This window comes from Arvicanthis niloticus, chromosome 8 (genome assembly GCF_011762505.2).
Source record: "Arvicanthis niloticus isolate mArvNil1 chromosome 8, mArvNil1.pat.X, whole genome shotgun sequence".
Lineage (NCBI taxonomy): Eukaryota > Metazoa > Chordata > Mammalia > Rodentia > Muridae > Arvicanthis > Arvicanthis niloticus.
In genome coordinates, this window is record NC_047665.1 from 62,904,613 (window position 1) to 63,048,791 (window position 144,179).

General features: G+C 43.2%; 1 protein-coding gene and 1 pseudogene across 4 annotated transcripts; one reads left to right on the plus strand and one right to left on the minus strand.

The window, feature by feature from the left end:
- Positions 1 to 41,299: 41,299 nt before the first annotated feature.
- Fam107b (family with sequence similarity 107 member B) lies at positions 41,300 to 115,863 on the minus strand. 4 transcript variants are annotated; one of them, XM_076939475.1, is made up of 4 exons: positions 115,719 to 115,863; positions 50,199 to 50,382; positions 44,692 to 44,842; positions 41,300 to 43,892 (listed from the first exon to the last, which is right to left on the minus strand). In XM_076939475.1, the coding sequence occupies exons 2-4, from the start codon at positions 50,324 to 50,326 to the stop codon at positions 43,776 to 43,778; spliced, it is 396 nt and encodes a 131-aa protein (XP_076795590.1). In that variant the 5' UTR covers positions 50,327 to 50,382; positions 115,719 to 115,863; the 3' UTR covers positions 41,300 to 43,775. The 4 variants fall into 4 exon arrangements, with proteins under 4 accessions (XP_076795590.1, XP_034366788.1, XP_034366787.2 ...); XM_034510897.2 differs by lacking the exon at positions 115,719 to 115,863 and adding an exon at positions 107,111 to 107,282; XM_034510896.2 differs by lacking the exon at positions 115,719 to 115,863 and adding an exon at positions 73,011 to 73,155.
- Positions 115,864 to 134,655: 18,792 nt separating this feature from the next.
- LOC117714209 (large ribosomal subunit protein eL8 pseudogene) lies at positions 134,656 to 135,465 on the plus strand (annotated as a pseudogene).
- Positions 135,466 to 144,179: the final 8,714 nt, after the last annotated feature.

The following is a 144,179-nucleotide window of genomic DNA, read 5'->3' on the forward strand; positions in this document are numbered from 1 at the left end:
AAGTAGGAACGCCATTGCATTAAAATAGTCATGCAGGGTGCAAAGATCACAAGTTACACACATGGATGCACATACATATTCATACATGCACACACATATTCATACATGCACACACAAATTCATACATGCACACACAGCAGAAGGTTCTACAGAGACAAATTTAGTTTTCCCAACTTGCCACAGATTACCAGTCACATTTGAATTAGGGGCAGTTGCCCTGAAACACACACACACACACACGTATACATATGTATGTATGTATGTATGTATGTATATATGTATGTATGTATCAATGGACAATGATAAGGCCCAGCCAAAGACAACAAGACATTAAATGTGACCAGGACATTGCATGCTCACAGCAAGACAGTACTGCAAGCAACAGACTTACACACAAGGACACGTGAGGCATCTCCAGAGGCAGAGAACTCTGCACTGAACTGGAGGTCACTTCAGGGGAGGGACCAGGGGGACTGGGAAGCATTAGTAAAAGACAATAAGGTTTGAGCTATAATTCATATTGTGACCCCATTAGACACAGGGGCCAGTGAAGCTCAGGGAGATGCAGGCTACAAGAGTCTATCTGAGGCTATAATTATCAGCCCATTTGTTTTCCACTGGTGACAGGAATAGAAGCAACAGTAATTGGAAGAGAACTGTGCAAAGACTCAGACAAATCACAGCCCAGTATATTCCATATTTTACAGGGAACGAACACGGCCAGATGAACTCTGGAACACACTATGGCTCGTTACTTTTGACAGCTCATGCCAGAAAGCACGTATCGTCAAGTTATTCATCACCATCTATACACAGATCATAAATCTTTATTCTGCAAAAGGTGTGCTTTGGATTTGAGGCAGATTGCAGTGTTTACTTTTCTTGGTTGATGTGCTGAAGAATGGCCTCTTGATGACATTCCTTGGGGACTCTATCGTTCCTGAGGAGCCATTTTACCCACTGGCTCGAGACCTGCTTTCCATTCTATTGAAAGGATCCAGTTGCAGTTGATCGTGAAAAAAGATTTCCACAAGCCCATTTCAGACACTTCTGAGGCAACCGTGTTGGCTGAACCCGCTGCTAAGTTAGTTCACCAGTTCACTTATTATATGGAGTTATAAACTGTGCCTAAAACTAAAACATTCTGAAATTACTAGGAGGGAGTAAAATGACTATTTTTTAAACACTGCTGGGATTTAAGAAATTAGTTTAAGACTTCAAGCAAAAACATAGAGAGCTGTAGAGACAGCTCAGCAGTTAAAAGCACTTTCTGCACTTACAGAAGAATTGAGTTCAATTCCCAGCATCCATACGACCACCTGTAACTCCAGTTCCAGAGAACCTAACACCCTCTTTTGGCCTCCATGGGCATCAGGTACTCAGGGATGTACAGATATACATGCTAAAACATCCATATATGTGTTTTTTTTAAATCCAATGTAGGCTGAAAAGGTGGCTCTGCTGTTAAAAGCACTCACTGCTCTTACAGAGGACCAGAATTTAGTTTCCAGTGCTCCTGTCTGGCAGCTTACAACTGCCTGTAACTCCAATTCCAGAAGCTTCAATACCTTCTTCATGTTTCCATGAGCACTGACAAATGTGTGCACACACATGCACACATGTGGGCATGTACACACGCACATACACACACAGAGGAAAATATTTTCTTTTAACAAAGAGAAAGAACTTTGGTTTCTCATGTACCAGGTACAAAACCCTTCAAGAAAAATATATCACGTCTAATTGAATCCACTCCCAAACCCTGCCAATATGGGCATAGCTACAGCGCCAAGGCTCGTTCCTCTGTACCTAGAAACCTCTGGGGTCCTAAGGTAACTTACAAATTGAGGTTTCTCAGGCCCTAAGACTTCTCAGGTGATTGTGCTGATGAGATGCCAAAATGGACATCATGGAGATCAGACCATGAATCTCCATATCCACATGGAGATTCTAACCAAGACTTCTCAGTAAAGAAGCAAGCCCCTTCTTACTTCACAATGTCCTGCCACTTGCCCCACTACTGGAGCCGAAGTTGTCCCTTTCCACAGCTGCTGGCCTGAGCCAGGCAGAATTAGGATCCATCTCAGGATTCTGCTAAAGTATCCCAACAAAGCCCCAAGCTCTCAGGCTCCTCCCTCAAACCAACCCTCATCCCCAAAGCAAGTAGAGAAAATAACACTGTTTCCTGTTCCTTCTACAACATGTCCCAGGGTCCCTGTCCTCAGTTCCTATGGCTCTCTGGGCTCTGAGCGCTGCTCTCTCTCTCTCCCCACCCTCTGGATTCACTGAGGCCTTCAAGTTTGTCACCAGTTTACTCCAGAATTTCAAATGCTTTCACCTGTGTAGCCATAGCCTCCACTCCCAGCTCAGCCCACCAAGTTCTTGTCAGGTGTGTGATGTGTACTTAGAACTCCACATAGCTTCCAAGACCTCCTTGTGGAACTCTCACAGAATCGCTTCCTCAGATCTTCACTAATTTCCTTGAATTTTTTTATTACATGCATCACATTGAGTCCAGGACTTTGGCCCTTCCAAAAGTGGAAGACCATCCTCACATCCAGCCTGTAACGGATTGTCTAGAAATAGTGCCAAACTGACTGAAGAAATACAGTAGCTGAGCAGGAAAGGGTGTACATAAGCAAAACTCGATACGAATGGCAAGAATATCCCAGTGAAGGCAGCAAAGGACAAAGTCAGTAGAGAAGGTGACAGTGAAGCCTGCCAGAAGCCACGCAATAATCCTAGCAAGCGGAGCAAACACTGGATTCTATGAAATCCATTTACAGCAAAGCCAGCCCAAGGCAAGTTCACAAGCCTTATCTCTCTCTCTCTCTCTCTCTCTCTCTCTCTCTCTCTCTCTCTCTCTCTCTCTCTATCTGTGTGTGTGTGTGTGTGTTTAAAAAGACAGTGAACTATACACTATACAGAAAGTAACACTCATATTGTTTTTGCCCTATGCAGAGTACCATTGAGACAAGTTCTCTCTAGTTATCATTGGCTGGCCTGGAATGAGCTGAGATGTCAATTTAGGAGCCCTCTGAGGATGGCTGGGCATTATCACCACACCCACACCACACGTGTCTCCTCCCAGCTTTGTGAGCCAGGTCCATGTTCTCTCCTGCAAGTTAAATGCTGACCCTATCGATCCTATGCCCACCCCTGTGCCAGTGATCTATACCTGCTTCTATACACACACACACACACACACACACACACACACACACACTTCTTATATTTCATCTGTGTTGAATGAAAGTGGTTCTATGTAGCCCACAGAGGAAAGGGTGATTGGCAATGACTTCCAAGGCTGAGTTGCTGCTTCTTCTAAGTTTATAGAAACCCTGAAAGAAACAACACTATATACCACACATGGAGAAAATGTGGAGATGCTAAGACGTGAGAGCAAAGGGAGGGAAGAGAGGAAGAGAGAGAGAGAGAGAGAGAGAGAGAGAGAGAGAGAGAGAGACAGACCTGGGAGGCCACAGCTCCCCACTCCTCTCCTCCTCATGACTGAGGTCCCACATATTGTACCTGACCTCAGTTTGTATTACAGATACATGGCTGTCAGGGCTATGTCCACCCAAAATTCATTTGCTAAACCGCAATCCCCATGGCCTGGAATGGCATTATATTTGGGGATGGAGTCTTGTAATTTAGCTAAACTGAGGTCAGTAGAGTGAGTCCTAATCCAAAATGGCTGCCATTTCCATGAGAAGAGTTTAAGACTCAGACACACATGCAGCGTGATTACTAACCACAGAGGGAGAGGGGCTGCAGAGAATCCAATCCTGCCTGCACTTTAGCCTCAGCCTCCTATCCCTAGGAAGGTGAGAAGATATATTCTATAACTTAAGTGCCCCACCCCCATCTGTGGTGCTTTGTGATGGCAGCCATCACAACTTGATCTCTGAAGCTAAATGAACATTAGCATCTTAAGCTACCAAAAGCTGTGGGTAATTTGTTACATAACAGTTTGTAGACAGAGGACTATGATCTTCCAACTATAAAGAAGTGGCAGGAATGTAAAACTTCCCTTCTTCCTGGTCTGCTGGTATTTTATCAGAATCATGGAGTGGGGACTGTAGGGGGCTTTGTGACTCCCTGCATAAACTCAGATGCAGAGGAAGCCATGATGAACAGCCACACCTTCAACACCCCAGCCTTCCAGGCTGCTATAAATATGAAGAAGTTAATTGCCAAGCTATAAAAATGCAATGACTACTAGGTCCCCCCCCCCCGGCCCCATGTACTATCATCTCTTGGTGTTGTGACAACTGCAGAATTGGGAAAACTAATGTGCTTTGCCGGTGCCCAGCTTGCACACTGCTAAAGGTTAATTGGATTCCATTTTAGAGTCTGTTCATCTCATAGGAGGTTGAATGTGTTCTAGACAAAACAAGGTGTGAGACCACCGGAAAACCCCATTTCCCCTGGGGCCTGAAGTTGCAACTGCTGGTCCCTGAATTAACGAGAATGCCGCTGTCAGGTCATGTATCTTGCCTCCCAAAGTTTCAAGCCACCATCGATGAGCAAGTGTTCCTGCTCATTCATTTGAAACTGCAGAGGCCTCTGAGATGTTTCTCCTTGTAGAGGAAGTTAAGGAAGTATGGAATCAGAGGGATTTCCTGGGCTATTTCAAGACTATGCGTGGGCCCAGAGATGCCAAATCACATGTGAAGTTCATTGTGGCTGTGCCACAGACAGCTGATTTTTTTTTTTTTTTTTTTTTTTTTTGGCCAAACCTGGAGCAGAATTCTGGGGTGACAATGTATCCACATCTGTAAACTGTTGCACCACTGCTAGAACTCAGGTAACAGAAACTTATGTAGGACTTTCCCAAAGTGAGGACCAGTGTTTTCCAACTTCTCTGTGGTTTGGGGTCTGTACTCTCCCAGCAAGAGGAAGGTAGCCATGACCACTGTTTCATCATATAGGTGTAAAACCCATTTAAGGGCTGGAGAGATAACTCAATCAGTAAAGGGCTAGGCACACAAGTACAAGAGCTAAGAGCCTGAACTGAATCCCCAGAACAGATGTTTAGCAAACAAAACAAACAAACAAGCAAAAAATTGTAGTAGTGCATGTTTATAACCCCAGCAGTGGAAAAGAAGAGATGGGAGGATACCTTGGGTTCACTGGGTAACCAAGTCTAGCCTCCTTGGTGAGCTCCAAACCCGAGAGACAGACCCTAGCACGTAAAACAAGATGGAGATCCAAGATTGTTCTCTGACCCCCTCATATTACAAGTACCCTAACACAACACACACCCGACTCAAAGATTTCCAGCACAGGTGCCCAGCTACACATAGCCTTCCTTCTTTATAGAACCCACTCTGGAATGAGTCAGATAAATGGTGACTGTCAGATTGCACTAATAATTTGCATAATTTTCTGCCTCTCCTACACTGGGTCCAACCTCTCCACAGGCAGATGGCTCTTGCTGAAGAATTGTTTTCAAGCTCAGATTTCCTTTGCTAAATGCAATGAATGCCAAATTCAAAGCCACTGGATTTGCTAGAAATCATTGGTAGAAATAAGGACATATCCACTGCATGCATATGAGAACAACCATTTTGGTTAGGATACTTTCAGGAGATTCCTCCGTTTGGAAAAGCTGGAATCCAAGGAACACTGGACATAGTAACAGACAACAAAGGAACTGGGGACAGAGACGTAGGAAACACCGATCTTGCACATAGGCCATGAGCCCTGAACTGGTCTTTCTCGGGCTGAACTTAGCACATGGAGAAAGGAGCTTCCAAAGCCAAGGACTTATCCCCTAGTCCCCAGAGTTCATGATCCCATTTCTTGGCCCTAAAATTGTTTGGATTAAATATTCTGGACCTCCTTCCAGAGTCACCATGAGCCTTGGGTGAGTGTTTGCATGCACAAACACAACACAACAACACACACACACACCAACCACTTCTGGCCACTACAGAGTGTCCAGTGCTGCTTCCTGCTCCACCACCAGGCCACAAAGGATGCTGAGGGATGTGTGTCTGCAGAAGAGAACAGAAGCCCCTGGGAGACAGACACAGAGAAAGTATCAGGCTCTGTCTAAAGTCCCAAATGAGGCTAAAATTTCATACAACATTAAACCATGAGCTGAGCATCATGGAGACTTCCAAAGAGCCTGTCACCCTCTGTGTCCCCTCCTTCACTGGTGTATCACCACCAAGAAGAAGTGAGCTTCACTTTCCTATGTGATCTTTCCATATCCTTCCTAGTATAGATAGACATTGTCTTCCTGATTTTAAAAGCAAGTTCTGCCCTTTTCACATGTCTGTGTCCTCAGTTCTTTGCCTGCCAGACACTAACCTTTGCTGGAAAAACAACAGACCGAATCTAAGCCCTTGTTTCTCTGACTTGCTAGCTGAGTGTGAATAATGTCAGCATCTTCCTGTCTGCCATGAACCCTGTTTATTTCAGCATCGATGGTGACCCTCTGAGGGACAGTAAGGACTCTGTCACTCTCTTCTGTTCCACGGGAGTAAAACTTCAGGACCAACCCAGATTGCCTTCCAGATGGGGGTTTGAATGCAGTCACATGGCTAAGTTAAGAAGCAGATAGAAATAGAACAAAATGAAGCTGGGGCTGGGAGTTGGGGAGAAAAATAATCTTTGTGGGCGAGCCAGGGCTCAGTGATGCAGGCCTGTGCTGCCTGAGATCTAATTTGCAATGCCACAAAGAATTCTCTGGTTCAGATTTCCTTTGCTCCTTCCTCACTTTCTGTTTCCAGTCAGAAGCCACTGAAGCTGGCGGAGATCCCAGACAGGGCCGCCTTAGATCTCAAGAAGAGAGGGACCTCTAGTGTTGAGCTACTTGTCTGCTGCCCACTGCTGCTCTTCATGCCTGGATTTGTCTCCTGCCCTGGGAATATTAGGACACTGTTTCTTTGAAGGATAATATTTATTTAAACGTTAAAAGTATTAAGTGGGCTTTTCCTGGATAACTAAGGAAATTGAGAATGGAGAGATAGATAGATAGATAGATAGATAGATAGATAGATAGATAGATAGATGCGAACATAGTAGTTTAAAGAAGACTTGGGCACAGTGTCATGTGATTAAAAAGTATTGTTAGACACCTATAAGATGCTCCGTAGTTAAGAGCACCTGCTGCTCTTCCAGGGGACCTGAGTTCAGTTCTCAGCACCCACATCAGGAGGCTCACATCCATTTGTGACTCTATCTTCAGGGGAGCCAATACTCTCTTCTGGACTCAGGCATCACCAGGAGTACATGTGGTACACACACACACATGCAGGCAAATACTCAAACGTATAGAATAAGAATAATAGATTTGTTAAAGCATCCATTAAACCTTTGACCTTAGCATAGAGACTAAAAGCCATCTCCATAAGTCTGGAAAATGAAAACATAATCAAAATACCAGTTTTTTCAATAGGTTCCTGGAAAGCTCTGATCCTGCTCTCTGGCTGAATGTGGGTTGGCTGTCAGACACACCTAGAAAAAGTAAACAAAGACAGGTGCGGCAGTTTCTCCTTCCTGGCAGCGATTCTGGGTTGTTGATTCATCCAAATACTTTGCAAAGTATCTTCTGTTACCAGGTCTGATCAGATGCATCTGATCCGAAGATTCCTATAGAGGGATGTTATCGTTCTGGCTCAGAGGTTAGCTTTCTGTCACTAGCACAAATATCTGTGATGATCTACTTATAAAGAAGAAAGAAGAGCTCTATTTGCGAAGATATATTTAGGTCTGGGGTTTGGATTTGCTCTCGGGTCTGTTGCAAGTCGGCTCATGGCAGGGAGCCTGTGGTAGAGCCAGCTATCCACTTATGGTACAGAGGCAGAAGAAAGGGGAAGGGGCTGAGGTCCCATCCACTGACTCCTTTGAAGAGGCCTGAGCACTGCCACTGGAAGTAGGCTTCTATGCACCCCTGTAAACCCAGCACTTAAAAAGAACAGAGACCTACTGTGTGTTCAAGGCCAGCCTGGGCTACCTATCAAGTATTAAGTGACCTGAGCTACACACCAAGACCTCACCTTAAAAACAGCAAAATAGCTCCCATTAGGCCCTTCCCCAGAAAGTTCTGGTACCTCCCCATAATGCCACACAGGGAGCCACACCTTCACCATATGGACTTGTTATATTCCAGTATAACTGTAAAGTATACTAGCTACCAAGAGTAGCAAGACATGGCTCGAATCCATGAGACCCCCTCTGTTTGAAAAGTGAAATAATTAATTTTCATTGTCAATTGGATTAGATTTAGAATTACCTAGGAGACACACCTCTGGACATGTCTGTGAAGATGTTTCCAGAAAGGTTTAACTGGTGAAGAAGACTCAGGTTGGATATGGGCATCATTATCAAATGGGTATGCATCCTAGAGAAGAAGAAGAAGGAGAAGGAGGAGGAGGAGGAGGAGGAGGAGGAGGAGGAGGAGGAGGAGGAGGAGGAGGAGAAGGAGAAGAAGAAAGAAAGAAAAAGAAGAAGAAGAAGAAGAAGAAGAAGAAGAAGAAGAAGAAGAAGAAGAAGAAGAAGAAGAAGAAGAAGAAGAAAGAAGAAGAAGAAAGAAGAAGGGGAGGGGAGGGGGAGGGGAGGGGGAGGGGGAGGGGAGGGGGAGGGGGAGGGGAGGGGGAGGGGGAGGAAGAAAAGAATAAGAAAAGAGTAAGCAGAACACCAGATTCATCTCTCTCTGCTTCCTGGCCCTGGACACAATGTAACCAGCTGTCTCATGCCCTTGCCACTACAGCTAAAGTCATTTTCACCTTCGTGCCTCTCCACCATGAAGGACTGTATCCTTTCTCAAACCCTTCCTTACATTGCTTTTGTCAGAGGAACTCAAAATAACTGATGCATGGAAGTAAACCTGAGCCCATTATAAATTAAGTTGGGGCAGCCAGAGAATTAGGCTCAGGCTTTGACCACAATGGCTGATCAGATGTATCTGGTCCAAGGATTCTCAGAGGGGGTTGTGCTTGGGTTTAATCTTCAAAGATGAGTAATAGTTCCTGGGCTTGAGGAGTGGGGTGGGAGAGGAAGATAAAGACTCGGGGCTAAGTGGGAGGCAGAGTCAGGCCTCAAGTAAGCATCCAACCAGACTCCACTGGAAGAGGCTGGTATCTCTTCTGATGAGTCCCAGAGGTGGAACTGGGGTAGATGAAAACACAATGTTCTTGGAGCATGCGTGGAGAGGTCTGCAGGCCTCATGTCAAGACTCTGGAGAAGGGAACCGAAAGAACCATGGCAAATGCATTCTCTGACCTACTGACAGACGGCCATCGGAAGCACTGCTGATACACAGCGCAATCCACTTCGCAATGATTGAAGTCACACCTTGTGTAGGAGTTCTTGTCCTGGATTTTGGAGAATTCCCCCAACTGGAAAAAGATCTGGTGTGAATTTTGTTGGTATTACAAATTCTCCTCATTATTCACTAGAACCAATGATAATAGTAACACCCAGAAAATAGTAGCTAACTACTGTGCACTGGCATTTAGACATTTCATAAGCACACCTATGAGACAGACTTCTGGGTTTTTAATCTTAGTTTTTTCTAATTTTTGTATTCTTTGCATATATATATATATAAAATATTTATATTTATATAATATATTTACATATAATAAACTACTAAATAAATATACATATAATAAAATAAATTTACATATAATAAACTACTAAACATAATAAACTAAAGTTTATTATGTTAGTATATATACTACATATAGTATACAAATATATAATATTGTTTATTATAATATATTACTATATATAAATATTAGATAGATAGATAGATAGATAGCATTAGTTTCACACCTACCATTCCTCACTTTTTTTTTTTTTTTTTTTTATAAAACCAGGCATGCATTTCCTCCTATGGAATAGACTTCAAATCCTATCAGAAAACAATTGGTTACTCCCATAAACATTTATGCTCTTTTTGCACTAAAGACCACATTTTGCCTGGCAGGTTTTCTTGTAGCTTCCAGAATTAACATTGAGTACAATGTTGGCGGGTTTTCTTTCCCAGCAGCACAGAGAGCTCCTTCTGGCTCCCTGAAAGCCAGGCATTAGGAGAAAACTTCTAACTCCAGCTTCATTTTTCAGTCTCCTGTGACCCAAGTACATGATTTTTTTCACCAACATGGCCTTCCTTTCAAATTCTGGTGAGCAGTGTCAATAGCCTGGGTTTGTTTGTGCTTCTCAAGGCTTCTCGACTAGTAATACACAGGGGGATATTCCACACATAGCACTGGCACTGAGATTTTTATTTAATAGCTCATGGCTTCTGGCAGCATCCTCCTCCTCCTATGGAGGATACCCCTATTCAAACTATTTCTTTTAAATTGTATTTTTCACAAGCTTGTAACATAGTAGGTTTCCATGGCTTTTACATATTCCCTGTTACCATTCCTGTCCTCGATCCTCATCTTCCCTACCCTCCCTCTGCTCCTGCTTAGCTGTGTGTGTGTGTGTGTGTGTGTGTGTGTGTGTGTGTGTTTACCACAGAACCCTCTACTTTCACATCTAATGTGTTCTGTAATCCTGCCTCCCTTAAAACCCTGACTCCTCAGTGGTCCCCTTCTGTCTTTACTTGTACTCACACACTGCTCTAAAATTTCAAAGCTAGGATTCCCACAAGAGGGAGAACATGTAATAACTGTTTCTGGGCGTGGGTTACCTCACTTGGTATAGTATTTTCCAGTTTCATTCTTTTACAAAAAAAAAAAAAAAAAAACAAAAAACAAAAAAAAACAACAACAACAAAAAAAAAAACCAACCCATAACCTGATTTTGTTTGCAGCTGAATAACATTTGATTCTATATGTGTGTTGGGGGGTTCATTATCCACTGACCCACTGATGGACCTCTAGACCGTTTCCGAACTGTTGTAAACAGACAGACTACTATGAACCCAAATCTAAGGAATTAGCCAATGTTCATGTAGGAGAGCATCTTGGCTTTTCCCAGACACATAAGCCACAGTTTTCAGTCTATGTAATCTCCTGTTCCTCTAACCCAAGTCTTTTGCTAAAATGATGCTGGTGTTAGACAGGCAGCCAGAGAAAGCTCCACTTTTATCTTTTGACGACACATTTAGTGAAGCTTAGAGAGCATTCAGTCCTAGTAGGAGGATGTGGTCTGCCTAAAACATCAGGCCCAAACCAGAACAAGAGGGCTAAGCTGAAAGTAAGACTGAGGTGTAAAATTCCTGCCACTTTCCTTCATATGGATCACCAGTTATCAACACATGGGGTTCTGGAGCCAATGATTTGTACTAAAGCAAGATGGCAATGTAGTTCCCAGGGGAGAAGGGATTATCTTTTTATATCATTCCCACCATATCCCTTTGAGAAAACCTTAATCTCTACCCATGTTGTGCTCCAGCATGGCAGCTGGCATTAGAGAAGCCTTAAAATATTCTGATAGGCATTCTGGAAGCCAGGAACGACCCTGGATCCTTGCCAATGACAAGGCTTTCTATTCTCATGGAAAAAAAGAAGAAACATGGGAGACACAACCAGGATATTTGCTACGTCTTCATCTTGCCACCGTCTTCTTTTTATAGTTGGGAGTCTCTAGAAGGCCAATCTATTCACCTGATTGCTAGTCCTCAGAGCAATTTCACCAACACTACAAGACATTGCAGCTGGTCTCTACTGGCCGCCATCAATGGCTCCCAAAGTCAATGTGAAATATGAGCAGATTCTTGCTCTGCTTCCTTACCCTGCTGCAGAAAGAAAACTTGAGGTTAGGGAACAAAATTGTACTACTGTGTTATTCGATATATTATTCCAAAAAAAAAAAAAACCACCTTCCTTTTTCTTCTATGCCTGGTCTGTGCCGTCCCTTCCTGATTTTGCTTTTCTATAGCTAACTCCCATCTCTTAGAAGACTTTCTGGACACCTGACACTGGTCACCCAAAAGGCTAGTGCAATAACTCATTCTTGCTGTCACCCAAACTGTGCTTCAGAAAGGTCAGCCTTCAGGTTCTCCTTGACACCTTCTTTCCCACTCAAATATTTCTCTGTGGCTAAACTCTACAAGCAGAAACTGCTCTCCATGTTGGGCAGCTCCGTTTCTACTGGAACCAGCAGCAGGAAGCAGTCAACACATAACTTAAATGATCGTTTACTATTGTAACGCTCCCTTCTCCCCTGTGCTTGCTATTAATCACACTGGGAAATAATAGAACGGCTAAGAAAGATTGTTGCTATTAATAAAACATGTCGGCCGAGGGCTGAACCAACCAAACACAGCCACCGGGAACTGCCACGTTGTCTTATTATCTCTGAATGATTGTCCAGCTGGTAGACTGGAGCACTGTACTCACAAACAAAAGGTTATCCACAGAGCTATGCCCCAGACACCACGAAAGCTGATGGTGCGGCTCATACTGCTGGCTCAGTGACATCTTCTGGTTTTGGAATTCAATGTCATAAAAGATTAATGTATTGCTATGCAATAAAATGCAAGATATTTTTATTTAGGAATAAAAAAAACCTACTAAAGTATATTCATATAAGGAAGTTATTTTGTGAACTTAGTACTCTGTGAAATGAAAGGGCACTGGTTAAAATTACCCACTTGGCTGGCCCTGATTCTCCACGACTGGAGGCAAGAAATAAAAAGTAAATCAGAATTGCTTATTTGGCAAATGTTCATAAAGTGCTGTGTGTGCCAGTTCCCTGCTCTAGTTGATGAGAGGAGAGGAATTAATGATTAAAATCCCTGCCCTCTTGGAGTTTATTCCATCAAAGGGGGGAGGAGCTATTGGATGCACAGGTCAATGCCAAAACTGATGAGTGCTAGAAAGACATCCTACTCTGGAGGGTCCCTCTGAAGAGGGGATGTCTGAACAGATACATGAGGACGTACACTGGACTCATTAAATTTTCTTAGTTCTTTTTTGGTCTGCCTTTTGAAATCCTATATCCAACTTCTAGTCTATGAAAACTTAGAAACTTTAACTTTAATTAAACAGTAATTGTTTTCAACAACAGTTGCCTAATATAACCTCCCTCCTCTAAATCAAATATCAGTGCCCGTTTAGTGGTCCCTTGCTTTGGAGATTTGTTAAAACCATATGGTATAGTGCCAAAATTATAATCATTACTGTGGAGGATTATTTGTATGTCATAGGGGATTTTGTCCCCTTAAATAGGCTCTATGTTTTAGATAATTATAGCTTCATGATAAGAATAAATAAAATGAAGTTCACCTTATGCCTCCAGACCCTATATCCACACAGACTCCCCCAACATAACATCTCTACACTTATAGTCAATCAATCTATATTAGCTTATCTGTTATTATCTCCAAAGTCTAGACTCTCTTATCCTTTTTGATTTTGGGAGACAAGCCATGATATGTATCCATATTACACCACCTTACTCATTGCAATGCCAAAACAATAAAAAAAAACTTTTGAGAGCAGATTGAGGACGGAGGAGCTTATTTTGGCTCGCCATTTGAGGCTTCCATCATGGCAGAGACGACGAGGCAGTGGAGGGAAGGTGGCTGCCCACACTGCATCCTCAGTCAGGAAGCAGAGAAGAATTCTAGAGCTCCATTTGCTTTCTGCAGTCTGTGGTGCCAATCCCTAGGACGGTGCTACCCACCTTCAGGAAGAGTCTTGCCTCTTTGGTTAAACCTCTCTGGAAATGCCTTAACAGATACAAAGATGTGTCTTCTAGGTGGTTCCAAACCCAGACGAGTTGGCAAAGGAAAGCCTTTTTCTTTTTCTTTTCTTTTCTTTCTTTTTTTTTTTTCTTTTTTTTTTTTTTTTTTTTTTTTTTTTTTTTTTTTTTGTTTTGTTTTGTTTTTAAGACAGGGTTTCTCTGTGTAGCCCTGGCTGTCCTGGAGCTCACTCTGTATACCAGGCTAGCCTCGAACTCAGAAATCTGCCTGCCTCTGCCTCCCAAGTGCTGGGATTAAAGGTGTGCACCACCACTGCCTGGCCGCCTTTTTCTTAAAATGGGCTATCCTCCACGCTGTCCTCAAACTTCTGACCTTTTGCCATCCCCTCTCCAATGCTGGGATCTAGACATGCATCTTCATACATGGCTCCTGTGCACTCAAGCGTCGGACATTCTACAGGTCTAGGCAAGTGCACACATCCATCATTATACAGTATACAGAATAGTTTCACTGCCTATAAACCCTCTGAGCCCTTCTTCTTCATGCCTCCTTCTGCCCCACCCTTACCAACACTCTACCTTCCCACTGTCTTCACCGTTTGGCCTTTTCCAGGTGTCATATTGGCTCCTTTCATCCGATGACACACATTCAAGGCTCCTCTATGCCTTCTAACATCTGTAACTCATGTAAGTGGTGAATCAAATCCCATTGTCTGGATGCACAAAAATTCATTCATCCACTCACCTACGTCTAGGTCAGTTTTGGCATTTATGATTAAAGTTGTATAGACATCCATGTTCAAGCTTTGTGCACATGGATACCAAAGAACACAAGTGCTAAATCCTATGACAAATATACCACTCCTTAGAAGCTGTCTTCTTCCAACGTGCCCACACCATTTTCGCTCCCGTTGCTCCACGACCTCACTAGCAGCTGATGCTATCAATCACTGCTGGAGTCTGCATACTGATACCCTGTCACTATTTTAATTCATAACTCTCTAATCACCTATATGATTATGTGCTTAAGAAGCATCCAAAATGTAGTAATCCCCCAAAATAGCACAGTACTGACCAAGTGCCTAGCATTCCCAATGCATGGAGATCCATGGCAAGAAACCAACAAAACCTCAAGGCCTCTGTCTTCCTGGGACTTAAAAACCACATGAATAGTTCGAACTTGTGTTTGACTGCAGTGTGTCCTTAAGTAATTTTTTTAAAGTTTTCTTTCCAGAATACTTCATGAAAAGAAGGCTTTCCTGTTCCTTGGGCTCCTCCAAGTCATTCTCCTTTATTGTCTCCAACACACACACAACTCCTACTCTACTACACCCCCACTTACAAGGAAATCCTGGGTATTTATAAGCACAAGCAGGGGAACACAGGTGACAACAGTTTACCATGTACACCATGTAGCTGGGGTCACTAAACAGCAAAACAAGCTAGGTGGGATAAACAATATATTTATCAGAGTGTGCTTCAGCTGTTGTAGGCTTTTGAAAACAAGTCTCTCATCAGGGTATATGGTTCCAGATGGCTGTAAAGTTGATAGCTGCTTTCTGCTTAAAGTCAGTTCCCAACACCCTTCTACTGCCCAATCACTGGCTCTAGCCTTTATTTTACAAATTTAATTGGACAGAAGGTTCACAAGATTCACTCCTCCTCTGCAGCCCCTCCCAGGAGTGGAAATACCATGAAAACAAAAGGCTAGGGCTTTCCACAACACTTCCCTCCTTTTGTCCAATTTCTCTCAGATATAAATTGAACACAAACTATATTACCATGTTGTAATTGTTAAAGTACAAGATAGGCCTAATACCCAGTCCATCATTTTTGTTAACTAAATAGAACCTCTGCCATCTCTCTCAACTAAAAGACTTAGTTCTGAACCTGGCTTATGTCCTGTCTTCAGAATGAATGTCAGCTGAAAACCATCCACTCAGATCTTTTCTCTCAAAGTAAATAGCCAAGATTGGCTATGAGACTATAGGTTTTCAACTCCATCGGAAATCCAGAATGACTGGGTTAACTGAAATTATGGGAAGCACTAAGCATAGCTTCTAAAACTTAGCCAATTTATAGAGACCGATGAGCACCTGGACAGTCCCTATACTACAGAATGTTGGAGCATCAAATCTTCACCCTTCTGGCCCAGAATCATCTGACAGACCTTAGTGATGCAGGATTACTAAGGGCTGATTACTCTGTCTTGGCAGATATAATCAGTCAACTATTCCGCAAGTGTGTCTTTTTTCTGCACAGTATTTCGTCTGTAGATGAAAAGAGGCAATTTTTGCCTAGTGGCTGGCTCACCACAACTGGAGTAACTTCAAAGATGCTCAATTTCTTCTTAGAATCCAAGACAGGGAAGCTGTCAGGAGCAGACAGGTCTCCAATAAAATGAATGTTTATACAGGAATGCTTGTAACATCAATTCTGTGGACTTCTGGTGTTTTTGAAAACCAACTATCTATGTAAAGCAATCTGAACTGTTGTCTGTTAATTCCTTTCCACTATTTCTAATTAAAATCTAGAAAACACCCTAACGGTAAGCTCTGAGCCATGCAATTGCTATAGGCCCCTGACTCACAAGCCAGCCATCTCAAATCAGTTTTTAAAAAAACAATGTTTAAAAAGGACTGGGTCTAAGCCTTGTATTTCTAAATGAGTTATACAGGCACAATGCCTATATGAGATTAAAAATATTAATCCCACTTTTATATCAATAAGAAATTCACACCAGTGAAAACCCTAAATTTGTATAAAATAAATTCTATACCAATATAAGAGATTATAACTTCAACCTTGTAACAATCATAAAGATTTCTACCAATGTAAGATATACCTATGTAATGTTTCACTTAAGAGTAAATTTGCTAACCTAACCCTATTTGTCTATTTCTGATATTACTATGTCTCCCCCTTTCTTTCCTCCCTCTCTTTTACCTAAGAAGAAAGGATAGAGAAGAGGACAGGAAAGGTAGAAATCCCTGAGATTAAGCTCTCTAGTTCCCTCCCTGTCTGAAGCTACATTTGTAAAGTATTCTTTAAATGACAACATATGTATAATTTCCAAAGTAACCAGAACCATCCACCCAACATAAGGAGCTGGGACAATGATCTCCCTTTGTCTGCTTCCAGTTGAATTGGGGCGAAGAATTCCCATCTGGGAGCCCAAAGGGAAATAGGAAAATTGGCTTAGTCAAAGGAGAGCTAGCTGGCATCATTTGCCTTGAAGTCACTATGTGCTGAGAAAGTTCATTGTTTAGCTGACACCATGACTGTGACAATCAGAAAGGCTGGACAGGCAACTTGGTTGTTCTGGAAAAGTTCTGGAAGCAAGTCCTTAAAAGAAACAGCTTCGATGTAGTTGCAGTAGAACCAAGCATGAAGCTGGAATAGAAGGTCCTGGAGTCTCAGCATCCCCGAGTATGAATCTTGCTAGGGCTGAGTTTCTCTTCTTTCATCCTGTAACATATAAAACTTAAAAGCAGCAGGTAGTTTTATAAAGACATTCACGTGGAGCATGTAGGGCACACAGCTTGGTCAATGAAGATCAATAAAGAAAGGCAACTGCCCTTCTTCAGGTTAGTTTCATCACTTATCAAACTATAATATAACTTTGTATACACGCCCTCATAAAGGATGGCATGTATTAAGTCATGAGAAATTAGTACCCAATTAAATGTTCTTGGCTTTGAATAGACATTTTATCCCCAGCCAGTTCCAGAGCTGTCATAAACTCTGGAACAACAAAGAGACATAAACAACACCATATATGCATCACTTATTTGGTTGGTTGTGTTAGTCTCCCTTTTCTTCTGTGTTGACGAGGTCTTCAGGGGTCTCCCTTTGTCATGTCTGATTTTTATCAACTTGGAAGGAACCCACAGCTTTTCTTTTCCTGTGGAAACATAGGCATAACCTCTCCCCCAGCGTAACACATTTCCCACTTTCCATTCTGACATCAGAATATCCCTAATATAAACAGGTTGATTTAGTTCAGTATTTTTTTCCACCATCCAATGTCTCTCAGCGGCTGTGGTGTTTTGTTCATTAGCATTCAAAAAATTTAAGGTTAATAAAGCACTATGTAATCTATCTTTGGGGGTTCTTATTGATCCCTTTTGCCTATTAAGCATCTCCTTTAGAGTTCGATTAGATCTCTCCACAACTGCTTGTCCCGTAGGATTGTGTGATATGCCTGTAACATGTTTTATATTATAATATGTAAAAAACTTCTCCATCTTATTAGAGATATATGCTGGACCATTGTCTGTTTTAATTTGTATGGGTATTCCCATAATGGCCATGACTTCTAACAAATGTGTAATTACAGAATCAGCCTTTTCTGATGCCAAGGCAGTTGCCCATTGAAATCCTGAAATCGTGTCTATAGTCTGGTGCATATATTTACCAAACTCTGTAAAATGAAAGACATCCATTTGCCAAATGTCATTTCTTTGGGTACCCTTAGGGTTAGTTCCTGTAGGCAAGGGAGTTTGGTTATATAATGAGCAAGTAGGGCACTGCCTCACAATTTCCTTGGCTTGTTGCCAAGTAATAGAGAACCCTTTCTTTAAACCTTTGCTATTAACATGATGTTTTTTATGAAATTCTGAAGCCTCTAGCACGCTTCCTATCAATAGCTGGTCGATATCATTATTACCTTGTGCTAGAGGGCCTGGCAGACTTGTATGGAATCTTATGTGTGTTATATATAGTGGGTTACAAGGGGACAAGATATATGTGATATACTCTTTCAGGGGAATCAGAACAAATTTCAGATACTGTTCATTCAGATGCTGTTGCATCTCAGATCTTTAGGATCTGAACACCACAACTCAAATCTGGGATTGTTAAGTGCTTGAAAATTTTTCCCCTTTCAAAATTCTCTGTAGAGTATCTGAATCCATAGTTCCTGCTTAAAGTATGGCTGAGACATAGGAGTTCTCAAAGCCTGGACACTGGCCCTAACATCCATCACATTTAACATGACCTGGTGAGCCACTGCTGGGGACCACTGCTGGGCATCATGCCAGAAACTGGGGTTACAAAATGCACAAGGCACAAAACATGTCGTGGGAAAAACTTAAACAATAAAATATGTTTCAGAATTAATTTAAGTTTACTTAATATTTTCTTCCTCATGTGGTGCTATTTTCAAATAAATTCATTCTCTTGACTAAAGAAATGGTAAAAAAAAAAAAAAAAAAAAAAAAACATTATGGAGGGGGATGATGGAATTAAAATGTTACTGCACAAGTTTTTCCTCCTTCAATGTCTCATGACCCCTCCATCTTACACACACACACACACACACACACACACACACACACACACACACACTTTTATTGGGAGCATCTCAAAGTCCATCCTTAAAAAACAAAGGAGATTTTATCTATCCCTGGTTACACATCCCTGGGCTTTCTGGATCCTCAAAGGCAGAAAGATCTTGGAAGCATGTAAATTGGACGTAAACAGAGAGCTTGAGGCCAATGAATGAATGAATAAACAAACAAACAAATGTTTTAAAAATTGCAGTAAATAGAGCAGAGTGAAGCGGGATGTGTTGTTAAGCCATGGCAAAGAAAAAAGGCTTGGTTGCTATTCTCTCTTTCGTCTATTTTTGTGTATTTAATGGAAACCTGTTTCTTTCTTTTTAAAAATTAATTAATTTATATTCCAGAGTTTCCCTCCCTTCCAGCCCCCCCCCCACAGTTCTTCATCCCATTCCCTCTTTCTTTTGGCTCTGAGAGGGTGCTCCCCACCCCCCCAGTGTATCCCCCTTCTTCGGGGTCTCAAGTCTTTACAGGATTAGATACTTCCTCTCTAAATGAGGCCAAACAAGGCAGTCCTCTGCTACATGTGTTCAAGGGAGTAAGGGGAGTCAGACCAGCCTGTGATGTGAAACCTTCCTCTCAGCTGCATCCTTAGGAACCAGAGGGAAAAGATGAAGATGGCCGGCAGCGTTAAGTTTATGATGCTAAATGGCAATTGCCAGTGTTGCTAGTTACAGTGACGTAAAAATAAGCAAGTTGTAAAGTGAATGTAATCTAAAACCAGCTGCTGCAAGATGCAAGCATCCTGTCTCTCCTTTATCCTCTGGATCGTATAACAAACATTTCTTTCATGACATAGGGATGACAGTTGGGTCCCACTGGAAACGTTGGCTGATGGGCATGACCCTCCATCAGAGCAATGGGAAAGGAGCTCCTGCAGCAAATGAGAAGAGCCTTCTTTCCAGACTGTTCCATTGAGAATACACCTGGCTAACTTCCTTCTTGTGTCCGTGCATTAGTGTCTGCTTCCTGGATGACTGAGATTTATAATTCAGATCATGAATCACAGGGTTTCAGTGAGAACTCATCACTTGAAATTTATAATATGAAGTATTTTCTTTTACAGAAGAGCTCACGGGTCTCTTTCTAGACCATAAATAATAAGCAAAAGCTTAGGAAACCATGACCTAAGCTGAGAAATAGAGCATTGCAGTCACTTAGAAAGTTCCTTATCCCTTCCCATGGTGAATACACCATCCTAACCCTGAGGACCTGACCAAGATGGCTGCCTCCTAGTTCACATTATCCTTTGCCAAGCTTAAGAGATGATTCTTTTATAGATGAGTATATATCCTCCTAAATTATTTTGTATATAAAATGAAATAGGTTCTTCTATGTTTCTCATTTGGATAACTGTTTAAATGTTTTTAAAATGTCAGTTTTTCTTTGTTGACTTGCAATATTACCTAAGTGATATATTCAAGCACAATATCTAAGAGATATGTCTTTAACAGTTTTATATGCATTACTGTTTGGCTCACAGAGATGAGAAGGACCTGGAACTATAGACAGTTGTGTGCTGGCATGTGGGTGATGGGAATAGAACCTGGGTCCTGTAGAGGAGCAGCCATGATCGTAACCACTGAGCTTCCTCTCCATCCCCTATAAATATGATTTTAGCCTCCGTTTTGTTTCATTGTTCTATGTTTAAAATTTCTGCATTGATATTGCACAAATCTCAATTATAGTTTATACCGAATACTAATGGCATCCGGTAGGACTCATCTTCCCGGGAGCTGTCCTTGACCCTACCTATCGACCTGTGCAAACTCACCAGCCATACTGAGCTTTCTTTGAATACAATGCCAATTTGGAGAAACTAGCCTCTGGTCCACAGTATAGGATATTTCTTCATCTATTTGGGACTTTTTCATATTTTCAGTAAAATTTTAAAAGCATAAAAATCTCTAGAAGGCCAATGACATTCCTTTTCATTTTTAAGTAATTTTTTTATAATAAAGTATCTTATAAACATGGAAAAGTGGCAACACAATCAATACAGAAATCTTCAAGCACTTAGGAAACCTTTTCTTCTTCATAAGGCAAACATATATTTATCACCACATATTTAATACTATTTGAATTTATTTACATTGGAAATATTTAATGTATGTAGCATGATGTTTTGACATACAAATGCATAGTGACATAATCACTGCCATTCAATAAATGAACATATGTTACCTTCTGTAGTGACATTTTGTGTACATAACAAGAATATCTGAAAATACCCTACACATTTCTGTATGTAAAGAAGTCTTATTAATTACTGTCTCCACTATGCACATAGATTTTGCTAATTCTACCCAGCTTATTTGTGTACATTGACCTATTCATCCCAACTTCCCCTCCCCAACACATCTGGAAACAGCCATTTTACACCCAACACGTCTGGAAACCACCATTTTATTCTCTCCAATTATTCAATATTTTAATGATTTATTTTTCCTTTATCATTTCTCACATACATGAGAGTATGGTGTACATGTGTGTACATGCACATCTGTATATGTGTGGATTTGTGTGCAGATGGGTGCATGTGGGGGCCTAAGGTTGATGTTGGGAGTCAACGCCAGTCGAAGCCAAAGCTCCCCACTATGGCTAGTCTCAGCAGTCACCTTGCTCTGGTAATCCCTCTTCTTTCCAAAGCTGGAGCGGCAGTCAAGACACCACACCCACCTGGCACCTGATTTCAGGGATTTAAGCTCCAGCATCAAGTACTTTAACCTCTGAGACATCTCATCACCCAAAATATCTGAATGCCTTTTACAGTGTTTTATATTTTTGGTTGTAAGCCTGGCCATCTCTAGAGAAAAAAAAAAAAAAAAAAAAAAAAAAAAAAAAAACAACAACAGCAAAAAAAAAGTGTTTTGTAATTCTACTTTTAAATGGTTTTTTTAAAACATATTTTACAAAGACAATATACTTTGTCTATTGACAGTAATGCTGATAAACTTATCAAGTCAAATAAATTGTGTGTAGATTCTTTTGATTTTTTTTTTATGGATACAATCAAAGCACCCGTAAATAATGGCAGTTCTGTGTCGTCTTTAAGAATTTCCAACAAATAAAAATGATTCCCCATGCTTCCAGCACTTTGGTACCTGAAGAGGCAGAATCCTAAATCTCAGCCTGTATCCTGATTCATAAGACAACAACAGCAACAACAACAACAGAATGTGTGTGCATACATATTTGTATATGTGTGGGCATACATATGTGTGGGAATACATACATGTGGATCTGTATACAAATATGCTCAGTGAGAATTTTGGTTTCTTTGAAAAACACAGAATACTATAAAAATATGTTTTTGTTTTAATCCTAGGTGTGGGCTATGGGGCTGCTTCAGATTGTCCACAGCAGCTGACTATGATTTGCCTCGTCTTGTGGTAGTGGAGGGTAGGGTGGGGTGGGGGGTTGTAATAGGACTTTGCCAGTTGCAGATAGTTTCTGTGATCATGTGATGTTTACAATTCTGGGGACTCTTCAGAGCATATGTAAATGCTAGTTGTGCGCAAAGATGAAACAAGAAGAAGTTAGATCTCCTGGCGGTGCAGATCAAACTTCCCCCAAGGAACTCGTGGTCCCTGATCAGCAGAAAGTAGTCTCATATTAACCCCCTCTCCCCTTTCTCCCTTTTTCTCTCCTATCTCATGTTAGGGGATTGAAAACCTTGAAAAGGGGTGGAGAAGGGAGAAGAAAGAACTCACAAAGTAGCCAAAGTCTGACTACAGATAAACACAGAGCCCCGAGGTTGAGGTTGAAGTTGAGAACCAACCTCAATCAAACCCTTTTGATTTTGTGATTTTGTAATACTACATCCAACCCTGATCACTGGCTACAAATTATCTTCTATAAAACAAAACTTTCAGCAACTAAGGAACACAGCCACAAAGAGGCCCTCAATTTTCAGGGCCTTAACATCAAAATCTATGTCATGTGAGAAGGTCAGAGGAATGACGAGATATTTCCAGAAAAGACAGTAGGTGACAACCAGAGAGATGAAGAAGGCTGCTTTAGATGAAGAGAAAAGCTGTTCCTGCTGTCATAGATTGCAAAAGTCCCCATTACTATTAGCTCGACCAAACCCATGGTTCAATGGCTGGGCAGATGGCTCAGTCACTAAAATATGTCCTATGCAAGGATGGGGGACCTGAGATTGGTTCCTAGAACCCAGCTTACAGTAACCAAATATGGCGGCCCTGGTTTGCTATGGTAGTGTTGAGCCAGTGCCAACCAATGTTGAGCAAGTAGAGTTGAGAGGACCCAGGAGCTCTCTAGTCTACCATTCTACCCCATTTGTAAATCCAGGCCTCTGAGAGACTTAGTCTCAAAGACATGTGAATGACACACAGGGTGTATGCACACACACACACACACACACACACACACACACCACTTCAAGCTTCATTTATCTAACTTACCTTCTGAAGAGGCAGAACCAGCCACACCCAGGCTAGGCAGCCATCTTTCCAAAATTAGCTCTAGGTGACACTGCTTCTTTGTGCTTCTCTGCGTCCATTAGAATTTAAACGGCATGAGCAATGTACATTAATTTTTCGGCACTGGTGCCTGTAATGTCCCAGTGTTTGGAACATATTGACATGGAAAGTGATTCCAAAATCAATCAAGCTACTCCAAACATTAAGCTCCGAAGACTGGAGTTCACTGATCCAAGTCTAAAAGCCAAGGGCTTGGAAGGGACCTCAGGAATCATTCTGTGGGACCTCTATTCTACCGAGAAAGTCAGGGATGCGCACCCAGAGAGTGGCAGAGTCGCGTGCAGAATTGAGGGGCTGGCTTCCAGGCCAGGTTGTCTTCATCTCTAGTCACTTAACTGGTTTTTAAAAGCCCACTCAGAGAGGGCGACAAACTTGCCTTTATTTGAAGACTTTATACAAATTGTTTTAAACCTTTCAGTAATATAAAGGACAGGGGACAACCACCCTGGTTAAAGGGCTGGAGAGTCTTAGTTGCTAGAAAAAGTGACCTAAAATCAGTGAAAAAAACTGTGCATAATTAGTACATGACTTCCTAGACCCATTTCTCGGCAGAAAGGTCATTGAATGCATCTGACTTCTGCCTCTCTTGATACCTTACCAAATACTTTTTCCTGAGCCCTTTCATTTATTCAGCAAGTCCTAACAGTTGAAACAGCTGTGTGTGTTTCCAAGACTCTCCCCATGTGTCGTGGAGGTACACCTGTCCATGAAAGATCTCTAATATGCATGGCGAGGCATGGGAGTGAGTCCGGCTCCCAGGGAAGAGGGCGAAGCATTGTGTGCATTTTAGGAGCAGCGGTGTTAATGGGGTATTTGATCAGTGTCATAGGCCTAGGAAAAAGTGGAAAGGCCAGAACACCAGCTGCACAGAGAGAGCTGCAGATGCAGAAAGCAACATGGCAGTTGTGGTGGAGAGGCTGGGGGTATGTCTTCTGCAGCTGGGTGGACCTGGGTTTGAACTCTTTGACTAAGAGTATTGTGGTCTTCAAACAAACGGTTCTCCCATGAGCTCACACATTCAGGACTTCATCCTCAGCTGGCAGGGCTCCTTCTGGAGACTGTAGAGACCAATCCAAGTGGGTCACGGTGGGCATATCTCTAAAGGTTAGAACTTGTCAGTCAATTCTTTCTTCTCTCTCTCTGCTTCCCATCCACCATGAGGTAAGTAGTTTCTAGCGCAGTGTGGTGGTTTGATATGTGTGGCCCATGGGAAGTGGCACTTTTAGGAGGTGCGGCCTTGTTGGAGGAAGTGTTTCACTGTGGGGGTGAACTGTGAGGACTCCTCCTATGCTAAGGCTCTGCCCAGTGCAGAAGAGAGTCTTTCCTGGTTGTCTTCAGATCAAGGCTCTCAGCTTCTTCCCCAGCACCATGTCTGCTCGGATGCTGCCGTGCTTCCCACCGTGATGAGAATGGACTGGACCTCTGAAACTGTAAGCCAACCCTAATTATACAGTTGCTTTATAAGAGTTGCCTTGGTCATGGTTGTCTCTTCATAGCAACAGGACCCTAACTAAGACATACAAGATCCTGTTGTCATAATGCCTTGCTGTACCACCAGCCAGGAATCGACAGAGCCAGGAACCCTGAACCGAGACATCTGAAAAATGTGAGCCAAAGACAAGCTTTTCTCCATGAAGTTGTTCCTTGGCATTACTGTTATATCTCCATGAACATAACAGATATAAAGACATGGCTCATGTCCTAGGCAGCTATAACAACTATCCAATAAAACACTTAGCATAATGTCTAACCTGTGGTAAAGGTTGTCTGATACCATTTCAGAAGCCCAGAAGTAGCTTATTGGAGCTGACCAGTTTGAAGAGGACCAAAATTTCCATGATAGACAAACTGGCCTTCAATGTAGTGACAAATGAGACCACCATAAGCTGAGATCTGTGTTTCAGGAAATATCTACCATACAATCAAAGAAGAAAGACAGAGGAAAGAGGAAATCAGTCTTCTATTAATCACTGGGAGGTGTGGGTGTGTGGGGTGCCCCTCCATGCACCATCTGTCTCCTCTGCAGACTGCCATTCCCCTGCCTCCTAAAAGCTCACTCGCTGCATGAATGAATGAGTAAAACTCATTCTTCCAAACAGATAAGAGCCAGTTTTATAGCCTTTCAGGAAAACTGGAAGTCAGGAGGCTCAGACGCTGTCCCCACCTCACAGTAAACAGCAGCCCTGAGATTCATACAGGGGACTTTTCTAGAGGCAGAAACTGGATGCCACACGGACAGGTTTAAACAACATTTACTACTCATGCATTAAATATCTCAGCCAGACAAGAGCAGAAAACTAGAGGCCTGCGGTGGCGAGGAGACAAAAACCAATAAGGAAAATAATAACACCAACAATAAACTAACATGGCGATTATTATTCTAGCTAAATTAAAAAAAAAAAAAAAAAAAAAAAAAAAAAAACATTTTTAAGTTCCACTGGATCCCAGTAGGTGGCAGCATCCGGCATCATTTTAAGGCCATTGTGAACAGGTTCAGCCACCTGCACTGAGGGTCTATACCGGTTAGCTGCTAAATTAGGACTGGATTTTAGTACATTATTTAGGTCTCACAATCGCTTATCACGATGGGTACGAGCATCCTAGTTTAAAGGATCAAACTCAAAGCTAAGCTGCTGAATCCTGATATAAACAGCAGGCATGGGAGGGAGGGCCAACACCCTCCCTGTGGCTGAGGGCTTCTCTGGGAGAGGCCTGCCTCCTACAAACTGCTCACGCCTGCTCCAACCCTAACTCTTTCTGGACCAAGCCGCCTGCTGTGTGCCTTGCTTCCTGACCCTACACCATCAGCTGGACTGGCCCAGGCCTCAGCGCACTGGTGAAAGACAATGTGCACTAGGCTTCTATAGGCTGAGCATCTATTGTTTAAACCGGAAATGAAGGGATGGAGCTGGAACTCAGTCAAGGAGTTCTCATCCATCCTGTGGGAAGCACTGAGTTCAAACCCCAGTATTGCCAAAAAGGAAACTATTGAGCAATTACTCACGCCAGGATTTACGTGCCAAACACCAGCTCCAGCCCCAACAGGATTCACTCCCAAACATTTTAGCCTGTGCTAGGTTCCTCCGGCTTCCCAAATGACTTTGCAAGGCCTGGCCTGGCCTGGCTCTGACCTGGCCCTAGAGCTTCCCTTCCTGTGCCAACAGGACTGTCCCTTACTGCTCCCACCACATGAGGAGGTGTCAGCGTTTCTCTGCCGTGAACAATGGCTTCTGTGTGCTTTAAGGGAGGACACACTGGAGCTCTAGTCCACGAAAATGGTGCTTGAAGTTCTTAAGGCCAACGCGGACAGACTTTCAGAAGAGGAATCTCGGTTTAAGATCGTACCGGTTGTCTTTGGCCAATGTCAGATTCCTTCCAAGCAGCCCATTTCTTTGTTCTTGGCCAATGTCAGAATCCTGCCAGGCAGCCCCAAAAGCTCTTCACATCTCCCCCTTTTTTATTGCAGGCAGAAATCTAAATCTTAGGCTAGAACAAAGAAGGAGGCTTCAGGCATGAAAATGATTTGGGGGTAGGACAGGGAAGTAGGCTCAGATTTTGGACATCCTGATAAACCCTTAGAAATAGTGATCACGGGAATGATCACGGGACTCTGTTTATTGTTCTGCTTGTTCTTTTACTATCGGGGTTTATTGTCTTGCTTGTTCCTTGACTATTTCCATCTATTGTATTTCTAGTTCCTCAACCTAGAACTGACCTTAATTAATACTTGCATGTAATTTAAATGGCATAAAAGCAAAAAAGGAGGAGGAGGGATGGGATGGGGGTTAATGGGGGGAGATGGGGGAAGGGGATAACATCTGAAATGTAAATAAATGAAATATCAAATAAAAAATAACTTATGAAATTAAAAAAAAAAAAGATTGTACCAGTTGCTGGAGGATCTGTTTATCTAGTTTTGCTCTGTCATTTGTTGGTTACGTGGGCCATACAGCTCTGTAGTCCTTTATGACACAGGATTCTGGTGACAGAACCTTGACTGGCTTGAACAGCATAAAAACAAAACATAAAGAGAATGGTAACTACTGATGTTTATTAACCACTTTACATATAACTCAGGGAGGTGAATATAAACATTATGCCCATTTTATAGATGAGGAAACTGAGGCCAGAGAATACTTCAGCATTACAAATTCTCTGACTCCAGAGAGAACTCCTAAACTTATTCTACTGTCAACTCAGTCTCCATCCCCAAATTCTAACACCCAAAATGAATTTCATCTGAAACTGTTTATGGAAACCATATATATGCATATAGACACAAACACAAAGAGAGAGATGGAGAGGGAGAGGAGGATGGGGAGAGAGAGAAAGGGAGGAGAGAGAGACAGAGAGAGAGAGAGAGAATGAGACAGAGAGAGAAAGAGAGAGAGAGAGAGAGAGAGAGAGAGAGAGAGAGAGAGAGAGAGACTTCTCCTAGCTAATGGGAGAGAATTGGTCCAACATCTGGAAATGGCAAGGCGGAGATAAACTGGTCTTGGCTGCTGCCCTTGGCTTACTGGATTTTGCTCTCCCACAAAATACATGCATGTGTGTGATGAGTTCACATGGGGAAAGAGGCAAAACCTTGGTACTTTTCCTCACAATCTCAGGAAAATATCAGTTGTCCTTTTGTGCCCGCCTTTCCTCAAGGGTGACAGACGAGGACTCTTGTTCACCTGTGAGAATTTTCTACATTCCTTCTTATTTTTAATCCTCATGACTTTAATCTCAGGGAGAAGTGCATCAGGGGGGGAGAGGATTGTATTTTAGCCACAGTTTGAGATGTTTTACTCCACTGTGGTGGGAACAACATGGCAGACCACCTCATATCAGGGTAGACAGGAAACAGGACAGGACGGACTAGGAAAGGGTCAGGGCAATATGGAGGCCCTATGCCTCCAACCAAGCTCCACCGACCAGTGGTCTATTTAAAACTGAATCTGTCACTGGATTAAACTTTTAACTAGATCAGAGCCCAGTAATTTAATTGACTATCCAGAGGTGTGCTTCACTAGTATCCCGGGTGCCCCTCAATCCAGCTAAACTAATGACCCCTTCTCTATCTGGATGCTGGCTGACGTGCAATAAATGCTCAATAAACATTTGTTCACACAAGAGAAGGTATGAACTCAGCCTTGGGAGAGAAAAGGCAGGCTGGGTCTTCATTCCCAAAGATGTCTGCTCCTCAAATCCCCATTCCCTCCCATGACCCCCCACCCCCCACATGTCTGCTTCTATGCCTCCCCCCTTCTCTGACATCCGAAGGGAGATGTGGCAACGTAGATCCAAAGCCAAGGCCGCCATGTACAGAAGAAGATGGTAAGAGAAAAGCGGCCTCTCAGCAGAGCCAGCAACCCTTGACACACAGGCTAAGGTGAGCTGGGAAGAAGCAGGCTCCTGGAGGGATGAGTGGAAGAGTTTGATTTGGCCAAAGTGCTATGCATGAGTGTCCCACGTCAGAGCCTGCGCAAAAAAAACCTCACCAGGGAAGGGTGGTTATGAGCAATTTAGGCATCTCTAGTTTCACTTTTTAAAATGTAATCTTTAAACCAGTCTGAGTCAATATGAATCAATAGGTATCCGTGTGACATTTTCAAGCAAACAACACTTTGGCTGGCTCTCATCTCCCCTCATCTGCTCCGTCTCTCTGCACTACAACTTGTATCCTTCCCCTCCAAACTCCTTTCAGCTTTTATACCATGTGTGTCTTTCTGCCTGTTTAACATTCTTTAAATAAAAAAAAACAAAAAAAAACAAACAAAAAAAAAACCCTTCTTTTGGTTTTCCAAAACTTAAAAACAGAATTACACCATGGCTCAGGTATACCACTCCTAGGCAGATGCCCAAAGGAACCTGTGTCCGACCTAGGGACAGTTTCGTTCCCACATTCCTTGCTGTTCTTCTCACAGCAGGAAGGAGATGGAAAGTGCCAGGATGTGCACCCGCAGGTGAGCGGACAATGAACACATGGTACACACGCGCAGTGGAATCTTATTCCGCTATAGCAAAAGCAGAAGTATGAAATCGGCAGGAAGGCGGGGAGATCTGGAAAGTATTCCACCAAATGAGGTGACCTAAACTCAGGAGGACAAAACAGTCGTGTTCTCTCTCATATGTAGCTCCCACCTTGGGGTGTGTGTATGTGTGTGTGTGTGTGTGTGTGTGTGTGTGTGTGTGTGTGTGTGTGTGAATGTGACTGCGGATAAAGCCTAAAAAAAATTAGGAATGAGGGAACGTCAGTGAATGATACTAAGAATGAGGCGAGGGGTGTCTTAGCCAAATGATGCCCTAGTGGGAGGAAATGGCCGCATTTGAGACAATACAAGCCTTTATTGTACATTAAACTTCCGTGCATAAAAACTTAAATGGACGGTTGGGGATGTGGTTCCTTGAATAAGAGGGCTTGCTGAGCAAGAGGGCCTGAGCTCAAATCTCCAGAACTCACATAAGAAGTCAGGTGTGGCTGTCTAGGTACCCATTACCCTAGAGCTGTGGGAGAACACAGGAGGCCTCCTGAATTTACCAGCCATCAACATAGCTGTCTTAGGGTTTTACTGCTATGAACAGACACCATGACCAAGGTAGCTCTTATAAGGACAACATTTAATTGGGACTAGCTTAGAGGTTCAGAGGTTCAGTCCATTATCATCAAAGTGGAAGCATGGCAGCCTCTAGGCAGGCATGGTGCAGGAGGAGCTGAGAGTTCTACATCTTCATCTGAAGGCTGCTAGCAGAATACTGGCTTCCAGGCATCTAGGGTGAGGTCTTAAAGCCCATTCCACAGAGACACACCTACTCCAACAGGGCCACACCTTCTAATAGTGCCACTCCCTGGGCCAAGCATACACAAACCATAACACTAGCTCTAGGTTCAGTAAAAACCATCTCAAAGAAATAAAGCAAAAGGTAATAGAGCCATTTGATGTCCTCCCTTGGTGTATGCTCTCTCTCTCTCCCTCTCTCCCCCCCCTCTCGTGTGTGTGTGTGTGTGTGTGTCACACCCATGCATGCATGCATACCCCCACATATGTGCACAAGGAGACCACCACCTACACCACACACAGACACAAACAAATAAGTAAAATAAAATGTGGAAGAGAAAGAGCTGCGGCCTACTTTCTGTTGTGTGCTTCTCATACTTGGCCTTGGTCTTTCCCCTGGCAGTTTCTAGTAGGCTAGATTCTTTGGCATGGCTTGTCTCATGAGTTCACTCCTATTCCCCAGAACCCAGCTTCTTTAGATGATAGAGGGACCTCCAGGCCTTAGGGTGATGTGAGTGAGGGCATGCCCATGCCAGAGGTCCAGCCCACACACCACAGAAACTTCCTCCTCCAGCTTAGGCTAGTGCCTCTAAGCATACTGTAGGAGTCAATTTGTAGTGCAGAGCTGTGTTTCTAGAACCTATGCATTTATATTAAAGATTATGTTTGCTCACAAGCATCTCTCTTGCCTGACTTGAATTGTGTGCTCCTAAACTTCTGTCCTACCTGATTTGACTGGCTTTGAGCTGACCGAAAGGATTCCAGCCCAGACATTTCTTCCACTGTGGAAAGACTCCCCCTCACACCCTCTTCAACAGGAAGCCAAGACACCAGAATTGATACCCACTTTCCCTGATGGAAACACATAGCTCTTCAAGAGGGAGGGAGAGTATTTTTCCAGTAATGCAAATCCATGCAAAATCTTCTCTATACATTCTTATTCAGTGATCACAGACAACGACAACAACGTCATGAAGCTACGAACTGAACTGAGCCAGCTGGGGTCAGAGCAGGTCAAAATAAACAATTCCTTGTTACATTTATTCAAATGGAAAATAAATCTCAAAGTAAAAATTGCTCTTGTGAGAATCGATACTTTTATTTTAAAAACTGTTACAATTGTTGTGCATGTTCTGTCACCACCAGCCCCATTTCTCTGCCTTCCCTGCTCACCCTTCTTATTACCCTTTGTTCCTCTAGATAATAAAAACTGTTTTCTCCCTAAAGCCACACGCTCTAAAGCAAAGCAGCGTGGAATGCCGATCATCGAAGACAGTGAACATCCCTTAATAAAGTTCAACTGCAAACTCCAGAACACTTATGAGAAATACATTTATTGATCTTAGCCTGCATTTTTAAGTCACTTAGCAAAAAAAATAAAGGAAGTGCTCTATAGATTATTCTGAGAGGAAGTCATGCTATTGTTGCTGTGACACAGAGTTATGAGTCCCAGACTCCCTGATTAGCCAGAGGTCTCTACCACCAAACCAGTCAACCAGCTGCCTCCCAGGATTCCTTTTTTTTTTTTTTTTTTTTTTTTTTTTGTAAAGCAGAGACGAGGCTGGAGCGATGACTTTTAGGTTAAGTGCACGAGCTGCTCTTGCAGAGGACCTGGGTTTGGTTCCCAGCACCTACACGGGAGCTCGCAGAATTACCCATAACTCTAGTACCAGGGAATCCTCTCCCATGTTCTGTTCTCTGTGGGTACCAGGCATGCACACAGTATACACACCATGTCAGTAAAACACACATACACATAAAGTGAAAAGCCAATAAATAAACAACATGCATTGTTTGTTAAATCAATTATATTATAAAATAGAATGAGGAGGAAAGAGAAGAGGGCAGAAGGCACAGGGAGGGGAGGGAACTGCCAAGTCTTGAGGCCAGGGATAGAAAAGGGAGGTATTCAGTGCACCCTCGGTATCCCTGAGAGTTTATTCAAAGATGATCTGAGTACTCCCAAGTCCCTCATACAAAATGGCATTGTATTTATATGTTTCCTGTGCGTGCCTTTCCATTGCCATCTCCAGATCTCCAGTAATACCTGAGTACACAGTTGTTCCACCATCTGTTTAGGGAATAATAAGATTTTTAAAGATCTGTCCATGTGGCCAGGCAGTGGTGGCTCACGCCTTTAGTCCCAGCACTTGGGAGGCAAAGGCAGGTGGATTTCTGAGTTCGAGGCCAGCCTGGTCTACAGAGTGAGTTCCAGGACAGCCTGGGCTACACAAAGAAACCCTGCCTCCGGAAAAAAAAAAATCTGTCCATGTGCAATACAGATGCAGTGCTTCTCCAGATATCAGCCTGTGATTGATTAACTCTGCAGTGTTGGATACAAAGGGAAGACTGCAGAGACGTGGCTCTGTCTCCTTGACTTATACAGAAATAACACTAATACCTTCCTTGAGTTTATATAACTTACATCATTAACGTCATCTGAAAGATAATTGTGAAATTCAAGCAAACAGTTTCTCAACTTTGACCTGTACTCTTTTGGACAGAAATATGTAGAAAATAATATGGTCAAAAAATTCTCAAGAGTCATTCCATATTATAAAAATGTCAGATTTACCTACTGGTGTTATAGTGGCATGTCCAACATAGGGGTCACCCACTGCTGTCTGATCGAGTTTGAGGCCGGTAAATGTATAAAAGGGAGTCATTCGGCCTCAAAAACATTTACACCTGTAGACCAGCGCTGCTGTCAGCTTGAGTCAGAGCACTTTTTTTTTTTTTTTGCAGTGGGGATGTTTAGCTAAATTTATACCTGGTCAAAGCATCGAGAATATGTGGCCGTTGAGTGTTTTGCCCAAATGAAAGTTACCTCATGTCCTCCAAAGCCCCAAAGCCCAGGCTAAATCACAGCAGGGTTGGGAGAGAGATCGTAAGAGCCAGAGGATGCATAGAAACTCCACTGCCTTCTGGAGGTGAGGCTGTTGTAATCATGGATACACAGCACACAAGCTGCCCTCCCCTCCCCCATCCTCCCTGCCCTCCCTCCTCTCTCTCTCATACACATACACACACAAAGAGACAAAAGAGATGGGATGATGGGAGTCATTGTCGAGGATAGGGATGTTAAGGGGGGCAATGACAGAGGTGAAGATGATCCCAAAGTCATCTATATGTATACGTGGTTCTTGAATGTGTGTGACTACAGAGAAAGTCTGAGAATAGATGAGCTTTCAAGAATCATGCAAGCCAGAGAAACGCCAGAACCCGCCCATCTGCATCTGTTGTGGTTAGTTACTGATGTTCAGAGAGAGGGAGACAGACAGACAGACAGACAGACAGACAGACAGAGACAGACACAGAGAGACAGAGAGAGAGACAGAGATTAGAGATCTCTCCTGTCCTTTTGCCGTAGGTATAGCCATATAATTTGCTTTAAACAATGGCACGTCACCCATAGTCCTCAACTTTTCAGCCCCGTCAATACCCTCCTGTCACAGTAGCATCAGAATGAGGTGATACAGCAAGCTCAGAGTGCATGCAGTGGGCAACTTCCCAGCAAGTTCCATGTGCACCCAGAAAATCTAACTTTGGTCTTACACTACAGGACTTATTTGTTGCTGTGGCCTGTGGGCCATCCTCACTGGCACACGGACTTTTGAAATCACACTCTCATGCACTTATTCAACATGTCTTTAATACACGTCTAGTAGGTGGGACAGGGCCATGAGCAGACACGAAACTGTCTGACCTGAAGTCATACTGTGAGCCTTCTTCACCTAACCTTACTTGCAGTTCAACTGTCTTTCCTATTTCGTTCCAGTGTTGTGTCATACGTGACAAATGTCACATTCTAGCTGAAACACATGTTGACGTAGCTTCACAAGTTGCCCACATGCAGTGAACAAAAACTCAGCTGACCACTATCAAATGTCATCCTACACTTTGTAATTTGTAAAATTTTCTCTCTCTCTCTCTCTCTCTCTCTCTCTCTCTCTCTCTCTCTCATCACAAATGGTTTTTATAGCTCCTTTCAGTAGGGGGTGGAGAGCTGGGGTTGTGTGTGTCATGTGGACGTACAGGCATGAAGCAGCCTGTGGAGGAGCACAGAGTCTTGACTGTGAACATCTGCAGAATGCTTACATTATTGCCTCTTAAATCCATGTCACAGCAGGGCACACATAGTACCGGTGCAGTCATGCACGTATCTTGGAATCACTCCAAAAGGGTGTGAGTGCCGCTTCTGCCAGATGTGGAGTATGTCAACTCTGGAAAGTTCCATCCTTGATTCAACAGATACAGAGTGTTTACCAATGTACAAGTCTTGAAGTGTGAAAATAGCAACAAGTAAGACAAGGATTGGAGCTTAATTTGTAATGTATATGTGGCCACACTTGGGGCTTTGGTCTTTACCCTCAAATCAACAGGATGTCAGTAAATGAGACATAGACTGAAAAGGATGCCATAATTTCAGAAGCTGCCATTCTGAAATGCTAGTGGTTTTGGGGAGGGATGCAAAAATTCAGGATGTATTTAGGGAGCTAAGTGGGCAGAACCAAGTGGTTGGCTGGATGTAGAAGGTATAACTCCCAGCTGCTAATATAGACGAGTGTGTTGGTCTGAATGAGAACGGCCTCCATAGGCTCATATGCTGGAATACTTGGTACCCAGATGGTGGAGCTGTTTGGGAAGGATTAGTATGGCTTTGTTGGAGAGGGTGTGTCACTGGGAGCACTGTGCTCTCAGCCTGTGAATGGAGATGTGGGCTCTCAACCGATGCTCCAGCCACATATTGTCTGCCTCTGCTCCACCCATGATGGACTCCAATTCTCTGAAACTATAAGCTCAATTAAACCCTTCCTTTTATAAGTTGTCTTGTTTTCAGTGTCTTATCACAGCTATGAAAAAAGTAACTAAGACAAAGACAGTGAGCATGGCCCTATCCCTGAGCACTGAAGAGTGACCATGGGTGTCACGGGGCAGGTAGATTTTGGGCTCATTTAATTTTAATGAACTACACTTCTCTCTTCTCTATAGCAGCAGTGACAGCAGCACCCAGTGGGAAACTGCAGGATCATTAGATCCTGAATGTCAAACACTGCACCCACTAACTGGCACAGAGAGAATGTAACGATGGTGGCCATGTTTCCCAACACTGGCAATATGAGAAACTGAGGTCAAGGCTACCTGTTCTCACACGATGGCCATTGTTTTCACACCACCCTTCACCGTTGCCATGCTATCACATCTGTGTGATCCTTTCAATGTGTGTCTCTGGGTTTGCCTTGATGTTTCAAAAGTACAAGGGGCTGACTCTAATTTTGAGTTTGCTCAATGTTGCAGTCTCAGGCATGGACATAAGATACCAGGATGAGGGGAAAGAAATAGATAGCCTGCCGTTTGGTGGATATTGACTCTGCCATGGCAGACCACACAATTTTACTGCTAGTAAGCAAATCGATACATACCCTCAGGGAGGTTTTGGGAAATAGCTGATACCTAGGATGCAGTACATTGGGAGATAAAACTCTTACTTGCTCCCCCTCTTCTGTCTGATCTAGATCTTATGTTACTACTAATCCTGAGAGCCTGCTTTTCTTTGTACCTCCCCTTCCCAATCCCAGTGTGTGTGTGTGTGTGTGTGTGTGTGTGTGTGTGTGTGTGTGTGTGTGTGATTTGCCTTCAGATTTGTAAGTACAGATACACACATTCTATGATGCACATGTGAGGTCGGAGGTCAACCACGAGTATAAGTCATTGCCTTCCACTTGAGCCAGGGTCTCTTGTCTGCTGCCAAGTAACCCAGGCCCTTATGATCTCAGGGATTTTCTCATCAGTGTCTCCTGCCTCTGCCTCCCATCTTTCTTCAAGACTGCTGGGATTACAGATGTGTCTGATTACATAGGCTTTTTGATACATTCTATAGATTTGAAGTGAGGTCCTTACACAGCCCCTAAACTTACCCAGTCTTAATTTTTGAAACTAGAGAAAGACATATGAAGATAAAGAAACAAAAATCCACATTTTGTTTATATCACCTGAACTGCTGATGTCCACTGTGTCCCTCAGTGAACAATGATGTGAGCACCCAGCTAGCAATAAAACCATGAGTTAGTGTACATGTCCTTGCTGGATTTTTCCCTGTAGTTACTGTCTTCTGGCTGTTCCTGTGGCATTGTATTGAATATTTATTATTGACTATGTCTTCTGCAATGTCCTGTGTCTGAACAAGGTTATAAACATTTCAAACACAGAAGCCAGCAAGCCCTCTTGTAACTGTATTTGTTTGTTAAGTACTTGCAGTTAATTAGCTGCTTATCTCTGAGAAACACCAAAATCACTGAGGAAGAAAAGGGGAAATGGGACGAGAGCTCACACTGTGACAGCTCCTTTTTAATAATGGTGCTAACTCAGCAAATTAAAGCTGCAAAGTGCCTTGGCTCACTGGAGTTCTACATAGTGACTTTCTTCCATGCCATAGTCTTAGGTTGGTTATCAGTTCCACACCAGCTACCTATGAACCCTGATTCCGGTTCCTGGGGTAAGGCATTGCCCTCCTGGGGAGCTGCTATTTTTTTTAATCAAACCACTTTCCCTTCTTGCTGATGACTGGGTGACCCAGATGCAACTATGTCCCAGAATGATGGGGAGACGTAAATTACAAAAGGCAGATGATGATGGAGACGCTGCTGTCAGTGGACCTTGGCGGTTCAATCAGAATGGGACAGCACCTCGCTTCTCTGTTGCTAGTTCTATCTAGGCCAGCCTCTGTCACAGCCTCTAGGAGGCCCCAGGAAGAGGCAGAAGTCAGTCTTTCTCCAGTTCTTGACTAACTCTCTTCCCCAAGCTTAAATCTCAAGTGTTTGGCTAGCAGGAGAAATAAATGTACCAAGTAACCCTACAAAGGATCCACCTGGAACCATAAAAGAAAGTAAATAGAAGTTTCATCATCATCATCCGAGGCAGATGATTTGCCAGGAAGACCTTGACTGAACAACCCTGGGGCTCCGCCAAGGCCTGAGAGAGTAGCAGTATCTCATTACAGGATTTCCATTTCCTCCGTGTTCCCAGGCACCTTGACCCCAGCCAACATAAACAATAGCAGCAAGGACCAGAGGAGTGGAACCAACTTACCTTAAATTTCAGGAGCAGAGAAACCACATAAGGGTCAAACCTGCTTCCATGATGAGGCTTACAGTCAGTTTGGATCTTACACACACCCACACGCACATGCACACGCACACACAAAGGGCTTCTCAAGAGCAAAAGAACCAGCATGTCTGTAATTACAAATCAGGGATGTGGTCGGTCAGCTCACAGCAGCAGAGGTCCTGTGAACCCACAGTGACTGTCTGTGGGCTGGAAAAGTCAGGGAGCCTAGCAGTTGCTCAGTCTGAGATGTCTGAAGCCTTAGAACAGGAGAAGTCAAGCCTGCAGGCCCAGTCGAGGCTGGAGGCCTGGAAGCTCTCTGGAAAAGTTGCTTGTGAGGGTGTGCGAGCCAAACTGAAGAATGTGGAATCTGGTGCAGGGAGGGGCACACTGGAAGAAGCTTAAACAGGCCTGCTAGGGAGGAATTGGCTTGCACAGGTGTTGCTTCTGCCCTATTACGGTCTGCCCCACCCCAGTAATGTACATATTCAGAACAATGACCTATGCCCCACTGTTTCTGGAAATATCCCAGATATATCTAGAAATGCTCTTTACCAATTAGAACCAAGTCTAACCATCACAGGGACCAAGAAAGAATAGTAAAGTTCTTTTTTCTGAGCCTGCTTCACTTCACTTTATTGATACAAGGTCTAATTATGTAGCCCGGACTGGTGCTGCACCCCCTCTGCCTCCACCTCCTGTGTACTGAGATTATACACAAGCACACTGTACCTAGCATCTTCTTATTCATTCACTAGCCAACCTTGACAGTATCAATTGTGAGTGTCTATGATCTTGGATCACTGAAACCGTTGTATTTGTAAGTAATACATGCACTGTAGGTGGCAATAATTTCAAGATGCATGGTATTTAAATGATAAAGAATGTAGAGTCAATATAATACTTCCAGTTAGTGTTTCCTTTATTTCTGCTCTCTTAAATCCTTGTAATTCAACATTTTCTTACTGTGTAACATATTAAAAATAAGGCTGGGTATAGTGGCTTGCACCTGTAGTCCCAGCTCTTGATGGTGGTGGAGAGACGAGCAGATGGCTCACTACAAGTTCAAACCTAGCCTAGCCTATGTAGCAAGCTCTAGGTAAGCCAGGGGTGTACACCAAGACACTGACCCAGAAAACAAACAGCTATAATAAAAAGAAATAACCAACGTATTTGATGGAGTATTCCCATACATGGGCATTTTGCTTGTTCTATCAAGAATATACATTTTTAAAGTATATGGATGTGTTTGGTTTTTTTTTAGCTAAGTATATAGGAAATAATAATGGCAACTATAAAATAGGAGAAATTAAGAAAATTAGAGTACCAAATATAGAGAATACTGCAGATCCCACATGAGAGTGAATTAAAGAGGACCAATCAGTATGTTCAAGTTAATACATAGCCAAATATCCCCAAAATTCACCACACAGATCTGATGACTCTCCTTGATAAATATAAATAAATCTCAAGTTTGCAATTTGGAAGGCAAACATTTCAACGATGTTAATGGATAAGATCAATGTATCATAAAGGCAGGACGGTGCCAGCCACTCGAAATAAAGGCACACGCTGTTCCTGAGAAGGACAGCAAGCAAACGTCCAGTAAGTGGAAAGTTCTAAAGCTCCCATGACAAAGCAAGAACTCAAGGCGCTGCTCCAAGGCCTGTGAGTCACGGTTAGATTTAGATGAACTATCCAGGCAGGCTCTGTGTAAGCAAAAAATCAGTCAAAAATGCAGACCATCCTCCTTGAGTGAGTCTGAGGGGGCATTTCTTTTTGTAGTGTTGACTGGATGAATTTTCCCGAGACTTGAGGAGGGTATTAAATAGGTGTGGCCATAGTAGTAGGAAAGTAATTTTTAAAATATAAAATTAATAGAAGTTTTCATATTTTTTACAGGCTTGTGTGTATGTGTGTGGACACATGTGTGGCTCACATGCGTACGTAGAGGTTAGAGGTTAATGTTGGACGGTCTTCCTTCATTGAAGCCAGAACTTCCTGATTTAGCCAGTCTGGCCAGCCAGTGTGCTGGAGGATCATATCTCTCCCTCCTAAGGGCTGGGGTTACAGGTGGCTGTCGTGCTTAAGTGGCATTTAAGTGGATGCTGACTATCTGAACTACCTTTATTCCACCGGGCCTTCTCAGCAGCCGAAGGCTCAACTTTTATTATATATTGATTTGAAAGTTCCCTAACAGCCATACTAAGCCCATCATTGTAGTTCTGGTTGTTTGGGGGCAACTAAGTAATTATATTTATAATGCATGTTTATGTAGTCAAGGAAAAAAATTCTCAGAAGGAAAAAAAACAATGAAAAATAAAAGAAAGTGTATGAGCTGATGGGGAGATAACTGAAAACATCCCTGGTTGATAATCAGACATCTTTCTCAAGAGAAAAAACCAGGCAAAATTGTGATTCTGAGGCTACTAGCTCCTAAGACTGCTTTATCTTAAAACCTTGAAAATAAAACACCCTTAGGTGTCACACCAGTAAATGCAGGCCCAGTAACAGAATTTTAAAACTTTTAGATATAGTAAAGTCTATCTAAAGTCTTAAAACTTCACTGATAACTGTCATACTGGGAAGTTAATTACAAAGGGGGCATCTATCATTTGTAGACTCTACCTTCTGTGCTGGTTTTCGAGTCCACAGTGTAACTTAAATTGACCTTATCTAAGGGACTTTACAGTCCTCCACTCCACCAACTGAGCTTTCAAAGGGAATTAAAGCAGACTTTAAGATCAAGAGTCCAAAGATCTTAAAAGTTGGGCAAGTGGTCAAAATATATAGTTAGAAAGAAAAAGCATGTTGCATAGCTATTTTCTTCAGAATGTCTTCCTTCCAGAAAGGAGGCATGCTTGTATTTAAAAAAAAAAAAAAGACTCATTTATTTCATTTGTGTAGATTAAACTCAGGGCCTTAATGCAAGCTACATAGGTGTTCTACCTCTGAAAGAATATGCAGGACCCTTGCAGGCTTTTCAAATATTTATAATCTCTAATACAATGAAAATATTATTTAAGTTAATGAAATAAGAGTATTGTTACTGATATAACAAGAAAAGTACCCATATTCAGTTCATATGCAATGTCCCCTCTTTCCCCTCTGTATCTTTCTGTCCCCAGGAGTCCCCTCCTCCCTTTTCACATCCCAGGCTTTCTGCTGCCTTCCTCATGCTGCTGCTTAAAGACCCACACACACCACGTAAGGCTTAGGAAGTACATGAAACCCAAGCTTCTGATCCAAAGTTGTAACTAGTGATTGCTGGGGATGGGAGGCTCTCTCTGTGGAAGATGTAGCTTTCATGAGCCCTTATGTGGGATGAGCTTTTCAATGATGTTTTCTGTTGAGTCACCCATACTCCTGTAAGAAACCCCAACAACTCACCTGAATGATTGAGCCAGACATGAGGAGAATCATTTCTTTGGTACATCCTCATGTCCCATCTGTGAAGAATGGACATTCATTTCCATCTGCCCAGGGAAAGTCACACAGCGAGGCCTAACTGTCAAGGAAAGAGATTTGAACCTCCCCAACAGCAACAACATGATACAGCCATGTATACAGAGCATCCTCGGCTCTCTTCTTTGAGGGTAGTGTTCATGAAACTGAGTAAGCAAAAATGACACAAAAGCAGTCTTCCTAAACTTTTACTATCCACAAACACTAAAAATCTGGACCTTCTAAAAATGTATCTTCTACTGTCTTACTGAGCTCCTAAAAGACAAGTCTTGTGACCTGAAGGATCAACAGCTGCTACAATGTTGTGTGCTTCCCACAAAGGCAACAACACTTAGAGTTGTTGGTATGTGAGGGTGGAATTGGTTACCATGTAAGTTTTCAGATTCAACAAATGCACAAAGAGAAGACATACCTGATATTAGAGAACAGTCACCCCGGGGAGACTTGGAAGCTACAACACTCCCCTCCATCTGCATAGCCCTTAAACAAATGAGACAAACATGGCTGCGTGGTCCAAGCATTGGTGATTTTTATTAAGAATAACTTTGGTTCTAAGAATTCCACCCTCGATTCTGTAATACTTTCCATTAAAAAAAAATTATACAAGAGCAAATACAAAAAATATTAAATTATGAAAACAAATCCATTAAGGCCCCCTTTATATATATATTATGTACACTCAAATGGGTTGAGATTCTTGGAGTAGAAGAATAAAGTCAACTGGTATAGCTTAGAAAGCAATGCTACTTTACTAGCAGGAGACTACAAAACACAGAACTATTTTTTTAAGAAAACTACAGAGTGGAAAAATGGAGCCTTTTCCCCCCATAAGTGGCTCAAAGCACGACACTGCTCAGAGGGTGACTCGTCCTCGGAGTTTGGACTACACAGTGTTAAGTGCAAAAAATGAGTGACTGACGGCATCCTCAATGAGCGGAAGTCGAGCAGATTCCTAAAGGCCCCACTACCCGGATGCTCTGAGACCTAGCAGAAGCCATCACTTCATGTTATGTACAAGTCTTCTTTTGGCTAGACACTGTAGCACTAACTACCAAGGAAGATTGTAGGTCTGCGTGCAACCAGGAAGCAACTGTTTGTAACTAACTTTTCCCCGGGTGGTATAGAGTCCCTTGGTCTTATGAACAGCACCAGCCCTTCTATGAAAGCTGGCGATGGCCCTTGAAGATCCTGCCAAGTAGCAGAACATCTCCAGAGCTAACTTCCAGGTAGATAAAAAGGTCTAATTGCCCCAAATGGTCACCTGACCACCCGACATCATTACTCCATATGCACAGAGAAAGAATAAGCAATGTGCATTGGAGAGGTTTATTTCAGTAATCAGTGAATGAACTTTCTTTTCTCAAAGGGAAGGAAGATGACAGAGTAGTCACCGTACCAATCCTCAAGGGCAAACCATCTTATCTTCAGCATCTCATATTTTATTTAGATAGCACTTGCTGATAGGACCAAGAATCCTTTCTGTTATAATCAGCTCTCATGATTCTTGTCTAGCACTGAATCAGCATCCAGTTACTTATTCATACTTGAAGGGAATGTGGGCCTGTTAACCACCAGACAAGACTAGCAGCTAGTGTGCTAATCAAGTCTTCCAAAGCACTACATCTGGTATTCTATGCATCATGAAAGGAAACAGAAGTCTTCAGTGTAGAAATTACTGATTAAATCATCTCTATGGAGAAGTACTAAATACAAAAAAGAAAAAAAACTCCCATGCCTGTAGTATAAAATATATTTTGCATGAGAACTTTCATATTATTTGTAACTTAGGTGTCTCTTTGAACAGCATGCTAGCTAGCAAGAGGAAACTGAGCAGCCCTGCCCAGCACCTCAGCTTTTCCTGAGAGATGCAACACAGTAGTCAGGACCATCCCTTCCAACAGCATCATGCCAAGAGAGCGCCAAGATGGTCGTTCTTCATAAGAAACAAAAGGGAAAGAAACTTTGCCAGAGATGTTCAAAGCTCAAGTCTAAAATATTCAAAATGTCAAATGTATAAAGCCTTCCCCTAAAGTCTCCTAGAAACAGATCTCTATTTGCATTACATACAATCTCTAAAGGCCTCGTCACCCAGTCCTAATGGACACCCTTCTACTTGCTCTCAAGAGAACTCAAAAGATCTGGTCTCTCTCTATGGGACACAGAAGTTGAGTTACACACTCTAGTTTCATCTGACAAAGAACTGGGAAATTGTTTCAACTGAAAGAAATAGTTGAGCAAGAAATGACAAATTAAAACTGAATGGAAAGCCTATGGTTATCAAAGCAGGGAAGGAATGGACAGGATGTGTGTACCTTCTTAGAAGTGGAAAGGTGGCATCTGCCATGCTGTCACACCAAGAACCCAAGGGAATTAGAGCAAGTTCATGACAGGTTTTTCTGAACTTCAATGTCAACCAAAGTAATAGGTATGACTAAACACAAACAGTAATAGCCTCCAGTCTTCATTTGTAATGTGTTGGGGGGGGAGGAATTCTGGGTTCTCAAAATGAAATACAAATACTGGATGTAACAGATAAAATACATTTTGATGCAATCAAAAATCTAACAGATAACCCAAGGAGGGGATTCCAAGGAATTTGCTTAGTTTTTCAAAGGAACAAAGAAGGCTCTGTGTCCTGCTTAACTTGGATGGATGGAAGGGCCGAGTAGTGCAACCCTTGCACACGGTCCTGGTTCTCTTCGCTTCTTTTGTGGTTTTCCTTGTCTAAAGTCTCTAAACACAGGTCTGTGGTATCTTGTGTGCTGGTCGATGTCTTTCATTTGGCGAATGGGAATTGCAACCATCAAAGAAGACTCATCTACCACAATGGTAAATCAAACACAATCTTTTTTGATAGTAAAAATTCTCAGCTGTCTGGATTCTCTTCCTCAGGACTTTGGCCCAAGAGGAGCACTGTAGAGGCGCCTAGACAGGGCTCCTACAGAAATGGTGGGGGGCACACCAGGTCACACAGCTTGGGCCTAGGACTCCTGGGCCTGGGCCACCTCCTGGCCCGTTCTCCTGAGATTGCCTTTCACCTTCACAAACTCTGGGGCATTTTCTTGCTCTTCTTGTAATTTCTGCTTCTCCAGTTCAAGCTGAATGAATGTCAAACACAAGAAATTAATTATGTCCTAGAGGGGCTTTTCAGAAGACTCTCAACTTTCAAAAAAAAAAGATTAGTTATTTATATATTTAGGAATTTTAATCTGTACAGAAGCCTTTGTTGCAACAAACATACCCAGAGGTGACAACAATTAAAAGGATATCCAACAATTAAAAAGAACGCTCACACACAGCTGTTCTGGAGTCTTTCTCAGACAAACTTCAGTAAGTTATCCCAACACTTGGAGGGCAGAGGTAATTCTTCAACGTGTGTGTGTGTGTGTGTGTGTGTGTGTATACATGCATGCATATCAGCATGTATGTATACATCCATGTAAAAGGTTAAAGTTGACCTGGACAATCTTCTTCAATCACTATCCACCATATTCTTTTAAGGCAGGGTCTCTCAGTTTAACCCAGGGCTGGTCAATATGACTAGTCTATCTAGTGTGTTTACTCCAGGGATCCCTTGTCTACTTCCAAGTCTGGCCACCATGTCACACCCACCCCACATTTACATAGATTCTGGGGATCTGGATCAGGTCCAGCTATTAAGAAATGCTTTAGCCACTGAACATTCTTCCAGGCCCTCTGATGTGCTTTGGCCTCTGGTGCCTCTTTTAGGTTCCTCACGGAACTTGGGTGCCTGCCTTGAGTGGGATTTATGCCTCCACTGCATCCGTCTCCAGTTTCTCTCAGGGTACACATGCACACATCTGGCCTCTCGGAACTCTGCTTGCCTGGCATCCAGCATCCTTGCTTCTCAGAACAGACCCCTTTGTCAAGCCCTACCTGCTCCAGCTTCTGCTGCCGCTTTAACAGTTCTATTTCCAGGTCAGATTTCTTCTTCTGAGCTTCTTCCTCCTTCTGCTTGATCACTTGGTCTCGTCTTCTCTTCTCCATCACCTTCTGTAGTTCTGGTTTATTCTGAGGGGCAAGACCCCTAGGGCAAAGAAAGGATTAAAAGTCTGTGAGCTCACTGGAAAAGAAATATAATCAAAGGTATCAGCCGCAGAAGCGATGGAAACAGAATTAGCCAGAGTAGAGTATCCACTGCTAAGCCAAACGGTTCTTCAACAGCACTCAGACACTTACTGCACGGAAGAGAAGCCAAAGGAATCTCGGAAGAGTTCATAGAGTCCATGAATTCAATAAAAACACATTAAGGCCAGGGGCTGTGGGGAAGGCAGGCAGCAAGCATGCTCACACAGTGGGTGGGGCAGATCCTCACAATAGAGATGAAGATGCCTAGGACATGAGGCAAATCCACCTAAGTCACAAGCTGCAGCCACTAATCTCACATTCTGAAGACAGTTTACTGACATGGCAGCTGAGAAAAACGGCTGAGGACCTCTCCCACCTCTCATGTTTCAAACCTGAAGGAGACTTTCAAACCTTTAGAGATACATCCAAGGCTAAGCTATTCCTGAAGGGCAGAAGAGGTGGAGCACACTCTCTCCTTAACTGCCAGCCAGCTGTCACAGAGTACCACTGATGTGTGCTTAATGAGATATACAAGCGAGCAGACTTTAGGGCAACTCTACATTCTTGAGAGAAAAACTAGGTGGCTATTTTTTCAAATGGGGAAAAGCACACTCAAGCAGGCCACCCACAATGAAACGCTTGGGGCAATCCAACAGTTAAGACTCCATTAGATGCTTGCTGGTAGGAATTCTAAACTGCATACCAGCCCTGATTCACCTCTCTTTACGATCTATCCAGATCTATCCAGCCCCAGGTTTCTAAGATTCTAGATGAACCTGCCTACCTTCCCTATGTCTTCCTTATTTATACCATTGACACATAAATAATCTCTATTTCATTGTAAAATGTATGAAATATATTTCAAATAAAAATGAAACAACAGGGCAGGAAAAGCACTCTGCATCAGAGGCAGAACAGGTGTGTGCTAGCTGTGCACACTCGTGCTATGTATACATGCATGCAACTGTGCACAGATCAGCTCGTCTACATGGCACACTTGACCCAAGGTACACACAGCGCCTGTGCTCCCCGCCCCCCACCCTGCTGCGGAGTACCTCGCCTAGCTGATGACTACTGATCTGCTCTGGGGGACAATGTTTCTAAGGATTCTATCAACTCACACTGATTCATCAACTAGTGGTTGCTGAATACAGCTTAAAGAATGATGTCCAAAATGTTCTTCTGGTTACAAAACAAGCAAAAACTTACAGAACTCATGTGGACTTTAATTATGCTGATTTATGACTTGATTTCCTTGACACCTGTGTGCAGTTTCGTGCCTGCTCATTCTTGATAATTGTAAAATGAACCATAAAATCATAAAAGTAATCTCCCTTCACTAGAGCTTAAGGCAATTTTCTCCTAACCAACATCCTGCTAATAAAAATAGGGAAAGAAGAGCTATGTGTGTTATTTCAACAGTGTCTCCTTTCTTATCAGAGGTGGGTTATACCTAATCCTCATTCTTTAAACACGGCCACACAAGTCATTACCACCCCAAACCAATCCACATTTCATACTTCTTGGAAAAATTATACAAACATACAGATACAGACAGACAGACACACACAGACACATGCACACATACATACGCACACATACACACACAGACACACATGCGCGCGCACACACACACACGCGCACACATACACACGCACACATACACACGCACACATACACACGCACACATACACACACAGACACACATGCGCGCACACACACACACACGCACACAGACACACACGCACACATACACACGCACACATACACACGCACACATACACACACAGACACACATGCGCGCACACACACACACACGCACACAGACACACACGCACACATACACACGCACACATACACACACGCACACATACACACGCACACATACACACACACACATACACACGCACACATACACACACAGACACACATGCGCGCACACACACACACACGCGCACACAGACACACATGCACACAGACACACACACAAGATTCTGGCATCTTTTCTACCTTTTTTTTTTTTAATCACAATGAATTTTCTTTTCCTATTTTTATTAGTAGGAAGTTGATTAAAAAAAAAACTGCTCTAAGTCCTAATGAAAGAAGGGAGATTACTTTTATGATTTTATGGTTTATTTCACAATTATCAAGAATGAACAGATACACAACTGCAGACAGAGTGTCAAGGAAATTAAATATTTAATCAGCATAGTTAAAGCCCATATGAGTTCCCAGTATCATTAACCAGGAGGGTGTGAAGGCACACTGTAATCTCAGCACTCGGAAGGCTAAAGCAGGAAACTAGCCTGGGCTACATAGTAAAATGCCATCTCAAAATCCAAAAGCATCACTAAGGAATAATAATATTCAATGCATAATCCAAGCTCTCTCCCTTTTAAACAAACTGCAGAAGCACCATGTACATTGTATTCTTGTGGTAGGTATTGTAGTTTGACTCTGAAATCCCCAGCCTATCCTAGGATTAATAATCCTATGCTTATTTCATTCCTATTATATAATGTTGAGATTAAAATTTTTCAAATGCTGATTATGAAGATTTTGAGCAAGCTTCTGTATCCATGGATGCAAGGAAGCTTAAATGACAGTGATACCCTCTATAATTACATAATATGTTTGCAACATTTTAAGCCACCAAGCCTATGATACTTTATTACCAAGGCAAAAAACCTAATATGTATTATCTTAATTTAAAGTTAAAAAGGGAGATTGGGAGGCTTTTAAAATCATATTACATATACTGGGTTTTGTGTCTGTGTATCCATAGGTGTGTATGTGTGTGCATGTGTACGTGTGGTCACAGACACACAACATGCATATGGAGGACAACTTGCTAGAGTTAACCTTTCCCCTTTTACTATGTATGTATCAAGGACCAAACTCAGCTTTTACTGGCTGAGCCTTCTCACTGGCCCTGTGAGGCAGTTTTAGGGCCATTCTCCACCCCAAGTCCAGCCTTCCTTCGAGCACTGGGGACTCTCTACCCAGGAGCTCTCTATGAACATCTCTCCTCCTAGGTCTGCGGATCACACCTTCCTTGGTTTTGGCCCCCGCACAAGCGAAGGTATTGTTGGACTGATGCTTACTGCCCTGAATACAAGTCTATGAGTTTTTTGTTTTTTGGGGTTTTTTTGGTAAATGATTAGCTTCTACCTGCTTTGATATATGATAGCAAAAAGAAATTACAGACTTGATCTTTGGTCTTCACATGACCAAAACAGGTCTAGCAATATCTAAACCATCGTGGGATCTGAAGCAAGCCTGCCTAGGACATTATGTCTGCATTTTGCTGGGGAAAATGATGGGTTTGGTGGTCTCCAAACTGAGGGGTCGCTTTGTGTAGGTTCCCATTCTTCCAACTGTCCTGCTCTTGGCCTCCATTCCCTTCTAAGAATAATGGTGGGGGAAGGGCTACTCACTTAGTCTCTAAGAAGCATGTTAGCTGGAAAGTTTTAACGAAATTTGTGAAAAGGAAGAATAAAGCAAAAGCCAACCCTAATTGTACTGAGTATACATTTTCTAGATTATAGGTGACAAACTACTCTGCCCAAACATTATTAATAGCCTGCATCATACTGACACTAAACAGGTCTTAGAGCAGCAGAATCTGTCTCCTGATTTCCAAAGAATGAGCCTTCCTTGTATCTCTGTCTGGTTTTGCTCATTCCTTCACTGTCTGCTTAAACACATGGTGTGTGTGTGCGTGTGTGTGTGTGTGTGTGTGTGTGTGTGTGTGAGAGAGAGAGAGAGAGAGAGAGAGAGAGAGAGAGAGAGAGAGAGAGAGAGAGAGAGAAAACACCAGAGGCTATGAGTATCTTCCTTAACCACTGCCCATCTTTGTTGAGGCAGCGGTTCACTTAAATGAACTGCTTCTCAGCACAGCTAGTCCACTGCCAGCTTGTTCCACAGCCCTCTGCCTCTGCTTTTCAAGTTCTGAGATTATACAGGTGGGCCACCATATTTGCCTGGCATTAGATAGGTACTGTGAGAACAACCTCTGGTCCTTGCACTTGCCAAGCAAGGGCCTTACCTGCAGATCCACCTCCCCAGGCCCACAGGTGACTCTTCAGGCAGCCCTAGCTCAAACTGCTCCCAAAGGCTGACATTAGCTCAGGCATCGCAGTGTAGAAAGGTTGTGCACTTTGAGTTTAGAGGGAAATGGTGTGAACCCCAGTTCAGTGTTTAATTAGAACTGCCTTAAGATCTTGGCCAAGCTGCCTCTGTTGGGTAGAGTGACTGATGGGTAGTGCTTAAGTACTTGAGTTTGAATTCCCTTGAATTCACAATGAAAACCAATCCTGGTCAGCATAGCAAACGCTGTAATCCACCGACACCCGAGAGATGGTGACAACAGATGCTGGGAACTTGCCGGACAGCCAGTCTCAGACAATCAGAAAGCTCCAGATTCAGTCAGACACCTTGCCTACAATGAAGTAAGGTGACAACTGACTGAGGAAAGACCACCTCATCTCTACATATACCTTCATACACAACTCTGCATACAATGGGCATTAAATATGTAAGCAAGCAGCAGCGGCAGGCCCAGCCCCAGAACCCAGAGGAATTTGGGGCAGAGACAGGAGTGACAGACTGTACAAGACAGGATATTTTGCATCCCTTTAAAAATTCAACAGAAAAACAATAAAATTTAAAATACTATAGAAAAGAAACTAATAAAGACACAAGGAAGACTATTGTTGTTAAGTCTAATAAGGTTCTAGAAATGTCTCTCTGCAACTAGGAAACGCTAGTACAGGCAGGACTTAAATGTGATTCCTATACTTTCCAAAATGTCAGAGATTTAAAATTAGGAAAGTCTTTCTCTTCTGCATACGACACTCTCTTCCTACCCCTAACTCAGCCTCTCCTACCCAAGTTTTACAATATGCACACATGGGCTCAGCAACTGAAGGCACTTGCTGCCAAGCTCTGTGACCCGAGTTAAATCCCCAGGCCCCACATGTTGGAAGGAGAGAACTGATTCTTCCAAGTTGTCCTCCACAGGCACGGGCACGGGCACGGCACGGGCACGGGCACAGGCACAGGCACAGGCACAAACAAAATAAATGTAAGTGCTCCTTAAAATATACCCGCATTTGAAAGGCGATAATGTCAGCCCCGTGTCAGCCGCACCTGTAGGAGCTTGAAGGAGAAACAGTAGGCTCCTGGCTCTCGCATGCTTGTTAAAAGGATGCCTTCAATATGGCAAACAAGCAGAAATCCCTTAAAGCCTTTGTAAACTCAAAATGAAACCTTAAAGTTTCCTGAAGGAAAACAAAGCTTGAGAAACTACATACCTTTTTTGATTCATAAGAAGTTCTCTGTGGAGGTCTTGATGATTTCGGGATGTTTTGACAGGATTGATTAGCTTCTGGGGCCTAATTAGCTCAGGATTGTCATCTTCTATGTAGTCTGGCTCGGCCATAATGTTTCTTGGAATGAGACAGGAGTCCTTGGGGTCAATATCCTCAAGTGGGCTGTCTGAAACACAAAGAGAAGGCACATTCATTTGCAGCCTATTCTGTCAACACTTCTTTCACTGATGGTCAAGGCCCCAAGAACATGTCTGGTCTGTCACACCAGGACATGCCATCCTCCAGTGTCTACTTCAGGGACACCACTGATTAATCCTCCAAGGACTAGAAAGCAATGGGGCCTGACTCCAGTCAGTGCCAATCACACCCTGAGTTCAAGTCACAAAGGACACCTCCTGCCACCATGTCTCAAAAGCAAGCTCACAAGAAACACTTGGGTACCAGCTTTTTCCTCAACCTTAGCAAATGAATCCACACTACCAGTGTGAAGCCGAGACTGCAGAGACAAAACTTGTAACAGTCAATTTGGATAACAGGCAGCCTGTTTCTCTTCAATCTGATCATCTATTCTCAGGGCTAGAACAGAGAGAGAGAGAAAGAGAGAGGGGAGGGGTAACCTTGCAGCAAAACCCCCTTTGGGGCAGGGGATGGGGGATGGGGGGCCTACAGAGAACATGTCTCTGAACTATAGCAGAGCAATGTGCTGACAGAGTTGGGCATTTTTTGGCCTCAGACTTCCTCTCCAAAGAAAGAAAGTCTCCTTTCTTAGACACCTGTAACTAACTAGGGCTGTGGACAACATGCACTGGACACCTGTCAATGTGAGCACTGTTTCATGACTGAAGAAAAATCCCCCTGGAGGCTGGAGCAAGAAGACCAGGACTGACCACAGGGCAGAAGACAGGCAAGGGCTGGTGCCAGTGAGTGACTGCCAAGATTACCACATGTGCCAAGATGCATTCTTGGTGCTGACCCCATCCATCCCTCCTACCTGCACTCAAAACAAACCAGATGAATATTTCGTAATAATTAACAGGAGATTCGTACTTGCCTGTCCCAGTTCAGTGACTTTGATTTTCAAACTCAAAATCAGATAAGGGCCTGACTACAACAGGGTAATCCAAACTTGCTTTCTCTGGCAAGTCCACAGTTAGGATTACTAACTCTGGACACTTCCTCACTTACTAGATGATACAGAGAGCAGGGGACTGTGTGGGAGGAAGAGCCACACCTGAAACCGTCATACCTAGATAGCACTGCACTGCCACCTCCAGGGTATTTACACCACAAGACACACCGGGATATGGGGTGACTGTAGGTTTCTGTCCATTCTCTGCAAGGGGGACCACCTCTCCTCCAGTTCCAATCCCAGCCCCTTCAGAGAAGTGTAAGATGTTGAATTAATATTGACTATATGAAATCTGCCCTCAGAAGAACAAGAAGAGTTTCTCCGTGAGCAAGCCAAATCTTAGTCCAATGGCAGCTCCTACCTTTAACTTCGGCCCACAGAGACCACCCAGCACAGACAGTTATGGGGAGGAGTAGGGCTATGTGGAGGGGGGGGGGGAAGAGAGAAAGCAGGACGTCTATCCGCAGACTCCATCATAGACACCAGAGAGAAGCAAACATGTGCAGTGACCGTCAACGCAGGAACGTGAGTTTCAGAGTCATCTGTCTCCCTGAACCCCCTGACCTGTCACCAACAGCGCTGGATACTAAGCATCGAAGCCAAATCTAGGCAAAATGACAGCCAAAACTATCAGTGCCTCTGGAACGGAATGTGCAGACGCAGGGTCCCATCTGAATCCAGCAACAACCATAGGAACAAAAGACTCAGGCTCTACACCAACAATCAGAAAAACAAGACTTGAATATCATGCTGGTACTTTATCACTAGTGCCATAGTGCTAAAAACAAACTGCCTGTCCACTAATCCCAAAACCTAGGTTTGCCAAACTGCAATGCCCACCTTTGTTTACAGCAAGTGCTGTAAAAAAAATTTTAATTAACACGAAAATAAACCTATTAAATGTCTAAAGAATAAGTCAATTAAAATAGAAAAAAACAGCTGTAGCTGTACCATAATTAAATATTTGAGGTAACACTATGTAATATGAAGGCTTGGAGCTACCAAATGGGGAAAACACAACAGAGAATCAACCCACACAGTCCCAACGCTGTTAATATTGATATTTTAACTGAGAACTCCTGCAACCTTAACCAAAGAGAGAAACACAAACCTTGCACATAGTGAGTGAGGGAGCCCATCACAGCCAGCCTGACTTGAGCACCACTGCTTCCTGGCAAACCGTGCAGTGCTGCCTGCTTGAAATCTCAAATGCACAAGGCACAGCTCTATAGCCTCACCTGCCTCAGAGAGTCAGAGCAGACTCACTCTGGTTAATCAGTAGACAAAGTAGGCTGCCTGCTTCCATAAAAGGACCTGCTTCTCTACCCTAAGCCATGACACCCTTTCAAAGCAGAAGGGACTCCAAAGGTCAAAGTTACAGGAGGAGGCAGGTGAGGAAAGAATGTGGTAGCTGTCAACTCCAGGGGAGAGGAGACTTAGGCCAGGATACTGTGGCACAAGTGGGTGGACAGCACAAGTGTTTATGATTTCTCTTAGATTCGAGCTTCTTGGAAGGCTTCTCCCCCACAGAAACAGTCAGGTGAGATGCACCCAAGTGGGGGTCTCCTACCAGACAAGACCTACCAGACAAGGGTGAACCTGTATGAGTTCTGACCTAAGCACAGAGCAAACACTGTCCTCAGTTTCTCTGTCTTGGAGTCAGAGGGTGGACACAAGAGCCCCACAGCCCAAGTCCCACGTGCAGGCTCAGAGCCTTCTGTGGCCCCAACAGAAGGTGTGTGCAATACACCTCCTGCAAACTACAGTAAAGGGGGTTGGAAAGGGGACTAGCTTCTCCCTGTGTCCTGTATGGCTTGATCACAGGGTGGCTGGTACAGGAGCTGGGAGCTAGATAGGGTCATTTCTCCTTGGCTTTCCACTCTGCATCCACAACAAAAGCAAAGAAGCAACCATCTCTGTGACTTTCTTAACCTGATGCTCTTTCCCGTCAGACATCCTATTCACGGTTACCCAGCCTGACAACAGAATTCTGATCATATGGCAATGTATCCTCACAGAGTCCATGCTCTGACTGAACTGGTAAATACTATGTGCTCCACCTTCCCGCTCCTTGGCCCTTCCTCTACCTGCAGGCCATGGCCATTGCTGCTCCTAGCAGGCATGATGGTCCTTTCTTTCCACCCACAGATCCTTACACCAAGCCAAGTCAGATGCAGATGCACGGTCTAGTCTTCAGGAAGCTTTCCTAACTTCCTGACTGTAATTAAACTCTGGCCAACAGCTATGGAATCATTGCCCCTTTTTTTTGTATGCATCGAAATCTACATGTAACACTTCATCCCTTTATTGCAAAGACTGGATCTCCTCCCTCTCTTCAACCACCTAGGATTCTATGGAGGGTCTATGGCGATTACTTAAAAGAGGTAACCAAGTCAGTCATTAGTGACCAGAAGAGGGAGCCCCTGAGCCATGTGACTTCCTTGGCCTTTGGAAATGCCCTCAGAGTAGGATGGGAGGCCAGGTGGGGTTCTTCACTGAGCACCAAGCAGCCAAGAAGGCTGAGAGGAAAGATGTGATAGAAAACTCTAGAAGTAAGGGGGTATTATCCTTACATGAGCTATTGTTTCTTGAAATTAACACAAGATGTCCTCATCATACTAACACTAGTGACCAAGTAACTGGACCATAAAGTAAGTTTTTTATGTTGTTGCTGCTGCTTTTTTGTTTTTATCAAATATCAAGTCAAGGAAGAAAAATCATTGCTGGCTCAATTAAAGAAATACAACTGAGTGGAGATCTTAGACAAGCCGTAACTTCCTTGACTTCAGTTCCCTGGCTGTCTTTGAAAATGAATGAAGTAATGAGAAAGCAATGGGCTAGTACCCAGGATGTGGTACTTAAGTAGGAGGTGTTGCTAGCCAAGCTATAGCCAACGACATTGCCTATTTTATCTAGAGGTAGCTATCTCCTTTTGGCCATATTTTCCTCTAATCGTGAATTCAAATGAATGATACACAGTTTTCCTCACTAGTAACAGTAACTAAGTACATGGGGATGCACAGGAGAGTATAACTGTTCATGCTGTATGTGAGTGTGAGAGTGACTGTGTGTGTGTGTGTGTGTGTGTGTGTGACATTTATTTATGTGTGGAGGGCAGATGACAAGTTCAAGGGTCATTCCTCAGGAGTGTCCACCTTGTTTTTTTGATACAGGGTTTCTCATGAGCACGTGGGACTTCACATCACCACCAGCACCAGCACCAGCACCAGCACCAGCACCAGCACCAGCACCAGCACCAGCACCAGCACCAGCACCAGCACCAGCACCAGCACCAGCACCAGCACCAGCACCAGCACCAGCACCAGCACCAGCACCAGCACCAGCACCAGCACCAGCACCAGCACCAGCACCAGCACCAGCACCAGCACCAGCACCAGCACCAGCACCAGCACCAGCACCAGCACCAGCACCAGCACCAGCACCAGCACCATCTCTGCCTCCTCAGTGCTGTGGTTGCCTGTGCAATTTACTATGCCCAACGTTTTCTATGGGTGCTGGGATCACACTGGGTCCTCATGGTTGACAATGAGCATCTAACTACTGAGCACTTTCCCCAGCCCAGCAATCCACAGTCTACCACCAAAGCTACAAACACAAGACTCTTGTGGCAGGAGTTAAAAGGTCTACCTAGCACATTATCGGCATAATACACTGCTTTCTGGTGGCTCCAGACAGTGTTTTCCAGGTTAAATAATGACTTCCACTACAAACTTTCCCCACCGAGCCAAGAGCACACACACTTATTGTGCTGAGCTTCACCATCATGCCATTCTGGTTCTTTGTACAACTTTGCATATCTGTACATAAAACAATAAAATGCAAAGAACTAACCTTTTGTAGTTGAAAAATCAGAATTTAGAGATTATGCCAATTTTCATTAGCCTAAAAAAAAAAAAAAAAACTCTATTCTATCTGGAAGCATTCTATCCTGTCTTAAAGAGTTCTCTGTCTCATGGCAATGCATATACCAGATGCATGCAAACACATACAGCAGAGTCCAATCAATCCCAAATAACTGAACTTTTGAACTGCCAACAACCACTCCCAGGATGCTAAAAGTATTTCAAGACATTCTTTCCGAGAACCTATTCCTCAAACTGGCTCTAGAAGATTCTGGTAAATGCTAGGAACTCTGAGCTATCCAAAATGCTTAAGACAGTAGGCTGGTAAATTCAGGCCTGGGTCAGCCTGAAAACTGGAAGACGCTTCTTAGATCCAAAGCAATCTCCTCCCTCTGTCCCTGGATTCCCAGACAGACAGGAAAATGAGTTAGTGCAAGACTCTCCAGCGGAACTGGCCTCATCTGTCAGTGTCTTGGACAGCCTGGCCTTGAGGTGAACCTAAAAACTCAGTCTCTGACCAGAAGCCATCATCTGATACCCAAAGGCATTTGACAAATGCTTGGAGCACCCTCTGTGGACACAAATCTGCTATGAGAAAGCTTGGGAAAAGGCAACCCTCTGGGATTATCTGCATAAACACAGCAGTGTTACTTTTTCATATTCTGCCAAGCTCTACTACTGTTAGAGGAGACCCTAGGATTCCCAAGTGGCCCATTTAAAACAATGATAAAGTCTTAACCGATTTGCTCCCAATATGTTGCCGTCCAAACACCACATAATGATGTTCTTGGGAAAATATCCAAACTCATTTTCTCATCAGTTTATTTTTAGCCCCTCCCCTCACCAAATGTATTTTTAAACAAGGAGGAACATACTTTATATTTAAGAAATGGGAAAAGATGAAGGCACAATGAAGGGAGACCAGAAATACCCAGAAGTCAGAGCACATACCAATAACCACAATAAACTGGACCAATGTCAGGACCAATCAGGTGGCAATAGTAAATAAAAATAAATAAATAAATAAATAAGTAAATAAAAATTAAAATAAAAAACACCTGGGTGTCTAATTTATGTACATAACAGTCAAACAACCTGTGTTTGATATCAGGTTACCTTAGGAATGGATGGTGAAGGGAGACATAAGGTGGGGGCAGGGAAGGGATTCTGCGGTATTGCAGTATGATGTTCCATGTGCTAATACCAGCTTTGGTTACACAGGTCATCACGTGTAACTTTCTGGTGCATGCCTTCTCTGTAGCATAATAAATATACCCCAGTAAACACAGTTTATATAACACTGCTGTTGAGACTATCAACTAAGAATCACTTTGTTGTTACAATGTTATTAGAATTTGGCCTTGCATCTCATTAGAAATGTAGGCATAATAATCTTATGTCTAAACTTAACAGAATAAAATGGATACATGTGAATACCACACTGCATCTTGGAACATTTTCTGCCTCCCACCCAATGCCTGTCTCCTTTACACACCCTCCATAAGGTTCCACTGAATATTACATAAAACATACATAACATGTCCATCCATGTAGTCATACAGTGATAAAGAGCTGGCCTGAGGACCAGTGATCCTGGATAGGCCTTTGCTTAGGTCATTCACCAGTTATGTGGTTTGGTTTAAATGGCTTACCCTGCATCTCAACTTTCTTAACTGGAAACCAGAGCCAACAATCCACTATCTGTGGACTGTTCTAAGCATGAGAAGTCCTGTGGCACCCACCTACCTCCATCAGGGCCCACCCATGCCCCCACACACAAGTTCAACATCTACCTTTCCGTTAATGAAGGTGCTAGCAAAATGGATGATGACTGTATCCTACAAGTCTGACAGAAACAGTTAATATGGATGAACTCAATCAATGGCTTCTATTCATTTTTTTTTCCAGTCTTGACACAGAAGGGTGAAAGAGAAGGGACAGAAAGTGAGAAGGTAGAGCTAGGCCAGACACTGGGTGGATCCCATCCTGCCAAGACCTAGAAAGCCCAGAGAACTCCCTCAATCTCCTTGATTTAGTCTGATCTCTTCGACTCAGTGGCCTCATTAGGCTTTTTGGTAATCTGCGTGCATAAATATGTGTCCTGAGCATAGGGCAATGACATAAATGTCAAAAGTCTTATAGAAAAACAAGTACACCCAATCCATGTTTGCAATTTATTTATTCTCCCACATATCTTGTGGAACATGAATTAACCACCAGTTGATGAAACTCCAAAAAGACGGAAACAGAAATGAGGGGAGCTCCTCACAGAGGCACTGTCTGCAGAGTGTTCAATGAAGCCCTATGCAAAGGGCACAGCAGATAAGCAATGAGCTGTTGGCCACATAATAGTTTACAAGTCTACATTCCATGCTGCTGACATCAGACAGAAAGATCTCTAGGCCTGTGTGCTTAAGACTGAGTTTTGGGGTTACTGTGAATTTATACTACCCATTAGCCACAAGCTGTCCAACTCTATACATGGCTACAGAAGGAGAATGGTGGAAGCAGAGGCTCAGCAAGACAGTGTCAGTGTAGTGCCCAGATCGCACTGCGGCTGCCAATCACTAAGCAACAATTTGGGCTGCTTTCCATGGACACTAGAGGGAAATACACTGTATTCCCTCTACTTTCTAGCCACTCAGCAGCCAACACTGCCAAAACCAAGCCCTGTCTAAAGTTGGCCAGTTCAGAGCAAAGCCAAAGTAAAAGACAATTATTGAATAAGCCAATTTAGAAAGGAAGGTGGATATTCAGACAACTTTAGAAAAATCTAAAGACAAGGGAACTAAAAAGATACATACCAGTGTTGGGCTGGGGTGTGGCTCAGAGGCACAGACTTGCCTATGGAAGCCTTTGGTACCTTGGGCAGGATCACACTCTCTCTCTCTCTCTCTCTCTCTCTCTCTCTCTCTCTCACACACACACACACACACACACACACACACACACACTACATTAAAAATTCCCCACGTGGCAGGCTACGAGAGACAATATTTAGGTGACTCAGATCCTTCAAGGGCAAAGTTTAGAACGCCCTGATAGACTATAATATTATTTAACTCTTTAAGGTGTGTATGACAGTGGGAGAAAGTTTCTTTGGCCCTGGCAAACAGCCCATCTATGCAAGAGCTGAGCAAGGCGATCAGACAGCTAGCCCACACGTAGACATGGAAACACATAGTACAGTGTGGTGAAGATAGAAAGCAGAGCCAAATACATGCGTAGTACCATCCGAGGTCCTAACAACAGACTAGGTTATCAACCCCAGGAATTCATTACAGATTAGGCCAGCAAATGGCTGGGTCTGAGTACTCTAGAGAAACTACCACAAAGAGAAAAGTCTTAGCAAACATCCTATACGGCTGGTTTTGTGTGTCGACTTGCCACAGCTAGAGTCATCAGAGAGGAAGGAGCCTCAGTTGCGAATATGTCTCCATGAGATCCAGCTGTAAGGCATTTTCTCAATTAGTGGTCAATGGGAGAGGGTTCAGTCCATGGTGGGTGGTGCTTTCCCTGAGCTGGTCCTAGGCTCTATAAGAAAGCAGGCTAGGGGAAGCAAGCCAACAACCAGCACCCCCTTCTGTAACAGCTCTAGCCTCCAGGTTCCTACCCTGTTTGAGTTCCTGTCCAGGCTCCCTTCAATAGTAAACACCAATATAGAAATGAAGCCCAAATAAACCCTTTTCTTCTCAACTTGCTTTTGGTCATGGTTTTTCATCACAGCAATAGAAACCCTATGACACATCCTCTTCCCTAATTTTCTTCTGAGGGCTGGTTGTGACCCTTGGCCAATCAGTTTCTTTCATATAAACAGTCCTGTGCTCATGGCCCTCGAGGCCCATCCATGAGGAGTGTGATTCACAGGCAGCTAAAGACAGGAAATGCATCACTAAAGACAACAATGATTCTTCCGCTGCTCAGTAACACTGCACACTTTCCAGCTCCCATCCCTATCATATCAAGAAACCTTCTCAGGACTCATTGGCCTCTGGCTGCCCTAGGGGTAACATTCTCCTCGCCCTCTTCTCCAATTTGAAGCTGTTGTCCATCTGCTGCATTTGAGAGCCAGTCTATGAGTCTGCACCAAAGCTTTTTATTGCTTCTTAGCCCTCAGTGACAATGGTGTCCAAGAACAGGTCTAGAGCCTTACACCCTAGCCCCCACAATTGCATCTGAAGACAATGCAAACTCTCCCTTCACGCTGCCATATGAGCCATTTCTACAGTAAGCCTAATGGCCACTGCCATCTTTTCTAGCTTGGACTCTAAAATGTCAACTGTGGGCTTCAGCACCCACCTCAAGACCAACTGTCCAGCCACACCCCATCTTGTTCTTTATTCACAGCCATACTGGACACTACCCAGACTCAGGCTGGCCAGACCTCATCCTACTAGCTATCACTGCAGCAGCAAACCCAGGCTAAAGCTGATGTCCACTGTACCGCCATCCATGCCAGCCTCCCATCTGTGGAAGCCATCCTGTGTTCTTCTAACTTCCTTATTGCACACCTGTCTTGGGCGGAGTCCTCTCAAAGCCTGCATGAAGAACCAGTCCATCCTGGATTCTTATCCATCAATGTATTTGAAAACCATTCCCTCCCACTGCCAGGAGCCTCATTCCCTCTTCCCTTCTCATCCCAAGTCTTACCACCAACTCCTCTTTGGGCTCCATCTCTCCTGACCAGCCTTCCTCATCTTACACAAACCCAATATGCTAACTAATTTAATTAGATCAAAATTCCAGGAGCAGAGCACCTCTTTCACTGGAGAAGAGTGTGCACAGCTACCGGGCCTCCTTCCCACATCTGCCATAATCAGGTCCTCAGCCAGACTTCTAAATGACAGGGTCCAGCTCTCCCACAGCAGCATTCTACCTAACAGTGCACACACACACACACACACACACACACACATTCTCACACACACAAACACACACACACCTTCTTATTTTCCTCCTACATATAATTCTATCCTCCAGTACAATGAAAACTCCATCCATCTTGCATGTCTTTACCTAGCTTAACACTTCCCTCTTGTCTGTAAACAACATAGCATTCCTAATGGGATAGCTTCCTCTCATCTCAACTGGTGTGTAAGGTTCAACCTGGTGCTCTCCTGCTCCCAAGGACTTAACACTTAGACAGTCTTCTGCCCTGGGAGTTAACTGAGCTAACTTTCCATACCATCTCTGGTGTGTCCCTGCTGCAAGGACAGATTCTAACTGCACAGCAGGAGACATCTGGTCACTTCCCTCACCACTCCCTCCTGCCTCAAGCACAATGCCTCTTGCCTAAGCCACACAAAGCATAAGCAGCCATACCATGACACCATCTATTAGAAATCTGGGACTGTCAACTACTTGTGCCCTTAGTTGAGTCTCATGAGACCTGCTGTGCCTCAGGTCTCACTCCACACTGCTTTCCACAGCCCCCACACAGTGTGTCACACCAAGGGTCATTGCAACAATGTGCTAACTGGAGGATGCACACACACACACACACACACACACACACACACACACACACACACACCGAGGGATCAGAGTCCACCCTGGAGTCACTAACCTCACTCGGTTGGTTCTGTCTTCGCTGACTCTGCCAGTGTCACTTCTTTCTGTCCCCATGGGACACAGTAAATACTTCTCTTGGGATCCTAAAATTCTCAACTTTCTCATCCCTCCTATTAAGCCAGAAAAAGAGAGACCCGACTCCTCCACATCCCTTGTCCTGAGAAATAGCAGTCACATGTTGTTCAGCTGAATATGTCTAAGCCTAGACGGTGTGTCTTGGGTTTACGAAAGAAGTCATGAACCAAGGAGAGCAGGTCAGCACAAGCTTTGAGCAAAGTCCTTCTCTAATTTGCTCACAAGTGCTTGGCACAAGTTCTAGACAAGTTCTATTTGCTATAGATCTGTACAGGAAAACCCATGTTCATTTCCCCCAAGTAACAGCTCTGCTTCCTCTTAAGGCAGTTCAATAAAATTCTCACTGAAAGTCCGTCCATACAGAGCACTGGGCTGGAGAATGGATCAGCAGAAAAAGTATGTGTTGCCAGCCCTGAGGACTTCAGTTCAGTTCCCAAATGTAACATGAGGGAAGGACAGAAACAACTTCCTCACACTGTCTTCTGACCGCCAAAGGTGTGACATCCATTCGCATGTGCAAGCCACCAACAGATAACATAGATTTGTGTCAGGTGCAAAACAAATACTAGAATAATCAGTTCCTATAAATGTTTCCCTGAAATAATTAGTAGCTAGTTAATATGCAGCACATTAATCTAAACAAACCTCCAAGCAACTGAAAGGCTGCCTGATTAATGATCCTGTTAATAATTGATTACACGATACTCACTGGCCTTAAAAATTGCTTCAGACCGATAAATAATACCAATCACATCTGAGAGATGGCCAGTGTACAGTTTAGATTGAAGAGTTTCCCTTTGTCCTGCATAAAGCGTTTTGAAGAAGTCTGAGGTTCAGGGGCCCTGGGTTCCATTGGTATGGCACTCTGGTCTAACAGTGTCACCTAGTGCTGCATAAAGCGTTTTGAAGAAGTCTGAGGTTCAGGGGCCCTGGGTTCCATTGGTATGGCACTCTGGTCTAACAGTGTCACCTAGTGGTAAAAGGCACAAGGTGTGCTCAGATCCAATGGCATTCTCCTAAAGAAAGCACTGGCCATTATTCCGTCACTACAAGGAAAAGGGGGAAAAATTCTTTTTTTATTTTGAATTGCAATAAGGTAACTAGAAGGTAAATTCTAAAACATAAATAGAAGAGAGCCTCTCTCTGTCCAAGATTACTCAGAAGCATTAGTGAACCACACAGCAAGAAGGGCCACCTCTGAGCCTGGCCTCTGTAGGAGAGGCCCAGCAGTGAGGCCCTGTGAGCAGAAACACTGCGGGCAGGCCTGAGATCACCTCATTACCCCAGGCCAAAAGAAGTGTGATCAGAGCAAGCTGCCTCTCAGCTCTGCTGTCTGCCGGCTGTGCCTGCTATCGTTCTGCCACCTCAGTGAAAGAGCTCCGGACTCGGAAAAAGAAAACCTGTAGCATCCAACTCCACTCCAAGGTAGGCTCTTTGATTCCACAAATTAAGAGAAAACAGAGGAGGAAAAGGAAGAGGAAGAAAGCAACAGAACCTGGGAGATGGCTCAGCAAGTGAGAGCACTTGCCAAATAAGTCTAGCCAGCCACGTGCGCTCAATGCCCAGTACCCACAGTGGAGAAGACAACTCACCCTGAGAGCTGTCCCCGACCTTCAGAGTTGTCTGACCTCCACAAGAACTCCTTAACATGTGCACACACAGACACCTTTCAACACACAGACGCACACGCATGTATGCACATAATAATAAACACATTTTTAAGGAGAGCAACATAAACTTTGTTTACATGGTGAAGCTCAACTGAAAAGAATCAGTTTGCCGGGGCTCTACCTCATGGCAAGGCCCTGGTTTGACATGTATGAGGCCTTGGGTTTGATCTCCATCACTGCAAAATAAACAAATGAATAATCAAAATGTACTTATCTGTACAAAGGGAATGCTAAGCCAGATGACCTGGAGGTCCTTTGAGAGTTAAACAATTTGATGAAAGAGGAGCTGAACTCATCCATTGACCTCAACCAGCCTGGCTTAGGACTGAGGGCTGCAGAGTACCTGACATCCAATAGAGGGTGCTCCCCTCAGATTCCACAGAGGCCCCAGGAAGGCCTCCACTCTGTTCTTTAGAACCCTCTCCTGCAGAGCCACACTGAGTAGGCCTTCTGACTGGGTTTCAGTTTTCCTCACCTATCTGCCCTCTCTCCATGTCTATCTAAAATAGTCAAGCAGTGTGTCCCAGGGCTAGAGAGGGCCAAAGAGAGCAAAGAGCACACCATACTTTATTAAATCCAAACACCAATTCCAGGGCCTCCTAAAGATAAGACTAGAAACAGTTTTAAGAACAGAGATATTTGCAGTAGAGAGATGGCTCAGCAGGTTACAACAGATACTGCTCTTCCAGAGGACCCAAGTTCAGTTCCTAACATCCACATTGAATGGCTCACAACTATCTGTATGTTACTCATGTTTCAAGGGGATCTGATGCCCTCTCCTAGCCTCTGTAGGTACTGTCTGTACTCATGTACACATACATGCATATAGACATGACAATCATATACACAAGTAATAAATCATCCAGAATATGTTCCTATGAACATCTCATCATCTCATTCCTCAGCTTTCCACTGAAGCAAAACAGAGACCTTGACTATGGAGCAGTGACACATTACCATATGAGGTAAGAAAAGCTTCAGTGTTTCCCCTTCTCTGCACAGTCACCTATATATTATAGTGTATATATACACCGTAATATACATATTACAGCATCCTGACTTCCCTTCAAGTTTGAACCCTAAAAGCTGCTCTGAAAGAAAGTACAAATTAACCTGTGTGCTGCTTCCCTGGCTCTCCTTGACTTGTATTTACCTTCTCCCAAAATGCATGGTATTCTTGCCCCTGTCACCTAATCCCAGACAATATTAAAAAAAAAAAAAACAAACAAACATTTTCCTTCCTCATTCCCCTGTATTTAGAAAGACTTTACTCTTATATTTTTGAGAAGATGTATTTTACAACTTCCTTTCTGAAGAGTTGTTGGCAATATGTAGCAAAGGGCACTAACATTCTTAAACTGGGCAACCCCAGTTCTAGGGAAAAGGCAGATGTTGACAGAAGTATCCAGAGAAGAATATTGGCCTCAGGAGGCTGGAGAAATGGCTTAGAGAGTACATATTGCTCTTACAGAGTACCTGAGAAGGAGAAAATGAAAATATTCACATTATACCTCATAACTGCCTTTAACTCCAGCTCCAGGGGATCTGACATCCTCTTCTGGCCTCTGTGAGTACCTGCACTCACATGTACAGACACTACCCCACACACACATTTCTATGTGCATCATAGGAATAAAATCTTTATATAAGCAAGAATATTGATTCCAGCATGTTCTAAAATATTGAACTAGCAGAAGTAATATTGAAATACCTAACAATGGAATATAATACAGCATAAAATTAGATATCATTAGAAAAAATAATGAAAGGGAAAATATTCATGATGCATTAAGTAGGAGAAAAACACCACACGAATATGGCCTTTGTTTTGAGTTCATCTGTGTGCAGGAAAGCTCAGCACAGAGATCTGCAGTTGTCTAAGCCCCAAAGCAGCAGCAGCAGCAGCAGTACCACAGGAGACTGTCCAACACAATCAGAATCAGAATTTCTTGGGACATGTCCAACAATCTGCATCTTCATGGTGTATGTTGTGTGCCTCACAACCTCTGAGGGATAATAAATGTAATCCTTATGCACACAGGGAAACTGAGGACCAGAGCAGCTTGGGAATCAGCTTACCAAGTTAGTGAGTTAACAGTGTTACACAGCCACAGGCACTGCACTAATAGTGTCTCTCTCTGTAACTAGCATTTGGAAGCCTGCTCTGTGCTCTTTGCCCTAAAAGAGAAGCATGAGGCATCATCTCTTCCTTCCTAATTTGTCAGTACTTAGTTATGAAACTATTAACATTCACTAGTGCCAGCGACTCCACTGTCGCATGCCCAGATGAGTACCCTGATCAGCACCTTTGAGGACTACACAGAGAGGTTTAGAGGAAAGTGCCCATCATTAAATCCCAGCCCACATCATTAGCAACTTAAATACCAAATGCACAGATAAAGTACCTCTACTACCTGCTATGGTTCAGAGGCCGGCCAGGAACCACTGTCCACATGCCTCAAAGTCTACCACATTTAAAGTTGTACAATTTTAACCAATTTATTTTGATTCTTCTGGTTTCTGCATGATTCTTTCATCTGAACATTAATGCAATGCTTACGTATTTATGTCATGCCAATCTATATTCACAGAAGTCACGTAGAAGGGAAAGGGAATCAGAAGTCACCCTGCTGACTCAAACTCCTGATTAAGGAGGCTTTCCCTGGCACTTGTGTGGTACACCTCCATCACTACTCCAGGAATGGATGGACAGGAAGGCAAACTGGGGCCCGGTCATTCCCGAGTGGAAGGAAATTACAGACCAGAAAAAAAATTTCCTGCTGGATTCGCTTTCAACGCCTCAAACACGCCTGCTTTTAAGAACTGAATACTAATGCAGAGAATTCATGACTGGGCTCAGCTGATCAACGGGATTCAAACAAGAATCTCAACCTTCAAAACACCTAATGGCTGGACCTTTGCAGAGTGACCTGGACCACTTCCCTGTTGTCTCAGAAGAGGAAACGGAGCCCCACAGAGTGGAAGCCTGATGTCAGCCCCAGCTCACACTTCACCTCACCACATGGCCTCACTAACTCCCAATTGCTCTCCCAGGTTTTCAAATCTATTTTCTCCTGATTTGGAGTTACTCTGGTACCATAACTAACACCACCATTATCATGATCAATAATTAGATGGCATGTTTGGAAATCTATTTAAATGAGAAGTATACTTTAATAACAGCATGACAATTTTGCATGCTTCCAGAAGCCGCCCAATTTTAAGACTGTAGGAAGTCAGCAGTCATCTTCCCACCTTTCCCCTGGAGATTGAGTAACTATGATGTTTAGTCAGTGATCTCTCAGGCACCATCACTTGAGAATTCCATCTCTACTTTACATCTGATCCCCCCTGAAACCTGCCTTTTCAAAAGCATCAGTGTTCAGGTCAAAATGTATATAATACATTTGGGGGAAAATGAGAGAATCAGCTTCACAGATACCCAGAGAAGCAAAAAACAGCTTCAGTGCTGCCTGACTCCAGTACATCTCCAGAACCTGAGGAAGAGTACAAAGCAGGACACAAGCCACACTTCCATCTCCTCCCTGAGTAAACTCAGTCTCCACTTCCTCCATAAATCATGAAGATGCTCTTGCCATCAAACCCAGCCCAGATCCCAAGAGCCCAGGTCTCAAGTGGCTCCTTCAGATCACACAGCACAGAAGAAGGTCAGCCCTGCCCTTCCAAGACAACTCAGGTCCTTCTGGCCAGGCTGGCCCAGCTAATAAAAGCTCCTCCAGAAGTCAGTATATGTCACTGGGGGCTTCCGCTTAAGGTGTGGCACACACTTCCAGATCAATAAGTTATGAGTAAAAAGGTACAGGAGAAAGTCTTAAATGAAAGACTCGGAACCTAATCCCAAACTTGCCATCTTTGCCAACTATGTCCTTCCTGGTAAAACAATAGCAATAGCCACTGATTCTACCACGCTCCTCATCTCAGAAAAATCTGCATTTCAATCACAGAAGAATGCTTTCCACCTTCATACATGTACTCAACATTCAAAGGTTCATTTTTCATAATTATCAAAAAGAAATTTGCATGCCAGAAACAATGGTTGCAATTCTGTGTTTTTCTGGATGTCTTAAAGTGTTTCATAGTTGAGAGAATGTACAACAACTAGACCTGATTTCAGTATCTACAGTGTGGAGACAGAGATATATCTTCATCTGCATCTTTGGAGGATGTGTGTCTCTAACTAAACCCTTGGGAACAGCTATTTACACAGCTCAGATACATCTAATTAAAGTCTGTTTTCCCACTTACCTCTCTTCAGGCTATCTCGTGGGTTTTTCTGTGAACAACAAGTTGCCACTTTGTTAGGAAGTACATCAAAAAGAAGGAAGGAAGGAAGGAAGACAGAAAGAAAGACAGAAAGACAGACCAGAGCCAGCAACGATGCCAGAATTAGAGAACCTGCCCAAGTATTTACTCATCTTCATGTTCCTCTCCTAAACACAGGCTGTGAGGCAGGCTCTGAAGACCTGAGATGACTAAGACAGGGCCCCTCAGTGTTCAGGGTCTGAAAGAAACACACCAAAGAAATCTGAAGTGGGACAACAGTGTGGGCCCTATGGGTGGGATTATAGGGAGGCTTAGAGACAAAGTCTTAAGACAACCTTCTGGTTCCTGTCAGCTCCAGGAAGAGAAAGTTTTCCTTTCTAGAGTCTACCAGTGAGATGCCCCGGGGTGCCAATATCATGCCTACAAGGAGCTGAAGCCAAAGGAACTTCTTTTAGCTGACACTAAAATGCTGACCTTAAGTCAAGGCTGCCCCAGAGTTCACAGGTGTCCTGAGTTCTCCTCAGTGTCTAACCTTACCTCCACCACCCTCTGTAGACACAGGAGGAAGGCAAGGGAAGACAGGAAAAGCCCCACACTGGCTCTTCACCTGCAAGGAGGGCACTCCCAGAAGCCCCTGAGTTTTGTTTGTTTTTTCTCAGTGTCCAGAACAGTGTTATGTGACCAACCTAGCTACAAAGCAAGCCAGGGGACTTGCAAACACAGCATACCAGCTGTAAAAAGGTGACAGCAATGAGAGTCAGGTAGAAAATTAACCCAGCCTCATCCCCGTACAGTTATGAATTATGCCCACCCCTCAAATTTAATATAGCTAAGTCTATAATCCACCCTCAAAGGGAGAGTTTCTGAAGTTGGATTCTTTGGAAGGTAAGTAGACTTAAAGGAAACCATGAGACTTATGACAGGATTAGTGTCCTTATAGGGAACAAAGAGTGGCAGGGATGGTTCAGTGGTTAAGAGCACATATGTACTGTTCTTGCAGAGAACCTGGTTTAGTTTTTGCTACACAGACAGGTAGCTCCCAACCACCTGTAACCCTGGTCCACAGGGGATGGGACTCCTCTGGCCTTGGTAGACACCTGCATTCTCACTCAAATACACTCAGACACATCATTAAAAATAAATCTTTCTTTTAAGTAGAGAGATTAGAGGTTGTGCTGGGTCCCTGTCCCCTCACACCATACCCCATCATGGGAGGATACAGAAATAAGACTAAGCCACAGCCAGAGCCCATACAGCTTGTGTCTGAATCTCAGCCTTCTAGAACTGAAGAGGAGAAACACCTGCTGAGCGAGCCACCCAGTCTGTCATAGTTCATGCTGGTAGCTGGACAAACCAACGCATAATTAGTTCATCTGTCTTCGTAGACATGGCAGCCTCCCAGCAAGGAAGCCCATGGGCCTCTTCTAACCGGTCTTCCCTTAGCTCTGGGCCTCAGCTCCAAAGCTGAAAGGGAAATGAGAACAATTTACAGCTGCTAAGTATTTAGAGCCCACGGCATCCATAGCAAGAGCTGGAATCAGTAAGAACAGGAAGGTAGCTTAACTGTCTGTGGAAAGAAACACCCATTTATAGGAAGGAGGTTTGGCATGCATCCAGACATACGCACACTTGCGGTCAGTGTGGACACAGGGACACCACAGGAGTGTCCACTCCTCCAGCTCTAACTCTCTCGGCATGAGCTCTGCACATTATTTCAACTCCTTCTGCAGGCTTGTCTTCCTAAGACACCATTCCCATTTTCCCATGTTCCCAAAGGCTGCCTTGAGCCACAAGAAAAACAAAGACAAGAGCACCTCAGTGCCCAGAGACTACTGTCTTCCTATAAACAGTGGCCTGGGTCAGCAGCCCCCTAAACACCCAATCCTGAAGCTGATTTACACTTAGAGCCATGAACTATCCATCCACAAGCTAACACAGGAACCTTTGCAAATCAGAATGAGGAAAACCGTAACTGCCTTCCTGGCAAACAAGGAACAAAGACAGTTGAGAGCCCAGAAATAAGCTGGCTAGACCTCAGGTGCCATGATGTCTACAGAGCATAATGACCTTTACCCTTAGGGGAATCAGAAGGATGCTCACTATTCTAGAAAACACTCCAGCACTGGAGGTTCTGGCTCAGTGGTAGAATCTTGCCTAGAATATGCAAGTACCCAAATTCTATCCCCAAAACTGGATTAAAAAAAATTCAAAATTCAGATTGAGAGACAGCTCAGTGAGCTATACTTGCCATGCAAACCTAACAACCTGAGTTCAGATCCCAGAACCCAAATACTTCCCCCAACAAGGCCACACCTATTCCGTGGGGTTTCAAAAGCCTCAGCTAAGCCCCATGCCCTCCTTTCACCCCCAGTCTACAGATCAGGATGTAGAACTCTCAGCTACTTCTGCCTGTGTGCTAGTATGCTCTTCACCATGATGATAACAGACTAACTTCTGAATCTGTAAAACAAGCCCACAATTAAATTCTCTCGTTTATAAGCATTGCCTGGGTTATGGTCTTTTCAGGGTCATAGAACAGTAACTAAGACACTTCCCCTCTCCCTCACACACATCCTCTACCCTCACACACCAGTATGTGAACACCAACCTTCCACCACTGAGACTGTGGCCCACATAGATTACTGGGAATTAGGACTCTGGCCCCAGGAACCAACACATCCCCATCAGCTTGCTCTCTCCAGAAACCCACAGTGTAGCCATCAACCTGTGACTGTCTAACAATACTGCAGCCAAAACCCAATTTCAATTATTTTCAAACATGCCCTCCTTAATCAAACCTTCTCAACAGATACAATGATCAAGTAAAGAGTGGGAGCTGCATCCCCTGTAATGGAGAATCCATCGCCCTCCCAGCAGCCGCCCACATTGCACGTGTTTCCACTTCCTTTGCTGCCACAGGGTTCATTACCCACTAACTCAGCAGCCAGAGACTTCCCCTCAGCTCTGACTTCTCTGCAGTTGGTGTTGCAAGAGGTAGGGCTTACTTTTAATGGAACCTGTCTTTAAATACACACACATAGGGACAACTGGTGACTAAGTAAATAAGGACACAGACAAACGACACGTCAGCACAGTCACAACACAAGCTTGTCCCTTACTACAGCCGGCTATAAAGGAACTCATGAATTGCTTCCGGATGAACAATTATAAAATAATTCTCTAACAAAGGGCGCATGTATCATGACTTCCCTTGTGGAAAAAAAAAAAAAAAAACTAATGTGAAAAAAAAATTATTCTACCTTCTTAAAGAGATCAAATGCTGAAAGTAAAATGTAGCAAAAAGGTGGGGGTGGGGGAATGAGACAAATCTTTTAAAAGATTTTTTCAAGGCAAGTCAAAGAACAAAACCTGGAACTAAATTCTGGTTTGCAATCCTTTGAGTATCGTATTGAATAAGATTCCAAGTATATGAGCAAACAATGTTAAAGCTCAGTTTATAGTTAGAACATATTTAAACATAAGAGTGCACGTAACATGTTAGTAAGAATGTCTGTCAGGGCTGGTGCACCACTTGCCTAGCAGCACAAGGCCAGAGGTTATCCTCAGCACCGCAGGGGCAAAAAGGAGAAATGGGGAGGGGAGGGTAAAGAAGGAGGGAGGTAAAGGAACGGAGGGAATCATGAACTGAAGGCCAGCCTGGGCCTTATAGCAAGACCCTGCCAGAAGGAAGGAAGAAAGGAAGGAAGGAAGGGAAGGAAGGAAGGAGAGAGGGAAAAAGGGAGAGGGAGGGAGGGAGGGAGGGAGGGAGAGAGAGAGAGAGAGGGAGGGTTGATTCTAATTTCATCTATGAATATTCAGTGTTGAAGTAATAACCAGTTTAACCTTCTGACTTGTCAGTTCAATAGTAGCTCTCATTTCTACTGTCAATAACCACCACAGTCTCCAAAGGCTCCAAAGCCTTCTTGGCAGAAGGGATACTAGTTTCTCTTATTTGGCCTGCAGAATTAGTCTGCCCTCCCTTACTGCCCACTTCTGTGTGCGAGTGTGCATGTGCACACACACACACACACACACACACACACACACACACACACTCACCTAAGACCTCTGCTTATTGGGACACATATCTTGGCTCTATCATGAAGAACGTGGAACTATTATATTTAGTGTAGAGCAAAGAAAATATACTTGAATTTGGAAATAACCGTCTGAGTGGTCATCTCCTCCATGTGTCATGCTGCATGTGACAACAGGCTCAGCTGAATGTGGCTCACAATGCCTTAAAAGATCTTAGTAGGAAACACTGAAGAAAGGAGGGCACAGTGAAACAACACCGTCAAAACCACCAAACTTTTACATTCTAAAGAACGCTCCCTCTGAGCCCACTCAGTTATCTGTGGAAAAGAGCTAAGAAAGACATAGTAATCAAGACTCCCCCTGCATAATTAGACTCACCCTGAAATACTTGGGTAAACCTACAATATCCCAGGTCAGTGGCTTTCTGTGTATAAACCACTTTACACGGTAACATGGGCAGACCCTACAGAGGCCCTGTCTCATGACTCTCCAACCTGCTGTGCATTGTGACATGTCCATCGCTTCAGCTTCCAAAAGCTCACTGTGACCTACTAAACTGATTCCGTGCCTGAGGACCCACCTGAAGCTCAGAAGATACTGTCCCACTTAGTTAAACATGAAGGGTAGAGCCAGGCTCCAGGGCAAATGGCTGCACTGCCAGCCAAGGAAGTGGAAGCAAGGGGACCCGGAGTTTAAGGTGTGACTTCGCTGCAGAGACATATCACACATGCACCCACAGACACAAACACACACACTTAAACAAACTAATAAGTAAATAAATATTTTTTAAAAATACATTTGGATTATTACTTGAGTCACTCTATATTTTAAGAACTCTTAGAAGTTATTTTTGAACATTTGATTTACTGTAGCTGTTTTTTTATTTGTAAGTAAACTTCTGACACTGCTTTTAGAAACATCTTAATAAATGGAAGCAAAACAACAAAACTCTCTCAGCCAGGCCGCTCTCCATCTTCCACCATGGAGGGAGGAGGCTTATATCACTATGAACCAATACAATTGTCTCAAGATAACCTTTAACCCCCTCCCTGATGTCCACACAGATAAAGGCAACTGTGATGACTCTGTTAGAGGGGATTGTTTAAGGGTTGCATAGTGGGGCTGATGGCAGTGACATCAGAGCTCTACAGCCAAACATCTGCTGTTGGAAGGAATGAGGCTCAGCAAACAGCAGCTCTGCTGGAAGTTTCCATGTGCCTTCAGAAGGAAGGACGATGAGGACGACGATGACGAGCTGCCGGGCGATCCCGCCAGCTTCTGTTGTTTTGTTTTTAGAAGACAGGAGCTCATGTAGTCCGAATGGGTCTCTCCAACTCACTGTGTAGGGCCAAGCTGCCCTGAAATTCAAGGTAATCTAGTCCCAGCTTCCCCCATGCGGAGATGACAGGTGAGGGCCACCGTGCCCAGTACTAACATCCATTTAATGCCAAAACAACAATTCTATCTGTGTAACTGTTGGGGGGGGGGGGGGTGGCGGGGGTGCTGGGAATAGAACCCAAGGTGTTGAGTATGCTAGGCAAAAGCACAACCTGAGCAACATTTCCAGCCCACATATAGAGACTCAAAACACACACACACACACACACACACACACACACACACACACACACACACACCAAATTCCACTAACACATAGTCAGCAAGGGGCAAAGAAGTTCCCCAGGATCAGGTGTCGGAAAGCAAACATCAGGCAACAGATCCCTGCCACGTGGACAAGTGCAGAGAAATGGATGGTATGGGGGAAAGCAAACGAAATGGGGGCATGGTAACAGCAAAAAAGAGAACTTAATAAATGAGCCAGGTGTACCTCAGGGGTACAGCTCTTGCCCACCACGCATGAGACTCTGGGTTTGATCCCAAACACCACACACCGAAACCAGCTTAAGAAGTTTCAGCATCTGAACAAGTCAACCCAGCTGTACCACAGATCAGCTAAGCATACAATGAGTAAACACTGCTGTGCACAGTGCGTGCTGACCGGGCTCTGGCAGGACTGAGGCTGAGCTGCCCTCTCAGAAGCAGAACCATCAAGTCCCAGTCCCTGCAGTGAACCCCAGTCCCTGCAGTGAACAGAACCAGCACTGCAGCCCAGACTCACTTTCAAACCCTCGCGGTGGTCCACGGCCCTCGGAGCTTGCCTTACCTTCACCCCTCAGTCTTGTTGTGTGGACTGCCATCTCTGGCCTGTCCTCTGTCACCACACACAAGCTAGTCGCGTCTGCCCAGGGAAGCCGGCTCTGCCTGTTCTGGGATCAGCAGTTGACTTGTCTCTATCTTTTCTCCTTCTTCCCTCCCACCGCCCCACCCCTCAAGCATACCTCCCCCACAAATTCCTTCCACTGGCCTTGAGAAATAGGGCCTACTCCATCAGGTGCAAGTAATATAATACTTAGCAGTGGTATATTTACTAAAGGAAGGGAGGTGGGTTATCTAACATTTGTCAAACAGACAAAGTTGTCAGGCTGAATTCAAAGCCAAGACAATGGCAGCAGAAAGCCATAAAGTCCGGGACACCAACCAGGTATGGGAGTGCCCTGGAACAACCACTGGCCTTAAGCATACTTACATAACAATGCCTTTGGCACAGTCGGCAAGAGGGCAGGGAGGGGGTGAAGGCGAATTTTGCTGGTGTAAAACGACTGGGCCAGTTGTGGCTTGGGGAATCTGGCAGAAATTAATAGGGGTAAGGCCTCAAATATGCCAGGAATTCTGCCCAGGGCAGTACAATCTCAGTGTGGCGTAGGACTGCATGAACTTGGATTTTGGAAAGAGGAAAACCAGGGAGAGTAGCTAATAAGTTCCACCGGGCTTTTCCAAACAGGATTATATTTTCTCTTTCCTGTCTACACCATTAGTCAAGTCTTCAAGCCTTTCCAAGAAAGTGGGTATAGAAGGACACCTGACTATCAACTGGAAGCAGACTGAGTATATATATATATATATATATATATATATATATTAGAGTTAACTAAGTGGGTGAAAGGCATCTTCCTGTGGGAAACAACGCTAAGCATGAGACTTTAAAAATGTCATCCTTGGTTGCAAAACACAGAAAACTCAATCTTGAACTCAGGAAACTCTCCCTGTGGACTAGCTCTCACAGTGCTGTTTGGTGCTAGGCAGGCTGCTTACCCAGTGCTGGACCCTCCAGGCTACAATATCAGCCCTCCATGCAAGAAGGGCCCCACTGGTCAACTGTGACAAGACTCTATGCGGCTATAAACCACCCTCTTCACTGGACCTGAGGCCTGCCCCTCAGGAGGAAATTCATGCCTGGTAAAGTAAATATGGTCAAAACCCACAGCTAGGGAACGTTCCAAGGTTCAAGGTCCAAGGTGAGAAGCTAGTGATGATGTTTTGCTAGATATCTGCAATATCGAAAATGCTAACCATACAGGACAATCTCACAGACATTTATGTCTACATGTACAGATGCATGCTGCTCCCAACCTTGGTCAGAGAAACTTACTATGGTGAGTAGTCACTTGTGTAAAAATAAATAATAAAAATAAATTTTAAATGTTATCATAGCCACAGTGTGTGTGTGTCATCACCAACCATAAAGCTCCCTGCTTTATCTTTTACATACAACATTAACTATTTTTTTAAAGTCCATCTAAAACATTAAGAAATCTCCACTTATCTCAAAATAGGGAGGATGATACCCCAGAGTAACAATCTTCATTTGGAAAAAATGCACCCATAGCCTATATTTAAGCATTCAGAAAACAGGACACTGTTATTATAAATCTACTTAATAATGTGAAGAAATGCTTGATTTTTACCCTAAAGGAAATATTACTATGACACAAGACAAGATCAGCTTAAGCAACAAAACCTAACAAAAGTAGATTTACTGATGTATCTGTTACTTGAGTACTAAGACATTATGAACTTGGAATCATCCTCCCACAGATATCAGAGTTTAATTACAAATTATAAAACAGAGTATCTGAGACTAGTATTTATAATAAAAAGTTTAAGCATTTTAATCTTTGCCTTTGTCTTTATTTCACCTCATTTTTAGCTTTTAATATAAATTACATTTCTATTCCATCAGGAAGAAATGAATTTAGTTTTGCTTCTAAAATGTTCACTGCAAAGATAAAAAATTTCAATTGATGACTTGGAAAAGTTGGGCATTAGTGTTTTCTCATTACATCTGCTCCGGACCATTTCCCTCACATTAACTCAGATTCACAACCTCATCCAAGAACACAAGTCCCAGGGTCAGAAACAGGAAGCACAGGCCAGCTGTGCTTCAGGGTACAGACCTTAGATCCTGTACCCTAAGAAAGTCGTCTACCTTTATATGTACGTATGTACGTATACACACACACACACACACACACACACACACAGTGTGCACACACACACATGCAGGTACACATTTTCATTGCTACCCCAGGCAATCCAATTAGGCTATGTGTGACATCTTTCAGAGCCACAGACTTTCCCTCTCCAGAAAAGAGAATCAAGAGAAGTCTGGTTTTCCCCGTTTATCACACAAAGATGCCTGTAATCCACGGGAATCCAAAGAAAGGCTTATGCCTGTGATGCAGCTCCACACCAGTACTGGGGTTCTCCGAACTTAGAAAGGACCAGGAGTATACAGAAAGTATAGAATATTTCTATGTGGCATAAAATATTACATTTCTTTCTCAAGATTCTGTTACACACACACACACACACAACCTAATACTGCTTAAGTGTATATCTAAAGGGTCCTCCTTCCTATTGTTAGAACTAACCACATCAATGACCACTGATTCGGTAGTGAATTTGCAACTAATAAGGTTTCCCAAATGATTCCTTCCCAGTGCACAAAAGACTTAGAATTAGAAGTGCTGATACTGAGTTCCTGAATTGATCCTGGCTTGGCCAGGGCTCAGGGGTTGAAAATGGAAATATACCAGTCAGCACCCAGCCTGCCAGAATCAACCCAGGTCTCACTAACCTCCTCTGCCAACAGCCTGACCCAGTGAGAGCCCTGCCCTGGACACTAGAGGGTATGACCACTTTCAATCCATACATGATGGAAGCCTATGCCATACTCCCTGCTATTGCTCCTCTCACAGCATACTCGGGGAAACAGCTGGGCCTCGCTTGGCTTCAGTACCGGCCATTCCTGGACTGATGACAGTACAGTCTTCAGTGTAACTGCGGGGTAAGAACACATCCACCTCTGCACTGTTACCTCTCAAAGCTCCCTAGTACTGACAGCTCTGTGCAAACAGCCAATAACAAAAGAAAGCATCCACATTTTCCTGTAGCAGGAATTGGCTTTCTCCCAGTAGTTTGTCATGGCTCTGTCCAGTAGGTCCTCTGAGCAAGACCCACCACTCCCTGCCCACCCTGCCCATCCTGCTCCTCACACTTCACTGCTTCACCGTGCTCCTGCCCTTCAGCCAACTTGAGAACCCTAGCAAACTCCACTGTACACTAATACCCCTGACCTGGAATGAAGCCTCCCAGATCCTCCCCATCCTGCGCCTCTCCCATCATGACACCTGTTACCTGACAGTGACATGAGAACACAGGCCACCTCTAACTTATACACGAATGTATCTCCAAAGCAGAAAACAAATGTTTGATTGTCATTTGTGCGTGCGCGCACGCGCGTGTGTGTGTGTGTGTGTGTGTGTGTGTGTGTGTGTGTGTGTTTGTGTGTGTCACATTTAGGTCAGAGGAGAACCTCTCGTGTGTTGGTCCTAGCCTGCCATTTACCTTGTTTGATCTTTGATCCTGTTTGAGGCAGGACCTCATCAGCTTGACTGACAATTTATGTCTCCCATCTCCGTGTGGGAGCAAGGAGATTGCAGACATGTGTGCTAGTGTCCAGCTTTTACATGGGTTCTAGAGAGTCAAACTCAGGTCCTCGTGCCTGTGTGGTTAGTGCCTTACCCACTGAGTCATCACCACAGCCCTCACCTGTCACTGTTAGCAGGATGAAGTATCTCAGTAAATTTGCTATGAAAAAAAGCACTTTTATCAATCCTGCACTGTCTGGCAGTGATACAGACACAGTTTTCACAGGTCTTAGAAAACATTTATTTCTAGTCTATTTATTCCTATGAAATACCCACCCTGGCTGGGCCTATTCACTACTCACAATAGGTTTGTTATCCATTCTTTGAAACTTGTAACAGTAATTACATTAGCGATGACTGCTTGGCCTACAAGTGGCTCTCTGAAATACTACTCTATTACCAGGAAACTCTTGAGTGCTTACAGCATCCCAGGCATTGTTTGCAACACTTGGGTTTCATCTCCTTTAAGCTCCCTGGTAGTTCTATGCAGAAAGTATTTGTGTCCTTCCTGATGGGGGAGTAGCAGAACTCAGGAGATTAGCAATTTGCCCAAAGTCATGCAGCTTGGAATTCCAAAAGGGCAAAGTTCACGTTTTAGCTCCACTCCACTTAAGCCCCAGTAACGCCCTCCCAGTTCCCAAAGCTTTTTCCTCCTTGGTCTGCTGCATCCTCTCACACCCCTGAGCCATGCACCTCTCCGCTCTGGAACTGAGAACAAAACCTATAATTACTAACCTCCCCTAGCTAAACACAAATCCCCAACACCTCTCTAGCTCTGACCTGATTCAAATGTTTCATCCTGGCATATGAAAGGGAGATTCCTGGCCTTGCTACAGATGCCAAAACCTGTAACTAACAAAGACTGCTTGCTTTTAGTAAGTATATAATTTGAATTTCTAAAAAGCCAGAAAATGGACAAAGTTGGATGGGAATTTCCAGAAGTAGACAGGGAAATCCTTAACAAGGCCAGCTGGCTAACGAGCTCCTGACCCTGATTCTCCTGTGTTTCTGCCTCTGTCTGTGAGAGTGTAAAGTGGCTCCTGACTGCCTCTGCTGAAGGCAGGGTACATGGCAAAAGTGGCAGTCAGGCGGGTGGGTTGCTGAGCAGGGGCTCTGCTAAGTCTACCCTGTGGAGCAGACCACCCGGGCTGGGCGGCTCAACTTTCAAAACTGCATCAGCACCTGAATAATACACCCTGCTGAGTAGAATCACATAGTGTCCCAGGAACTCAGATTCTTCTTCTCAAAAGCTAAACAGAAAAAGGTACCCCAAATTAGTTCATGAAAAAGCCAGAAAAAAAAAGGCCAACCTCTCAGTAGTAAAGGTTCAACTAAAAAGTAAGAGAACTGCTCTTAAAGGCCACGCTGACTTTACTGCCATGTGAACCAGTTGGCATAAGGACATTCAAAGTGAATCAATCACCATGGCCACAACTACAACAGGGCCTGTGCCACAATATCACCATGCAGACAGGGCAGGCTCACAGAAACTACAATAGCCACTGCTCATCAGGCCTGGTGGGGGTGGGGCAGGCCTCTAATCCCAACTACTCAGGAGGCTGAGCGGATCAGGATCACAAGGTCACAGTTTGCCTGGGTTTCTACTAAGTTGAGGATAGCCTGGGTAATGTAATGAGATTTTGTCTGGAAGGAAAAACCACAGGAGTGGGGATGGGGCAAAACTCAGTGGTAGAGTACCTGCCTAGCATGTTCAATACCTTAGGTTCAGCCCTGGTTGAGCTTAGGCAGACACAGCTATGGATTTAGTGTTTTGCAGTCTTCTGAAAACTTGAGTCCATAGTTGTGCTCACCCAAGCTCATTTCAACAGGCAGGCTGGGCAGTACACAACACATTCATTCAATCAACAGGATCTCCTCAGTGCCCCTAAATGTCCCACACCCTCTGACTGGGTGACACGACAGCTCCATTCCTAAATGTTTGCCCCATGAGCATCCTCACGTGTGTTTGGCCACACAGACTTCTCCATTCAGGACAAAGGCCCTTCACAGGCTTAGGGGCACTAAGCTAAGGGGTGTGCAAGAGTCCACATTAAGACTGCTTGCTCTTTTGTAAACCTAAACCAAACCCGCAATAGCCATGAATACAAAATGAATTAAGAACCAAACTGTGTAAGGCAATGGGGAAAACAGCAGTCAGAATGAAAGCGCTGCTTACGTCTGTGAACAGGCTGTAGCCAGTCCTGGCAGGACAGTTTTAGAGGACCAGGAACACAAAGGGGCAAAACCAGTGTGACTGACAAGGAGGCCACTTGGTTAGTGACAGGAAACGCAATACGACTGAGTAAGGTTCTAGAGTCCTAGACGGTTCATCTGTGAAGTGGTCAGTAATGGACACTTCCGGTGATCGGTCCTTCAGAAGGACAAGGCATGATGGGAACTGTTATAGTGGCACATCGGAAAAGTGACCAGGATCTAGGTCAGGAGAGGGACTTCCATGGTCTCAGCATCACAGGCAGGCAAGGGTAAAAAGGTCCATTCAGTTGTGGTTACGGTAATACAATAATAACCCTCCTTCTGATCCTCAAAGTCTGAAAATCCTTTCAGGCCAGTTCTACTTCATAAAGACAGCTACGAACTCAAGAAGAAACTAAAAGTAAATAACAGCCTCAGCTTCTGACGAGAAACCACTAGGCATTCTCACAGCACGTTTTCTAGTCTCCAAAGCCTGTGCTAAAACTGGATGGATGGTAAATTAGCCTATTTCCAAGTATAATGATAATTAAGGACACTGTCAAGTATAGCATTTATGATTGTTTTAGGTAGAGGTTTGCGTGGTCTTTTTATAGAAAACATTATTAGAATATACAATTACGTGGTACGATTTTCCATCACTGAGCCATGCCTTCCATAGTGGCCAAAAAGTCACCGACACATCCTGGGAGTCACATTAGCAAAGCCCCAGCAGAAGACAAGCCTGGAGCTGCCCACGTGGTCTCTCTCTCTCTCTCTCTCTCTCTCTCTCTCTCTCTCTCTCTCTCTCTCTCTCTCTCTTGCTCTCTCTCGTGTCAGGTGTCAGATGCAAAGCTGCTTTGTTCTTGCTCTGTGGGTGCTGTGTGGAGTCTTCCAGCATCTTAGTAATCACTAATTATAGCATAAAAGATGTAAATGAAGGAAATGAAAACATGATAAACTGCTGCATTTTCAGGAGAGTGACTGCCATCAGACCTGGATTCCTGCCAGCACAGGACAAAACCCTGGGAGCTGCCTCCTTTAGGACAATGCTGCCTCAGCCACACAGCTGCCAAATGTCCCTTCCAAACCCAGGAAGGAGTAAACAGAGAGTGAGTCTTCATGTTTCTGAAATCACTTTAATTTCCAGCCATGAAACTGTGAAGTGACACACGTCGCCAGCAAATGACCCAGACTCTAGCCCACAGAGTGGCTGCTAGCTCGTGTCAGGTCATTTCACAGCCATGAAGGAATGTCATCACCACAGGACAGACATCCTCTGCTGTGCTCTTAGGGAAGGAAACAGTTCCACCTGCACCAGAATAGAGATGAGCAAAAGGCAAATGGTGCCCCAGTGTGCTAAAGTTCACCTCGCATCACTTCTTACATCTGAAAGGCTCACTGCCTGCTATCAAAATAAAAGGAAAAGCTAGAACCTCAGGGCAGCCATAGGAAGGCCACACTTATCTGTTCGGTAGAAAACTTGAGGAGGAAACATAATATTTCAGTCCCAACTGGAATCAGAGTGTTTTCCTTATAATGCATAATAGGCTTATTGGGCATGTGTGTTACACACACACAGACATACAGATACACACACATGAACAAGAACATTGAGTTTTGCTCTGACTTTAAAAATGATAAATCATATAAAATTGGAAAACATAGAAAAGTATATAAAACAGACATCAGCATGTTACTAAATACATTCATATTTTGACAAATGAGGATATTTAAATAGGCTAGTGGTGTAATTTGTAGGAATGAAGAGGAACTGTTCTCCAACAATGAATGGAAAATATGCAAACTGGGGGTAGGGTCCAGGACTAGGCAGAGGTGTCTGAGGTCAGCAGGAAGAACTGGCAATATCAGCGTTGACCTGTCTGACTTGTGTGTGGTGGAAAGGTTACTGACTAGAGAATGAAATGGGAATGAGGTGTGAGAGCGAAACTCCAGAACTAAGAAGACTTGGTGTACTGAGAGGTAGAGGGTGTGTGTGTGGGGGGAGGGGTGGTACCCATGGGGACCCCCCTTCTCCTCAGGAGGAGAATGGGAGAAGAGGAATGTGAGGGTGGGACTAGGAGGAGGAGGAGGAGGAGGGCAGCAACCAGGATTTAAAGTGAGTAAATAAATTAATGGGGGCGGGGAGGTGGGGAAGAAGCATAGAGAAAGTTAAAAGTCATTGGGCACAGTGTGGGCCAAGGAAAAAAGGTTCCATTTCCAGGCTGCCCTAAGGCCCTCCAATGTGGGAACAGGATCTCACAGTTATGGAGTGACTTTCCCTGGCTGGGCTCAGCCATCTATGAACAGGAATAGGTGGTGGGGATGAGGATGAAAGGGATGCCAGGGTGTCCATGGGGGTACATGCAATATGGCAGGGCCAACTCACGGGGGAGAGCAGGAAAAAAAGGACAGTAGGAGGTGTGTGCGTGAGTCCAGCATACCCCGGAATCACCCTTCCTAAGTGAAGCACAGAAAGTTCCATCCAGCAGGTAAGATCTCAGAACTTTGGACCAGATGCAGTTGTTGCTGCTAACAAGATCTGGAGCAATGATCCCTAGACCAGCACCCTAGAGAGTAGAGTGGTCCACTCATCCTGATCTGAGTACTGAAAGTCACATGTTCTGTGCAAGTAAGTCTTTAATCCACAGACTATGCCAGAGCCATCCCAGTCACAACCAAACTGAGGCTTCTGGTCCCCAGTCCATGCTGACTGAGGAGCTGGGACTAACAACACACATGGCTAAGCCTCCAGGGAGCCAGAGATTGAAGAGGAATGACCACAAGGGCAGGGCTTCTATCTCCTGCTTCCAGACCAAAGGCCTCAAGGTATGAGAGACATGGTATTCTCTCCTAGGCTGCAGGCTGGCATAAAAACAGAGAGTACGAGGTGGCATAAGAGCTGGCTGACCACAGGATAGGAACAGAAGTGGACACGGAGCAAGAACAGAGAAAGCATGAACATGGGACAGGAGAAGAGCACACAGGACAAGCCAAGATAATGGCATAGAAAGGCACTCAAAACTAGGACCCAACACCTTGAAGAAAAAGAAACACTCTGCTTCTAGAAACCAACAATTTGGCTGCAGAGAGACAAGTACAGGACTCAGATGGCAGGAACTTAACAACTTAGTGGCCTCATATGTCATACCAGCACAAAAGATGCAAAACAACCAGTCCCAAACCAGGAGCAGCTATGATCCTTCCAGACCTACAGCATACATGCACCATCCCTAACACTACAAGAAAAATTCAGTTGGGCATGCAAACCTCATCTCTACTGAAAAGCAAATACCCTCAGTGCCAGTTAATTGAAACCTATTTACAAAAGCAAACATTTGTCCTTGATGAAGTAGCTCCCTTGCTCTGTGACAATACACCTTGTAGTTAAAAGTCACACCTACTCACAGTCCTGGATGGATGCCACCCTCAGCCAGCATGCACACTGCTTCACCATCTGGCACAGGCTGAGTCACTTTGACTACTTATAAACACTATCCCCAACTACAGAAGGCTGCTTGGATCTGCCTTGTAATGTCACCCTGATGCCTAAAGTACACAGGCTCCAGGGCAAATCAGAAATGCACACCTTAGAGTGTGCTTATGACATCAAAGCTCACTTAAAATATGTGGACCTTCCCATGGAATCTAATCACATGGGAAGACTACACTTGAGCTGTATCTCCTACCAACCCAACACTAGGACATAGTCACCACACATGCCCAAGGATGCTGCTTGCAAACCACAGAGCACCATGGGATTCATAGGTCCATGAAAGATCCTGAAACTGCAAACAATGCTGCCTGGCTCATGCGTGATCCCCTCGTATTCCTCCCAAGTGTATTGCTGGACATGTGGGATTTTAAAAAGACTACGCCAGTGAGTGTATCTGTTCTTCCTGCCCCTCCTTCTGTACTTTAGTCTTCTCCCACACAGGAAACCCTGCACAGCTGCCAATGTGAAAGGTGTCCCAAGACCTGCAAGACATGGCTAGCATATTTCAGTGCCAGTGTGCTTGTTAAGAATAATAATAAAGTAGAAAAACAAAACAAAATTTAAAAACCCAATTCACTGAGAACAGAATTCAGTCACATACACTCAACTCTCCCCTGACTCCCGCAATTGAATTACAACCCTTCTCCAAAAAATCTTTTATGGCTGCATAAAATTCCCTTAGGCATCCTACTATAAGTACCCCTGGCTGAATCTGTAAGAGTGAACCATTTGTTATAAACACATGGTAGATAAAACTTACTCAGTATCTCAAAAGCAAGCCATGGCTCTTGTTGATTTTCCTATCTGCCCGATCTAAGAAGAGCCCACAGACTGGTAGAGGATAATGTGGAGGAGGATAATGGCATTTGAGACACTCAATTTACACCTACACTTGATGAGTTCTGTTCTAGGCTTCTACAGATCAAAGGCCACCATAGTCATCTAGTCTTCAGGATAGTAGTTGGCATGATGACAAAGGCAGTAAATCAAACTAACAGACTGTGATATAGTGATTCAAAACTGACCAACACAGGAGACTGAAGGAAAAACATAAGGACCACAAATAAATCACTTATTAGTCCCACAGGAAAAGCAGTTGATAACTATATCTGTAAATTTACATGAAACAAAAGAAATAAGATTATGTGATACTTTAATAATATTACATCATATATTTCCCCAATGTATCTTTACCCTTAACACAAGTCACCTATGGTCCTTTAAATTCTTCAAGAAGAAAAGAAGTTGCTTTCTAATTTGTGCATAACTGGTCACAACCAGCCAGTAGCAGGAAGTCTGTGTCCAGATCCATTTTATCCCAGAGATCAGAATAGGCTACACTTCTCTACACTCCATCTGTGCACAGCAGGAAAGGAAATACGACATCCTATACTCACAATGCAGCTTCGTGGTGGCCTTTCATGAAAACAGACTTTGTTGGCCTTTGCCATAAGTTGCTCATAAAAGTAAACCATCCAAAGGAATCAATAAAGAATTGGACATAGTTTCATGCATGGAACACAGCTTCTTACATAGAACGAAGTAGGAGCCAGAGCTTCTAGACTTTCTATATTAGACATTTAGATCACCCTGTACTAGGCCTCACCTACTACAAAGCATTAACAACTCAGAAAAAAAAAAAAAAAAAAAAAGACTGCTTCGTGGCACCTGAGACACCAAGCAAACAGCAGCCACAGGAGCGGGTTACACAGGTGCGCACTTCCCAGCCAATCCCAGATGGTAAGGAAGCATTTAACACCAGGACTCCAGCCATGAGTGCTGGCATGCACCTGTAATCCCAGTGCATGGGAGGCAAAGGCAGGACATCCAGCCTGGTTGCTGAACACTGGAGCTGCACAGCAAGATCCTTTCTCAACCCCCCTCTAAAACAAGAGACCCTAACCCAGACCCCAACATCTATACTTCATAATATACTGGTGATTACGTCACACAGACATCCAGCTCCAGGTAAATGGACAAACAAAACATGCTATCTGCATACAATGGGAAATTATTCACCCAGAAAAAGAGAATGTCTGACCCATGCTATGACCTGGATGAAACTTCAGAACAACGGACTTAGTGCAATATGATGGTGACCGAGAAACAAATATTGCACCACTCTACTAATGCAAAGCCTTCACATAGTCACATTTATAAAGAAGACAGACCAGTGGTAGCCAGGGATGGAGGACGAGAAGAGGACCCAGGTTCTGTTCCTAGTAGCCATATGGGGGTGGAGGGAGGCTCACAACCATCTGTAACTCTGGAAGATATGGCATTCTCTTGTGGCACCAGGGACACCACCATACATATGACATATATCACACAGACACGTGCACATATAGACATAAATAAAAAAAAATCAGATGTTTAAAACTATATAACTTTTTAAATAGTATTTTATTTCCCAAATATACGTTGTCTACTGTGTTCGCCCTTTGGCTCACAGTATGGCAGTTGCTTGATTTCTGCTTGATCCCAAATGTAGAGCCCTTCATACTCAGACTATAACCTGTGCTTATGAAAGCACACATCTGCACTGACCCTGCTGGGTAAAAAGGAACTTCTTTTTAAGGAAAAACATAATCTCCACAGGTAAGCCACAGCCTTCCATTCCCGTAACACCCCAGGAGAAAATGAGCCACTCTTTTTTACTCAACATCTTTAGACAGTTAATATCTCTGTGACCACTGAAGGTCAGGAAGTACAGTTGATTAAAACCAGTTTTCTTTTAAAGGTACACTCATTCAAGAATGGCTCCCAGTCAACGTTCTTCCCAACTGGATAGTCCTAAAGCTAACATCTATGCTAAAATTTAATAAAGTAAGGAGCAGTTGCAGATTAAAATGATAAAGTCTTCATTTCTAAAGTATAAAGCTTTTGTCAATTTGAAGTATCACCCAGCTTCCCTCAAGACACTCGCGGAGAGCAAACGGCTCGTCCTGTGTCACGCAGGATACTGCCCCTACTTAGGAGTTCACTGCAGTTCACAAACTCAGTCTGATCTTCACTCATCTGTCTTCACTTTGCCAAAGTTTTCTCAGTAATTTACTCAATGTTAAAAATACAGTGAAGAAAATTCCAGAATAAACAAGCTCCTTCCCTGTCATCGCTACATGTTTCCTTTGATGATTCTGAAATAATAATGGTTTATAAATATGACAAGTCTTCACTGGGGGAGGGGGTTTCATCTCAGAGTCTCTGAGAGATGAGGAGCTTGCCAAACTGTTCACTTTCTAGTCCTGTTTATAAAATAAATCACAGCAGCCCTCAGGACTTATTTTCCATTCAGGAAGCCATTCAGAAGGCAAGAAAGCTAAGAACTATACTTTCACAAAGAAGAAAAAAGTCACTTTGGAAATTCCTGTTACAAAAAGAAATTTTAACTACTGGGGTTGGAGACATGTCTCCAACCCCAGTTAAGAGGGGTTGCTGCTATCCCAAAGGATCAGAGTTCAGTTCCTAGCACACATATGTGGGGAAGGCTCCTAACTGCCTATAAATCCAGCCCCAGGAGATATGATGCCCTCTTCTGGACTCTGGCACCTGCACTTCTGTGCGCACATGCACATACACTCGGGTATACACACTCACTCTCTCATTCACCTCTCAGTAAAGACAACTATGACTACTGTAGAAGATAGTAAAATGAGGAGAACTGGGCAGAAGGGAAATCTGTACATCATGCTTCATAAATCATTGCTGAGGGCTGAAGGTAACAGAACCCAGATTCTGTCCAGAGTGTGCTCAGTGATTTCAACTGTACTTTGAATAATGATCTCTCGACCAGACTCCCCAAAAAAGACAGAACATTTTCATTTAAACTCAGGCAAAACATAAGAACTCAGATTCCATGTTTTCTCCTAAGGGTGCTATTGTTTGAGTCTGAAATGTTCCCCACAGACTTATATGCTTGAACATTTGCTCCCCAAATGGAGGGACTGTCTGGATAAGTTGCGAAGCCTTTAAATTTGAGGCTTCACTGTGGGAAGTAGGTCACTAAATATGGACCTTGTGATTCTGACTCTCAAAGCAAATGCAACCTCACACTCTCATCTCCCGGGCCAAAGCCATTCAAACCACATCTGCCACCACCCCAGAGCAAGCTGCAATCCCTCTGAAACTGCAAGCCAAAAGAATCTTTCCTCTTGCAACTGGTTTCTCCCAGATAGTCTATCTCCACAACAAGAGAAGTAACTCATTCAAAGTTAGTATCAGAATTATACTGGAAAAAAGTTATTGTCTATTAATTTCCATGGCCTCTCATAAAAATGCACCCTAACACAAGCATCTGGAAAATGTCTACAGTGTGGTAAGCATTAAACTCAAAGGAACAAATAAGCTAATTTTTGTAAATCATCTCCTTAATTTTCAGCTAAAATAGTTACCCACTGACACAACTTTAAAGACCAATTAAAGTGCAGCTCTTTCTTAAGTGGTTTATGCACATTAAGTGCCATTTATAAATGGCCACAGCAACTGGTGGGTTTCCAAAAACAGAAGTTACTACATTACCAAGGAAAAGAACCTCAAGTCCTAGAAACAGCAAAATCTGAGAATCACGTTACTATTCAGAAGGTAGGCTTCTAACTGCACTGAAATACTGAATATTTAACTTCAAATGGGAAAGTGACTAAGAATCTCACAATTGGAATAATCAGGTAGAATCCATGAGAGCTGAATGGATTATGGGCCAACATCCTCCTCCACCCTCAGCCTGACAACCCTAAAACTGCTATCCAGAGCACAGCCAACCAAAGCACAAAGTTTACCTTTGCAAACACAGGCATTCCTGTATTCCAGACCCACTCTCTGACATAAAAAAAAAAAAAAAAAAACAAAGAAAAAAACAAAACAGCAGCAACAGAATTTCAAATTCAAGTTGGGCTAATCCCAGAACTTGGGATGTTTCAGGTTAACATACATACATACATACATACATACATACATACATACATACATCATGACCTCATTGTACCTGCTTGTATTACAAATGCTAATTATGTTCCTCCCAAAAACTGTTTGCACAAGAGGATCTGCATGTAGCTTCTGGGAACCTGCCCCCAGTTTGTTCTGATTGGTAAATAAAGATGCCAGCGGCCAATAGCTGGGGAGGACACACAGAGGCAGGATTTTATGATTTCTTTCCTGGGCTTGGGTCCAGGAAGAGAGAAAGGAGATCCACCACGCTTTAGGAGAGAGGAGACACAGAGGCTGCCATGAGGTATAGAAGCAAGGGGAGCATCCTGGACTCTGCTCTAAGAAAACATGGCCCAGAGGGCTGACTAATTGGAGTTAAGAACAGCCAAGATGGAATACAGAAACTAGTAAGTAGTAACTCAGAATTATCTGAGGAAGGTAGATTCTAGCAGCATAGAAGCTAGGCAGTTAACTACCTACTGTGTTGCTTAGGGCATATTAAAATGTAAAGGCTGCGTTTGTGTGTGTGTGTGTGTGTGTGTGTGTGTGTGTGTGTGTTTCATTCCAGAACATCAACCATTGAGGTGGGAAGGAACCCTGCATTGGGATTTATTAACTAATTATTAATTCAACACCTTATAGCAAAACATGAAGGAATAGGGATTTAACTGGGTAGCAAAGTGCTTGCTCAACATGGGCAGGGCCCTGGGTCAGGTGGTCTCACTGCAAAAGAAGTTTGGCTGCAGGGCTTGAGAGATGGCTCAGCTGCATCTAAATCACTAGCATCCATGTAAAGCTGAGGCTAGCAGGTCTTTAGGAATGGGCATTGATGGTTATGCTCACCTGTAGTTCTGTCCTATTCTGTTTGTGTCTGTCCCAGTGATCCACCAGCAAGATGGCAGAGAATCCTCTGAAACCTAAAACCAGCTAGCCTAGAATACACATGAAAGACAAAGAGCCTGTCTCCAACAAGTGACAAGGTTGTTCCCTGACCTCCACATGGGCACTGTGGTATGCCTTCGCCCACATAAACACATGTGCACACACAGACATACACACATTGTATGCACCATCTATACCAAAAGAAAGACCACCTTTAGTGCCCCATGTAAGAACACAAAATTACTTTAAATGTTTTGTCATTCCCTAAATTCTTTTTCAAGAAAACCAATGGCATTATAAATGTTGAGTTGTGCATATAAATAAAGTTAGATATACAAGTACATAAATAAAGTAGAATTAGAAAGTCAAAGCATCCAATACACACACACACACACACACATACACACACACACACACACACAAATGCCCAAAGTGCCACTGGTCAGGAATAATGTAGTTTCCAGGTTTGAAAGTTAACTGAATTACTCGCTTCCTGATGTCCAGAACCAAAAAGTTACATATTTTTCACTTGCAAGAAAAAAAAAATAGCATCCACTTTTTCTCAAGGGAAGTCTAGAAGACATTTCCCACATGGCTTAGATAAGGAACAAAGAGCAACAGTGCAGACAATATCCTTCATTCATCCACACACAAATGCAAGTGCAATGAGCACATGGTTATTTTCCTAATTTCTATATTTTAAATATAGCTGTTAAAGGCCAAAGGCACAGATTATGCCTGTCCTTCAATTTACTTTTCCCAGGATCCTAACTTCATACCAAGATGGATCTCAAAATAATGTATTCTGCAGAATTTCCCCAAATATCATTTCTGTCTGTGTACTCACTGAGACAGAGAGTATTCAGCTCTCCTCGGGGATGAAGAGCTAGAGAGCTCATGTCCTGCTGCTTTGGCTAGTGTAAGAGGAGGTTTCCCAGGCAAAGGACACCTGAGGCTCCAGTACACTAAAGACAAACACACCACATGCCTGTGTCTGCACAGGGCAAGCTTGTAGACTATAGGATGGAAGGGCCAGCAATAACAAGAACATACACTGTCTACAATGTATCTGATAAGGTTTGAGAACAGAAAACAAAGCAGGTGAAGAGGGACCAAGGCCTTTGCAGGGCTTTCCAGAGAAGGATCTAGGGAACAGGAAAGGCCTAGGCAAGTACAAGAAGGGACATTAGTGGAAACCACTCCAGGGACAGAGCAGCATCAAGACCGAACTTGGACTCACCCTTATACGTGGAAAAATGGTTTAGCCTCAGACCACTAGAAACCAACTCTTCTAGAAAATGTCTAGAGCCATCCCTTTCAATGCAGCCTTATGTAGAGCTAGATGTGCCCTGGGATGTCTACTTCGGGCATCACTGCAGGTGACCGCACAAGCCAAGTGTTTAAAAACGGATGTCCATTTGGTATAAGACATATTATTTATTGTTCCATACTATCTACAATTACAGAAGATGTCTGTCCAGGTTGGCCATTTCAATTTTAGCTTAATGCTGGTAGATCCTTTATGACTCTTCTGGTTGTGGGACACTAGAATAAAACCTCTGTCCTCAAAATCAAGAACACCTGTTATTATCCTGTGTATATCAAATCTGGATTTGGAGGGGTGGTTCTATAGAACATGCCATCAGCTTCAAAATACCTTTGATTTGCTGTCCCCATAAAGGCATGTAAAGTTTCCATAAGACTCACTCAGACATGATTAGAAAGCAGACCAAATACCCAGGCAAGCCTATGCTCAAGAACAGAGCTTTGCGGTACATGTTCTCAGTGCTAAGCACGCCCAGTGCTACCAGCTGTTTTACTGAGTGCTTTCTCTACACGGGCACATGATGGGTGAGTGACTGCATTGCTGTAAACGCACTAAAGGGCACCATTCCTATTCTACTAGCAAGGAAACAAACTCAGGCAGCTACTTTACTTGCCTAGTGAACTGCAGACCTGGAAGGTGGACCCAAGCAGTAGAGTTCCAAGGTCCAGCCTCTCACACTGTGTCTCAATTTAAAGAACTGGGAAGAGAAAAGTGGTTCACAAGGCAGAAGTTCCCGAGGAAAAGAAGCGAGGATAGATTCCTTGGCTAAGAAGAGAATCAGGGTCTCACTTAAGATCCAGATATATGCAACCCAGAACTGAATATACTGCATGGCATCTACCTGTTGCTAATAAGTGACAAGGGACATGAAATGTAGAACCACAGGACAGACCACAGAACTCTGCAAACAGGATATGGGTGCACCTTCAGAGCATACACCACCCTCCGAGCTACCCTTCTAGATTTTAGTGTGTTATGATCACTGTACTATCACAAGCTTGCTGCATGGCTCTCCATCTGTCTTTTGTTTTTAGGTTTGTTTTTTTTTTTTTTTTTTTTTTTTTTTTTTTTTTTTTTTTTTTTTTTTAAGAAAAGGGTCAAGAAACTTTGTAGCCAAACATCACTCCACCTAAATCATAAAATTACGGTGGGTGGAGGCGGAAGACTCACTTGAGTTATCAAGCAGCCAGGGAGGAAAATGGACAAGTTTATGCTAGAAACAATCTACAGAGGGAAGGAAAAGAAATCCAAGTCCATCTGCTTGCTAGAATGACCTTCTGAATTTCAGCTTTGTGGGACACCCCCTACCATCACAGTCACTTTTTTAGGAGCCAGGTTTGGATGCTATGGTTTAGATGCCATTCAAAGAGCAAGATGGGGCTTTCTCTCTAAGAGGCCTACTGATATCACCACCCTTAGGGAAAGGGGTTCAGGATGTGTGGAACAAAAATGATAGAAACACAAGAGGAAATACCGCCTTATAAAAGAATTCCCAGCTACCACTGCAGATCACAGCTTCTGACAAACACAGACAAACACCAGCTGGGGGGAGCGAGCTAGACAGGGCTTTCTGAAGCTCACGAGCTCCCATGGAGATAAGCCCACATCCTCCTGAGTACTACCAGCTTAGTGTCCAGCCCAACTTCAGGAAGCAGGAAAGGCCTACAGGGTCTCAAATATTGGAACAACAGATTCCTGTTTCCAGCCAGAGCTGGAAAACCTCGCTGCATAATCACATGAACACAGGAACAACCCAAAGGTGGGAAAGCAAGCCTGTTCCCATGGGAATGCTCTCTCATCCCACAGCATTCAGGCCCAGGGTCTTCCATCCCCTTTCACCATGAACAACAACATCATGGGCATGGCAATAATCTGCATATGGTGGCCTCCGAATAAAATGGTCCAAATAAAAACCTCACTCTTGATTCCCACAAGCACCACAAGCATGGGGCACTCTCTGCATGGAGAAGCAACTCTGAGGACCCCAGACTCCTCCCGTTGACCTTACTCCCTTCGTACCTACTTTCCCAGAGGTCAATGAAAATAAGGCTTCCCAAACCAATTCTCATTGGGGAAGAAAGTAAAAAGACTCAGCGTCCTCCCCTTCCTCTTCCTCATTCCCCTGACTCCTTTTCTAAACAGTCCTAGCCAGCTATGTCTTAAAGGGGTTAGTGTGCTCCTAGGAGCTCCCAGGGAAAACCATTGTCCCCTAAAAGAATCCAGAAGAGCTACAATAACAGAAACCGTGGCAATGTGATGTCCTTGAGTTTCCAATATTAGTTGAACAAACAGTCATCTAAAACAAACCCAGAGAAGAGAGCTCAGGGAACCACAAGGCACAGTGTCTTTTAGAATTCAAACAGTATATATGCAAAGAGAACAGCAGGTCTCTCTAATGACGGTCAACACACCAAGAAAGCCCTGGTGGGACAAATCTTCACTCAGGATTTTCACAGACACATGCAATGAGTATCTCTCTGCAACCATGTGCATGTAAGCTGGGTGTCTGTATTATCAACCACAGCCACAGCACTGCTTTTAGAGTGCACAAGGCTCTGTTACTAATTATACCTGGACTAACCAGTCAAGCCTGGACAAATACTGACCCTGCGCAGGTTTCTTTCCTGTTCTCTGTCTGCCACTAACAAGTGACTCTGGGTGCCACTTGCTTGAGCGTAGTGCTAATCTCAACCAGCAAACAATTCTTTAATAGCAGCCCTGTGAGAAACAGCAAATACCCTGGGCAAGGTCACCTCTCAGCATCAGTGCTCTCCTGGGCTTGAGTGACTGACTGGTTCTGGCTGGTCATGTACTGGATTCCTGACCTCCACCAACACTGTTACTTCTATCACTCCCCACCTCCACCTCCACATCCATCCTGGACTCCTGCAGACCTCCTTTCTCTGCACAACACCTCCTTGCATCTCAGAACCAACCTTGCCACCTTCCTATGGAGTCTGAATCACTGATTGCCTTGATTACACCACAGATCAGTTTTTGTGTCACTCCTAAAATCCATCCTTTTGAACCCTAACCCAAAATGTAATAGCAAGTAGGACACTGTGAAGGAAATACACAGAGTAGAGCCCTTGTGATGAATTCACACCCGTGGAAAGGGGATGAAGAAAAGTGTGTGTGTGGGGGGGGGTTGTTTTTTGTTTTGGTTTTTCGAGACAGGGTTTCTCTGTGTAGTCCTGACTGTCCTGGAACTCACTCTGTAGACCAGGCTGGCCTCAAACTCAGAAATCCACCTGCCTCTGTCTCCCAAGTGCTGGGATTAAAGGTGTGCACCACCACTGCCCAGTGAAGAAAAGTGTTTTACTTTTCCTGTCTGCCATGTCAGGATACAGCAAGAAGTTATCCATAAACCCAAGAGCAGGCCTTTCCTAACTCTGAGCCTGGCAGTACCTTCATCCTCACATTCTCCGTCTCCAAACTAAGAAGGGAATGATGGTCACTTAGGGCACTCAGCATCTAGAGGCCCACAATAACAGCCACCCACACTGTTAGGCCCAGAGGTGTCCCCTCCATTCCTCAATTAGCTCTTATGCTGGATAGTTTTATGTCAAACTGACACAAGCTAACGTCATTTAAGAGCAGAGAACCTCAGTTAAGAGGATGAGATCAGGTTGTGGACTGGCCTTTGGGACATTTTCTTGATTCATGGTTGAAGGCCCAGCCCACTGTGGGTTCTTAGGAGGAGGGGGAAAGCTGAGCAGGCCATGGAAGCAAGCCAGTAAGCAGCATCACTCTATGGCCTCTGCATTAGATCTTGCCTCCAGTATCCTGTCCTGGCTTCATTTGATGATGACCAGCAAACTGGAAGGATAAGTTCAATAAACCCTCTCCTCTTCAACTGGTTTTGGGTCATGATGTTTCATCACAGCAACAGAAACCCTAACAAAGACAGATCCCAAAGCTCCAGACTGAGCCCTCTGTCCACTCTTTTCTTGTTGTTTTGTTTTGTTGGTTTTTCGAGACAGGGTTTCTCTGTGTAGCCCTGGCTGTCCTGGAACTCACTCTGTAGACCAGGCTGACCTCAAACTCAGAAATCCGCCTGCCTCTGCCTCCCAAGTGCTGGGATTAAAGGCGTGCGCCACCACTGCCCAGCCCCTCTGTCCACTCTTATCTCTATATTCTACTCCTATATTTACTTACAAAAACAACTCACAAATATATTAACCCACAGGAAGTCACTCAGCCCTAGAAGTCAAAATGGAAAGACAGCAAAGAAAGTTCTCAACTGTGTAAACAAATGCCTAGGCTTTTGTGAAACTATTCTAACACCTACTATGTTTTAGACTTTCTACCAGATAAACAAGAACTTGTCTCTTCCACATAGAATTTCAAACCTCATCACTCTTCCTCGGCAATAAAACCATCACCAGCTCAGTAACTAGTGCCTTCCGTTTCCTGTTCCTGTTTGTATTCTTTGTGGTGGCAAGCACATGGGCTAGGTATGATAAGGCAAGGCCACGTGTGACAGTCAACAACACTGTTTTAAGTTAGAGTTCAAGGCACAAGAGTCCTTTAGGTCCTGTGTGACTCTGCAGCTTCAGCACATTTTATAAAATAATAGGACTAAAGAGAGGTCTCAGCAAGTAAGATACTGGCTGAGAAAGCATGAGGACCTGAGCTCAAACTCCCAACACACTGAAAAGCCAGGTGGCCATGCACATACCTGTATCCCAAGCACTGTGGGGTGTGGTGGGAGGAGTGGCACGTATGTTGCTGGGGCTTAATGACTACCAGGCTAGCTCAGGCTCAGTAAGAGACTATGTCAAGGAAATACAAATACAGTGGGAATGACATAGTAGGACTTCCAATGTCCTCCTTTGCCCTCCACACCCATATACAGACACTATAGATAGTCTCCCTCCAGGCCTCCCTCCCTCCTCTTTCTACATACACAAACACACACACACAGTTGTGAGTTCTCTAAAGCACCATCCCACATTGAATCCAATGCTAATTGTTGAAAACTCCTCTCTGGGCTATTACTGCAGTGACACACTTCAGAGACACAGTTGGGGTATAAATTTATAGAGAAATATCAAATGAATCACCCACACATAAAAAAAAACAATTTATCTCCATTTAAAAAGCCATGTTGAGCCACATGACGTTAGCAAAAGCGCACAGACCAAGTGTTTGACAATTACTCTGAAGAACTATAAATAGGCTGTTTTTGAAATTAGTCAGCTATGCATGCTGTTCTTCTCAAAGCACATGTGTGCAACATGTTCCAGACAGTACACAGGCTGCTTAGTTTCTAGCAGAAATGGACTGCAGTGAAAAATAACAGTCTTGTTAGAGTCACAGATCTCAACCATTAACTGTGAAACAGGAAGTGCACAAAGAATTGTAATTTAGGGGCACTGAAAGCAAACAAGCATTCTCTGGGCACATCTAAGGAGTACTGCTGCAAGCCAAGTGTGTTTTTATTTTACCACAAACTGTATGAATCATGGACCAGAGAATAAACCATATCCAAGTGGGCACTGTTCTCCATTCTGATCCTCGAGTGCTCCTGTAACAGGGTTAAGTAGTCTAAAGAACGGCTCTGGGCAAGCTCTCTGAGCTTCCTGTAATGCACAGGTAAGGGATGCCTGCAGCCTTTGCAGCCTTAAGGAACTAAGGCTAACCTCAGGAAGTCCACACTAGACACCTTTTCTCTCCCTTCCTCTCACCAGAGTGAGAGACCTGAATTCCTCCCCACCTACCATCCACACACTTCCCCAGAGGTACCTTCAGAAAGCCTCAGGTCTAGAACTGCCCATCGTGATGGCTGCCATCCTGATGGCTCCCAAGTCAATTCCCTAGTGATGTTTTCAAGTATTTAAAGGCTAAGTGGTGATTTTATGAAATAAAAATGATCAGAGGAATGGCTTCTTTCTGTTTTTCTTTTTTATGTGAGTTGGCCCAAGACACTTATTAAAACATACTATCAGTTCAAATCTACCTAGACATCTTCTAGGAATCTTGAAGCATGTGGCAGCCCAAAGCTCTTTTAATGCCTTTTTAAAGCTGAAAGAAATTATCAATTTAAAAAAGAAAATCATACAGCTCTTCAGGGCACATGGAAGGCCCTGGAAAGAACGTTTATGGGCAATAAAATATGGTATTCCTTTGACAAAAGAAAAAGACATTAAAATAGTAAGAGGAATGGAGGGAGGAAGGCAGGACCATAGGATGGGTGGGTACCAGCACGCTTTCTGTTATTAGTATAATCAAGTATTTGTGATCTGGTAATTATAGAATATTTCTGCTTTGGTGAAGTCAAGTTAGTTATAGTCCTATATCATAGTTGTAAAGATGCATAGAAAGCATTTAGCATTCACATAAACACCCAGGTATTAGTGTGTTTTTCTAGTGTGAGTTTAGACTCCAAGCAATCACCATTAGCTGTGCAGTCTCAGGAAAGCTTCCTGAACATCTAAGTATTAGATTCCCCACCACTGCCCGACCCCCTCAAAAAATGGAGACTAAGTCAGATGACCTCCTATTTTCTGTGGCTTTTGTAAGCATCACTTTACAATGTCAAAATCTTTTATCAGTCCAGATTTCATCTTTTTTCAATACCTTCTGGTCAGAGCCAAGATTTACTTGATACCTATTGTCTAGTCAAAAGCATGATCTTTAATTAAGGCACTGTGGGAGGGATGCCCAACTCTTAGAACTGTCATATGATCCTTGTCACAATGTGGTTTCCAGAAGCACGCTATGGTATACCAAGAGAATGATCATCCACACAGGAGGAACCATGCCCTTCAAATGCTGAGGGTATCTCCAGATCTGACTGTAGTGTCCACATGCAGCTTGCTGGTAAAGTGAGCCAATTTCATTTGCTATGACATGGCCCTTTAAAAGGAGTACTCTACACTGGAAACATGGCAATAATCCATCTTTCCAAACCACTCTTAAGACTCAAGTTGAAAACTGCATTTTCGCCTGTGTTTTAAAAGAACTAAAAGAAAATTATCTCATCTTTATCATTCTTCCCGTGTGTGTGTGTGTGTGTGTGTGTGTGTGTGTGTGTCTGTGTACATGCATACATGGTCCTGTGTGCACTCAGGTATATGTGAAGGACAGAAGTTGATGTCAGGTGTCTTTCATAATCACTATCTACCTAATTTATATTTAAAGTGAGCCTGGAGCTCATCAAATCAGCTAGACTGGCTGGCCAGTGAGCACCCATGATACTCCTTTCCCTGTATCCCAGCACCGAGATTACAGACACGCAGGGTGCTCTGGTTTTTTGTATGGGTTCTGGGTCTCACATTCAGGTTCCCATGCTTATACAAGTATTTCACCAGCTGAGCCGTCTCTCAAGCCCATCATTCTCTTTTTGTGTACATCATGTGTGTGTGCAGGCATGCTGTATGTGTATATGTGCATGTGCCATGTGTGTGCCGTATGTGCTGGTATCCACAGAAGCCAGAAGGCATTAGATCCTCTGGAGCTGTAGTTAAGATGGCTGTGACTCACCCAACATAGGTTATGGGAACCAAACTTGATCCTTTGAAGGGAGGTCAGCACACTCAGCCACTGAGCTATCTCTCTAGCACACAGCCCTCCCCCCCCCACACACACACACCTTTTTAAGTTTATTAATGTCTTACCTTCTCTAAGAAACATCTGGTCATACATGTCCATACACATCAGAAAATCTCAACTGGTTACTGAAGAAGATAACAGACAATGGTCTGTGCTACCACACGGTACTGTACCTTATAATCCTATGCTAGAAGTACCTATGCTGTAAGCTATAAGCAGCATAAACACACAGGAGTTAATATTATTATAAAACTAGCCTGACATAATAACATTTTAAATAGCAATTAACTTTGATGGTAGGAAATACATTACATCAGCAAATGAAAAAGCCCAGCCATTCTGTTTTTCTTTTTTAAGTCTCCATTGTTCTTAAGTCGCTACAACAATGATTTTGCCGGACACTCTGTAGGTCTCATCTCACACTTGCTAACTTGTTCATCAAACAATCTCCAATGAAATACTTAATTCAAAGAACCATCATCAATAGATGCTAACAACATTAGGAGAAAGGCCAATGGGGGAAATTCACAATGAAGGATCAAGCTGTCAACATAGAAACCGACTGATCAATGTTTGCATCGCTCTGAGTGACAGTGGACATTGTCTTGGGATGATGCAACATGAAGCAGATGTCACTACCAACAACTTAGCCCTTTCTAAAGAGCTGGCCATGAACCCATGAGAGCAGAAGGGCTAAGCTCCAATTTACAGACCCACAAAAACCTGTAGCCCAATCAAGGAAGTGGGCCTTTCTACTAGACAACAAACCAGCAGCACAAGGAAGAAGGTGCCGAGGAAGAACAGCAATGCTGGATCTAGCAAGCCTTCAGAGGCAGAGCCACCGCATGCAGCCTGCGGTGAATTTTAAAGATTTTGCTTCAAAGAAACAGGTATATTAACTCTATAGTCACATTATTAAGAAATGAAGCCAATATTAAGATGGAGACAAATTCAACAGGTTCCTGGGCTTCTCCCACATCCTGCCTGAGTTTTTGGTTGACATCACTTTCAGTTACCCCTTGGGCAAAGGGCAGGCCTGGCCTAGCAACAGAAATAAGCAAGGATGGTGGGTTCTACCCAGCTCAGAAGAGGAAGCCTCTGAGGTCAGAAAAACCTGGGGCAGTCCGGGGGATAGCCCCAAGAGGAAACGTACAGATCTTCCCACCCAGATACTTTTGCAAATAAGTTTGTAACCGCCCAGGATTTTAACTGAAACTTATTCTTGTAGAAAGAAAGTCAGTGCTCCAAGAAGAGAGGTCAGAGGAGAAGTAAGCAGAATGCTGGGAGCTGAGAGATAGGGAGACAGCAGTGCTGAAAAGCTACTTTTCAAAGCTACTTGTCTATTGAACAAGGCTCCACTCTAGCATCTATTTCCGGAGCTGAGGTGGTGGTGGTGGGGGGGGGTAAGAGGTGGGGGTGGGATTTGATTTTTGTGTTTTTCACTACCTTCAGAGTCTAGCATCATACCCACTAATCTCTTAAGAAAAAAAAGCAGACTGCAGTTTGAAATAAGTCAAAAGAAAACTTTTTAAATTAAGATTGTTACTTATTTTCTTCTTAAAACCAGACATTCTAAAAAAGAAATGCAGGGTTTTAGTTGTGACTGTGAACTAGTAAGCTAGACTACACAGCAAAATCCTAAAAGATGGACAGTGTACTACCTTTGAGAAGCTAGTGTAATGATGCTGCAATTCCATTTTAGAAACTGAGAGAGATGTGGAACTAGCGAAGGGCGTCTTAGCAGATACCAAGGGTGAAATCTGGGTGTAAAGTGTGTCCTTATTCCAAACAGCTCACTGCTGTTAGCAAGCCACGGCTCATCAGTGCTTTCCCAAGATAAACACACATGACCAACTTATCTACTGGTGTGAATGAGGTGTTGAACATGTCTTCCACAACTCCAGAATGCTTGTAATCCATAAGGAGTCCTTCTTCAATACAGGATATGAAATCTTCTAATAGGAATGTCACATAGATAGAAAAAAACTGTTCTATATACTTGGCACAAAGAGGAGAAAAAAACATTAATATCTAATGCAATTATATAATCATCTTTTAAAATGTATGATGCCTAATTAAATTCCATCTAGTAACAGTAAAGTCATAAATAGCCTCAGGGCACTTCATACAAAAATGTATTTCTGGTAAACACCATATTTAAAGCATAACTCAAGCACGCAGCTCTGCCTAATGGCATAATTATGTGCTTTTAATCTGGTGCCACTCTGATGTTATGCCGAAGAAAATTGCCCCATAGAAGCATTGCTTTAAGATGCCACAATCTCCATACAGTAAAGCCAAACTGAAAATTCTGAACAAACATTTTTCTTAAAGCTACAAAGTCAGATTTATTTGCAAGCCTGTTTTCCCTATGGGAAGTCTCAGCCCTCTCTGAAGCTGGGATGGGCAAGCTTTAAATATGGAGTCAGAAGAGCCCAGCGGGATGGTGAAGAGCCAAAGCCTGGACTTGATCTCAGCCTCTCATCCTAGGCAAGCTTTTTAGTCCCTCAGTACTTTAGATCCCTCCCTGTTCAAGCACCAACCACAGACCCACCCTCAAAGAATCACTTAGAAGATCACAAACCCAGATGATGGCTGCCAAGCCTACAAATTACAATATATATATATATATATATATATATATATATATATATATATATATATATATTATACACTGATACCAGGTGTACTCAGTAAAATGTAAATTAAACTCAACAAAGGTGTGTTGTGAAAAAGACAAGTTTTCAAAGTGTTCACTTTAACTTCACATCCGTCTGCCATCCTTCAGACATGGACAGTGGAGCCAACGTGAGATGCAAGGGCAGAATGTTTCAGGTGGGTCATATCCCAACTTCCCAGGCTCTCCCAGGATAGCCTCTCACCTTCTCTACTCCTTGGTTTCTTCATCTGTGATACAAGAACAAAGCAATACTAATCTCTGAGGCTACAGTGTATTATAAAGATAGTTCTCAGCCAGTCTTTCTTGTCCAGTAAATGACATCATCATTTGCCTGGTGGCTGGGACCAGGTGTCACACTCATGATTCTTCTGCTAGCCAATATCAACTCCAAATGATCAGCAATTCACTGTGGTCCTGTCTTCAAATATATCACCCAGCCACTTGAGCATCTACGTCCACTGACCTTCCTGCACCTGTGTTGGATCCTCAGATGCCACCACTACATTCCACAGGCAAAGACAGGCATAAAATACAAGGCCATCTCTTCTATCCCCTTCACAGGACCCTCCCATGGTGTCTATATAGACCAGTTTCCTCACCATAGGACCTCATCTGGAAACCTCCCTCCTGACCACCCACCTGGCTCCATCCGTATTAGCCTTCCTGTGGTTCCTTCTATAGCAAGTGCCCATGGACCTCAGGCCCTTTGTTTGACTCAGAGAAACTGGAGCTGCCTTTGTTCAGAACTCAAAATAGGACCCTCACCTGATTAAAAGCATCGCTTCCTCTCCAGCAGGTTGCAGCCCTGAGCCAGACTTGTTTCCCTGGCAGCACAATGAAAGAGCTACCTCATCTGTGTATTCATTTCCTGTCTATCATCCACTAGCACGCTAACTCCAAACAAGAAGACTTTGGTCTGTTCAATCCCCAGATCCTTGAGTCTGCCATGTGGACTAGCACAAGCCAGCATTCCTAAATGCTGAATGAACAAGGTTCATTCTACTACACAGGACGCTACCAAAACCTGTGAGTTGGTAGTAACTGTTGCTATTATTATATTTTACAGATAATATAAAACCCCTTTCTCTACACACACACACACACATACACACACACACACACACACACACACACACACGCAGTTATGGGGAGCATTCTCAGGTATAAAGGACATGGGGGTAACATAGGCAGAGAGGTGGAATGGGAGGGAGAGGGGAGGGAAGAGAGAGGGAGGGGAGAAAAGAGGGAGGAGAGAGGGAAGGAGGGAGAGACTTCAGATGAACTTTGGTCACACTTGAGCTCACAGTGGTACCTATTTCAAATGACATCAGTTTTTTTAGGAGAAGAACATTATACATCTACATAAAGATGTCCACAATGACATTCTTCACTTTGTCCAGGACATAGGAATTTTCACATCTCTATCTTGGACACTCACAAATAACCTGTGCTCACTTAAGACTGTGGTGGTTTGTGCTGTGAGTGAGTCTTAAAGTCTCATTAGCATCCATCAGGCAGCTTAAAAACCTGACTTTTCACTTCCCTCTCAAGAGTGCACACACTTATGGACGTTGGTGTCAGGTTTCCACGGCCTTCACTCTTACACACCTCATTATGACACTTCGGGAAGGATGCCAAAACCTGGATCCAAGAAAAAAGACAACGTGAACATTCTAAGATCACAACCAGCCTATCTTTAAAACTCTCCAGGGAACGTGACAAGATGAAAAGCCAGGTGAAGAGAGGAACAGAACCCCTGCCCTCTCCAGGCATCCCTGTGGCACATGCGACATGCTGCCTTACTAAAACTCACTCTCAGTTACAAGGCTGCAGGGCAATGCCGACTCTGGTCCAAAGCCCATTTTAATTGTTTGGGTTTTTTTTTTTTTTTTTCCCACTACTGAAGTTCTTGACAGATTTGGAGATGAGCCCTCTTTAGCGAAATGGCTGTCGAATTCTGCAGGCCGCCCTCCCTCTGCGCTCACAGCTGTGCTAGGTCGAGGCCACTGCTTCGACAGGGGTCCATTTACTCTGGAGACTTATTCTGGGTGTCACATCCATGAAGTCACCATGAAGGCCAACAGCATACAGGTTTCCTGCTCTCATCTAGAAGTCTTGTGGAAACACCTAAATATCGACCAACAGATGTGGGTTTTGGATAAATGTGGTATACTTTTACAATAGAATACTCTTCAGCCTACAGTATGCTACAACCTTAATGAACCTTGAAGGTGTCATACTGAGGAAAGAGAGCCCGCTGCACAGGAGCCAGTGCTGGACAATCACATTTCTACAAAGTATCCAAGAGTCGAGTTCACAGACTCAAAGGGAAGAATGACTGTTGAAAGAGGCCGAGGAGAGAAGAAAAGGGGGACTTCCCAGTCAACAGCCAGTTTCAGTCAACAGTACAGTTTCAGTCAAGCAATCATTTCTAGAGAGTAGCTGTTCAGGGTCAAGCCTGTGGTCAGCAGTAGCATACATGACTCAGGTCATGTCTCTGCCTCCCTGGACCTGAGTTACAGTCACATACTGCCCAGGAGCTTTGTACCTGGATGCTCGCAGTCTGAACTCAGGTTCTCATGTTTGTGCAGGAAATGCTTTACCAACTAAGCTACCTCTCATTGCCTTATCATGAAAACCTTTTAAGTATACATTTACAAGGCCGCAGACACTGACGGGAAAGAATCAACAGCCATCATTGGCCAAGACTCAGAGACCACGCCTTGGAATGCCACTGCCTCAGGATGGTCTCTAGTGCATCATAGGAGGTATTACCAAGTTCACGTCAGCCTCACAAATGACAAAAGTTCACAGGGGCTATGTGACTTACTTAGAGGTCATCAAACTGTAACCTGTATTCTCTCCTGTTAGAGAGAAATCTTAACAACTCATTCTTAGGAAGCTTACAGAGGCATAGCAAGTTACCTAACTAAAGCTTTCTGTGTCTCATGACCGGCAAGGAAGGGCTTAATCAACAGCAGCCCAAGGAGCGGGGCTGAGGAGGGCCTCCTTAACCCCTGCAGCATGCTCTACCACCGCTCCATGCCTGTGCAGTGTGGAATGAGTATTACTGTCATCAATGCCAGTGCACATGTCCTTTATGACCTCATGTAAGTGTCTCTCTCTCTCTCTCTCTCTCTCTCTCGCACACACACACACACACACACACACACACACCACTACAGAGGGCAGACCAACCACAGGCCTAGCTGTACAGCTGTTTGTCGCCTGATACTCCACTTTATGAGTGACATCTTTGGTAGAACAGCCCTGCGCTCCTCTGATGTAAATGCAGCCCGATCCCCTCTTCCTTCCTGTATTCCAACTGATGTGGGAATACTCTCAAGCCAGTATCTATTTTCCCACGAGCTCCTCTAGCTACCTCTTTATCTGTAATAGAATTTCCAGAAATAGAGGGAAACGCAGCTGTAGTCGGCTGATCTCTGTGTGACACCAGGATTCATTTCTCAGAATCTCTGTACGTTAGGACACCACGTCAGTACAACAATTGACTCCCTGCTGGCCCTGCTGACCCCTTCAGTGGGGACAATGAAAATGTACTGTGACATCTCTCTATCATTCCTTAGTCCTGCACTAGAAACTGTCCCAACATCCCAGCCAAATTCTAGACAAAACACAGCAGTCCACCTCATCAGTGAGTTCAACTAGCCCCAGCTAGCCCTGGGCAACTCATGCTCACATCCCCAAGTGTCTGACTGACAACATCAGACCTTACAGTGTAGGACCGTATTCCCCATCTTTCCCTGTGGTTCTCTCATTCTTTCTAAAGCAGCTTAAATCAAAAAGTGCTAATTTCTATTCACAGCTCTGAAAGTAACAGCTATTAAATAATGTGGGGGGTCACTTTGTACAATTCTTAAAATATTGCCCTTACTTACTCTGCCACAAAGGCCAAGTTCATCTTGTTAACTACAACAAACTCAGTGCCTGGCCCCTAAGGCATCTATTCAAAGCCTCCCCCAACAACCTCAGAAACAGTCCCCATCCATTTAACATGTCCGAAGCTAACCTGAGTCACTTTCCCAAATAAAAATATTCTTTCAGGGATGAGGTGCAGAACCCGTGAATAAAAGCATCCATTTCTTTAAGTGCACTCAGTGTTCATACTCAGGGTGAGGAAAAGTTCAGATGGAGAGGCCCCAGCACTTCTCCACAGAAAGGAAAAGAGAAAATAATAGATTGCTTCAAGCAGGAAAAGCAAGAACAGGCAAAGATTAGGCGGGGGAGACACAAGAATATGAGAAGTTCCCGTGGGACCTTGCCAAGGTCTATATACTATATATGTATATGCTATTATATATGTATGCTATAGATACACACAGTATATGCTATTATATATGTATGCTATAGATACACACAGTATATGCTATTATATATGTATGCTATAGATACACACAGTATATGCTATTATATATGTATGCTATAGATACACACAGTATATGCTATTATATATGTATGCTATAGATACACACAGTATATGCTATTATATATGTATGCTATAGATACACACAGTATATGCTATTATATATGTATGCTATAGATACACACAGTATATGCTATTATATATGTATGCTATAGATACACACAGTATATGCTATTATATATGTATGCTATAGATACACACAGATCTTCACTCTACAGTAACTTGCCCAGTATGGAGCCTGTGAGCTCCAAAGCTGGTCAGATTCTCTCCCCAGCACTTTTTCTAGACTCACCAAGGTATATATGACTCCACAAACATCTTAAAATGCAGATCTCACTGAACCAAACTTCCATCCGAGTTCTCAAACCGCTCCTGCACACTGAGTTCTAGAGGGAAGGGGTTTTTAGACACTAACACCACAAACTAAGCTGCAGTAGTCATCTGTGTCCCCCCCTTTCAGTGAAAGAAAAAGTCCTCTATCCCTCAGTCACCACAGAAGAAAACAAGAAAAAAGAAAAATCCTTTTTCCTTTGCTTGCAGCATTTTAAACAAAAAACAGAGCAATTAGTGAATTAGTAACAGCACCTGTCTTCCTTCGGGTCAGAAACGTGATTTCTCTGAGTGTGTCTCTCAAGTACAAAACGAGTCTGTTATCTACTTCAGGAGTGGATTCGCCAGCAACCGGCTCTAGTCCTTCATGGGACTCCTAAACTCTGACCTGAGGTCCAAGCTGCCAGTACTAATCCAAAGCACCTCAGAGGGTAGGAAATGAAAGCTGGGCACATGCTGTTTCCTCCTGGACCCTCCGTCCCACCCTATGCTATGGGGAAATGCATGGCTAGGAAAACAACTCAGATCACTACTGAAGGGGCTAAGTATTCTGCACTCCACCTACTCCAAGTGTGCATGCAGATTAGGGAACCCAAAGGACAGATGAACAACTCCAAAAGGGACCTGATAGCACACTGTCACAACCTCCTCCTATGGTGTCTCCTGGCTTCAGAAACAACTGCAACATCTTCTGAGCACCCTGCTTCTACAGGGCTGTCTCAAAGGCTTCGTTCTGCTTTGCATACTAAAGAACTCAAAGACCAAAATTTTTATAAGGGGAAAATATAAGTAATGACAAACATGTCCATAGGCCGAGTATGTGGCTGAATGGGCTTTTGGACACTCAAAACTCTTCACCGTGTAATGAAAACAGATTTTACTTTCTCAACACAAACTTCATCTGAAATGTGCGTGGGACATACAGAAAACCACTGCTAGTCTTTCTACAAAGCAGCTCTTTCCATCTTGTATTTCTCATGAATCTCAGAATAGTTTTTACAGTAAGAAGATTTCTTTACTTTTTAAACAGTCCCAAGCGGCTTCTGATATCTAAAGTGTGTGTGTGTGTGTGTGTGTGTGTGTGTGTGTGTTCAATAAAGTCCATAAAGTAAGCTCTCTCCAGTGAAGTGCAAAGCACATTACTTTTCCTTCAACTTCCCTCCTTCCCTTCTGAATAAATAGTTACTGGTAAAGCTCTGAGAAACTATATTCCAAAGCAGGTTGTTAGTCTAATCCTCCATGAAAGTAGCAAAAGGAACATTACAAAGTTATCATCACTAACTGTCCTGTATCATCACTAAATGTATAAAGGTTAGAAATTAATAATGTGTAATAATGTGTTCATTTAGTGTCTCTCTCTCTCTCTCTCTCTCTCTCTCTCTCTCTCCCTCTCTCTCCTCTCTCTCCTCTCTCTCCTCTCTCTCCTCTCTCTCAACACACACAACTTCCCTGCCACGACTGAAGCAAATACTCCTTCATCCTCAGGTATGTTTGGGTGGTGGCCACATGAGTGAGCTTTCTTCTGGGTTTTGAACTTGTCACAAATATATATGATCATATAATTCAAAGTGTAAAGCCTGAAACTACAAACACTAAGAAACGGTCCCTAGACGGATATCTCTGACAGGATTTAAAGCAACTTTAACAGCTAACATGTCCAAAATGATAGAGAGATGGCACACCTAGAGAAAGCTTACTTGTTGGCAAGGAGACTCAAATTTAGAAAGTCAAGTCAAACATGCCTCCTTCTGGCCTTGTGTTGGTCCCTCCAGTATCACCCCCATTCTAAGTAAGTAACTTCACTTAGCAGTACTGGACAAAAATCTTTCTGAGAAGGGAGTGGTATGGTTGGTGTGTGCACTCCATCCTCTCTCAACAAGAATCCTCTAAATTTCAAAGAGAGCTGGGGGGGGGGGGCGCTTCACTTCAGCACATATGTCAAAACCTGGCTCTAATACATCAGATTACCTCCCAGTCATCCAGAAATGTTTCAGGAGGCAATCACGGAACCCGAAGAAAATTTGGAGACTTCTGCGCAGACATCACCCAATCCCCTGGCTTTAACGGACTCAAAGAAGCACAGCAGAGTCCAACATAGAAAAGTTACTTGCAGACAGGAAACAGTGTCACTACCACCTTTCAAAGCAGCACGACCCCGCCTTTGTCTGCCGGGCAGAAGCCGGCTTCGGGACACTGACCCCATCCTGCCGCCGGGGCAGGCGAGGCGGGCATCTGGCCGCGGGCAGCGCAGCCGCTGCAGCCCGGGTCTCAAGGTCTGGGTCCGCAGGGCCAAGGATGCAACAATGAACCAACCAACCGAGCGGCAGACTGGATTCCCTCCTCTCCAGGGGGCCCCTCCGCCCTAGCGCCCCTCGATTGGGGCCGCCGCCCGGGCCCTGCACCCTCGACCTCCCCAGGCAGTGCAGGGCCACCAGGCTCCCCGCCGCCCGCCTGCGCCCGAGGGACCGCATACCCGAGCCCGCTCTGCAGGCCAACGACTGGGTCCCCCGGGCCGGGGTCAGGCACGCGTCGCTTCCTCCCGGCGGGCGGCCGCCTCGCAAGCCCCTCGTCTTTGTGTGAGAAGTAAGTGTGGGGCCAGCCTACCTCGCACAAAGGCACGCTGCTCCCTGGCGCGCTCCGCTGCTGGCGTTAGTCCCCGGCACCTTAGCCACGGAGGTAGATAGAAGGCGGTTCCGACAGCGGTTGCAACGCCAGAGTACGAAGCCAGTCCGGCGCAGGGCGGCTCTCACACCCGGCGGCCTCGCGCGTCAGAATTAAGTGGCGGGGCGGGCCGGGGGCGGGGCAGGGCCGCTGAGTCATCGGCGGACCACGCCCCAATTTCTAGACCACGCCCCCTGGTATTGGATCACGCCCCCCTGAGCGTTCAGCTTTGCTTGGCCCTGGTGGACTCAGATGAGAGCTCTGGATCCTAGGTCAGGTGGCAGGGGCCTCTGTTGTGTTGATTTACTTTCTGTTCGCTTGGGGATCCAGGAAAGGAGCAGGAAGGTGGAAGGAAAAATTGTCACCTGTGTAATGGAAGGTGACAGCTGCAAATTCACCGCGTCCACAATTTAAAATTCATTATGCGTCTGCTTGTGCGTTTATCTCTCATCTTTCTGTCTCTGCTTTGTATATGTGTGTCTCTATGTCTGACTCTCTATTGCTCTGTGTCTCTGTCTGTCCCTGTTTGTCTTTCTGTCTGTATGTCTTTCTCTATGTGTCTTATGCCTTTATGTATCTGTAGCTCTTGCTGCATGTCTGTGTCTCTGTGTATATCTCTCTTTGTCTCACTGTGTTCTCTCTCTTTTCTGTTTTCTCTCTCTCCCCCCCCCCACCTTCTCTCTCTCTTTCTCTCCAGTCTGTTGAAATCCTGCCAAATATTTTTTTGGAAAAAAAAAACTAAAAAGGAGTTTGTAATAATTACACAAAGTCACAGTCAGCTGAAGACTCAGAACCCACTGACCCGGGTTTTCCTCTCCACCCTCATCAAAGGGCAGTTGGAGATTTAGATCAAGGAAGGACTGGTCTGATCTTTTTTTAAAAAAAAATCTAATTTCATTCTCTAGGTCTCTCAAATTGTTTCCCCGCCCTACCCAACAATTCTAAGGGTGCCATCTACATGAATCACAGGTTCAAAAGCAGGACGTGTCTCAGGGTGAGAACAAGGCCAGCAGGTTGATGGATTCTGTACCAAAAGCCTTTTAATTTTCTTGGCAACAGATGACTAAGGATTTATTTATTGGGAAACTTTTCTGACTCACAGAGCTTAGGTCATATTTGCACAGGGGGAAAGACTGCTGTCAATGGATTTCAATGAGCAAGTTACCTATTCCAAAAGTTTCAGTCTTACCCAGTGCCCTTAGCCAGCTCCTGGGCATCCTCCTAATCCAGAAGCAATAGACTCACTCACCCCAGGATTTACATTACTTCGCATTAGTCTGAAATACAGCATGTAATAATGATAATAATAATAATGATTATAACTTTGCAATATCCCTTTGCCACTTTCTCATAGAAGTAAGCCAACAACTCTCTCAGAGCCTTCAGTTCAAGGGGCTCTCCATTGTGCTTCACTCACAGTCTCCCGCCATTCGCTCTCATGCATGGTGTTTCTCCTCTCCATGATGGCTGCCTAGTCTCCAAGCAGAGGGATCCAGTGTAGATTCCCTACTCCTCCCCACACTGGTGTCAACTCCTAAGTTCTGAATAGGATGAGCAGCTACCTCCCCCCTCCCCCATCTCCTATAGTGCCTGCCACACTTGCCTCTGGGCTCTGTGACCACAGTATGGTAGGGGGGTTCTAACCAGTCCTAGCCACCATTGTGTGAGTGTCCCAGCTGCTTTCTGGGTGAACTTTTCAATCAAAACTTTGCTGCTGCTGCTGCTGCTGCTGATGATGATGATGATGATGATGATGATGCAATATCTGTTGTTTTGGCTACTTTTCCTGTCATTTTGACAAAACACCTGATAGAAACAGGGGAAGGAGGGTTTACTTGGGCTCAGAGTTTCACAAGTTTGTGTCCTTCCCGGGGGCTGGTGTATCCAACGGTAACTTTACAAATGAGTGTCCAGGAGCAGACAGGAGAGTAGAATAAGCTGCCAGTTGTCATTTTCAAACACCCACTGCTAACGATCTACACCCTGAAAATATCATAGTCCCCCAAACACCACCACTGACTGTGAAGCACACATAGAAAGCATGAACCTCTAAGGGGCATTACAGATCCAATGTTCTTCCCAATTCCTGCTACAAGGTGACTTCAAACTGCTTAGAGCAGTACTCCAAAGAAAAGGCACCCACCCTTCCCTGAAACCACCTTGGCCATGGTCCCATGCTCTTCCTACACCCACTAAGTGCCTGGGACCCTGCTCAGCACTGTACCACATTTGCGGCATGGCCCAGCTCTATGACTGTTGACAGCAGGATTCTGCCTCTGCCTGGGACACCTTTAGCCACTCCCAGCATCCAAAACCCTCTCCGAGTCTAAGGCTCCTCTGAAAAGCCTTCCCTGGCCTGCTCTAGCTGAATGGGTTCACTCTTCCCATCTGCACTGAGCACAGCCTTGTAATTATCACATCGTTGTTAGTGCGTGTTCCCTCAGTGCATTTTGCGCTTGACATATATACCTATCTATACATCCTCAGGCTTAATTTAGCACGTGGTATACATATAAGAAGTGCTAGGGTCTAGGTTGCATACTCTCCATAGCATACAAATTAAAATCCTAACTATCCCTATCCCAATAGAGTGGTATTTGCCAATAATCCCTATATAGAGGTAATTAATGTAATTGGGATCATAAGTTTTATATTAGTGACGTGTCCTGTTGCTGAAACAAGATGCCTAGAAGAAGCAATTTCAGGAAGAATGTGTTTATATTTGACACATAGTTCAAGGGGACATAAATATCATTACAGGAAAGGTACATGACAGGAGTGTGAGGTGGCTGCTCACATTGTGCCAACCATCAAGAAGCAGAGAGAGATGAATTCTGGTGCTCAGCTCTCTTCCTCCCTATAGTGTGGTGCCAGACAACAGCCTATGGAACTGCACCAGCCACACTGAAGGTGGGGCTTCTCACTTCAGTTAACCTAATCTTGATAACATCCTCACAGATGCACCTCAAGGGATGTCCCTGGTGATTCTAGACCCTGTCAAGCTAACAGTCAGTATTAACTATCATGATGATCTTACAGGAAGGAAAGAGACAAGCTCCCTCCTCCCAATCTCTCCCTCTCCCCCTCTCCCCCTCCCCCCTCTCTCCCCCCCTCCCCCCCCCCTCCCCCTCTCCCCCTCTCCCCCCCTCCCCCCCTCCCCCCCTCCCCCCCTCCCCCCCTCCCCCCCGCCCCCCCTCCCCCCCTCCCCCCCCCCCCCCGCCCGCCCCCCCCCCCCCTCCCCCCCTCTCCCCCTCTCTCTCCCTCTCCCCCCCTCTCCCTCTCCGCCTCTCCGCCTCTCCGCCTCTCCGCCTCTCTCCCTCTCCCCCTCTGCCCCTCTGCCCCTCTCCCCCTCCCCCCTCCCCCCCTCCCCCCCTCTCCCCCCCTCTCCCTCCCCCTCCCCCCCTCTCCCCCCCTCTCCCTCCCCCTCCCCCCCCTCTCCCCCCCTCTCCCCCTCCTCTCCCTCTCCCCCCTCTCTCTCCCCCTCTCTCCCTCTCTCCCTCTTCCCCTTCTCCTCCCCCTCCCCTCTTAAACAGGCACACAAGGACACAAAGAGAAGGCAGCTATCCAGAAACCAGAACAAGAGATCTTACCAGAAAACAAACCTTCCTGGCATCTTGACTCTTACATTCCAGCCTCTAAACTGCATCAAAATAAAATAAAGGGCCTTATGAATACCTCACAGTCTGGTATTCTTGTATGGCTGCCTGATGACATAAGAAGAAGCATTATTTGGACTTTCACTTTGGTAAGACACCCCGCCAGTGCACCTGACTTGTCCCTCCAAAACAAACTGGACCAACTTCCAATTGGTAGACTGCTTGAATGTGATAAGTGACCTTATGCCCTCTTCTTTCCCTGCCCTCTCAGAGAAATGGAAAAGTGGTTTGCTCTGCCATCTGAGATAAAAATGCCTTCAGAGCCTGTCCTGTGGTATCGGGTTGTTGCTGTAAATCTCCAACCCAATAAGGACCAGTCAATGAAAACACAACTCAGTAATTATGGTTATATTCTGCAAGCCTAGATTGGACAGATTCACCACTCCACTACTCTATTCCCCAGCTATGAGACCCTTTTAACTTGCGGGTTTTCCAAGTCATGCATTTGTCCTTCAACCTCCTGCTCCTCTGTAGTCTTTTCCTCTGTCATCTTCCTCCTCCATCGTCCTCCCTTTCTGCTCTCTCCCACCATCATTTATTTCTCCACCTCCCCTTCTTCTGCCCAATCACTGGCTCCAGCCTTTATTTTACAAATTAAGATGGGCAGAAGGTTCACTAGAATTCACCTGTGTAATGACTCACACCTCCTCTGCAGCCCTTCACAGGAAAGGGGAATTAGTATCAAAATACAAGGCCGGGGCTACCCACGATATCAGGTACCACGTTTCCTTTAACCCAAAAACAAATAAGGATGAGAGCAAATATGTATTTTGTTTTTGTTTTTGTTTTTTTTTTAAACTCAATCAACAGTAGACAATACCCTTGTATGAAAACCACTTTTGGAAGCTAAATGCCTCACAACCCTGGGGAACCAAAGGGTTCTGATCCAGGTAAGCTCAACTAAGCTAATTTAATTTGGTTATCCCTGGAGCCATTGTGGGAAGACTCTGGAAATAAGAGCTTTAAAGTTAGAACCATTTATGTTCAAACCCTTATCTATCACAGCGCCTGCCCCACAGTTAGTGTGTGATCAGTGCTTTTTGCACAGGCAAACCTGGAACTTCTGAGAACAGCTAGACATTCTAGGGTACCCACTTCATGGGGTTCCACACTCCAAGATGGGTCTGAACATCAACATGACCCTGGGAATGTCAGGGAAACCAAGGACATAGGAACATATTGAGCTATGCTTAGACTTTTATTTCTGGCTGACTCATTTTATTATCAGGGCATGGGAGGCCTTGGTAGACTGGCTATCACCAAATAAAGCACAAGAGGAAAACTCCTCTACAGTGTATGCTGAGTCACCTAGCCCACCATGATGACAGATCCTATAATCTCTCATTACTGGGAAATGTATGCAGTCACCTTCAACTTAACACTCAACCAGAAGGTCACTTGTGAACTTGGTATTAGTCTTGTACTTTTACTGTGATGGGAGGAAGAAACCTCAAATTGATTCCCCAAAAAAACCTAAATAAAGATGAAATGAGCATTTGGGGGCATAAGGAATAGAAATATCAGTTTGGATTAAGACATGCTGGGTTTTGTCCTCCTTTTTGGCCATTGTCTTTATGCATCATCTTGCAACCCATACTTTGTATCCTAACCATCATCCCAGGGGCTCTGAAGAGACAAAGTGAGCATAACTGTGCCCTAAAAATATTAATCCTTGCATGTGTACAAATCTTCACTATGTCTCATGTGAGTCAATAATTCACTCAAAAAATAAAATTTTCATTTTGAAATCCTGTGTAGAAGCCATGACTTTTCTCCATATCGTATTCTAATGTCTGCATTCATTACCTAATGCAGTATAACAATTATGTCAAAACCTAGTGTCTTAAAATAAAGATGAGTAATTTTTCTCACAGTGCTGAGACAGCGTACACGCCGCTCAGCTGAGATGCCTCGATCCTGTTCTGTGTAGCCTCTGTTTGGCTCTGTCATTGAAGATCAGCCAGCAATTGGCTTGTCCTAAGAAGGCTTGAAGGCCAGAAACTGCCTAACACTGTCAGCTTGGACACTTCTGACCCTGTTCACCAGGTCCTCATCAGTCTTCCAACTCATCACTGGTGACAGAGTTTTTCTTCCCATACTACTTTGGAATACATAGCTATCTCAAGCTCTTCTCCAGCTATAGATATCCTTGTGTAGCAATCTGATGGAGGTAATTCCTCAACTGAGGATAGTTCTTCCAAGGTGACTTTAGTTTATGTCAACTTGACAAAAACTAATCAACCCAACAGTGGAGGGAAACAGTCTCCAGATATGTATTGTAATTAATAAACAGCCCCGAGTCATTTGCCATTGTACTGTAAACCCATACGATAAGTTGGATAATTTATTGTTGGTCTTATGTCCTAAACTGATAGACCAACAAAAATATTAAATTTCTATATATTTGTTTCTTATTTAATAATAATGAGAAAGGAGCTAAAGAAGAAAGACTTTAGACAGGACATACACTATGGCTGGTTGGGTTGTAAGCCAATAGATATCTAAAGTTCATTCTGTGGCATGTTAAATACTAAAATTGTAAAGCAAAGTACTGGAGACTAAGTGGTTTAGAATACCACTCATATATCCCTTAGTCCAGATCCAGCCTGGCTAGTTTCTCTGCTAAAAAAAAAATCCAAAGATAATTCAAAATATTTACGGGGTATATGGTCACCCTCCCATACCCACCCAGTCATTGAGCCCAAGGTCTTCTTCTGAGCTCACTCAGATTGGTGGCATAATATCCTGCCTGCAATTGTTGCACTAAAGTTCTTGGTGTTTTGTTGTTGTTTGGATTTTTTGTTTTTGTTTGTTTGTTTGTTTTGCTGGTTGACAAATGGGAGTCATTCAAAGCTCCTCAGATCTGTCCACATGCTTCAATGCATGGCCCTTTCCATCGTTAAGCTAATGGTGACTTGCAAAACTCTTCAGTACTTGTGATCAGTGACTTCCATTTCAGCCTCTAGTGAAAGGTCAGACCATCTCTGTGTCTTACAACCAATCAATATGAGGCTTTCCCTGAAGCCTCAAACTCTCATCACAAGATGAAATGGTTTGAAAATTATTTGAGCTATGTCTTCCCAAAAAGCTCATGTGCTGGAAGTGTAGCAGTGGGAGGCTGTGCACCACTAAGAGATGGAGCCTCATGGGAGGTCCTTAAGTCATTGGTAGCCTGCCTTCAGAAGAGATTCTGTGAGTTCAGCCTCTCTGACTTACTGTTTCAAGATGTGATCTCTTCCTCCCACACATAGCCCAGGTTTTGATGACATTTAATTAGCATTAGTTCTGACAGAAATCAAACTGAGCCCAATCAATTCTGAAATTTTAGCTGATAAACCCCTGAAGTAAATAAAACTTTTTTCATAAAATTGTCCTGTCTAAGATATTCTATTATGGTAATGCAAAACTAATACACAACAGGGCATAGTTTATGGTAGAAGGAATGGAGAAAGTTATGGGTACTCTATAGGCTGGCAATCTTAGAAGATACTTTAGACTTCCATCCACACAATTATTCACATTGGTAGATGGGTACAGAGGCAGACAGACATTCTCTAGTATAGAATTTCTAGAACTTGGATCAGCAAGTTGGGTTGGTAAGTAAAGATGTTTGCTGCCAAGCCTGGCAACCTGAGTTTGATCCTTAGAACCCAAATGGTGGCTGGAAAGAACAAGTTATCCTTTGACCCCCACAGGCACACCCTGGCATGCATGCACATAAAATAAACAAATAACATAAAAGGTTCTACTTTAAGTAAAGAACTCAAGGTCAAGCAAAGAAGGGAGTCCTAGGGATGTCTCCTGCACATAGTTCAGCAGTTACTCAGGTAGACCAGAAAGCCAAGTAGACTCAGAATGCTTGTGGTGGTGATAATTGGTTAGAAATATTTCTATTCAGTCACCCAGATTCCACAGTTGGACATGAGGTAGTGTTCACTGAGCCCTGGTGACCTCAATTTTGAAAAATAGAAAAAGAAACACAAAGTTAAGAATATTTCACCCTAATTTTATCACTTAATAGCAGAGTGATGTGAATACAGTATGTTCTGCTTATTTTGATTGCCTGTTTGACATAGTTATTATATAACTGTAACCCAAGTCTATCACCCTGGGACTTCATTTATAGAACTCACTTGTGGACTATTTTGTGAAAAGTTCTGTGGCTTGTAATGCAAAGACAGTGGACCCATGCCTTCTAAAGTGAGGAGTTTTCTAGGTTAGATTAATTGAAGTAGGAGGACCACAAAGAATCAAGAGAAACAGCTATCAGCCACATAAACAATTACCAAATGGTACAAAGATCTGAGTTTCACATCTTTTTCTTTACATGAATCTAAAACCAGAAAAGAAGGATTTCCTGAGGTCTTCCTGTGTGTTTAAAATGAAAAATCTATTTTAAAAAAGTGGGGGTGGTGCTTAACTGCTCATCCTGTCAAAAACATTAAGAGAGCTAATGGTAGAGACTAACAGTTAATTGAGCTGTTTCTCCATCTGAATGGTGACGCTTACCCCTCTGTAATTCCTGCTTCACATGAATAGCATGAGGATGTTCAGATCACAGTCTACTGAAGATTTTCTATGACCTGTTCCAGTTTGTTTTTTCTTCCTCGTGACATTTGTTGTAACTACATTTCCATCAGCAGGAATATCCCTTAGAATGTCTGGATAGGTAATAACTAGCCCATTGCCATCTTTATTCATCCACCTTGGGTTTGGTACAATCAAGCAAGTCCATGGAGTGAGGAAATGGAAGCTAGACCAGGATGAAGGAGATGAGTTCAGCCAGGAGCTATGGGCTCAGCTGTTATGAGTGCACCTGCACACACATGGTGCACACATACATATGCATAAATATAAATAAATAAACAAATAGATAAATAAATGAACAAACTTACAGAGATCTGTCTTCTCTGGTTTCAGCTCTGCTGCCAGGTGACATGGTATTTAACCCACTGAGTCCTTCGTTTTCCTCTGGACCTAATAAGTGTCTCCTCATATGTACAAAACATTCCACAGTAGCAGTGTTGCCATCGGACTTGGATGGGGAGCAAAGCTGTTCGATCTACTTGAAGTTTACTGGCAAAGTCCAAACTACAGAGAATGTGAAATCTTGCCAGAGAAGGTTTTCTTATTAACTCCGCTTCCAGAAGCGAGTCTCCCCCATTTAAACTGCTAATGATTACTGGATTTTTAAAGTCCATTCCCACTGATAACATTCTCCTGTCTGCTCCAACCAACTATAAATGAAATAGAGCTCTAACCAATGTCCGCATTCACTGGATGGTGTTAGGAGGAACACAAATTAGAAGGGGTGATAACGGCCAGAGTCTAATCCAGGGTCACTCACGCAGTTTCATCCCAGACATTTGCCATCAGTGCTCGAGACATGCTGCCCTGTCCTCAGCTTACAGCCTGTCCCATGACCTCCCGCCTCTAAATAAACAGCTGAAAGTCACTGCAGGCCACAGGGATGCACACCTGCTTTGCCCAGCTCAAGTTTCCTCACAACTGTTGAAGCCATTTGTTATCCATCCTCGACACTATTCATATACGAGTTCACGTAAAGAAATGTTAAGCTATCATAGGCACTGTCTCGTTCTTCGAGGGACCAGGAGGGTTGATAAATTTCTGTCCAAAATAATGAAAGACAGAGAGGCAGACACAAGATGGCAAGAGACAAGACCTCTTTTTTTGAAGATGTGGAAAAAATCCACAGAAAGGGAACAAGTTTTTTTTTTTTTTTTTTTTTTTTAATAAATAGAAATGAAAAGGAAGGAAACAGCTACAGATACTGAAAGCCAGGAAAGGGAACACGGAAATATTCCAACTCCTTTGGTCTGGAAATTGACGTGAAGTAGAGAAATAGAACTTGCCTGTGCATGCCCACGGTGAAGCAGGAAACCTGGAGACATCTATAAACTTTCAACAAACGAGTCAGCAATTACAGTTCACTCACAGAACTAGAAGAACATAGCACTGAGAAAACCAACTTCCATTATTGTGGCTGTTGTTTGGTTGGTTGATTGTTGTTAGTTTCTCTGTGTAGCCCTGGCTGTCCTGGAATTTTCTCAATAGACCAGGCTGGCCTGGAACTCACAGAGATCTGCCTGCCTTGCTTCCCAAGTGCTGGGATCAAGTTTGTGTGACACTAAGATTTGTTTATTCTCAACTTGCTGAGAGATCCTTTAAGAGATGGCTTATCGGTGTGACTTCTCTTTTTGCTCTAGAACTCGGTTATCAAGGATACCCCAGATAGTCTCTCTGCCACACAAACTTCAAGACAAAACTTTCCTATCACAGGCCAGAGTCTCCTTAGGCAACCATACCAAGCTAGTGTTTTTCTCTACACAGGTCTCATGGTTTCCTCTTGCTGAAACTCTGCCTGGGAGACAGATGCATCCTTCATGGAGGGTTATCCAGTCCACCTGGCTTTCTTCCCGTTGTTTCTGGAATATGTACAGTAGATTATACACAATTCCTCAAGCCAGCTTGCAAGGCAGTCACATGCTAGCCTAATCAAGGAAAACACTGCTTCCCCAGTTCCTCTGAGCCAGACCACTGGCTTTTCTTTCATTAAAATCAAAGTACCATGAGAGGCTCAGTGGGTAAAAGCTCTTGTCATTCTAGTCTGGTGACAGAAGTTTCATTTCCAGAACTCAGCTATAAGTCAGACATACTAGTGCACATCTGTAATCTCAGCACTCCTGCAGAGGGAGGGGTCACATGACAGGAGAATTGGCTGGAGACAAATGGTTAGCTAGACTGGATGGAGTATCTATCTGCGTAGTAACAGACAGACTCAGCCTCAAAACAAGGAAAGAGAAAACCAACTCTAAAAATCTTGTCCTCTGACCTCATGCTCACAGACACACACAAAGATAAAACATACACACACACATACACACACACATGTGTGTATGTGTGTGTGATCAATCAACAATTAATGATTAATTATTTCAAAGTTGCTTCTTTAAGAAAGGACACTTGTGCTGGAGAAGGACTCAGTGCTAGACACCTTGACTTGTATCTTTGAGTCCCCAGGATCGATGCCCAACATTGCCCAAAACAGATGGAGCTGGTTTCTTCATTAACCATTGTCCTAAGGAGTTGATGTTAATGATTTCTTACTGGTTTTTTAAGTGATTCTGTGTGAAAAGGAGTAAGCTGGATTTGGGGAGAGAATTATGTCAATTAAAAAGTATAGTAGCAAACCTGCCAAAGCAGCTTAGCAAGTAAAGGCACTTGTCACACAATCTGGCCACCTGAGTCCCATTCACTTAACCCACATAGAGGCAGAAGGGGAGAACTGAGTCTATCAAGTTGGCCTCTTATCTCCACACATGTCCTATGGCATGTATTCTACCCCACAGAAATCACGCAGAGACATACATATACAATAATAGCAAAAATAATAAAAAGTTCAGTGTCTGCACTCATGAAGCTAATAAATTTAGTAAATGTCCTATATTTTTTCAACACAGGGTTTCTCTATGTAATAGTTCTGGCTGTCCAGGACTCACTTTGTAGACCAGGCTGGCCTCTAACCCACAGAGATCCACCTGCCTGTGCATCCTGAGTGCTGAGATTAAAGGTCTGTGTCACCACACTCAGCTTCTATATTGTAATTTTTAAAAATATGTTATTTTTATCCCCAGGGCCTCAAATCTCTCAAGGATTAGGAACCTCTTCTCCCACTGAGGCTAGAGCAGGCAGTCTTCTGCTATATATATGCTGAGGGCCTTGGACCAGCTCATGTATGCTACCTGGTTGCTGGCTCAGTTATTCTCATGAATTTTGTTCTTAATTAGCTTGCAATTTTTGAAAGTAGATGAGACAATGTTTAAATTTCCTCAACAATCAGAACTCCATATTAGAAGCCAAACAGCCATTTATTGAATAGTCATAACACCCATAGATGGAGATAGAGAACACAGTGATCAAGGTTGGATCACAGTGTGTGTTTAGGATATAGGAAGCCCTGGGTTCAGTCCTTGGCACCAAAACTTAAACAAAACAGTCAATATGATGGAAGAATTTAAGATATCACTGGGGACTGGAGAGAGGCCTTAGCGGTAAAGAGCACATACTGCTTCTGCAAAAGAACCAAGTTCAGTTCCCAGCACCCATGTCAGATGGCTCACAACCACCCGTAACTCCAGGAACATGTGACACCTCTGGCCTCTGTGGGAACTTATACTCACATGAGTATAGTCACACAGAGACACACAAAAATATACATAATTTTAAAATAAAAATATATATTTTTAAAAAATGTACAATTATAATTTGAGCAGGGTAGCTCAAACCTATAATCCCAGCACTTGAAAGGTAAAGGCAGGAAAATCAAAAATTCAAGGTCAACCTTGCATTTATAGCCAGTTCAAGGCCAGCTTAGACCAAGAAAAAGTAGATATCACTATATTATTTCTCAATTATATAAACTAATAAAACTTAACTTAGTAGTTTATTCTCTCAAACTTTTAGAGTAACATATAATAGATTCTAATATAGGTTATTTCCCTGCTGCATTGAATAAGAGCACTGAAAATGTAATTTATTTTATTTTGGTTCTTAAATTTTATTTACTTTTACTTATACTTTTTCCTGGGATTTTCAAAACTACATTTGTTTATTTAATTGCAGGGACTAGCACATGTGCCATGACACAAATATAAAGGTCAGAGGATATCCCATGAGAATCAGTCCCCTTATTCCATGATGTGGGTCCTGGGGATGGAACTCAGGTCACTGGGCATGACAGCAATCACCACTACCTGCTAAGCCATCTCATCGGCCTACACAATTTTTAAATCATGATCTGCTGTGGATGGCAAAACTGAACGTTTCACTGGGAGCTTGATAAAGCTGAACTTAGTGTTCACCGCACACTTACCAGCCCCATTGTTCTCAGGGTCAGTTTTATAAATAACAAAAAGAACCTGATCCACTCCATGGAGCTGCTGGAAGCATCTATGTCCAAACTGCTAACAGCAAATGAATAGAGAAAGGCCGTTGTTCTAGCTGAATTTTCTACTATTCTCAGTGCCTCCCCCATGACATGCAGTAAACCCAGGGGACTGTTAATGATGCAGGAAATTAATATGCATGAGCTGGAGCCCCACCAAGAAGCTGATAGAAGGTATTGTCCCTCTGCCTAGGTAGGCCTGGTGTTACAAAGTGGAGAGACCCAGTTGGCATATTACTGGCAAGTTCTAGGCAGACTTCTTTTTTGGCTTACTGGAAAACACAAACTTTCATTGAGTAAGAGAAGATGTAGTGACAGATACGCTTGGGTCCCTTATAAAAAGCAGTAAAAATAGTGGGTGAGGAAAGGATTAAAAATAAGGGAGCAGAAGGGTGGAAAAGACGTGGAGAGGAAGAGAAGAAACGGGGCAGGACAGGACAATATGAGAAGAAAAACAGGCAGGAAGTGTTAACCACAGGCATATTTGGAGTGGGAGGGAAGAAAAGGAAATGAAGAGGCAGGAAAGGAAAAGGAAATGGGCTGGAAGAAAGTGTATTTTAAGGCTGTGTGTGTGTGTGTGTGTGTGTGTGTGTGTGTGTGTGTATGTGTGAAGGTCATGGACTTGTTAAACTGTGAATTAAAGACTAAGGAAGCAAACTTTCCGTTGAGAGATTCTTGCTCTGTCCCTCCCAGCCATTGTTGTGCACCAAGATACCCAAGATACCAGTATTCGCAAAGAGTACAGTTGCTGTACACTCAAAGCTGGGACTTTCATGGGTTTAAATCCTTGGAGAACAACCCTGAAGCTATAAATATGGGTGAGTGCAGGCCTTGTGCTTGAGAGACCAAGCCACGTGGGAGACGACGTGTAAGTGGATGAAAGTCAAAACCCACTGATATTCCTAGTTAGCATAGAGATGCATAAATTTGTACATGTTCAAATGCTGTGAAAGTAGAAGCAGAAACTGTCCAGGAGAACAAAAGGGACAAGGGGGAGGAGAGATGCGGGGGACCACAAGGTGTGAGGAGGAATATGGTATATAATTGTATGAACTGTCATGCAACATTTTATCATGCTCAACACACACACAGGAGGTGAAATAAATTAAATAATTGCATTTTCTGCCTTCATTTCTGTTGGTGTGACAAATACCCTGAACAGAAACAACTTTGAGGGAAAAAAGGGAAAAAGTATTTGGCTTTTGATGCCAAGTCCTGGACCATCACTGAGGGAGGTTAAGGCAGGTACGTGCAGGTAGGCCTGTTTGCTATGCCACATCTCTGTCCCCTCTGACCAAGGAACTCAATTCACAGCCAAAGCGATGCAGTAGGGACTGTGAAGGATGCTGCTTGGTGCCCAGCAGGAAGACTTGCACTCAGCTAGCTTTCTTAGATGGTTCAGGACCGTCTGCCTAGGGACTGGTGCCATCAAACCCACAGTGGACTGGGCCCTCTTACATCATTTAACAAAATCAAGACAATCTCCCACAGACATACCTACGGGCCAATCAGATGCAGTCAATTCCTCAACTGAAATACATACACTAGATAGTCCTTATTAACAGTTAAAGCTAACCTAGACAGGCATCAATTGAATAGAAGAGTATAAAATTGTTTGCTTTTTTATTTGAAAGTATAATGTATCAAATTTCCACAGCTGATCACTTCTTAGAATTGAGGAAGCATGGAAGTAATGATGTATATTTGAATATAAAAGTGAAACTGTGAGTTAAGCCAAACTGGAGAAAACCAAACACAAGCTGTCCTGTGAGTGAAGGCAGGACACAGCCTGATCAAGAAAGGGTGATGGGAAGAGGAGAAACAAATAGGGAAGAATCAGGTGGGTAGCACGGCAATGTACTAAACAGACATGGACAGATGCAGGAACCTCGTTGCTGTTTGGATTTGAGAGTTTCTGCAAGCCCCAGATTGTCTTAAGAGTTGCACCTTGGAAAGATCACAGCCCTGTCACTAGAAGAGAAAGTCCAGGCTTATTGGGGTTTCCCTAGGTGTCCCCTGGGTTTTCACTTGGTGTCCTAATTCATCCAACAATCCCCATGCAAACTTTAAGTCCCTGGATTAGAAGTGTTTATGATAATGAATTTGGGGATCCATTCATCCCTTGGATTGTGAAGAATCTTGGGTCCTATATTTTAAAGTATTCTTGGTGTTCAGTTTGCAGTTTATCATATAAGGATATCTGTAAAAGTTTTCTTTTTATTTATCTTTTATAATTTCACACATTCATAAAATATATTATGATCATACTCATTTTATTACCCTTTCCTCCCCCCCCCCCACTTTTCATTCAGAGAATCAATGTTATACTTTAAGCATCTATATTCCACCAAATGGCAAAATCTAAAAGAAACTGATGTATTTCTAGATATATACAACTACCAAGGTTAAACCAAGAAGAATGATTTTAAAGACCCATAACATCTAATAAGATAGAAGTAGTAATTAAAAGTCTCCCAAATAAAATAAACCCAGAACTAGATGGATTTTATATAGAATTCTACCAATCCTTCAAAGAAGATCGTCAATACTCCTCAAATTCTCCATAAAATAAAAACTAAAGGAATACTTCCAAATTCTTTTTACAAAGCTAGTATTACCCTAATACCCAAACCAGACAAAGACTAAGCCACCAAAAATAAATAAAGTTATAGACTAATAGCACTTGTGAACATAAATTCTCAATAAAGGTTATCTACCACGAGGTTGGCTTTATCTCAGAGATCCAAAGATAATTCAACAAACAAAATCAATAAATGTAATCTACCACATACATAGACTAAGGTTCAGAACCACATGATCATCTCAGTAGATACAGAAAAGGCCTGTGACAAAATTCATTTTTCATGTCTTTGTTTATAACCCACCAAGTTTAGTTAGTGTTATATGTGTGAGCATGTATGTATGGTTACTTTCTGGGCGTGTGGGCAACTTACCAGTGTCTACTCGCTGAAGAAAAATGACTCCCCCTTTCCTGGCCTTCATTTACCACCAATAGCTAGTGTTTTCTTAAAGAATAATTCAACACACTTTAAAAATATAACTGTACATAGCAAAATTTATGTTTAATGAACTGTTCTATAAATGTTGACAAATTCAGACAGTATGTAACAATAGCACAATTCTGGTAAACAGTATTTCATCACCTTAGAAGGCTGACTTTCACATCTTCATGCTCAGTCCTCTTCCACTGTCCCCTCCACTCCAACAGTCCCTGCAACTACCCCTCTGAGTCTTGATCTATAGTGTTTGCCTTTTCCAAAATGTTAGACTAATGGTATTTTGCAGTGAGCTTTTTTCATTGAGATTTATTCACGTTCTTTGATGTATCTGTAGCTCTTGCCTTGATTGCCAAGTGGTAGTCCAGTGAATGGACATACCACAATTTATCCATTTATGGTTACTACTTCAGGACTTGTTGAGGTGCCATAAGTATCTCATATATGTCATGTGAATGTGTGTATACATATGTGTGTGCATGTGTGTATGTATGAGGGTCTATGTTATATATGCATGGTACATGTGCTTGTTAGTATAGGTGTGTGCATATGTGTGTGTGCTTGTCAATGTATGCGCACATGTATGTGGAGGTCAGAGGTAGACATAGGATATCCTTTCTTGATTGCTCTCTGTCTATTTTTTGAGATAGGACCTCTCACTGAATGTAAATGAGTATTGATTTAGCTAAGCTAGCTGCCAATGAGATTCAGGAATCTATCTGTGTCTGCCTCATTCCCCCAGTGCTGGGATTGCAGGCATGTACCGCCGTGTAACTTTTCTCGTGGTTTCTGAGGCTACAAACTCAGCTCCTCATGTTTGCACAGCAGGTGCTTTACCTCCTGAGCCATGGCTTTAGTTTTCACAACACTGAAGGAAAAATCAGTCTTCCAAACACTGTGTTGAGTGCTACCTCCCAGCACCTGAGACTGTGACCTTATTTGCAAATGCAGCCCTTGTACTTTCATCGATTAAGATAAGGTTATTCTGGAATAGTGTAGGACTTAATACGATAGGTGGTACTGATGAAGGTGATAGTGGTGTGTGTGCGCACATGCAACAGCACATGTGTATGGTGTGCGTACGGAGGTCACAAAACCACCTCAGGTGTCATTCCTCAGGATCTGTCCACCCTACTTTTGAGAAAGAATCTCTCAATGGGGCTCTCACTGCAGCTGCTGATGCTGCTAGACTGGCTTGGCCAAGAAGACCTAGGGATCTTGCCATCTCTGCCTCCCAGTGCTGGAATAACTAAAGTGCACCACTACACCCAGCTTTTCAGGTAGAGGCTGGGGATCAAACTTGGGTCATCAGACCTGCACAGTAGGTACTGAGCTATTTTCCTAGAGGAAGAAAGACACAGAGGCTACCCCATAAAGAGAATAAGTCATGTGACAATGAATACAGAACTAGAATGATCTATCTACAAGACAAGGTGCCAAGACTTGCAAATTTGTAAACGTTACAAAAGAGTGGAAAGAATAGTTGTCTGGAAGTTTTGGAGGCTGCCTACTTTTCTCATATGTGTTAGTATGAATGTATTATGTTTTGCTTGACCAAAACCATCAAGTTGCTTTTCAAAAGTACCAGTGTATAGATTCCCACCAGAAGGGCATAAAGGATCTGGATTATAGATTTCTATATTACCAGTGGTTTTGAGTTTTACAATTCTTGGTGGTATATGGTACTTTTCATTTCCCTAATATATTATGGTATTGAACATGTTTTGTGAACTCACTTGCCGTCTCTAAACTAACCCATAGTGAAGAGTCTGAGAACTTCTTTTAACCACTGTTTTTGGCTGTGTGCTTTCTAAGTGAGTTGTAACAGGGGTTTTCTGTTTGTTTCCTCTTCTCTTCCTTTTCTTTTCTTCCCTTTGCTTTTTCTTTTGAGACAGGGTTTCAGTATGCTGCCTAGCCTGGTCTCTCAATCCTCCTGCCTCAGTCTGGACAAATCATAACAATAAAATCTTAAAAATGAATAAACTACACCTTATTTGTTAAGATTATTAATGGGTCATTGCTTGTTGGTTTCTTTGTTTTTACTTTCTTGATGTATTTTACTTACTTACTTACTTACTTACTTGAGACAGCTTTACTCTATATCTCGTGCTGGTTAAGTTCAGGATCATCCTCCTGTCTCAACCTCCCAAGTGCTAAGATTATAGGTGTGAGCACCAAAAACCACTTTATGCATGGTTCAAAAGTATTTTCTTCTCATCTGCGACTTTCTAAAAATTATTTTCTTATTTCCTTTTGAAGAAAAATAAACCTTTAAGTTTGAAGTGCTGTGAGTCCTTTGTTGCTATTGTTGTTCTTGTTATTAGTGTTTTGTATCCTCTACGAAAACAAATTGGCCCAGATCAATATTCCAAATACTTCCTCTTGTGTTTTCTCCTAGTGTTCGAATATTTTTACACATTCGTATGGTGCTCGACATGGTGTCCCCCCTTTTGCTGTTCTTTTCTTTCATCGTATAGTCACTCGATTGACATGGCTTCATTTATTAAAAGTGCCCTGCACAATGATTATCTTAGTCATGTTGATACACATCAATCAATTGCGCACATGCAGGTGCGCTTGGGTCAGCTTCCAGGCCTCTCTGTTCTGTTCCTTGTGTCCAGGGAGCTGTCCTCCCATTGATATCACAGTGATTTTTGCCTTGCTGTATTGAACGCTATGAAATCAGGCCATGTGGATTGTCCACTTGTGTTGTTCAGAAGTTGTTTTTGTTGCCCAAGTTTCTCTGTCGTTCATCCACATTCTAGATTTACATGTCTGGTCTTCCAAGTATCTGTTGATTGTTTGCTTGTTTGAGACAAATTCTCACTATGTAGCTCTGACTGTCCCGGATGGAGCTCATTATGTCAAACAGGCTGACCTGGAATCAGAGCTCTGCCTGTCTCTGCCTGTCTCTGCCTCCAACTGCCCAGTGCTATTTACTGGACTTTAATTAAATCTGTTGGTCATTATGGAGAAACTGACATCAACTAGCATTATAACACTATTTGCTCATTTGGAAACATGTTTTTTTTTTTTTTTTTATTTTGTTTTGGTTTTTGCTTTGTTTTTTCTTCCTCCTCTCTAAGACAAGGCTGAATCCCAGGCAGGCCTTAAACTCACTATATAATCAGAAATGACCTTGAACTCCTGCTCTTCCTTCCTCCACCTCCCAAGTTCTGATACATCAAGCATGTATCACCATACCCATTTTATACAGTCCTGGGGATCGAACCCAGGGCCTCATGCAATGTAAAAAGCAAGCAACCTTCCATCTGAGCTACATCCCCAGTTCTAGTATCTTCCCATTTAGTTGGTCTTCTGTATTTTGTCACTTTGGGCATACAAACCTTACACACACTTTGTTAAGCTTATTCCTAAGTATTCCTTGGGTTTAATGCTATTATAAATAACCCATTTTTAGCTTCTCTATTTCCATATTTTTCATGCTAGTATATTTAAAAACTAGCTAGAGTAGTAGTACATTTCTATAATCCCAGCACCAAGGATACTGAGGCAAAAGGATTGAGTTCAGGCCAGTCTGGGCTACAGAGCAAGTTTAAATCCAGCCTGAGTTGCAAGATCCTGTCTTCAGCAGATCTGTATTTCTTTCTATAGAGTGCACTTATGTCTTATAAACTTGGCAGACTCATACTACTTGTTCTAGTGAATTTTGTGATAGGCAAAAGTGTTTGTATAAACTCACATGCCATTTGTAACAAAGATAACTCTGTTCCTTAGTTTTCTGTATTTTGTGCTTGGGATTCTTCTCATGGGACTCGAGGAGAAGGATCATGCCTTCAGCCAGTAAGAACGTTGACATTCAGCTCTATTGAAACTCTTTGAAAGCACGCATTAGGTTACTGTACACATTAGATTCCATTTGTGATTCTACTGAACTATATTTTCACTATTTGTAACTGACTCCTACTGCACACTATTTGGCCTCGGATCTGGAATGTTCAGTCTCTTGTGATCCTATTGAATGAAATACTTCCTCCTGTGGTCTGCTTTTTAAACTTAGGTAAAATGGAGCGTTCTGCGGGCTAGACAAAACCAAATGCCAGAGGGACAAGGGCAATTAAAGCAAAGCATTTGATTAAAGAGTTAAGACTGAAGACTGAAGAAAATAAGAGACAGAACGGGGAGTTAATGCTTACCTTAGCTGGGCTGTGAGTCCGTTAAAGGAAACGGGATACTTGGCCTGAAGAACACCCGGAGGTTCCCAAACTAGAAGCATCTGTTGATTTGAGGTTCAGGAAGGAAAGGAGCACAAGCCCAGACTGATTATTTGAGACTTCCCCAGACAATCAGGGGAGGGACAAGCCTTGCTCAGTAAGCCTTAGCTCCTGGAAACAGGAGATAGATAGCACACAGATTGAAAGACACAGAAGGAAAAGGTCTTCAGGGTGGAAAAGGCCACACAACCATCCTGCAGCCAGAGAAGGGGTACTACAACAGTGTATACTTGACTAAATCAATCCAAATACACTATGGTTCCAAGGTCTTGATTCCTCAGCTAATGACAGAATATAGCCCTTGACAGAAAAGCCTTTCTCTATCTCCCTGTAAAATAAGACACCTGCCATTTTAGCATGGTTTTCCCACCCACACATTTAATAAAGTCTATCTTTCATCACTGACTCAATAAACATTTGTGTGTTCACACTGGGACTAATCAGGACTTCATGTCTTAAGAATATGGAGATTTGAAACAGGTCACTGTCCTTCCCTAGCTCAGAGACTTCTAGAAGAGACAGACAATGGAGCAAGCAGTTATGATGTCATGAAGTGCCACAGTGGGTAAACAGCAGGGGATTCATAACACAGATGGGAGAGGGGAGTCAGGGAAAGCTTTGCAATGACAATCCTGCATAAGAAGCACACTAAATAAAGAATGCATCCTAGGCCACTAAAAACCCTTAATGTGACAATTTTGGCACAGGCTGGTTGATCAGAGATGAGAACTTTATAAACACAGTAAATACTTTAAATGATTTAACTTAAACTTATATTGGGTTTCTACTTCCTGGGTCATTTGACAGTCATCTCAAGGTTTTGTTTGAAGCATAAACCTTCTTCTTGTTGGGCTCTCAGTTTTCTTTCTTGCTGAAATATCACCCCAAGTTCATCAGCTACAAAATATTTACACTATGTTTCTATCTTTCTTTTAGATTTATTTATTTTTTTTTGTATGAGTATACTTTAGCCCTCTGCAGACACACCAGAAGAGGGCATAGGATCCCATTACAGATGGTTGTGAGCCCCCTTGGTTGCTGGGAATTGAACTCAGGACCTCTAGAAAAGGAGTCAGTGCTCTTGACCGCTGAGCCATCTCTCTAGCCTTACACTATGTTTCTTTTAAAAAAAGAACAAGACTATGGATAGAGAGTCTAGGGAGATTGCTCAGGGGGAAAGTGCTTGCCAGGTCTGCACAAGGGCATGAGTTCAGACCACCAGAACTCACACAAAAGCCTGATAGTGTGTGTATCTGTGACCACAGCGCCCTTATGCTGCAATAGAAGACAGAATCCCAGAATTCCCAAAGAATTCTCTCTCGGGAGACACCTGTCTTAGCAAACAGACTCTGTGTCAAACAGGAACAAGGTAGATGATTGGAGACTAACACCAAAGTTTGCTCCCTGACCTTTGCTTGCATCTCATGGCATGAACAAGGACTCTGCCACCCCCACATACAAGCACACACACATACAGAGAGAAAGACAGAGAAAGAGAGACACATAGAGGGAGAAACGATGGGGGGAGGGGGGAATAGAAGAGCCATTGAAACTTTTTTCAATCTGACTTCTTTATTGTCTGACCCGATTTCTCTTGCCCACATCTAATTTGGCAGTAACCTGTCTTAAGCAACTCATCTTCGTTTTTGTTTTGTTTTGTTGTTTTTTTTTTTCAGGCATCTCACAAATGCCTATAATTCTAGCTCCTGGGTTTCTGATACAATCTTCTGGTCTCCAAGGGTACCTGTGCTCATGCGCACATAACTCCCCTGACCATATACACATTTATGTGTATATACCATATACACATAATTTTTTTTCAAAAATAAAAAAACAATAATTGTGCAAACACAGAGACCCACAGTCAGACAATATGCCAGGAAAGACCTCAGAATCTTCAGCCCTAAACGTGATGTCTCCATGAAATCCCTCCCCTCAGGACTCAGGAAACCCCACAGAAAAGGAGGCATAGAGAATGTCAGAGCCAGAGGGGATGGAGGACACCTAGGAAACAAGGCCCTCTGAATCCACAGGATCTACATACATAGGAACTCACAGAGGCTGGGGCAGCATACACAGGGCCTATTTATGGGTCTGCACAAGATGGGGTCCTATATCAGAAAGAGAAGTGGATACATGTCCCTATAACTAGCCCAGAAGCCATCTCTAATGCAACCACTTGCAAATGAAAATTTAGGTTTTTTCTAAGGGAATCTCATGGGAAGCAAACTACTCCTAAGCATAGGCTGCGAGCCCAGCAGTAGACAAGCAACTGAAAATGAACTCAACGCCATCTTATGAGGTTCTTATTCCATAACATCACTCCAGGTCTCTTCCTTCCTTCTCTCCTTCCTTTGATTTTATCTTATTTATTTATTTATTTTACCCTATGGTTACACATATATTATAGCTTCAAACTGTGTGTTTTTATGGGTTTCCTGAGTGTGCACTCAAGTCTTTGCATCTATATTTATTCTGTGCCCTTCTTGGGCTTTTTCTCTTCTGATTATTGGTTCTGTTCAATTCCTTTTTTTTTTTTTTTTTTGTTCTGTCATATTTTTATCTTATTTTATTATTGTGCCTTGGATGTCTACTGTTTTTTAAGGAGAGACAGAAAGGGTGAGGATTCAGATGGAAGGGGAGGTGGGAGGTGAACCCAGAGGAATAGCCAAAGGGGAAAGTGTAATCCCGATATATTGTAGGAAAACATATCTATTTTCAATTTTAAAAATCATTAGAAAAGACACAGACATCTAAAAAAGAATAAACACTGTGGTGTGGAAATGGTCACCAAAACCCACAAATATATAAAGGACAAGGACAGAGCTTGGGCTTCACACAAACTGTCTCCCAATAAGGCTCTGCTCTTCAATGATACATATGCCAGGCCTTTTTCCTTAATTCTCCCAATCCTCAACAAAATGTCAAGATCATTTTCCCAACACAAACACTACATATGTTTCCAAAGACATTGCTGTTTTCAATGATCTTGCCAACCTCACTGACACAGAACTCTTCCAAGTAATGGGGCTTTATGAATTTCCAGTTGCTTGTGTCAACAGCTTCAGTACCCATCCTCAAACAGTTCCTAGTGATAGCAGACAAAAGAGTGACAGGTGTGGGAGGCAGGAGGCCCATTCAGAAAACATGTGGAGGTCCATTCAAAAGCCACTGGAGTATGGAAGCATTCTACAAACAGTGAGAACAATCGAGTGACCACAATAATGGTAATAATAAGTCCAGGAAATCTACCAGATAATAGAAGTGTAGAGGCTGCTGCATACCTGGCCGAAAGTCCTACCCGAAACAATGAGAGAGCCAGTTCTCACGGGGCATTGTTGAGGCTACCCTTTTATATCTCAAAGTCAAAAGAACTTGACAGTCAACTCCCAGAGAGCATGAACATACAAAAGTAGGATTCTGTATTTTAGTATAGTAAGCCATGCTTAAAACAAATGTGGGAAAATTACACGAGCGGCCACCAAACATGGGAATAAAGACAAAGAGATGGCTGGATAATAATATCTAAATAATATAGAGATCAGATAAACAGAAACATACACATATCAAAGCTTATTTATACTGACCAATATTTGAGAGTAAAAAATGCAGGCTGGGGAGACAGCTCAATTGGAAAAGTGCCTGTCAAGGAAGTAGGAGACTCCAGCACTCATACAAAAAGCCAGGTTGGGGATGTATGTCAGTAACTGCAGAGCTGGGGAGATAAAGAGGATCCCTGGAGTTTGCTGCCTAAGCAATCATGTCAGTGAACTCCCGGTATAGGGAGAGACCCCGCCTCACATATACGGTGAAGGCTAATTAGATGGCTGCCAAGCCTGAGGAGCTGAGTTCCACCCCAGACGCTACATGGTGAAGTGAGAGAACTAATGCCTGCAACCTGGCATTTCACTTCCACCTACGCACCATTCATGTGTGTACATTCGCACGTGTACACACACACACACACACACACAGAGAGAGAGAGAGAGAGAGAGAGAGAGAGAGAGACCTATATTCATGACAATAATAATAATAATCCTTTCTATCTATTGTGTGCGTGTGTGTGTCTGTCTGTCTGTCTATGTATTTGTCTCTTTGTATCTGTGTGTGTGTGTGTGTGTGTGTGTGTGTGTGTGTATCCCCTCTGAGCCCTGCTGATTTTCCAACTTGACACTAAATCAATGCCTTGTCTCGGGACCATCTTTTTTTTTTTTTTTTCTCTGATCCTTAGATGAAGCGTCATCTAATCCCAGACAGTTCCCCAGGGCAGCCAGAAAGTCTTCCTTGGCCCAGCTCTGTAATGACTTATTTTAGAACTGTTCCAGCCACCAGGGCCTGCCAGTCAAGAATATGAGTCTTCTGGCAGACTCTGCAGGGAGCTCATAAGAACAGAACAGGAGGGAACAGCCCTGCTTTGCAGCTGTGACATGCTGGGCCAAAATAGGCATTAATGTCGCGTGTGAGAGGAATCAGGCAGAAGAGACAGAGCAGATTTGTCTCACATTAGAGCTGAGCTGCGATTTACAAGTCAGGTCAGATTTCTTGATCTCTTTCATGGGGACATTCTAGTGGTTACAGAATCCAGTGCCACCAAGGAAAAATTGAATTAAACAAATAATCAAAAGTGCTTCCTCCCAGACCCACTCTGTGACATAACCAGCCCAGCCATGCAATCCTGTATGCAGCTGCTCCCAAATAAATGAACAGCTAATTTCAACAGAGCTGCTGAGTAATGAAGACTTGAAAGGCGAAATCCGAATGGAATCTGAGCCCTTGCGTCCATCGTTAAAAAACATACAGCTGAACATCAAAGCCAGTTTATCTTCCTCCTCATTCAGGCTAAGGGGGCCTCAGGACACTGGCTCCCTTCAAGGTACAATCGGACGCTTAAAGCAGTGATTGTTTGGAAGCTGGCAAGGCTGGGGAGAGGAGAAAAGCCACCTGTCATGTTGATATTGTGGAGGGCTGGTCACTGCTGGTCACGGCTGGTCACTGCTGTCCACTGCCAGCCCCTGGGTGGACTTGGATTTACACAGGACTCTTCTTAGAGCATGAATGGAGCTGAGACTCTTCCCCTCCTGTTTTCAATATACAATTCATTAGAGAAACAATGCTATTTTGTATTTGAACGGCAGTGGGGAGGTTTCCATTGTACTGTGCAATTGTCTAGGTCCGAAGCTTGGAATCTTGGAATGTAGGTGCCAAAGGTTGCATTTCCCAACGCCTTCATTATCTGGCTTCTACAATCTTCAATCTCCATTTTCACAAAATCTGACTTTGTGGCATTAGAGATGGAACATTGTATGGCTTCGACTATCCTGTAAAACGCTGTGCATCTCAGCAAAGGTCTTTGGTTCTTGCATTGAAAAGGTTACAGGGCAGGTAACCTCAGAGTTAGCTTCTAATCTGTGCCTGTGTGATCTGTTTATACCACATTCCACTTCTGACCCATCTCACTGTCTGGAATGCTGCGATTACAGAGGTATGACTCTGCAGCTGGCCTTTCAGTTCAGCTCCAGGGAACCAAACTCAAGTCAACAGGTCAGTGTGTGTAGCACATTTATCCACTAAGCCATTTTCCTACCCCTATAAACTCTGTCTAAAAACCTGATTTTCTTCTGAACCCTTTGGCCATGGTCCCTGTTTTCATCAACCTCTCTCTCCCTTGCCAGGATGTTCCTAACTAGATCCAAGGAAGGCCTGAAAGTGAGCCAAGACATTTACAAGACAGACACTGGTGGGCCTGCTTTCTTCCAGGTACCAATTGCCACACAGGCAATTTAGGTAAATTGTCATGACTTGAACTGCAGAGTGTAAATTATGGTGAAATGATTAAAAAGGAAACTTTCCTAAATGAATGGTATTAATTCTTAAAACATTGCCATCCCATTCTACAAAGAATCCCTTAATCACATTCCTGCTTATTTACATCTCCCAGTCTGTTTAACATTAGACTGTGAAGGAGTCATGCAGAAGATAACAGATGTCATGCAAATAGCAATTAAAATACCAGCTCATGTCTCCATAGAAAGAATGGAGAAAGAACTCAGAACAGAAGCTAACATTAAGTAGATTGAATCCATTTAGAGAACTGAGCAAAAAGGGAGATGATTTAGATTAAAGTCACATGATACCACTTGCCCTAATCATCAGAGGACACAGTTGACAGCCAAGACAAAGAACAAGAGTGTAGGGAGGGTAGAGAATGTCCCAATAGTTAAGAGCATTTGTCGCTCTTGCAAAGGACCTGGTTTGGTTTCCAGCACCCATTCGGCGGCATACAACCATCTTTAATTCCAGGTTTAGGGGGCCTCACATACATTTCTGACCTTCATAGGCATCCACGATGCACACAGCGCACAGACATACATGCAGTCACACACTCATACACATAAGATAAAAATAAATAAGCTTAAAAAAAACAAACAAAGAGAATGAATTCAGAAGACCTGGGACATTACTTTTGACTCTGGACCAATTTGATGTAAGCCATTGCTACTCAAAGGACCAACAGACAAGTCTACAGGTGAGATGATGCTGATAGATAGCCCTTCATTTCTCTTCAGTTTATGTGCAGCTCGGCCTGTGTAAAGTTTACCTTAATGTACTAGGGATGGGACTCTCATATTTCCTAAAAAAGTATCTCCATATTTCTTGGGAGATACATGAATGAAGATAGGATTCTATAATTGCTTCCTCGCTTTATATGTATATCCTTTTGGGTTTTTTATCAGTGCATATTAATTAAACAAAATAATGGCTTCTTTATATTTTTACAATGCATATAATATACCCTGAGCATATTCATTATTCCACTTAAAAAGTCATTTCTTAGTGATGAAGTTAACTCACCAAGAGCTCATAAAGATCTACTGTGTTTGCGTAATCAACTGCCAAATATACGAAATAAACACCAGGCAGAGCTAAGAACAAACCACAAGTCTAGTTAATGTATCTGACATTTTTATTTCTATTTTTAAATTCCCCTTTAAAAACAAAATTCCTTTCCCTGTGTATAATTTTAATCTTAAGAAAAATTAGAATTAAGTACAAATATGATTCAGTAAATAAAAATTATACTACTAATATTTTATATGTTAATATATGGAGTATTTTGTGTGTTATGTTTTTAGTATTTATAGTATCCTAAGTAATTTGCCATGATTAGTACATTTATACTCATGTTTCTAAGCTGACATAGTAAAGCCGATTTTCAAACAGTAATGAACAGCTTAGGGGAATCTAAGATTTTGTACATAAATATATATGAATATATTATCTATGTTAGCTTTATATTACAAGCATTAGTAGGATCTTCTACAATATTTAAAGGAGTTTAAATCTGTAACTGTGACAAGTTATCAATGAAGAGCATAAAATTAATTTTGAATGTTTGTTAGCATGTTATGAAATATAATAAAATACATTTTTAAAAGTTATGACTTTTAAATTTATTCTTTAATATCAGTACTAATATTGTTAAAAAGCCATATAAGTCATAAAGATGCAATTTTTGTTTGCACCAGAGACACGAACTATGTCTTCTTTGAGATTACATACTAAATGAACTGTTTTCATCACGATAAATCACTTTGATGGCTCTCTCCTCCAGCCGAGCAAGATGCCCAAAGGAAAAAAGGCCAAGGGGAAAGAAGGTGCCCCGGCCTCCATCGTCATTATGAAGAAACAGGAGGCCAAAAAGGTGGTCAATTCTTTGTTCAAGAAAAGGCCCAAGAACTTCGGCATTGGGCAGGACATCCAGCACAAAAGAGATCTAACACGCTTTGTCAAGTGGCTCCACTACATCAGGCTGCAGTGGCAAAGAGCCATCCTCTCTAAGAGGCTCAAAGTACCTCCTGCCATTGACCAGTTCACCCAGGCCCTGGGCAGGCAAACAGCTACTCAGCTGCTTAAGCTTGCCCACAAGTACAGGCCAGAGACAAAGCAAGAGAAGAAGCAAAGGCTACTGGCCTGTGCTGAGAAGAAAGCTGCTGGCAAAGGGGACGTCCCAACTAAGAGACCACCTGTCCTCCGAGCAGGAGTCAATACAGTCACCACCTTGGTGGAGAACAAGAAGGCTCAGCTGGTGGTGATTGCCCATGGTGTAGACCCCATTGAGCTGGTGGTTTTCCTGCCTGCCCTGTGTCGAAAGATAGGGGTGCCCTACTGCATCATCAAGGGAAAGGCCAGGTTGGGGTACCTGGTCCACAAGAAAATGTGCACCACTGTTGCCTTCACACAGGTTAACTTGGAAGACAAGGGTGCCCTGGCTAAGCTGGTGGTCGCTATTAGGACCAATTACAATGACAGATACAATGAGATCCACCACCATTGGGGAGGCAATGTCCTGGATCCTAAGTTTTTGGCTCGCAATGCTAAGCTGGAAAAGGCAAAGGCTAAAGAACTCGCCACTAAGCTGGGTTAAATGTACACTGTTAAGTCTTCTGCAAATAAATATAATTACAAAATTATCTTCCCAAAAAAGGAAGAAAGAAAAGAAAGAAAAAAAAAAACACTTTGATGGAGTTTAATCTCCTTCTACAAGTACTGGGCAGGAAATTCTTCCTTAGCTGAAGAATTTTATATTCTGAATGTTGAATCTCATGACAATAATCAAGGCTTTTAAGAAAATATACTTTAACACCGTGCTCCAAAGTAAGTCCTTTCTGTCCCATCTGCAATACTAACATTTGTTTGTAGCATTTACTATTGCTATTGCTATTGCTATTGCTATTTACTATTAGCCTTCCCTTTGTCCTATTGGAAAAGTAAACCACAGAAACAGAATTATAGGGAAAAAAATGGCTGAATCATAATAATTACCACAGTAACCATTAGCAAAGTGGGGAACTGCCCACAAATACTCACTGCTCACAAATATCCCAAGAATTAAAATAATGCATTACAGAAGATATATTGAGCTCAGATTTTCAAAACTATGATTTCAAAGTAAATCTCCTCAAAGTAATTAACATATTAAATATATTAAATATTACATATTAAAAATGGGGCACTGGCAAAGAGCCTTCAGATGCTATTGTTTGGCTTATGTGAATTATAACAGAATCTGGCCTGTTTGCGATGCTCAAACTACAGGGATTTTATTACTATTTTATATTTTTGGAGCCAACAAAACCATGACCATAAACCCAACAGAAAGGCATACAATAGTCATTTCCACCTGGCCTTCTTTTTATTGTTTCATTCCTTCCTAGATCCATAGGCATGATTTTCCAGGACAATATAATGGTCTCCTAAGTCTTTCATACTTCCTTCTTATGCACAAATCCCAGTGATTTCCTCATGTCCTGCCTGGATACCACTCAAGCACCTCTTCAGCAGGCCAGCACTGCAGTCTTTTTAGGGTTTACCAGAACTCCTTTCCTGAACCACCACCATAATACTTCTTTATGGCCCATGTCCATGACAAGGACTTCTTGCTATAGCAGGACATGGTTACAAATGACCTTCCTGAGATAAAGATGTCTATCTTTCTATATCAGGGATTCTGGTTCAATGGAAGAGATGGTTCAATGTGTAATTTCTATGGTACAACTGTTAGACTCCATCTGGTTTTTAGAGACAGATTTCTTTCCTGGAATTCAGCAGAGAATCCTCAAGAGTAGATTAGACCTGATTGTGATTATTTAACATCTTTCTAATTTAATTACAAAAGAAGACTGTCACTGTTGAGCCCAGATCTGTTCCTCAAATTTAAGGAGGTTCTCAAGGAAAGAAGCTATGGAAAGTTGGCCCTCAACCTCTAACCTCCCATCCCAGTGACTGTCATTACCATGAATTCTTTTCTGTCCCTCTGCAGTGAACTATGCGTCTCTTAATTCTAAGCTGTGGAGTACAGTGTCAGAATGATTAACCATTTCAACATGGTCACTGCATAAGCCAAATGTGGGCTCTTTCTGAGAATAGTCTATACTACTGTATCAATTGTAATGGATGAAAAAAATCACATTGAGTCATTGTACTCTTGTGACGGGATTCAAAATTCTGTATGAGAATTATTTTATACAGAAATTGTGAAAGCAACCTTTCTCAATGACAAGGCAGATGTAAAGTAAGGCTGAGAGAAAAAGGGAGAAGTTTGAGTTAGGGAGAAGGGAGGACAAGAACAAGGCATCCACAAGGACTGCAAGCTAGAAGAACAGAAGACAGAGCCAAGGGAATGCAGGGAAAGAAGTATCCGATTATATATCACGTCAAAAGCATCTCCTTGAGGACCTAGGGAGGTGGCTCTCTCAGTAAATTGTCATGCAGGTATGAGAACATGAGTTTGAGCCTCTAGGATCCACATTATAAAATCCACTGTGAGTCCCTACGGTCCCAGTACTGGAGAGGCAGAGACAAAAGGATAGCTGGAATTGCTGTGCCTAACTGGTCTAACCAAACTGGTGAGCTCTGGATTCAATGAGAGACTCTATCTCAAAAAAAAAAAAAAATGTAGGAAGTGATGGACTTCCAACATTGACTTCTAGTTTTGACACGCATGTACACATATGTGTACACACATCCACACAAAATATATAATTGGGTGAAGGCTTCTTCCAGGAATTCATGTGTAATTCAAACATAAGCCTTTATTTATGAAATTAACCAATAAAAACAAATTTACAATATTCTTTAAAAGAATATATATATATATATATATATATATATATATATATATATATTAATTATACATGGACTCCTGGTTTTCAAATAATTCAAGAAGATATCATGGATGGAAAAATCCCAAAGAGCAAAACGCAAACGCAACTAAGTTACTGCTATAAGAGATGTCCCAGGATTGTGAAGTGCCCTGAAATAATCATGAGAATCATGAGAAATGTAATGATCAATTAAGTTATCTCATTGAGCTATATATAAATTAACTCAATTTGTGAACTAAATTAGTTTATTGATGAATGAGTGTCTGAACACACCAGTTAATCCTAATGGACAGAAGACTAAATTAGCTTTCCATTAAACAAACTAAATTTAATAATCTATAATAGGAGACCTAACAAATATGTATTGAGCAAATGAACAAATGAGAAAATGTAAGCAATTTTTTTATTAACCCTCAGATTTCAGGAAGGGGAGGCATGGAATATGGCAAAGGAATTGCAAGGTTGGATCAATAGAACACAGAGTGAAGGAACTCGTTTCCCAGCCTGAAACTTAATGGCCTTTTCCACATAGTATGCAAAGAAAAAACTAATTCAATGGGTTTGCAGGATTAAGGTCATCTCTCTCCTACTTCCAACATGTCAAGAGATTTAGAATGTTTCTACTCAACGCTCTCTGAATTTTGCGGAGCACACGTTCCATTTAGGGAGGAGATGACACTACTTGTAACACCCACCAGCCATGTAAGAATGTTTTGACTGCATGGATGTATGTGCACCATGTGCTTACCTAGTGTCTGAGGAGATGAGCAGGTGTCAGATTCCATGGAACTAGAGTTATGGATAACTTCGGGCCACCATGAGGTTGTTGGTGCTCTACACTGAACCTGGGTCCTCCACAAAGGCAACAGGTGCTTTTAACGCTGAGTCACTCCAGTCAATTATTATTTTTAAAGTAATATAAAATAACATTTAAGATTTCAAAGCAGGAATCACAAGATGGATCAGAGAGCAAAGGTACTTGTCCACAAAACTGACAGCCTGAGTTTATACTCAGTGCACACATGATGGCTGGATGGGATAACTCCCATGATCTGTCCTTTTCTGGCTTCTGAACATGTGTGTGTGTGTGTGTGTGTGTGTGTGTGTGTGTGTGTGTGTGTGTGTGTGTGCATGTGAGAGAGATGGGGTGGAGGGGGAGAGAGAGAGATTTCAAAACATTTACTTTTGTGATGGTTATTCTTGACTGTCTGTTCCATGAGATTTAGAATCAGTGTGGAAACAAATACCTGAGCATGCTTCTGTGGGAGTTTGTAGAGGAGGTTAATTGAGGTGGGGGGAAAGCATCATTTCACATGAGACTAGGGTCCTGGACTGATACAAAGGAGAAAGTGAACTAAACACTAGCATTTATCTCTCTATATCCTGCCACAGCTGCCTCATGTTCCTCATGTACCGTGCCTCTACCATCATGATGGACGATCCTCTCAAACTGTGAGCCCAAATAGACACTTCTCTCCTTACGTTGTTTCTGGGAGGTACCCTATTACCACAGGAAAGTAAACACATACAGCTCCTCATTCTGACTTAGGAAAGATAGTCCCGTGTTTATACATGTGGAAGTGGCAGCTGAACAAGACGATGACAGTGGATGGAGACAGGGGACACACACACATACATGGCATCCAGCCAGCTCTCCAGTGGAATACAGCTGTAATCTTTAATTTAAAACAACTACCCCAAGAGATGAAAGCAGGGAGAAACTACAGAAGATCCAGACATATGAAACTACTTTTGAGTCCCTATGTTCTTGGTAATTTGTTCCATAGCAGAGAATAACTAATAGAATCTCCTACTCAGATAACATAGATAGATAGATAGATAGATAGATAGATAGATAGATAGATAGATAGATAGACAGATAGACAGATAGACAGATAGACAGATAGACAGATAGAGATGGAGATAAGCCTGGGGCAGTGGCAACCTCAGTCTACACAATGACTACTCTGATTCTCAGCCTCTTCTTTATTTGCATCCTCTGAGATTTTTCATTGTTTCACTCAGCTATTAGCAGTGTATTTACAAAAATCAGGGTATGGTAGCTCCTGCCTGTTATCCTAGCATTGAGGAGGCTTAGACAAGAGGATTGCTGAGAACTCCAGGCCATCATGAGCTACATACCTATTTCAAAACAAATGAAAAAGCAACAATAACAACTTTGTAAGTGTTTATAGAATATTTATTTGTCTCTACCACTTGTGGGTCCTTCATAGTGCTAGAAATAGAAGAACTCACGCGAGATGGCTAGGCAGCAGAGAAGTATGACGTTCCTTCCTTCATATATTCTGTCACTAAGAAAGCATAGCCATTGATGATTTCTTCCCCCCTCCTATAGTGTGTATAGCATCTTCCAACACTATAGAAGCTAGACAGTAGGGACAAAGGCTGAATTTACAGGTGTGTGTCTCTGTACAAGGCTTGGTGGTCTTGATTTTTTTTTTTTGGTTTTTTGAGACAGGGTTTCTCTGTGTATTTTTGGCTGTCCTGGAACTCACTCTGTAGACCAGGCTGGCCTCGAACTCAGAAATCCACCTGCCTCTGCCTCCCAAGTGCTGGGATTAAAGGCGTGCGCCACCACTGCCCGGCAGGTGGTCTTGATTTTAAGTGTGTTACTTTCTTCACTCTCCCAATTCTACAACTTAATTTTTACAGCGTATAGATGCATGTTTTTCTTTTATAAGATGTTTATCTTTTATGTCTTAGTGAATGTCTGGCATGTATGTTAAGGCCTGAGTAACTGTTGCCTGTCGAGCCAGTCATTTTATGCTGTTACTACTGTTACAAGGAAACTTTTCACATACTGTCATATTTTCACATGTTTTACGGCTGTGAACAGACACAATGACCAAGGCAACTCTTATAAAGAAGAACATTTAATTGGGGCTGGCTTGCAGGTTCAGAGGTTCAGTCCATTATCATCAAGGCAGGGGCAGGGCAGCCTCTAGGCAGGCATGGTGCAGGCTGAGCTGAGAGTTCTGCATCTTCATCTGAAGGCTGCTAATGGAAGACTGACTGTCCACAGAACATGTCATCTTATCTACTTGATTACTGAACTCTTCCTCAGCTGAAGTCACCTTTTGGTGAGCATTTACATGAGACACAAATATCTTCACAGTCTTTGCCCATTTGGAGAGATATATCCACATACTTCTTCTCCAGATGTCTTTCTCACCAACTTTCCAATCATGGTCTTTCCAAGTCCCTGACCATTGGCTACAGCCCATGAACAGCCAGTGAACAATCGTACATCTGATCATTTCTTCTTCCAAACAAACTATAATACCATGTGCACTGCCCAAAGTTCTGCCCACCGTGAAGATTTTCCTTCACCTGTATCTTTCAGGGTTGTCCTGGAAAGGGGTTGTAATGCTGCAGCTGACCACTTCTGTGAAGAGCCATCAGTAAACCAGGTCCTCATCTTCTCTTCTTCAGTCAGCTGATCATAGGGAACACCCCATGAGGCAATCGACACATGTGTGGCAGCAGATGGCATTGTAACAGTCATAGAAACCATAGGCATTTGAGCAACTTCTTCATGTAACTTGCTTGTGCCTTCAGGACCTGCTTGGGCCCCATCATGTGTATACCACTTCCATTTGATAATAGACTGCTGCTGTGCACGTCCTACTTTATGACTTGGAGGGTCTGATAACACCCAGCTCATGATGGGCAATTCAGGTCACATGGTAACTTGATGTCCTATTGTCAAATGTTCAGTTTCCATTAAGGCCCAATAGCAGGCCAAGAGCTGCTTTTCAAAGGGGGAATAGTTGTCCGCAGATGATGGTAGAGCTTTGCTCCGAAATCCCAAAGGTCTCTTCTCTGATTCATTTACAGAGGCCTGCCAGAGGCTCCAAACAACATCTCTATCTGCCACTGACACCTCAAGTACCATCGGATCTGCCACATCATATGGTCCAAGTGGTAGAGCAGCCTGCACAGCAGCCTGGACCTGTTGGAGAGCCTTCTCCTGTTTCAGGCCCCACACAAAGCTAGCAGCTTTCTGAGTCACTTGCTAAATGGGCCTGAGTAACACACCCAAGTGAGGAATGTGCTGTCTCCAGAATCCAAATAGACCCAATAAACATTGTGTTTCTTTATTGGTGGTGGGAAGGGCCAGGTGCAATAATTTATCTTTTACCTTAGAAGGAATATCTCTGCATGCCCCACACCACTGGACTCCTAAGAATTTCACTGAGGTAGACGGTCCTTGAATTTTGGTGGGATTTATTTCCCATCCTCTGATGTGCATATGTGTTACCAATGAGTCCAAAGTGGTTGCTATTTCCTGCTCACTTGGTCCAATTAGCATAATGTCATCAATATAGTGCACCAATGTGATATTTTGTGGAAGAGACAGACAATCAAGATCCCTTCTAACTAAGTTATGACATAGGGCAGGGGAGTTAATATTTCCTTGAGGCAAAACTGTAAAGATATACTATTGGCCTTGCCAACTGAAAGCAAATTGCTTCTGGTGGTCCATATGGACAGGTACTGAGTTTGTAACCCCAGGCTACCCCTCCTCTCTCTTTGGCAGTGCAGTTGGTTCAAGATTAACCCTTTTTCTAGAAATGGGCTGTTTCAGCTTTTCTTTAACCCTATTGCCTTGCACAGCTTCCTCTTCCTCCTCCTCCTCTTCTTTCTCCCCTTCTTCCTCTTCCTCCTCCTCCTCTCCACACACTCAGCTCCCTCCTCCACACAGGTGGGTCTGGGATCTGCCTTCTTGCCCAGTTTGTTTCCCTCTTTCATCCTGGGGGAACTCCCAGTCTCAATCACCAGGTCTGAACCTCTCATTTCTCCCTTTCTCAGCACCACTCACTTTCCAAGTGCTTCATTTGTACCCACAGTTTCTCCAGTTGTACAGCCAACTCTGCAACCCTTTCAGAAACAAGAGAGTAGAGTGACACTTTTGGCTTTTCCCGTTTCAGCCATTGTTTTGTTTCTCAGGTCCTCCATTTCTACTCACAACTTTTCCAACTGTTTAGCCATTCTTGCAGCCTTTTTTGAGGCAGAATATAGGAAGCAAAGCATGGGGTTAACCCAGAGGTAAAAGCTGCAATAAATCTTTTGCTGATGTTCTGAAACAGAATTTCCATCATTTATTTCCCTGCCATTTCCTCTATGGCAATAGAAATCAGATTTCCCATTCTGCTGAGTCCTACACATGGGTGCCACTTGTAGCTGAACTTTTCACTACTTTATAGGTTCCCTTTTTCAAAAAGAAAGAAGGTTAGAGAGGGAAGGTGGCATCAATATGTTAGACTAATTCCTGATGATTCGTGGTGTCTAGTTTCTTGGGCCAAGTTTGATCTTTGTCATCAGGATATCTCCAACAAGCAAACAGAAAAAGAACAGTAGCAGCAGCAGCCATGGCAATAGCAGGAGTAGCAGCTGCTGCTGCCTCAGCCCCTTTCAGGGTTCTAGCATTTTTATGCCCTAGCAAGAGTCCCCAGAATTCCAAATGTCATACACTTGCAGAAGCTATCTGCAGCTGGCAAAATCACGCCCTTGCTAGAGCATCAGGAAAATCACAGTCAGCTGCTATGGACAATCTATGGCAGTCTCATGTCCCATACCTGGGTTTAAAACAAAAATATATTCCCATTAAAATTTCTATGTTTTTAAAGAAAACAAAATTCTCACTACACTAAGACTAAACTCTAGGAGCTACCACGCCCTGGATGCAAATTTAACCTCACTCTTTGAATTTCTTTCTTCCAGTTCCAGTTTTGCTCCAAACCTGGGAACCTCCAGATTATGCCTAGTGATGCCTTTAAACTCTTTTCCAACCCAAGTTTCCATGGAACATGGAGTCCCTCCGTCTAAACCCTTCATGATATATTGACTCATACTGTGACATTTTCCCTTCCTCCCATCCCAGGCATCTTCTGGTACAATATCTTAGTAGAATTCTCTCCATTCCTTCTTAAGAAAACTATCTGCAATAACCTTTTCTTTGTCCAACAAAGTCTTATGTCAAAAAAAATTTTTTTTGCAGTGTTAAAAAGAACCCAAAGCTTTGGGGTCTGGCAGGAAAGTGCTATACCATTGAGCTGTACACCTAGACTGCTTTCAACTTTAAGACTCACTGGGATGATCATCTCTTTAAAACTGTCTCTGACTGACACTCTCCTTCCTTGTTAATAACATCACTTGTGGTCCTGCTCCAAGTGATGTCACTCATTTCCTGTATGTATTTAGCATGGAGTATGGCCATGGTGCCACATGCCATTTTTAACATTCTATGTTCCAAACAAGGTGATAAAATCTTACCTGTATTAACTCATTAATTCTCATAGCAAGCCTTTGAAATGAGGAAAATATGAGCTTAGAGTCAAAGGACAGTTTGCTTAAGGTCACAAAGGAAGTAAGTGATGGAAGCAGGATTTAAAATCACAATGCTTGACTCCAAAGCCTAAATGTTTAACGCAGTATGGCAAACCCTCTTGAA

Excerpts from the sequence above, each read along its gene's own strand:
- Fam107b (XM_034510896.2), bottom strand. The coding sequence starts at position 73,044 with ATGGCAGTCCACACAACAAGACTGAGGGGTGAAG. Across the intron at positions 50,383-73,010 it reads AACAAGACTGAGGGGTGAAG|ACAGCCCACTTGAGGATATT; the intron begins GTAAGGCAAGCT and ends TTTGTGTTTCAG. Across the intron at positions 44,843-50,198 it reads CTTCTTATGAATCAAAAAAG|GGGTCTTGCCCCTCAGAATA; the intron begins GTATGTAGTTTC and ends TCTTTGCCCTAG.